The 140,180-nt window shown below is 44.1% G+C and overlaps 12 protein-coding genes across 20 annotated transcripts; 8 read left to right on the top strand and 4 right to left on the bottom strand.

Annotated features, from left to right (window-relative positions):
- Positions 1–6,829: 6,829 nt before the first annotated feature.
- On the top strand, positions 6,830–11,657 carry LOC130387074 (LIM/homeobox protein Lhx8-like). Of its 2 annotated transcripts, none has more exons than XM_056596022.1 (9): positions 6,830–7,039; positions 7,967–8,054; positions 8,278–8,433; positions 8,635–8,756; positions 9,189–9,409; positions 9,992–10,098; positions 10,388–10,483; positions 10,639–10,804; positions 11,004–11,654. In XM_056596022.1, exons 2-9 carry the CDS (start codon positions 7,989–7,991, stop codon positions 11,066–11,068), a joined length of 999 nt encoding a protein of 332 aa, XP_056451997.1. In that variant the 5' UTR covers positions 6,830–7,039; positions 7,967–7,988; the 3' UTR covers positions 11,069–11,654. The 2 variants fall into 2 exon arrangements, with proteins under 2 accessions (XP_056451997.1, XP_056451998.1); XM_056596023.1 differs by having other exon boundaries at positions 6,866–7,039; positions 8,308–8,433; positions 11,004–11,657.
- On the bottom strand, positions 9,838–19,619 carry bpnt2 (3'(2'), 5'-bisphosphate nucleotidase 2). Its single transcript, XM_056596020.1, has 9 exons — positions 19,421–19,619; positions 18,988–19,323; positions 18,228–18,300; positions 17,916–18,062; positions 17,247–17,406; positions 16,609–16,704; positions 15,939–16,100; positions 15,059–15,196; positions 9,838–14,675 (listed from the first exon to the last, which is right to left on the bottom strand). The coding sequence occupies exons 2-9, from the start codon at positions 19,104–19,106 to the stop codon at positions 14,533–14,535; spliced, it is 1,038 nt and encodes a 345-aa protein (XP_056451995.1). The 5' UTR covers positions 19,107–19,323; positions 19,421–19,619; the 3' UTR covers positions 9,838–14,532.
- An 88-nt stretch (positions 19,620–19,707) lies between these two features.
- On the bottom strand, positions 19,708–27,077 carry dars2 (aspartyl-tRNA synthetase 2, mitochondrial). 2 transcript variants are annotated; one of them, XM_056596018.1, is made up of 18 exons: positions 26,743–27,077; positions 26,412–26,606; positions 26,212–26,311; positions 26,026–26,092; positions 25,787–25,882; positions 25,440–25,535; positions 24,868–24,991; positions 24,639–24,685; positions 24,281–24,387; positions 23,978–24,047; positions 23,461–23,640; positions 23,144–23,251; positions 22,944–23,006; positions 22,430–22,582; positions 21,860–22,078; positions 21,264–21,374; positions 20,783–20,858; positions 19,708–20,460 (listed from the first exon to the last, which is right to left on the bottom strand). In XM_056596018.1, the coding sequence occupies exons 2-18, from the start codon at positions 26,584–26,586 to the stop codon at positions 20,273–20,275; spliced, it is 1,980 nt and encodes a 659-aa protein (XP_056451993.1). In that variant the 5' UTR covers positions 26,587–26,606; positions 26,743–27,077; the 3' UTR covers positions 19,708–20,272. The 2 variants fall into 2 exon arrangements, with proteins under 2 accessions (XP_056451993.1, XP_056451992.1); XM_056596017.1 differs by having other exon boundaries at positions 26,711–27,077.
- A 49-nt stretch (positions 27,078–27,126) lies between these two features.
- cenpl (centromere protein L) lies at positions 27,127–32,320 on the top strand. Its single transcript, XM_056596019.1, has 5 exons — positions 27,127–27,245; positions 28,423–28,591; positions 28,876–29,121; positions 29,947–30,510; positions 30,876–32,320. The coding sequence occupies exons 1-5, from the start codon at positions 27,229–27,231 to the stop codon at positions 30,948–30,950; spliced, it is 1,071 nt and encodes a 356-aa protein (XP_056451994.1). The 5' UTR covers positions 27,127–27,228; the 3' UTR covers positions 30,951–32,320.
- Positions 32,321–34,338: 2,018 nt separating this feature from the next.
- klhl20 (kelch-like family member 20) lies at positions 34,339–43,884 on the bottom strand. Of its 2 annotated transcripts, none has more exons than XM_056597330.1 (14): positions 43,793–43,884; positions 43,042–43,105; positions 41,187–41,444; positions 40,748–40,856; positions 40,298–40,504; positions 39,676–39,834; positions 39,090–39,184; positions 38,191–38,306; positions 37,319–37,502; positions 36,972–37,115; positions 36,102–36,235; positions 35,662–35,870; positions 34,982–35,088; positions 34,339–34,518 (listed from the first exon to the last, which is right to left on the bottom strand). In XM_056597330.1, the coding sequence occupies exons 2-14, from the start codon at positions 43,062–43,064 to the stop codon at positions 34,434–34,436; spliced, it is 1,830 nt and encodes a 609-aa protein (XP_056453305.1). In that variant the 5' UTR covers positions 43,065–43,105; positions 43,793–43,884; the 3' UTR covers positions 34,339–34,433. The 2 variants fall into 2 exon arrangements, with proteins under 2 accessions (XP_056453305.1, XP_056453304.1); XM_056597329.1 differs by lacking the exon at positions 43,793–43,884 and adding an exon at positions 43,258–43,786.
- A 3,602-nt stretch (positions 43,885–47,486) lies between these two features.
- LOC130387300 (polyserase-2-like) lies at positions 47,487–61,083 on the bottom strand. The gene is made up of 10 exons (XM_056596324.1): positions 61,032–61,083; positions 57,915–57,935; positions 57,432–57,588; positions 57,030–57,298; positions 56,375–56,514; positions 55,783–56,044; positions 55,223–55,388; positions 49,855–50,108; positions 49,369–49,469; positions 47,487–48,886 (listed from the first exon to the last, which is right to left on the bottom strand). The coding sequence occupies exons 1-10, from the start codon at positions 61,081–61,083 to the stop codon at positions 48,596–48,598; spliced, it is 1,713 nt and encodes a 570-aa protein (XP_056452299.1). The 3' UTR covers positions 47,487–48,595.
- An 11,212-nt stretch (positions 61,084–72,295) lies between these two features.
- Positions 72,296–75,103, top strand: LOC130387434 (interferon-inducible GTPase 5-like). The gene is made up of 3 exons (XM_056596511.1): positions 72,296–72,404; positions 72,797–73,344; positions 73,676–75,103. Coding segments are annotated over exons 1-3 (1,161 nt in total). The 5' UTR covers positions 72,296–72,402; the 3' UTR covers positions 74,287–75,103.
- Positions 75,104–75,720: 617 nt separating this feature from the next.
- Positions 75,721–90,235, top strand: LOC130387780 (interferon-inducible GTPase 5-like). 6 transcript variants are annotated; one of them, XM_056597041.1, is made up of 7 exons: positions 75,882–76,116; positions 84,679–84,733; positions 84,819–84,884; positions 86,747–86,812; positions 87,452–87,666; positions 87,829–88,002; positions 88,240–90,235. In XM_056597041.1, exons 1-7 carry the CDS (start codon positions 76,065–76,067, stop codon positions 88,866–88,868), a joined length of 1,257 nt encoding a protein of 418 aa, XP_056453016.1. In that variant the 5' UTR covers positions 75,882–76,064; the 3' UTR covers positions 88,869–90,235. The 6 variants fall into 6 exon arrangements, with proteins under 6 accessions (XP_056453018.1, XP_056453016.1, XP_056453013.1 ...); XM_056597038.1 differs by having other exon boundaries at positions 75,889–76,116; positions 87,452–88,002; positions 88,240–90,234; XM_056597040.1 differs by lacking the exon at positions 75,882–76,116 and adding an exon at positions 78,494–80,026 and having other exon boundaries at positions 87,452–88,002; positions 88,240–90,233.
- Positions 90,236–96,822: 6,587 nt separating this feature from the next.
- LOC130387303 (neuropilin and tolloid-like protein 1) lies at positions 96,823–106,174 on the top strand. The gene is made up of 11 exons (XM_056596329.1): positions 96,823–96,902; positions 97,614–97,673; positions 98,006–98,140; positions 98,784–99,032; positions 102,768–102,809; positions 103,201–103,328; positions 103,792–104,020; positions 104,367–104,480; positions 104,992–105,136; positions 105,520–105,958; positions 106,079–106,174. The coding sequence occupies exons 1-11, from the start codon at positions 96,878–96,880 to the stop codon at positions 106,172–106,174; spliced, it is 1,662 nt and encodes a 553-aa protein (XP_056452304.1). The 5' UTR covers positions 96,823–96,877.
- Positions 106,175–107,065: 891 nt separating this feature from the next.
- On the top strand, positions 107,066–109,033 carry atpsckmt (fATP synthase c subunit lysine N-methyltransferase). Its single transcript, XM_056596417.1, has 4 exons — positions 107,066–107,567; positions 108,051–108,188; positions 108,391–108,441; positions 108,694–109,033. Exons 1-4 carry the CDS (start codon positions 107,292–107,294, stop codon positions 108,898–108,900), a joined length of 672 nt encoding a protein of 223 aa, XP_056452392.1. The 5' UTR covers positions 107,066–107,291; the 3' UTR covers positions 108,901–109,033.
- A 32-nt stretch (positions 109,034–109,065) lies between these two features.
- LOC130387377 (E3 ubiquitin-protein ligase MARCHF6-like) lies at positions 109,066–122,400 on the top strand. Its single transcript, XM_056596415.1, has 26 exons — positions 109,066–109,359; positions 110,571–110,667; positions 110,808–110,881; positions 110,980–111,123; positions 111,295–111,367; positions 111,591–111,768; positions 111,925–112,108; positions 112,379–112,440; positions 112,644–112,676; positions 112,987–113,038; positions 113,486–113,544; positions 113,886–113,966; positions 114,395–114,463; positions 114,585–114,659; positions 114,931–115,065; positions 115,303–115,422; positions 115,791–115,891; positions 116,344–116,481; positions 116,862–117,039; positions 117,206–117,275; positions 117,663–117,844; positions 118,344–118,478; positions 118,910–118,999; positions 119,248–119,380; positions 119,751–119,886; positions 120,512–122,400. Exons 1-26 carry the CDS (start codon positions 109,341–109,343, stop codon positions 120,585–120,587), a joined length of 2,694 nt encoding a protein of 897 aa, XP_056452390.1. The 5' UTR covers positions 109,066–109,340; the 3' UTR covers positions 120,588–122,400.
- Positions 122,401–129,340: 6,940 nt separating this feature from the next.
- LOC130387378 (ankyrin repeat domain-containing protein 33B-like) lies at positions 129,341–135,389 on the top strand. Its single transcript, XM_056596416.1, has 5 exons — positions 129,341–129,787; positions 131,001–131,130; positions 133,529–133,669; positions 134,097–134,260; positions 134,727–135,389. The coding sequence occupies exons 1-5, from the start codon at positions 129,392–129,394 to the stop codon at positions 135,387–135,389; spliced, it is 1,494 nt and encodes a 497-aa protein (XP_056452391.1). The 5' UTR covers positions 129,341–129,391.
- The last annotated feature ends 4,791 nt before the right edge of the window (positions 135,390–140,180 follow it).

The following is a 140,180-nucleotide window of genomic DNA, read 5'->3' on the forward strand; positions in this document are numbered from 1 at the left end:
TCCTTAGACACTTCACACAATCAGTCATCAATATTGGCATGCTATTTAGCCTCATAGATTGGCCTACTTACAGCCCACAGAAAACTGACATATTTTCTTCAATGCAAGTTCATAAATTCATGGCTTAAAATCTTGAGCAGTAGAACAGAAATTCCTAGCAGTAAACTACGCAAGAGTCATAACAAATGGGAGAATGTGCGACGTGCGGATATGGCACAGGCTCTGCATGCAGCAAAATATCTAAAAAAATATATATTTATATTTTTTTTTTTTAACAAAAAAGACAGCCTACCGGTATTTACCACTCAATTGCAGCAGTGCAGTTTACTAATATAGAAATGTGAATGCTTGAATACTGGAATAACACAATAAAGGAATAACCCTAAAAGAAAACATAATTCCAAGGTCCAGTGACTATATATAGTGACCATGACCGCATATTGCTAATTCGCTATAAAATACCCGGCGCTCTATGTTGATGTAGCGCCCAAACGGCGGCCAACCGGACGTTTACCTCCATTACCACGCTTTGTTTACCAAGCGCGACAGCCCAGAATAACCTGTCACTCAGCGTGCGCTATTCAAGCGTTTCCTCCAATAGCGTGACTTGGACACGCCGGAGTGGGCGGGCTGTGACTTAAAACAGGATAGAACGAGGAAAACAAGATGTGACAGAAATGAACGTTTCACAAAGGACAGGAAACAGGGAGACACGTCAAAGAAAACGGGAGGGAGAGATATCAGGAGCGATATGGGGGAGGAGGAGGAGGAGGAAGAGGAGGAGGAGTAGAGGGAAGGGAGGGAGAGAGGGAGATGAAGAAGTAAGGCGACAGGGAAATAGGAAGAGAAAACGAAAGCAAGGGTTGGAGAATGAATAGACAGGAAGGAAACTGGCGACAGAGAGGGAAGAAGAAAGAGACAGACAGGGGGGGAGAGAGACTGAGAAAAAGTGACAGGGTGAGGGATAAAGAGTGAAAGGAAAGAGAAGAAAGAAAGAAAGAAAGAAAGAAAGAAAGAAAGAAAGAAAGAAAGAAAGAAAGAAAGAAAGAAAGAAAGAAAGAAAGAAAGAAAGAAAGAAAGAAAGAAAGAAAGAAAGAAGATAAAAAAATGGTTTGGAAGCTGCCCTTAGTTGTCCTTCAATTTTGGGGTACTGTATTGTTTGTTATGGTCAAGATATTAGTAGATAAAGAACAGTGCGTCACTGGCAGAGCGATGAAAGTTTTCTTATAACAGCTGGGACTCAAAGGACTCCGAGTCCCCTTCATAACAAAGTGGTCCCTGGCAAACACAGGGTTGGAGCTTCATCCGGGGTTGGGGAAAAACTAATAACATTAATGGTGAAAATAATTAACACAACATTAACTTAATGTTAAGTAATTTTGAGTGATATAAAGTTACATTATTCAGTATTCACTTTCTATACTGCTCTTAATAACCTGTCTCTGTACTGTCTAACCCCTACCTGCTCGTTAAATACCTGTCTCTGTACTGTCTAACCCCTACCTGCTCGTTAAAGACCTGTCTCTGTACTGTCTAATAATAATAATAATAATAATGATGAATTTTATTTATAACGCACTTTATATCAATTCAATGATCTCAAACTACTACAATGCGCATTAAAAGAAAAGAGAAAGAAGAAAAATGCAACAAAAATAAATAAATAAATAAATAAATTGCCTAACCCCTACCAGCTCCTTAATGACCTGTCTCTGTACTGTCTAAGCCCTACCTGCTTGTTAAAGACCTGTCTCTGTAGTGTCTAACCCCAACCTGCTTCTTAATAACCATCCTCTGGACTTTCCAACCCCTACCTGCTCCTTTATGACCTGTCTCTGTATGATAGAGTATTTTCTTTGTTAAAATTAGAAGCGTTTACTTCAGTTTACTTCTTAACGGTACCAAATGGCTTTCCCAGCTCTGTACTTTTAAAGTGTAGCAAATCTTTATACTTTTAAACTTGCTTTATCCCAAGACGGAGCTGCAGATCTGTGGACCACAGCACACCATTCCGTTTTGTTAGTAACAAGCAAAAAGTGTGATGCATACATATTTCATGTTCGGCTGGTTGGCAAACAAACAGTCAACCAACTTGGATCACATTTTTCCCTCAGTTGACCACATCCCCCCCCCCCCCCCCTCACACAAACACACACAAAACGTTCTGTACTATGTTTCTTCTAATGAGCTTTCATCATCAGGGGATCATTTCTTACATTCCGATACAATAAATACCAGAAAGCTTGTTGAGTCCCCTTAAAAAAGTAATGTTCCTCAGACAGAACCTTTGTGGAAATATTACATTACAGCGGTCTTTAGTCATCTTGCTGCGCACATGAAAGACCCGTATCCATTATTCATGCTTGAATATTTCAGTGCCACATTTCAAAGAGCCCGTAGTTAAGGTTTGGTCTGTTTTGTAACAAAAGCACTAGCAAGATCTCTGGGCTTTTGACAGAAAATGTAAATCTGGGATGAAGGCTAGCACGCTAGCTAGCCTCCTGAGGAGATGGGAGGGGTTGGTTTAAGCACACTTGAGGGTTGGGGGTTTGAAACACCATACTGACTGTAACCAAAGCATAAAACCCATAGCGGATAATTAATGGAACCTCACAAAACTACGACAGGCTCGTGGCAAGCAAAACAGAGAGGGAAGACATAACGCTCAAGAAAAATTACCAATTCATATTAAGTAAAATTTGAATTATATACAGGGATGCATAAACATAAAATCATAATGGCTTGAACTTTAAAAAATAATTATAACAAATATTTTGAAAAATTAAATTACATTTTATGGGCATTCAATTATATATTATTATTTCAATTATCTACTAAATGTATTGGACATTTAGAGAGCAGTTTCAATGCATTGTGAGGTGCATGACCTTCATAGAGTGATCTTCCTGCAGCAAGACACATGTAATACGACCCTGGAATATTACTATTGACCATTTAGTCATTTAGCAGAAACTTTAATCAAAAGGACTTACAGGAACAGGTCGCGGTATTTTATCTTGCTCTATGAGAAACAGGCCCACTGAGGCGCACTGGGGACATTGGGGTTCAAACCCAGTTGCTTCCATCTGGGAGTACCACACCCTAACCACTACTGATGTATGTAGCGTATGCAATTTGTAATTTCTATTAAAAAGAGCCATGAATACATTTCATCAGTGAAGATGGAAGTACTTTTTCAGGATTTACATTGTGCAATGTAATGTGCAATTAACTTCTAGTGCAGCATCACGCCGACTAGTCGGTACTGCACTAGAAGTCTTCTAATGACAATACTGACCATTTCTAAATTACACGAAACCCTAGCCTCCTGATGTCATATCCTGTCGTATCACTGCAAACTTCAGCATCCAGGACGTCCCTTGCGTTGCCAAGTGAAGCAGAGCTCGTCTGTCATTGGTCCTCGGGCCGATTCAGACCAGATGTTGCCCTCCTCTGATTCCACCCCTCCTCTGCCCCCTTCTCCTTATTTGGGTCGGGGTGATCGGGGGCCAAGGCTTTGTGTGAAAGGGAAGCCAAGACGACGACGTATGACCAAAGCATATATGCATTCTCTACGATAGACTTCAATGGACAAATGACTAAAACATGGATTATTCAATTAATTGTCTCCTTAAGCCATCAGTCCCAGCTTTGTGTCCTAGCTATTCATCCTAGATATGTGGCTTAGCTATCTGTCCTGGCTATCTTTCCTGGGAAAGCGTCATGGCATCTTCCCTCTTCCCTCTCCGTCCTAGGTATGTGGAGTCTGAAGCTGTTAGGAGGCCCATGTACCAACAAATACACACACACACACACACACACACACACACACACACACACACACACACACACACACACACACACACACACACACACACACACACACACACACACACACATGATCTAAAGCTATCATGTTCCTGAGTCATCTTATCAATATACATGCTTTGATGCACTCGTACGTGCACACGCATTGACACGCAAAACAGACAATATAATACAGTAAATAGACTGTAGGATTCTGTGACTAAGCTTCAAGAAAACTGGATTCTTGATGTTTTGGGATGTTGTGGTGGTTTTGGTTAGGACAGGAAACCAAGCCCATTGACAAACATGGCCAGTGCTCACGAAACATGACATCATATGAAACAGTTGGTGCCTTCATAACAGTCGGAGTGTCCGGGAATTTCGGAGGTTGGAACCTTAAGATCGGAGGAAAACGCCTTGGACACTCTGTTAAATCTGAGATATCTCTCGGAACTTCGTGCGGAAGGAGAGCAACCCGAGCCTCTGAGTTGACGTCACAACAATGGCTGCCCATTTCATGGATAGACTAAAGTGAACTTGCAGCAAGCACTAAGAGGCGAACCTAACACACATTCTAACATTTGCATTAGGCCTAAGATACATTATAACTTACAATTATGAACATCAACTGATGAATTCTCCCTCATGTTCAACCATCGCAAGCAGTTGTAATAACTGATTCATCTGATTCAGCTAAGAATCGCAAAGAGGTCCCTGCGGGCCTCCATACTTGTTGTTATTATGAAGTCTAGTCTCACAAACAATCTGTTGTCCCGTTTTATGTCATAGCCTACGAACGTTTCCTGAACACTTTTATTTCGGAAGAAGGGAAGGTTTACCCAAAGACACGCAAGAGCTGCCGAACCTCCGAGCTGCTTTGAAGGCGGCAAGTGAACCCGCGAGAGATGCAATATCTGATTGGTAGATAGTCAGATCAAGAAACAGCTTGAAAAATGTAGTTCTATGTGTTATGTCCGATCACAATGTGTCCATTAATTAATTAATTAATTAACGGTCACAAGCAATATAATCCTTATAAGGTTTTTGCCAAGAATTCCTTTTCATTTTGATCAACTAATCAATTCAAAGATCTCTCACCTCATATTTATTCATATTTTTTTCAATATACTACATACATCTAATCAACCAATCAAATCATGCAAACGGGTGATTAAGTTTCATAATGAACAGCATTCAATAAAATTGTCAGGTGACTGAATGAGCAGGTGCCAACTGATACAAGTCCTCTCCAGAGCCCGCACTCAGACATCTTGAAGTTGCTGAAATTACGGGTAACCATTTTAATCTCTTCTTGTGGCTGAATAAATTTAGGTTATTCACCTGTTGAAGAGAGAACAGCTGATTGGCTGGCCCTTTTGTCTGTCTCAGCTGTAGCACCTCCCACTAGCCATTGTGCGCCTACACTGGCAACCCTGCAGTATGGTTTGAAGGTGGTAGACGCTGCAGTCTCAAGTGTAAGTGTTGTCTATTGGTTAATCCCACTCACACCTGGTGATATAATAGGGGACCTTTAAATGCTTAAACTCTCACAAGAGGACTGGATTAAGGTTTTGTAATCGGTTAGTTCTGCCATAGCGGGTTTTTGGAAAGAAGTAGATCTGAAGCGTACCATTTGGGGTTTTGACAAGAACAATGACAAAGATCATGATTCATTTTAATTATTCACTATTTATTTCCTTGAGGAGCAAAGTGTGTGCCATCACCCTTAAAGCTACAATAGGCAACTTGAAGAAACCAGCCAGAGTAAACTCGATTTTGAAAGTATCCAACCCCCAAAAAAACACCCTTCCCTTCAGTTATCCCTCCAAATCCACTCCCCCAAAGCACATTACTTGCTCGCTTTAGCAATGGGTTTGTCTTGCCTTGTGGAAAACTCCGGTCATGCGCAATGAGTGCACAGGCAGGTAACCAGGTATACAGACCGACAGGCAATCCAATTATTTTATTCATGGCGAATGAAATGTTTGGAAGGGCTTGCAGCCAGTAAAAATAATTTAACCAAATATAACAAGAAACCAGTCAGAGTAACAAATGTAAGAAAAACATGTGTACAATTAATTTGGTATTCTTAACTTTTATTATTACTTGGCTCTAATCGTTACATTCACATCTAAATCGTTTTGTGAGTCTTGTATAGATCATGTCAATTTGTTTGGCAGTCTTGAAATCCAAGTATAGAAGAAACAAATTTGTTATGCAGGTATACTATATTTTACAGACTGGAATAGCAATATATTATATGCATTATTTAAAATGGTATACAAATGTTAATAATACTAAGGGGAGGCAATATTATGACAAAAACGATCAAATCAATCCTAAATAGACATTTTTCTTTTTCAGCTGACTTTTAGTAATTTCATTCTGAGAACCTATCTTGGGAGAGCTCCCAACTCCTTTAGACTGAGTGCTGACCCATGTAGATCTCGTTGTTCCTCAGTCCGATAACTCTCCCCCATAAGATTAGGGTTAGTGATTATAGTTCTTGGATACTATAAAGCTGTAAACCGAATCCAAGATTCCAATTAGCAATAAATAGGAACAAATATTAAACTGATTTTTTTTCGATCGTAACTATTGAAAATATTTAAAAAAAATTGAATATACAATATATTTATTTAAAATGGATATGGAAAATGGATACAAATAATTATCTAGACCTACATTTCATGTATGCTGAAACATCGAATCACCCACCTGACATAAAAAGGAATAGGCCTTTTTGTTTTGTTTAATTGTAATTTAACTATCAATCGTAAATATATATAATTATATATATATATATATATATATATAATATATATATATATACATTTAAAAAAGCACCATACAAATTCACAAACGCTTCAAGTGTGTGCCTATAGGCTTCTAATTATACATTAGGCTGTAAGGACAGGGTAAACAAGTTCGTTAGGCAGTATATGCCTAGGACCCACATCATTTTAAAGATTGATTTAAGTCATTAAGCTCTTTAAATAACATCAAGGAGGGTTGAAGTGGTGGGTGGGAGGGGCTGACAAGAAGGCGCACTTGGCCTGGAGGTATTAAACCAAAATAAAACGGAAAGGCGACTCCAGCACTTGTGATGAGGTTTTGCCCATCGAACACTTTTTATTCACCTTCTACGATTTCAACTGTTGGACTATTTGCCTTCGGGTTGAGAGCAGGCTATGGATTGACCTGAGGAGACTTAATGAGGACTGTTCAGTTGGTGAGTAATGAGGCTAAAGTATTAATGCAAACAAAAACATTTGGCAATCAGAACAAAGGACAACAGGAAGCCAAGTGTCCTTGACAGCGTTCTTGTGATTTAATCCATATTTGTTTGGCCACTTTAATGCAAGGCTAAACCCATTTAGTATAGGCCCGAATGCGGTCAAATTATTTAAGAATAGAAAAAACCTAGGAAAAAAAACCATTAAAGACGTTATAGATCTGAATGATTGCTGTAAATTGTTGACTAATTCAAACTATCTTGAAATTCGTTGAGACCAATTACATTCCCAATACGTTATTGCAAACCGTTTTAAAAAAGCTTCTCAGACTCCATGTCGTCAAAACGGAACTACAAAATAAAGACATATTTATAAGATCAACGGCAGGTGATTGTGATCGATGACAGGTGAGCGTGTGCGACCGAGGACCGTGTGCGCGTGGCTCTGAGTAATCAGCCCGAACGAGCTACAGCTGTGAGCGCCTGTAGGGAGGGTGAAATGATACTAACGGCGTTATAGAATATCTGGAGACATTAAAGTAAAAGTTGAAGTTAAGTAAAGTTGAAGTTTTCTTGGCCTCGCTGAGGTCTATCTAATTGTCGTTCTTTACGCCTCTCTATCGATGTGAAACATCACAGAATTTACGGTCTTCACCAAAAACCTAAAACGGTTTGGTATAACATCGTGCATGGTGTATAGGCTACAGAATAGCGTACGAAAAAGCAGTTAATTTTGCCTTTTCTTTTTATTATATATAGGCCTAACTATAGCCTATAACCGTCACCTGTCAAAATGTCGGATAAGGCCTACAGTAAAATGGCATTCTCATCGCACGTCGGTTCAGCAGACGACAGCTGATCCCTGACAACACGACGCATGTCAGGGATCCGTTGGTTGACGACATGGCTTTGTTTTGTCTCTAGAAGTCTGGCTGATCGTGTCACCATGTCGGAGGGAGAGCGGCTTCTGACCGACGTCTTCCCGAACCTTCAGGGGGAAACCAACGACTTTGTAAGTCTTAGGACGTCCTGTGTGTGTGTGTGTGTGTGTGTGTGTGTGTGTGTGTGTGTGTGTGTGTGTGTGTGTGTGTGTGTGTGTGTGTGTGTGTGTGTGTGTGTGTGTGTGTGTGTGTGTGTGTGTGTGTGTGTGTGTGTGTGTGTGAAAATAGTCCTATGTCGTTATAAAGAATAAATTGCCATAAATGATCTCCTGCACTTGACCTGACCTTTGTCAGGGCTCCTCCGGGCCTGATGATCTTTTTGAGGAGGAGGACTCGTATTCTCCTTCCTCCCTCATCTCCTCCTCGTCGCGACCCACCGTGAGCTCCGTGCAGTCGGACACCCTGTGCACCTCCTGCGGCCTGGAGATCGTGGACAGATACCTCCTGAAGGTCAGCCCGGACCCATATAGGCAATTCAAAAACAACCAAAATATGTTTTTAATTCGTTTTTTTGTAAAGCAAACTCTATAAGGAAAATGAACTCCACATTTAAGCAGTTTTGAAAGCTGATTTACTCTTAACGGTGCATTCATAATTGGCATCCTTTTTAAAAAAAAATGTATTTGACTTTATGGATGTTGTTGTCGATAGGTGAACAACTTATGCTGGCACGGTCGCTGCCTCGCGTGCAGCGTCTGCCAGACTGCGCTGGGACGGCACGTAAGCTGCTACATCAAAGACAAGCAGATCTTCTGCAAACTCGACTACTTCAGGTATGTAAAGATCGAAGGCATTCAAAGACGGAAGCATAGCCTAGACATTTCAATAGGGGACGTAAAATAAATAATGTGACCTTTTATCATGTAAAAAAAAAAATGAGAAATGATTCTGACTGGACATTTGATCTCGTCTCGAATAAGGACTTATTGTGTAGCTCTTAATGGGTAGTAAAAGATAGGCAATGCATTATCACAAATGGAATCAAAAAGTGAGTTATATGGCTTAATGGATACAATATTTCCCTAAAATTGAGACAATAAAAATTACAAATAACAATAAAATAAACATAATTTGCTACTTTTTGTAATATATTAATAAATAATAATAATGCTTAATTTAATTAAACGACCTAAATGCATTTGACTGGTCTCTCTTTAACTGAGCTATTTTGTAAAAAAAGATTTAACAATGATGCTCTTCTGCAGGAGGTATGGTACGCGCTGCGCGCGCTGCGGCCGCAACATGCACTCAAACGACTGGGTGCGCCAGGCACGCGGTCGGACCTTCCACATTGCGTGCTTCTCCTGCCACTCGTGCAAGCGGCAGCTGTCCACCGGAGAGGAGTTCGGCTTGGTGGAAGACCGCGTACTCTGCCGTCCGCATTACGACATCATGATGGAGAACATTAAGCGCACGCAGGAAAGCAGTGAGTGGACCGGACGCTTATCAATGCAGTCGCGTGTGAGCAACAATTCACTGAAGTGGAAGACCATATCACCAGATTTCCCCAATGCAATAAACCCGTTATGGCGATAGCTATATGGGAAAATACAGGTGTTAACGCTTTTGGTAGACCCACTTAGGCCTATGTTATGATTTCGAAATGTACCTTTATACGACCAATTCTGGAAGCACTGTTTTTGTGATGTCAGATCTTGAATGTTTTATTTTTCCTAACCATTTTCTCTTTTCTGTAGCTCATGCAGATTGTGGTAAAAAGAAAACACCTTCTATAACACCTTCATATGTTGTTTATTTCATTTTTAAAATTAGTTTATTTTATTTGTTAATATAAAGCTACAACAAAAACGAACTTTAACTAAAATAAAATCAACAATGGCAAATAATGGATAGTCATTTTGACGTGGAGACGCTTTAAGGCGCAGGAGGTGGGAAACACCGGCAATCAAAGCTGGGAGAGGAACCATTTGAGTCACTGTGCCCATGCCCCCTGTAGGCCCATTTGGTCAGTGCTTTAATCTGCCGGCCTCTGTTTTCTGTCACTCAGACAAAGTCCAAGTGGAGGAAACTGAGCCTTCAGACCAAGACGTCAGCAGTTCAAAATCCAAGCCCAACAAGAGAGCCAGGACCAGCTTCACTGCCGACCAGCTACAGGTATACTGCCTATTAAGATAGCCACGTTGAGACGGGAAACCGAGCAATCACGATGGAAGTGAAGTGCATATTTGAGCTAAAAGGCCTGTATTATACCATCAGGTGTGGTGATGTTAATTAGCCATTATAAAATCACACCCAACATATGCATGACAGACGGATCAGCCTATCTTACCCTAGTTGACTGTACTATAGGCTGATCCGTCCATAATACATCTGGCTGGACATGCCCAAACGTTGGGTTAAAATGGGGGTCCTTTGTAAGGTGAGGTTACTGTATTTTCTGTAGATAATGCAGGGCCAGTTTGCGAACGACAACAACCCAGACGCCCAGACGCTGCAGATCCTAGCCGAGAGAACCGGGCTGAGCCGCAGGGTTATACAGGTATGCAGAATTCACTGTACGTCCATTTGGATAATTAATAAATCTGTTTCTCCACAAAGGAATATGCTAAACCAACGCCTCTAGTGTTGACTAAATATGTGGTGGGCACCAGGTAGCTCCTCAGTAATATGTACCTTCACCTACACACACTACAGGTGTGGTTCCAGAACTGCCGTGCCCGCCAAAAGAAACATGTGTACCCAAACCTGGGCCCGTCTACGGTCATGACACTGATTCCTTCTGGTCAGCTGACACCACCCCTGGATAACCTGCAATACTCGTCCTACATCACTTCTGACCCCACCATGACTTACATGAACAGTAAGTCCCTCACTGACGCCATTCAATTCAAGTCTTTATTGGATTTATTATGTCTTGATTCTGTAACAAAGAATATTTTTTTTATGGATATTCCAAAAACTTTCCACACCAAATAAAATCGATTTTTGGGGCCAGAAGAACGGGTCGTACACGAATAATTGTATGCATGATTTTCAATTGTGTCTTTTCTATTTAACAGTTGACTCTTCACCCACACTGCTGTTCAGGCAAATGACCTCCCATTCAATGACAAACTGCCAGTGAGCCACGCCTCAGCTCTGACTGGCCATTGGTCGACCACTTCCAAGGGCTGACTCTAATTGATTGATGGCTAACCATGTCTGTTACATGTCTGTAAATGAGAAATGGTTGCAGGGGCTATACCACTTTATGGAATTTGATGTCAATTAATTTATTTGAAGAAAAAAATGTTCAAGCACTTTGTTTGTAATGCACACAATGTATTAATTGTTTGTCAATGGGTTATTTTATTTTATTTAACATTATGTAAATGTTAATTATGTTGATAAACATAAGATTTATTTTAAGAATCTGACTTAAGTGACCTTCAAAACACTTTCAAATGAGAAAAAAAAAGTAAGCTGTCAAGTTTGAAGACCTGGTTTAATGAACTATCAACCTATGGCCTTTGTGGCATCGATTTCTTGCCCAGGTGTTTTGTTTTCTGTTTTTGTTTTATTGCCAAGTTGGAAGGCGTGTGTCTGGATCGCTCTGCGATATCTTTGGTTTGTAACTCTTGATTATGCAGGATAAGGGGCTGCCCATTTATTGCTGCAAATAAATTAAGATCTTGCACATAATGATGACATTGTGGCCATCCCCTGGTTGTTTTCTGTTCCATGGTAAGGCTAAATATGATGTCGAGCAGGAATCAAAATAGTGCAAGGGGCGGAGTTGCATCTTATTTTCTGTTTTGATATTCTACTGAAAAAAACAACTAATTCTCGCTAAATGGGTGTATCGTCAAAAAAAAAGGTTTTTTCTACTGCTTGTAGTTTGTTTGCCAAATTTACCTACAGCCTCATTGGTTGAAACAAATAGGAAACAAATGAAAAAGACCCGGCTCACAAAGATGACCTTGTCCACAGACTTGTGAGAATATATCGCTCTCGCTCCTATAGTTGCCTCAAGGGGCAACATTTACATCAACTATCGATTGATACCCTAGTGACCTACTGAAGTTTGACCAGTGATAAATACAAGAAAATAACCTAATATCCACAGTTGATCAGTGAGATGTCTTACTCCTGACGTATCCCCAATAAGAACACAGTGATTTGTATAAAAGCGTCTGCTGAATGACTGAACACAATACCATTGTGTTCAACTACACGCTGCTGAAGCCAGGCCCGGGGTTAATGGTGACGGACAATGGACACCGCTAATGTCACCGTGCAAGAATAGGGCATGTTTTTATTGGAAACTCACAATCAAAGGCATTGAGTCATGAGCTGAGGGGCAGGCAGGATAACGCCACCACCTGTCCAACAGACGTCACCACTTCCTGAATTGTGTTTGAAATGTGATACTAAGTTTTGTATTTTTAGTTATTTCTTATACTAAAGTAAAGATAACGCAGTCCTCTTATAAGTAAATGGTATGTATGAAGAGAACCGTAGCTACTAGCATGTGACCATTAACAATTTAATGATCGATCTCGACCCCAAAAGTCATTATAAATTATTATTTTTGCCTATTATCTCCATGTAATTGTTTATTAATGGAATAAAATATTTCATACAGATTTTTGATCACGCATTACACTCACACAAAATAAATGCGTTTCATCACTCGTTATCACACAATTCCACAATATAACACCAGTACCGTGCATGGAATCGAAAAGTCATGATCACAGAAGATGGAAGGTCCATTAGGAGGAGCAGTTCCAAGTTCCACACACTCCATCGCCGTGACAACACTCACAGGCAGGTCATGGTACTGATCCAATCGAGCCTGGAGTTCCAGACGGAAATGAATGAAAAGCCCAGAGGAAGGAAGCCATCGAGACGAAGAGCCTCCTGAGTGTGTGTGCGTCCATCCAGGTGGGCCACAGACACTCCACAGGCCCTGGTTCCTCCATACACTAGCGACCCAGGATAGCACACAGCATGAAAATGGTGATGTCCGTGGATCAGGAGGGGGGGGGGGGGGGGGGGATCAGTTTAGACGAGCTGGGGCATGGCTCATCAACCCAACTGGGTCACCGTTAAAGCCAATGACCCCCAGGTGAGACCAACGAGGATGTGACCGAGTACAGCGCAAGAGACAAGGGTTAACACAACATCCCTCACGCATCCCAATATAAAATCACCAAGCGGGTGAAGAGCTGTAGCCAGACCTTCTGACCCGTACTCCACAAGCACTCTGGACTTCAGGCCTAGGTCTCTCCATGCTTGTACAAAAGGCACTCGTAAGAAAAACTTGGGTCAAAAACACAGAACATTAACAGCAGAGGAAAATTCTACAAAAACTAGTTTTACAAAGTAAAAGTCGTACCATGTTTTTGAGTTATCGCCTTTCGATACTTAGAATTCGTTTTTTTCACAGAAACAACTGTACATCTAATTTGTGCTTATTTGTTTGTACTAAATTAGCAAATCCAGACAGAAACAACTTTTTATTATTTAGTATAGATAACTACTGTGTTATCTATACTGAATCGGACCACCGGATATCAACCATATCAGCTAGCACTCCTCCTTGCTAGCTTATGGACTTCCATCTCCAGACCCATTTTGCAACACAAATAATGTACAGAAAACAGGGCTTATGATGTTAATCAGTATTGAGCAAGATGGCTTAAGTCTTCAGAACTAGGTTGATTGCAGTGGGCCATTACGACTCAAGAGATGGATTATTAAACAGAAACCATCACCAGCTTTTTTCTAACATAAAGCAGTTATTCGCTTACATTATAAAAAAGCAGAGGCGAACACCCTTTAACAACTAACAATTCTTGCGTCATTCAATACATTTTGAAGTTAAGCACTTAAGTACTTGCCTGTAGAATCATAAAATTAACAGGCAGTGACCATTTGGCCTTATTCACCTAGTGACCATATTGATAGGGAAGGGACCAAGATGACAAGCTGGCCGCTAGGTGAATAAGTTCCATTTTACCAGGAGCAGTAGGACAGTTGGTAGATAAAACCAGTGAAATTGCCCGTTGCTAGGACCATACATTGACATGAATTTTTTTTATAATCACATGTAAAAGTATCATGCATGATCATGATCTAAACTCAATGTAGAACGGAACAATGCCATTGTTTATTCTTGCTTTGATGCATTTTTCTGGTTTCAAATAGCTTCAAGCAAGGTATTCCTCAGTATCATGTCTGCCAAGAAAACGGGAATGACCGGAAATACGGGGATATGACATAGAGATGGGTTTACAGGGAAGGGTGTGTATTGAAAGAGTGTTATCTAGACAGGGGGATAACCACCGGCCAGGGGTCAAACCAAACCCGCAAAGACGAGTAACGGCAACAATGTGTTTCACGTTTCCCCGTAATCCCGATGTCAGGTGAAATCTGGTTTAGCGAGCTGGTTTACGAGGACCTCCCTGTGTCTCTGATGGTTTCTGGCATGGTTGTGCTCCATATTGCTACCACTACGCTACTTAACAGGTCCGGTTTCTTTTGTGTGTCTTTGTACAACGATGAGATGCGTTTAAATGTCTCGGCTCACGGCTTCGGGGTACATCAGTGCTTCTCGGGGACCCAGTTTGGCAGCTTCTCCAGGAGAGCCTTGTGGTCCAGGCCAACGGTGGCCACCAGGCCACCGCTGTTTCCCTCGCTGCCGCTGTAGTCGATGACTTCCCCCTTGAGCGTAGTCATCTTGCCCCCTGAACACATGACCAGAGACACAACGGCTCACCATCAGAACCACAAAGTCTTGTACTGCTGGGTAAAGCCCTGGCGAGTCACATACAAGGGATTTAGCTGTTTAAGGTTTTTCGACGCTGGGGGTAAAAGTGCACCAGAATAAAACGATTAATAGAGACAAATTCCCTGGTGGATTGACTCTCGGATGGGTGCTCTTGGAAGGGAGCAATGGAGTTTAGAGCTGCCGTAGAAAGTTTGCATTGAAAATGACTGAGGGTTTGAGTAGTTGTACTGGTGCCAGAACTAGTAAGCATCCTATCAAATGGGACACAGCCATAGTGCATAGTGTCGTGGTTTCTACTAATGGCAAAGAAAAACCTGCATCCGATTATGGCGTCATTACCCAGAGCTTCTACCAGGGCGGCACCAGCGCAGATGTCCCACTTCTTGATGAAGGTCACATGGATGTAGACATCAGCCTGGTCTGAAGTGGCGGCCGTGTCATGAGGGAGGGGCTCCACAAGGGAAAGGACCTTGTAGCCTGAGAGACGGCAAACCGAAAGCACACACACACACACACACACACACACACACACACACACACACACACACACACACACACACACACACACACACACACACACACACACACACACACACACACACACACACACACACACACACACACACACACACCAAAATCAGAATAGGGCTTGTACATCAGATTGCATCATGGGATATTTGTGGCTATTCTTGTGATGGGGTACTGTAAAATCCTAAATCAACGTACATGTCACCTAACCTTGGTAAATCTGAGCTTTGTTCGGCCACGCCTTGCATGAGAAACTGGTGGCATTTTCAAGCGCTAAAGTTCTCCCCATAGTGACACATCATTTCCCGACAGACCTCTGCTCCTGAACTTCCGAAAAGGAGGCGGTCATTGCGGTGTGAGGTCACACTGAACAAGACCGATACATATACATGAGTTAAATCAAGTCTCCTCTGAATGAGTATTACATCTCCCTCTCCCCCTTTTAGAATCTTCATTCGGCTCTTCAAACATTTACACATCCTGTTGAGCGCTATGTAAAACTGACGTGTCTATGATGTGTACTCACACAAACCGGAGACACCAGTGACCATGTTTGATGTTCTTTGATGATATACATTTAATATGTAATAGCAGGCCCTTTAAGCCCAAGTATCTTAATGTCAATGCAAGCCAGCATTCACATCTATATTTTGAACATCAGTAGAAGTTGGGCCCCGCAGCAGATACTCACCGGCTCCGCCTGCTGGTGTAATGGTGGTTGTGTTCCCGAAGGCGTCCTGAATGAAGCTCTTCACCTTCCCTGCGTGCGAGCGCGACACGATCACCTTGGGTGGGCTGCTGATGTAGGAGGTCCGCGCACGTACGTTGGTGCCATGGCCCACAAACGCCCAGGCTGGGGTCACCCATCAGGGGGTCACAGGGATGCATAGGGAAGAGGAAGGAAGGGATGGATTGATCAATTGATAGAGACAGACGGACAGATGCAAATACAGATGCATTGACAGACCAATGCAAAGACAAACATTGGCAAAGACAGGCTGATGCATAGAGAGGTTCACTATCTTTTCCTGGACCTGTTAAGATCGACTCTAACTCCATGGGTGTGAGAGATTGTACAACAAAGCATAAATTAAAATCCCATAGTGTTGGTTAATAACTACCGGGAGCTGCTATATTGACATACATACCCCCTGAGGATTTTAATTACAATTGTATACAGAAACAAGCTGACATACATTCATGCGCTTGACACTGGTGACAACTTGCGGCTCTGACAGACTTAACATTTTAAACATTAACAACTTGTGTAACATGACTTGTACCATGTGTCACTAACACACAGCCCTAGCCGAGCTCTAGCCGGTTATGAATGAAAGTCGAATCAAAGGAACATTGATTACCGGTGTCTCCGGTGAAGGGCTTATGTATGACTCCAATGACCGGTTTACCGTCCACCGCCACACACACCATGGTGGTGACGTACTGGGACATGTTCTCTACAGAGAGAGAGAGACATTGAGAGAGAGAGAGACAGAGAGAGGTGAGGGCGAGATCAAGAAAGGCAGGGGAGGTGATTCAGAGCAGGAAAGAAAGGGTTTGGTTTTATGGTGAGGAAACACAAAGACATGAATATTGGGTATAAGCGGTGAGGTTGTGGCATTTCATCCAAATAAAGTCAACACTCTGGAGACTGGAACAACAGGCACAAGACTGGAACAGACAAAATAGCCCACAAGCAACAAGGATACAATCTTAAACCTAGAATGCAATTGTTGTGTCTCTTGGCACCTAAGTACTTAACACGACTAGTAGCTAAGAATGGTTGGGCTGTAGCCAGACCAGTTTAGCTCATCGCTTAGCTTGCCCGTTTGTCAACAGTATGTTGAAAAAGTATAAACTTAAAAACGTACACGATGCAAGATCTGCACACTCTGCTCCTCATCCCTCTCTACTGTCCTTTGGGTCGGAGTGAACTTTAGACGTGATTAAGTTGTTAAGTAGCAAGAAGTCCATTAACCAATCAGTGCATTGGACCTACCGGTGTACTCCTGTGTGGCGTCCAGGGGGTCGATCCACACGGTGACCGTGTGAGCAGGAACCTCATGCCCCTCGGGGACCTTCTCCAGGATGTCAGACGGGATGTCCCTGTTCCAGACCTCGTCCTCACCCACGGAATTGTCGTGCTCCTCGCTGTTCACCTGCACAGGACACACACACACGCACACTTTATATTACGGAGCCTAGTGCTTGGGATTTGCATGGTTGGCATTGCTGACACAAGAGAATTAGACACACCTTACCTCTATGTAGATTCCTTTAAACAAATTATGTCCCATCGGGAATGTAAAGATAAGTAAGCAGGTTAATGAAAGAATGCTATTTTTCTGCTTGACTTGTCTAACCTGAATGGTGAAGCTACTCTGCACTTCACTACAGTTTCTCCATAAGAAATGTATTCGTGAGGAACGTGGAATTATGCCACGGGACATACATAGGCAATGTACATTCAGTATAATTTCAGTATATTCATGCAAATGTACGTTGCTTGCGGAGGCAGGATCGTGCAGTAGTGGCTAGGCTGTTCAGCCTGCTTCTCGATGAAATGCTGTATTCACTGAATGTCCCTTTTAATCACAGCTTTTGCCACGTGACTTAATGTAGACATTTCCACATGTGTTATCCGTGTTTCCTATCGCGCTGCATGTACCTTGAGCGCTGGGTAGGTGTTCTTCATCAGGTAGAACATCTTCTTGTGGGACCTGAGGTCACCCAGCGTCATTAATTCACTGGCTCCCTCTTTGGTCTTGCCCTTTGTCCTCTCGTCCAGGGTGTTCTCCTCTCTGACCTTCTTCACCTAGGGCGGGTCAAAAGATTAAAATACAAAATTACGATTTTTTTTTAATTTACGGTTTTCGAGAAGGAACAAATCTTTCACAGAGAAGTGTGTGATTTGGACCCATCAGAGAAAATTGGGGCATTGCCTTTAACACTGGGAAACATAACTATTAATAGTTCTCACCTCTTTGCCTCCCTGCACCGCCGCTTCCACAGACAATGCAAGCAGATCCCTCAGATCCACTTTGCTTCCCTGCCTGCACTCAGAGACAGCAGAGAGGACCCATTGAAGTGAGAAAACTGTAGATATTCTGATACGCATGGCATGATTTGCAATGACATCTCAGCCGGAAATCTCCCTAATGTGTCCCATTTAATTCCCGTCAAATCTGAATGATTGATTCACACAACATTCTCGAGTTTGAATAGAGTTATCCATCTCGAAGTGACAAAATAAAACGTGAAATAACTTTTAATTGAATTTATTACCATGCTGCTATTGTAAAGCCCACATATCACTTTTGTATCTCTCCTCAGAATCATTATCATTACATACAAATAGAAGAATAAGTTCCCTCACCAAATACTGATAATGAAAACAGTACGTTCATTATTACACTTTAATTGAGAACATGTGCAACGTTTTTCTTTTTTACACATAAATTCCGTCAACGTACACTTCCAGCGAGACAGCAACACCTGGGCATCATGCAGATGACACGTCACCCCCTACCTCAAGCAGCAGTATCACCAGTGAAAACTACGTTCAGTTTTACACTATAATCGATAACATATACCATGCCCTCTACAGATTGATTTTTCGTTAGTCACATTATTTATAACATAATGGTGATGCCATTGGTTAGAGGCCCCCCCAAGAGCCCCCAGAATAGTCACTGAGGGTAACGACGTAGTGTTAGAGACTATAAATCCCAACGACTGACCTGAAAGCAGCCACCCGGTTGGAGATGACTCCAGCATACAGATGGTAGATCACTCCGACTCCCAGGAGGCAGAAGATGGCCACACCGAGAGGCGACAGGCGGATACCCATCGGTGCCATTGTATCGTGTGTCTCTACTATCTATTGTCGCTCATTTAACCCTTACACAGTCCCTACAAACTGATGTACCTGTTTCCAATAGCACAAACTAGAGAGGGTTTGTATCGCTAACTCGCACGATACCCTTCCATGACACACATTTCCCAGCAATGCCTTCTTGTTCATGCACAACCGTACACAACACAGGGGTTTGAAGTATATCCAAGCAAAAGGGGATCTGTGGAAGAAACAAGAGATGGTACATTGAGCTTGTCTGCTAGCCAGTTTAGCGGTCTGACATTGTCAAGAGATTTGTCAAACAAAATTAAGCTAACCAAACAAAACGATACGCGAGTGTTGTTGCTATTCGTGCTGTCATCCCGCTGCTACAGGTATATTTCAAGCACCAGGTGATCTGTTAACTCCTCCAGGTACAGTGCCTGAACGGGTTTTTCATTTTAATGTGAAGATAAGAATACTGAACCATTGAACAATCACATCTCTGTCATTTTCTCTATACGTTTACAATGGGCGGGGCTGACGGGTGTACGTCATCGAGTGCGTGTTTCTCTTCCGGGGTTACCGCCAACGTCGACGGAGAGCAGTCTTCTTTTGAATTAGTTTATGTTTTAATTATTTTAATATTAATAGATTAAAATATATTTCCAATATAAATGTAAAGTCAATGGTTTATATATTTATTTTTAATTTTCGCTTTATGTAATTAATTTCTACCGATATGGCACTCTATCGTACTCCCCTGCACACATTCTAGATATATTATAAAGGTGTAATTTTGTTCAATTGTGGCATACATATTTTTTTTGGAAATTCAAATATAATGCTGTTATATAATATAATGTTTGCATGGCTATATTTAGATATTTACAATATTTTAATACTCTAATCAATCAATCATCACTGATGCTAGTAAAATTATGAACATATATTTAATCTTCATCATGATTGATTCAAACGAAGTGTAATCAGTTTCTGTGAATTACAATGATTCATCAACATTGTCTTGCTGAAGGGTCCATCTCACTTTGGGACACATGGAATACACATCATTCCAGCTAGTCCATCACCCCATTCTTCACAGCTTTCCATCTTTTTCTTCTTTTCTTTCCCTCTGGGGAACGCTTCCTCCAGGAAGTGATCTGGGATCTAGGTCATCTTTTGATTATTTATTTTAATTTCTCCTCCGTTTTGGCAGGGGGCCAGGTGACGGAGATGTGGTACGGCTTCAGGTCCTCTTCCGATACATAGTCCGGGGCCTGGCTCATGAGGTCGTGACCCCGGAAGGACTTGGGGAAGGCGATGACATCACGGATGCTGGGGGCCCTGACCATGAGGGAGATGAGTCGGTCCAAACCTGAATAAATGATAAGATGATTAAACAATAAGATCCCAACAAGGTGAACAGTCGCGGGGATGGTACTATGTATCAAGAATACGGAGACAATGGAGATACTAGTTGTTTTTAAATAACTGGGTTCCAATGTTCTGGAACCCAGAAACTTTTGGTAAGGAATTAAACACTATAACCCCCAGACAAGCATTGCAAATAAAATTATACCATGTGTTTAGCCCAATGTTAGCTACATATGCACGTTTGGTTTTAATTTGTATTGAAGGTAGATGCATCCTAGGCAATCGATTGCTAGGCCAATAATAGTAAATGAGCTGGACCTGACCTAGCGCAATGCCTCCATGTGGGGGCGCTCCGGAGTCCAGTGCTTCCAGCAGGTGCGAGAGAACAGTGACATCTTCCTGAAGAGAACACAGTAGATCTAGATATTATGACAATATAATTATGATAGGAATGCAATATTTAAACAAATATGGACTAAAATCATAGTATATCTATATACAAAATTATCAGAATCCGAAGTGCATGAAAATATGGATACCGTTTTTTAAATATATATCCATTTAGTTTGGATACAATTGTAGAAAAGAAAAAAAAAACTTATTTGCAACAAAATTCAAAGTGTAAGAAAAAAAAAGTTAAAACTATGTGCATATCTGGATTGGCAAAGTTTGGTGCGGCTGCGGCATGCTTTTAGCGTTGACCTTCTGAAGCACAGCTAAATGAAGCTAAATTTAGATAAAAGTAGCTAAAGTAAGCTATTTGAAAGTGAAAGCATGCTGCTTCTGTTGTGTTCAGGGGCCGACCTTGAGGATGTTCTTCAGCACGTGGAGCTGCTCAGCGGCCTTGTGGATGCGTATGGACCCCCCTCCGACCTCACTGCCGTTCAGCACCAGGTCATAGTGCTGCCCGCGCACCTGGGGGGACACCGGTACCATTACCACCTGACATTCACGATCCTCTTCAGACTGTAGACTGTGGGCATCAGGGATGGAACCTGTGACCTTTCATATGGGGGTCAATCACCTCCTCCACACTCCAAAAATAGCCATTTCACGCAGGGGTACGGTCTAGTAAATATAAAAACGGACTAAGGCCCCGTCCACACGGAGCCGGATTTTTGGTGAAAGCGCATAAGTCTTGTGCATTTCGGACGTCCAGACGGATCTGGCGGATCCGGTGTCCGAAACCGCACTTTTCTGAAACCATGTCTCAGGCGCCCCTTATGGGCCTGAAATGTGTACCACAGCGTTTCTACAGCTCGATGCGGTGTCACAATGAATCCGGCTTTACGGAGATATTCCTGAACCGCATAAAACGAAAAACAGATTGTTTTTGCCCGTGTGGACGGGCTCCTAAAACATGCGCGCGCACAGACACACACACAGAGCGTCGGCCTCACCTGCAGGGGCTCTGTGTAGACCAGGTGGGCGTCCTGGGCCACGGGGGCTGTGAAGGGGTGATGGGCGGACTCCAGAGACCCTGGTTCTCCTTCCTTGGGCAGGAAGAGCGGGAAGTCCACGACCCACAGGAAGTGGAACGCTGTCGGGTCCCTCAGGGCGACGCCCCGGGCTTCCAGGAGCTCAGCGCACTGCAGCCTCAGTTTACCCAGCAGGGGGCGCTAGAGAGAGAGAGAGCGAGAGAGAGCGAGAGAGAGAGAGAATGTGTGTGAAAGAAAGACAATGTGGGCGTTATCCTATGCATGTATGCAAGAGTGAACACAAATACTGGTTTGTTATTTAATTAAAGATAACGACTTAAAATTTATTTTTTTATGTTTTCCCTGTCACCCCTCTATCCTGGTTCTACAGCTGACCCCAGCCCCTCTCCTCTCTCTCCTGGTTCTACAGCTGACCCCAGCCCCTCTCCTCTCTCTCCTGGTTCTACATCTGACCCCAGCCCCTCTCCTCTCTCTCCTGGTTCTACAGCTGACCCCAGCACCTCCTCCTGGCTCTATAGGCTTGTGACCTACCACGGTGTGGAGGCTGCAGGCCGAGACCAGCAGCAGGTCCCCTGGCCGGGCCCCGGTCTCCCCCAGGAGGCCCTCGGTGTCGGAGGGGGAAAGATGTTTACTGAGGGGGCTCTTCAGTGTGCCCTCTGGTCTCACCGCCAGCACACTCAGCTCCTACAGACAAACCCCAACCGGACGGACACGTCACCAAGATGAGAGACACAGAGGAAGGGGTAGTATGGCCGAGTACTGTAGTAACAATATTACACTACACCTTACACTCCCAGTGATACTAGCTTATAAGCATTGAACCAATGTGTTTAAACAATATGGGGATATTTCTATGGAGTGTCTAATTCTGCAGGCATTATTAAAGCTTCCACCAATTTTAAAGCAATAACTTGAGAACAAAGGGTAGATATCCATCATGGTTTCTTTTATGCATCGTTGATAGTCGATGGCAGTACACCCAACATTCTCCCTCTATGTTTTCGTTTTTTATTCTTGCTTCCTTCGATTCAAGGGTGTGACGTACCTGTCCAAACACACTCCTGGCCGTCTCTTTGAGCGCTTCCAAATCTTTGGATTTGAAAAGTCTCTGTCGAGCAAGAGGAGAGATAGTTTTTTAGACAAGACATTACCAATTCATACACTTTGCATGAATATCTGACACTATTTAACTGTGATTCACTTGGTACATGGGGTTTAATGCAAGTTAAAAACATTGTTCCATACCCCTCCGTCAGGGACACAGATGGCCTGGATGGAGCCTTCTGATTGGCCGAGAGCTGACTTGAGGAATTCTATCTTCGTGTTGACAAACACCTCACTGATGTCAACCAGCTGGACAGAGATTAAATATCATTGAATAGCACTCTCTCACACACACACAAACACACACACTTGCAACGCCAACACAAAAGCAGTGTGCATTTTGCGAGTTCACAATGCATTTATTTTTAAATTTCTCAAAATTCCCATTTGGGATTGATAATAATTATTAAGGTAATTCTCACACATACACACACACACACACACACACACTCCCAGACCTTCATGTGGAACCTGGTGTCGGGCTTGTCTGAGCCGTAGTCCCGCATGGCCTCTGAGTAGGTGATGCAGGGGAAAGGCTGGCTGAGCCCACCCAGCTCCGGGGGCCACGAGTACCGCAGGAGCCCCTCCACTAGCGCCATGACCCCCGCCTGCTCCACGAAGGACATCTCTATGTCCACCTAGGGCACACACATAGGGGGGTTAGCCTAGCTGTGAGATCGTGGCGCATGATGAATCTATTTGTTGACATGTCCTGAATATCCATAAAAATGGCCCTTCTACCCTGATTAGCCCTTCTACCAGCTGGGAAGTCTCTACGTACTTTACTTGACAATTTTACGTTGCACTGATACTACTTTTATTAATTTGAACAGCATTAGTTCCTGCTACCTGGGAACCACTTCCCGAGTCGACCCGCCCTCTTTCCACTCAATCAGCCCCGCCCTCTTTCCACTCAATCAGCCCCGCCCTCTTTCCACTCAATCAGCCCCGCCCTCTTTCTCCACTCCGATCTACCTGCGTGAACTCAGGCTGTCGGTCTGGTTTGGACCCCTCGTCCCTGTAGCAGCGAGCAAACTGGAAGTACCTGCCGGTTTTGAGAGAGAGAGAGAGAGAGAGAGAGAGAGAGAGAGAGAGAGAGAGAGAGAGAGAGAGAGAGAGAGAGAGAGAGAGAGAGAGAGAGAGAGAGAGAGAGAGAGAGAGAGGTAAAACTTTGACCTAAAGCAGTGGAGCCCTGCCAACAAATGTGGATGCATATTGACTTGTTTAGCATGCAGCCGTTTGTAAGATATGAGAGAGAAAGGGTTTTAAAGTGGCCACCTGTCCACCCCAGCCACCATTAACAGCTGCTTGAACTGCTGGGGACTCTGAGGGAGGGAGTAGAACCGACCGGGTTCTCTGGATGGAACCAAAAACTCCTTAGCTCCCTGCGAGAGAGTGAAGACAGAGACAGACACAGAGAGAGATGCACTTAACACACATTGCACTATGATCTTCTTTTATATCAGGTGGATATTTTGTTATTTTTATGTTTGATGTTAGCAACTTTCTGTCAAACTGCAGATAGACAATAAAGTTGTATTTATCTGAATTTCATGACTTATATATATTACATAAACTATTGTCAGACATCTACTGCCAGAGGGCCTAAGCTTATTCAATAACTAAATAGACCTACCCCTGGGGTCCTTTTGAACAAAGTAGGAGTCTCAACGTCCACAAAACCTAAAGAGGAATAAAAAATAAATTAAAAACACATCATGTGTTTTCGTGTGAAAACATGAAAAACACAAGTATTTTTTATATTGTTAGTTATGTACAAATTCTAATCAGTACATAATGTATACATCTTCCCTAGAATGAGGTGGTTGTTGGACTGAGCCCGGCTAGCGTGACTCTCTTGGTACCGTGCTGATGACAGAGGTACTCCCTCATCCTCATGCTCATCTGGGACCGGAGACGCAGGTTCTGCTGCATATGGCTGGAGCGCAGGTCCAGGTAGCGATACTGCATGCGCAGGGCCTCAGACTTCTGCACCAACACAAATCCAACAGCAGCCCTGTGTGATGCAGTCTCCCGACACAAGTTATATGCAGGATCATAACGTTCATTCATAATGGTTGCATGAAGCTTTTTCTTCATTGTTCGCAGTGGTTTATGAGATAGAGGATAGTTCATTATGACACAGCTCAAACGTTTGGAAAATATAAGAAAAATAGCTAATATTGTTTGTTTATTTTACATTTAATCATTCAGTATTTAGTCATACAGATGAGGCTGGGACAGCAGGACATTTTTCTAGGTGCTCCAATATTGAATGTATGCTTTATAGATTCAATAATCAAGCATTTGCTTGATGAACTCAATATTGGAGCGTATGCTTTAATAATTCAATATTTGAGCGTACTATTTTAAATTCAATACTGGAGCGTATGTTTTATACATTCAATGATGGAAATCTTACAGAGTATCCACCCACCTTTACAAAATCTTTGATTTCAAAAGGCAGCTTTCGGCATGTGTTCAGCACCTCCAGGTTCTCAGCTAGAACCTCGATGTCCCCCGTCGGCATGTTCTAGAAAAAACACAGCCACACCAAACGGTGCATGTGTAAGAGGATGGAGTACAGTAATGTTAATGATAAAAAAAGAAGTAGGTGATCCTTCTCGAGCAAATGTTTATAAAATTACATTTATATAGAGAACGGCATCTCGCGTCGAGTGAAATGAGAATGACCTGTGAAACCATGTGTACGTGAGAAGGGATCCACCAGACGGTTCCACACTCTTTCATTCACACAAACCAACAACATACTAACACACTCACAGTGTTCTCCTGGCCTTCTGGTCTCCGTCGGACTGTTCCAGTAACCTTGACGACGGACTCGACTGTGAGCTCACCTAGTTTTTCTTTCAAACTGCCCTGTAAATAGATGAAAGAGAGACAAGAACTTGTATTGTTATTATAAAGATGATTCTTCTACGTATTCACTGTTGGATGACACAATAAAATGAATGCAATAGAGAGAGAATAAAATATGTGGTGCAATATGTGAGGGTTCATACGTCATCCTGAGATATCAAAACTTGAGTCAGGCCGCTGTAGTCTCGCAGGATAACAAACAAATCCTGCCTGCAGAGAAAATTAAAACGGTTAGGCTTATTCTAGAATGTCCCACACAAGGGCCCATGTTGAGAGTCGTCAACTCCAGTGAGACAAAGGTTGAACGGTTAGTTGTACTGTCTCGACACCTTAGGTACTGGACCCATCCGTAGAGGGCAACCTTCTCCCCAGCATGTTCAGGCCGAAGCTCTCCGCAGGTGTGACTCCTCAGTGACACACTACACGGACCTTGAAAGAAATTCACCTTTATTTACAGTATTGAATTGAGTCGAAAATATAATTGACAGCAATGAATCCAACCAGTGAACAAGATGATGTAGTTAAATACCCATGGGTGAGGAAGATGCAGGTCGTTTGTGGTTGGTTGAGAGATAGCACTTTTTAAGGATGGTTTTCATCGGCAGATGCCCTTGAACTGAGGTAGCAATTGCTGTGCGATGACATATGTGCGCTCTCAAGAGGAGCCGCGTCCGTTGCAGAAGTGTGGTCATTCTGATCGTCATTCTAGACGTCTATTGACATACTATAGTTTGTGTCATCAAGCCACAAGTTAATGCCAACACATGAGCACTCTGTTTACAGGTGATTACTCAGATATTAAGGATTCGTTTCCATTGATGTACTTACATGAAGAGATGATATACAAGAATAATCTTTACCGGTTATTTCCAATGTTCGCCTTAGCATCCACATGTCAGATGATTGTAACCAAGGTATTGCTGTTGCATTACCTCGGCACAATTCGTCGTTACAAACCAGCATGAACAGATGTATATTCTATTTATATTATGTTTTTCACAGGGATCTGTCTATCTTTCTCTTTAACAGTTTGCGACCAGAGGGGCGCATGGATATGACGTTAATGTTCGGCTCGACAGAAGTAGTCAATCCGTGATCCAATGGCTCCCTTAGTGGTTACACAACTGATACCAACTGACAAACTAATTTATTAAAAAAATGTGTCACGGAATATTTTTCGAATATGCGCCAATGTTTTGGTGATATTGCCCTTTTGTCTGTGTGTATTAATCAGAATTTCTAATGGTTGTTGAATAACTCGGTGATCGGCTAACATGCCGCATTGAACTATGGGAAAGCGCGACGTTTAAATTTTGTTTTGTTTTTTGGGGGCTGTTTTTTAGGACATGGACCCAAAAACCAGGTATTTATTGGTAGTATCAGTATTTATTTTTTATTTGCCGATACAAAAACACAGTCTGAACTAGTGCACGGTTTTTCCCTAACATACAAAGTTTATGGTTTGAATGCTTCCCATTCATTTGACGATAATCACTTTTATCGTACTTATTAGCAGCGAATGCAAGCCTCATCAACCACCAGCAGAATCAGAACAACATTCACATAATTTCAGGCTACCTGTCGTTAATACTTATTATTAATTTAAAAACATCTTTGTTCTAATTTCCAAAAGTAAAAACCATACCTGACAGCCATATGGGTTTGCCTTTGGAGATGTTCTGTATTATCAGCAGTGTTGGGGAGTAACGGAATACTTGTACCGGCGTTACGCATTCAGAATACAAATTATAGCTAACTTTATTCCGTTAGTTACAATTTAAATAGTTGGTATTTAGCATAGTTACATTGTTGAAATCAATGGATTACATGACGATAGTTCTCTTTCACACCAACAGCATTTAGTGCGCACTAAACGAGTTCGTAACGTTTACGTTGATGTGAATGCAACCACCTCACTTCGATGTGAACCAAATCAGCCGATCAAGACCTCCCTGAACAGCTGGTCTCGGTTCGCTTCCAACGCTTGTGATGTGAAAGCGAACGCACCTCTGTCTGATCCAGTTCTACAAAGCATATTGGACGTAACAGGCACCCGCTCAGCCGCGGGCATTATGGGAATTATTGTTTGATTAGCGGTAACTCCAAGACTAGGAGCAAATTGTCGGACCGGCGGGGAATTTGGACAGAGACCTACATAAAACCTATGCTGGAAAACACACATAAAAATGCCGATGAAAAAGAAATTCTCTCTCTCTCTCTCTCTCTCTCTCTCTCTCTCTCTCTCTCTCTCTCTCTCTCTCTCTCTCTCTCTCTCTCTCTCTCTCTCTCTCTCTCTCTCTCTCTCTCTCTCTCTCTCACGAAATCCGTTACATATTACATTTTTGGGCATGTATTCTGTAACTGGATACATTTTTTAAAAGTAACCTTCCCAACACTGATTATCAGTTGCGATCATAGTTACATTTGCTTAAAATGCTATGAAGGCCTTTTATCATTCGATTTGCCCAAAAAGAGGTGTATAATATTTCCTTGAAATATCCGGAGAAACTGCTGATGGCTTGCTTTGTGGATGTTTACAGCATGGCGAGGTCGCCTTTCAGCAGTGTCGTCCAGAGAAGAAGAAGTAAGAGCTACAGACAGTCCTACCGCAGCTATGTTGGGACTATGTCACACCTCGCCTACACTCCAGGCTTCACCAAGCGGAGGCTGACCACCTGCAGACTCGCTCCCAAACGTTGCAGTACCGCTGTGAGAAACCAACACTATTTCTACCGCTACTTTTGTTTATTTTGAATGCTAGTTAAGCTCCATGGGGGACCTGCTGTTCAATAGTACTACATTATGTTGTGATGAATCAGTGTTTAGTATCAACCTTACTGTTATTGGCATGATTAAATTCCAGAAATATAGTAATCAATCTTTATCAACAGTTCCTAAAAGTGGTATTGTGTGTCTTTAAATTCCTCTCTTTCCTTTTTGTTCCGCCATTAAAGTCTCCCCCTCTCTTGTGCCCTAAACCCCGCTTCCTACAGGAGATGAACCCGGAGCAGCGGGCCCTGCTGGTGAGGGAGTGGCAGCTGTCCTACGTCACTCCACTTTACCGCTTCCAGCACGGCCACCTGAAGACCTACTCTCGGCAGCTGGCCGCGTTCCTGGTGTCTGAGCGGCAGCGGGGCGTGGCGGCGGAGGTGGGCCTGGAGAGCACCCTCAGGGTGACCTTCACGCTGGTGGCCGGAATGGCACAGACTGAGGAGGAAGCCGACACCGTCTTCATCAAGGTAGCTGGTGATGTGTGGGGTGACCTCCCTTTCCAACGAAAGAGGTGATGCCACCATGGCCTGTACTGTTTCAAAAATGATGTCATAGTCGTCGACAGCATCGAGTTTAAGTGAAGATGTTCCTGGATAGATTTATAAATTGTATTTAGTCTGTAAAACATGTAAAAGTCATGGCTTATAATTATGATTGTTAATTGTTCCACATTGTCCTCGGGTTCTATAAAAACTCCAGAGCTGCTCTGGGTTACTGTTGAAACATGATTGGCTCAGTTGAAGATGAGCTACTCCCTATGTAGCTATAAAGCGCTCATTACAGTATACGATAACGAAAACAAAACTGTCATTTTATGGCATGATACACAAACACACGCATTAAGAATATAAATGCAATTTCGGCCAACTCTGTTGAGCTAGATGCCACTAAAATATACACACTGCACCTTTTTAAAGGGCTCGTGTCATGCCACCAGGTGTGGGTGTGATTAGCTGGTACTAGTTGTTTTGCACAGGGAAGGATTGATTGTCATAGTGGCATCACAAGTGGGCGTGTCAACTTAGATGTACGCTGGATAGATCAGTCTACCAGCCTACCCAGTGGACTGGACTGTAGCAAACATTGCTCCTCTATCCTTCATATATCTGGGTGGACGACCCCACTTGTGATGTCACTATTCAAATCATTCCTTCCCTGTGCCAAACGGCTTGTACCAGCTAATCACAGCCACACCTTTTTAAGATCAATTTAAGTCAAGGTGAGGGCAAATCCAAAAAGTTTGGCTTGACTGAAGTCTCCACCTCGCCGCCCCTCATGCTCCCGCTCCACAGATCCACTCCAAGACCCCGTTGGCGCTGCCCGACGACCCCCAAAAGGTGCTGTGGAGTGGCTGGCTGACGTGCGTGGGCGGCGACCCCGACTACCTGCGCACCCTGCCGGAGGACTTTGTGTGCCTGCCGCTCTTCTGCAGCGGCGGCACAGAGGGGCTCACTGCGCTGGTCAAGGCCTGGTTCCAGCGGACGTTCGACTGCTGCTTCGGCCTGCTGGAGATCAACTCTGTGAACCTGCAGTGGCTGGCGGCGCTGTGGACCGATTGCCACGCCCGGACCAGCATCAAGCAGCTGAAGCTGGTGTGGAGCCTGCCGGCGGAGCCTCCCATGGAGGTCATCTACGCGATGCACGCGCAGGACGCTTCGGAGCTGTGGAGGAGCGTTCGGCAGCCGGGGCTGAGGGAGGAGGAGGACGATGGCAGTGTCGGTTTGGAGGAGGTGGCGTGCTTCTTTAAGGGCCTGAAGAGCCACTTCTACAGACACTTCAGGGTGGAGCTGCCGGCCGGGCGGCTGACCCAGGTATCCACGGCGCTGGGCTCGGCCAAGCACGGCGGCAGGATCAAGGTGAGGCCTTGGGATTTGTTGTTGTAGTTATATGGGTTTGTTTGTTGATCCGAGACAGACTTTAATCTTGTCTATAACTTTTATGGGATTTCTAAAAAAAACAATCAAATGCGAAAAAAATACAATGACGCTTACTTTAGCATTAACCATGCTAACATTTAGATTGTTTTACTCCCATTTAAGATTATAAATGACCCCTCACTCGGCTGCTTTTCTAGTCAAGGGAACGCATTTGGCTCTGATTACTTTTGATGGCCTATTTGGCATGAACAGCATTAGTCCTCAGTTGCCCTCAAATGGTAAATACTTGCAGCATGGTTCTAAATAAAAGTACTCTAATAATACGCTCATGTTTTTTCCCCCAGATCTCCAACAGTAGCTACATGATCACCACCCTGACACTACTGACGGAGTGTGCTCTCCTCAAAATGCCTATCTGACCTTCTACACCCATTACCATTCACGACCAAGTTGGTTCTTCAGAGCTGACCACTATCTGGAATGTTTGCATCTCTGGATGAAAACGCTTTTACATTTTTAACTCACTTTTATTTAGAAATTGTATTTCTTCACCGATTTTATTTTTAGAGTTAACATGAATATTTGTCAATTTTTGCCACTTTGGGGACATACTTGTACATATAGTTTTGAGTCGTGATAATTTTTGTGCCGTTTAGGGGCCTTTTATACTGCTGTTTTAAATACTTATATAATAAATGCAGGACGACAACAGGTTTTCTCACGATTTATTATGTACTGAATTCCACTGATGGAGGTTGTGCCGAACAATCCTTAATATTCCTTTTCAACAAAAGGATCAGAAACAAAGAACCGCTTTAAGGAAGAAAGGTTCCTTTTTCATTAGTCCATTGAATAAAGAATCCTGGGCTGTAGCCGTGCTCACAGCTGAAGAACAGTTCACACAGCCTGGCCATCGAGTCCGGACCGGGGACTGTGTACGAGCGGTGTGCATTAGGAGATGGCTGCCAGGGGCTGTAGCTACGCCAGGGCTACTTTGAGTTCCTGTCTTCACAGAAGGCATTGTGTTTGCGTCGAGCGATGGATGCAATAACAATAGATTAAAATCTCTAGATAAGATCTTTTATACCGTTCTTCTTTACAGAATTCGTTACACACCAAGACCTGTGATGTCATCAATTCAAATATGTGAATCTCTTTATAGTGACAGGATGGACAGCTCCATCCATTTAAGTGGTGAAGTTAAATGAAAGTACCATCTATAAAGCTCGGGACACTTAAACTCAAATGTAAGCCGCTAAACAAGACACGCGCTTCCTACGTTGCCACTTTTACATTGAAATTAAACGTGCATCTCTGTGTAACATGAATGGTACTTTCTGTGCACAATGGGAGCGATTAACCAGTTACAGCAAGGGATGGTAACGAGATACTTAGTTTAAATCCCATGGCGCATACCAACCAGAATACTAGTTTTACTAGTGCCAAAATGTTTGCATGAAATCAAACCAATTCAACTGAATTGAATGTTGACCCCAGATAAAGCATTAACCTTGTTCAACTTTGAACTTGTATTTGAACTCTTATAAATCATATTAGCGTTAACATTTAAATGGTTGTGCTACATGAACACCCATCCCTGTGTAACAAACAATCTAACAAACTAAATGCAGAGACATCTAAAAGATGCTCAAATTCTAGGAGTTTCATTGGATGCATTGAAACGATTAACCGTTATTGGCTAGCCTGATGGACTGCGATCACAGCAATGCATTGTTCCAAACTAAGGACATATTAAAGTGCAGAAACGGGCAGAACTGTGTTAAAGGGGACTTATTATACCACCAGGTGTGAGTGTGATTAGCCTTACAAGCCGTTTCGAAACGGCTTGTAAAGCTAATCTCATTCACACCTGGTGGTATAATAAGTCCCCTTTAAAAAAGAAGAATCGAAATGTGTGTTTCACATAGAAAACCTCATCTTTCAATACCGTGTGCCAGAATTGAAATTGAGTGTGTGTGTCTGTTAATGATACCGGGTTAAAGTCTAGGGAACCAAAACAATAGAAGATTTTGTTTTTTGTGTTCAAGACGTATAGGCATTGTTCTAATAGAAAATACTTAAGCTTAAATAAAATATAAAAAACGACAACTACCAGTCACAGTGTATCTAATGTCCGACGGGCTCTGTTCGCTAATGCAATGGGGCCGGCCACCTCCACCACTAATCTCCAACCTCTGTGAGACAGTGTGTGTGTGTGTATGTGTGGTGGAGGGATGTGGATTGGAAGAGAGGACGAGTGTGTGAGGGAGTGAGTGTGTGTGTGGTGTTAAGAGCCACCAGGGTTCAGTCCCTTTACGCTGAAAAAAGCTGCATCCTAGAAGGTTTACGTTTATGGCACTGTGGTTTGCGGCACGTCGCCACGACGACAACCGAGGAAAATAAGGGGAACCGACCGTAGAGAGAGGTCACAAAACGCCCCACTCCTGCTCTGTAAGAACTCATAAGTGTTTGATCAGAGTTCAAACAATCCTTCAGTCTTATGATTAGAAAAAAAAAAAAAATATATATATATATATATATATATATATATATATATATATATATATATATATATATACATATACATACACACCGGTATATCATTGGGGGACTGCCATCCCCCAGGGACTGGTCTTAAAAGATCAATCACCCTGCCAATCGGAACAGTTGAGGTGGGGGGAGTGTAGTCATTATAATATCATGCTCCTTTTTTCATGCTACCTCTGCCTTGCCTTAACGATGGCCGTTCTCTCACTGTGATTCATCGGGGAATGGGGAAACTGCCCTCCTTAATCTAACGATTCTGTACTTGCTATGCTGCACAACCTGAACCTGGCATCCCGAAAAACGTGAAGTAAAATGACGATATTTATGTACGATTTTGAATCAGGGGGTCAGATGTGTTGATACCGCGTAGAGAAGCTGTAGAGAACGTCTGTGTGGCAGAACCAAGGGGAGTGCTAGCAACACACAGACAGCATACTATTCATCCTGCGATGCCCCCCCACCCCATTGACACACACTCTGCCGTGTGCTCATGTTTACTCCGGCTCCTCCTTAAATAGCCCAAATAGTAACTCCGTGTTTCTCCACCATTCAAAAAGGTCATTTTCACTGGTGTCCACCTTGAAAAAACAAACAAAAAACAACTTGTTTGGGAGTGACTTTCTTACATTCCTTAGATGCGGCCCAAATCTTTTCCACCAATAGGCTTCGAAGGATCGAGTTGCAAGCAGGTGGCCCTTGCCCCCACCTGCATTGTTTTTTTATGAGGGAAAACAAAAAAAAAATGAAGAAAAGAAAACGGTGCTTTAAAAGCACGGCGCTGTGAGCTGGAAGCGGTCCGGTAACGTGCTCCGTGCGGCGCTCCACACACACACACCACTGAAGAAGAAAAACGCTTCTCTCCGTGGCAATCTCACATCAACGTCTGCCGCGGCAAGCATCCACACGTCATGAGGTCACCCCCACCCTCTGGCCAACATCCGGCAGACATGCAGCCAGACATCTCTGTTGGAGGCACAGAGTTTGGTGAAAAGAGGCATCATCTGTCCCTCCGCCCCCGCGGTTGAGGTCGAGAGAGCGGCCAGAGGTGGGCGTGGTTGTGGGGTCGGCGTGTTGGTAATAAGGTACGGGTGGCCGTGGCTTGAGGAGTAGGTGGTGGTGGTAGGGGGGGGGTTATTGGTGGGGGTGGTGGTAGGGGGGGTTGGTGGCGGTGGTAGGGGGGGGCGGTGTCAGGGGGGGTTGTTGGCGGCAGTGGTGGGGGGGGGGGGGTTGTTGGCGACGGTGGTGGTGGGGGGGGGGGGTGGTGGCGGTGGCTTGGGGGGGTGGTGGTCTTGGCGGTCGGGGGTAGGCGTGACAGTAGCAGGGGACGGGGGGGACGCTGGGCGGGCTGGAGCAGGCTACCATATGTGGGATTCACAGTGAGTCATTTTGATGACGCCCACGCCGCCTCCGAGCCGCCGGTAGTTCATGCCTCCGTAGAGCCTGGGAGGGAGAGGACACAGCAGGGTCAGCGCCCGGGACACCACACACATTCACCCACACTGTCCAGACCTCACCCCTGGAGGAACATTCCACCTCAAAAATGTAACGGTACATCGACCATTTAGGCATTTAGGAGACACTTCTAATCAAGGCGACTTGCGGTGAGTTGTTTTAGCTAATCGTCATTATTGAGCAGATGGGAGGTGAGGCCTCTTGACTGCGGACACGGGGGTTCGAACCCAGAACCTTTCGACTGCGAGTCAAAACACCCAAACCACAAGACCTTGTCACGTCAATGATATATCTTCAGTCCATGGTTAACACATTTGATATGCCTCCGCAATGTGATTGGAAATAACTTGAGGGTTCAGTCGAGGATCCTATCCAGAGGACTTGGTTTAGCGGCCTTATAGCCACTATCCGTCTAGCATCAGCGCCACACTGTTCCCCAATATCCGCCTACCTCCAGGTGTTAGCGTCCGGGTCGTACACCTCGATGGTCTTCAGGTACGTGGTCCCGTCAAACCCGCCCACCGCCATCAGCTGTCCGTTCACCACCGCCAGGCCCACCTGGGGGAGGGGAGGTCAGAGTGTGGAGGGAGGGGGGAAGTTAGGCCGAGGGCTGCTTCTCTTGGACGGGGCACAAGAGGTGTTTCAAGTGACGAGACAGGGAGGACAGTCTGGAGGAAATCCACCGGCCTACCGCCAGAGGCACAGGGTCAGTTACAGTAGTCATGGTGTTCACTGGGATTAGTACACAATGACCCAACCTCACAGACACACACACACACACACACACACAGTTACCCAACCTCACACACACACACACAGTGACCCAACCTCCCATAGACACACACACACACACACACACACAGTGACCCAACCTCACACACACACACACACACACACACACACAACCTCCAATAGAAACACACGCACACACACACACAGTGACCCAACCTCACATCGAAACACCCACACACACACAGTGACCCAACCTCCCATAGACACACACAGACACACAGTGACCCAACCTCACATAGAAACACACACACACACAGTGACAAAAACTCACACACACACACAGTGACCCAAACTCCCACGGACACGCACACATTAACACAAACGGGGAGGGGGACTGACCCCGCTGCGCCGGGACGTCATGGCGACGACGGGGGACCACTGGTTGGTGCGGGGGTTGTAGCGCTCGGCACTGCTCAGCTCGGTGGTGTCGTCGCGGCCCCCCACCGAGTAGATCATGTCCTGGTACACGGCGCAGCCCAGGTGCTTCCTGCGGGTGCCCATGGGGGACACCGTGTGCCAGCGGTTCTCCTGGGGGTTGTAGCGCTCCACTGCAGAGCACCGGGGGGACGCAGTCAGCACCCCACCAACATGGAGCCTACTAGTGGTACTACTAAGGGTTACCACGGCGATTATTACGCAGAAAACCTTGTTTTTCCCCTGAAATCCATTGCAGTCTCAAGTCATTGCAGTCCATCTATTCCCTTCCTCTTTAACATGAAAAAAAAAAAAGAGGCCAAAGGCCCGCCCGGGTCTGGGTGGGGCCGTGCAGTGTGTGCTACCTGTGTTCAGGGGCGACGTGCCGTCAGACCCCCCCACCGCATAGAGGAAGCCCCCCAGCACGGCCACGGCCACGCCCAGCCGCCGCGTGCTCATGGAGGCCACGCGCGTCCACTTGTTCTCCTTCGGGTCGTACCTGGACACATCAGGAAATAAATCAGCGTAGCCACGGGGGGGACGGGTACTGTTCACCCAGTGTTTCCCCTACCATTGTTCAGGCCTGGCGGGCCGCCAGGCCAACGAGCGCCCCCGCCAGGCCAACAACCGGCCAAAAAAATGAAAAAAAATGAAAAAGAGAAAAAAAAAAATGAAAAAAAAAAACTTTTTTTTTTTATTATTATTATTAGCCATAATATCATAACCATCCAAGCTCACCACCAGCTATCTCAATATGTATTGGTGCTTTATGCTCCTGTACATGAAATTAGTTTATATTAAATCAACTTTGTTTTTAGAATTCTCCGGCAGAAGAACTATACCACGAACCGATCGCATAAATGCGACGTCTGATTGGTTCAGCCCGCCGTTACCATGGACATTTTTACCGCCCCCGCGAAACACAAGCCTCGTTCTTTATATGTCCATAACTTAACCAACTTCTGATGGCTAAGCAAGTGTTTTATATGGAAATAACCAACAAATACTCTAGCATCCCGTGAAAAATGTATAACAAATCACACTATCAGCTCTTACCACCGGGCCTAAAAAAAATTCTAGGGGAAACACTGGTTCACCCATACTAACTGTACTAAAGTGCTGCCTCTGACGACAGTTTGAATGTTTAACAGCCAAGACGGCAGCCCCGGGGCTCCCTGTACCCCCCCCCCCCCCCCCCCCCCCAGCCCTCCCTCCACAGGGCCGTCAGCGGTCACCTCTCCACGATGTTGAGGCAGGAGACGCCGTCCTGCCCGCCCACGGCGTATAGGTAGCCCCCCAGCACGGCCACGCCCACGCTGGTGCGGCAGGTGCTGGTGGGGGCCACGTCGCTGCTCCACTGGTTGGTCTTGGGGTCGTACCTGGACAGGAGACACGAGGGCCGCAACCGTGAGGAAAGCCCAGACATCGAGGTTCACCGGCAGACGGGTGGTAGCGTAACCGTAGGGGGGGGGGGGGGGGGGGGTGGGGAACATGAAATATAATCGCATATTTCATGTGACGCCTCGACAGGGCGGAAGGGTAATGATAGTCCTAGTGATGAGAGGTAGGTGAGAGGGCCGACCTCTCCACAGAGTTGAGGTAGGACGAGCCGTCGTGGCCGCCCACGGCGTAGAGCAGGTCGTCCAGCACGCTGACTCCCACGCCGCAGCGCCGCTTGCTCATCGACGCCACCATGCGCCACTCGTTGGTCTGGGGGTCGTAGCGCTCCACACTGGAGATGGCGTCGCCACTGCACCAGCCCCCCACTGCAGGGGAGAGAGAGGGAGCGAAAGGGTGAACAATATTCGATTATTTGTACACTCACCTCACGAGGTGACATTATTTATTATGACACGATAAAGCTAAAATACCTGGCTCCCTAGCAGGTAGGTGGTTGGGCCGTCCTTCTTAAGGATCCCTACAGGAGCATCCCAAATCTAACCCAGTGCCTTTGGGTTGGGAGTGAAACACACCTAACGACCTCAACCTACTAGAATTGTTCAGGCTAGTAATCGAGCGATATATCGGCCGGCCGATATTATTGGCAGATATTTACGTTGTATTTTCTTGACGTTGTTTTTTTAATGCTTTTGGCCCGCCTATATCAATTACACCGATTTGATTGGTTAATGTTCTGAGCCAGGGGAATCGGGGAGTGAGTATATTGCTCGTTCCCAGAGTGACTCGCTGAGCAAATTCAAATTGTGCTCTCGTGAGAACTCTGGGTTTCCAGGGTAGTATCGGCTCCAAATATCGGCTCAAGGAAATCGGTATCGGCCTCGGCTAAGGTTGATGAAAAAAAAATAGAATCAGCCTAAAAATTCGATATCGGTCGATCCCTAGTTCAGACTCTGCCCTTATAGTAACCAGCCACTTGTCATGGTAGTGGTGCTTCATCAAAGGCTCAAGGTGTACTGCAGTCGTACGAGACTGCAGGGACGGCCCGGCACCGACCTGCGAACAGCACCTCCCCACAGCGGATGGGTTTCCGGGGCCTGGTCCGGGGGCCCTGCATCAGGGGCCTCTCCTGGGGCAGCAGCAGGTAGTTTTTAGCCTCGTCCACCAGGTCCCTGTAAACCAACACAGGGGGCGTGTCATAGGAATACATTCTGCTGAGGAGACGCTGAGCACCCGCGCTATTCTTAACATGGCAGCACGAACTGGACATCGGATATAAGGTAGAACGTAGATATGTAAGGGAGGGCTATAGATAAACTACAGCAGAGGCTGAGCTTTACGAGTTCACATAGGGGGGCGGGTGTAGACCCACCGTGATGACGGTGGGATCAGACTCTTTAAAGGTTCTCAGCGGATAAGAGTCAGTACAACCTTTATTCGTATGCTCATCCCTTAAATAATGAGCCAGAGGGGCTACTGGCTCCTGGTCGCTATGGTTTCCAGCGACACCATTCTCTCTCTTGAGAATATTAAGGTACGGCACATTGTTAAAGCATGGACAAAGAGGAGAAGAGACGAACATCGATCGCCACAGTTAATCTGTCGCCACCACGGTTTTGCGATTCAGCCGGTGATGTAAACACCGGCCACAGGGACCAGCTGAGTTAAAACAGAGCTCTGTGGATTGTCTTCAAAGAGGACCTTAATGACAGACCCTAGGTTTGAGTGTGCTAGGCATGTACGCCTTATAGTTACATGTCAGTCAAGGATACTATAGTGTAAATACTATACTCTACACTTGTCACTTTGAAACTACTGTCTTTTATTTTGTTTTATTGATATTCCGTCACTCTGAAAGGCCTAAGTATTTGAAGGGTGCTATAAGAATAGACTTGCCTTGCCTAGAGACACACCCACCCAGACGCACGGTCAACATAACATGAAAGGGGACTCACCGGCACTCCTCGTCGCTCTTGATGAGGGGGTCCGAGCCCACGGTGCCCACCAGGAACTTGGGGCTGAGGAGGGGCAGTCGTACGTGCTGCAGCACCTGAGGGAGGGGGACAGGAGAGTAAAGCGGTTACCCCAACAGATCCTGGGTTCAAACCCCAACGCCCGGCCACCTGTAGCCCTGCACCCCTGAGCAAGACGCCCTTACCCCTACCAGTTCTTAATGACAACTGACAGTTATTCACTGCAAGTCTCAATGACTAGATAGTAGTGCAGTATGCAGTAAAGCTCTAGGACACATTTTTTGGTAGTGGATCCTGGCAAATTTGCTAATTCAAAGCATTCCTTCTTCCATGGACAGTTGAAATGGGATGGGACATGTATAACATGTATTAACATGTTATACATGTTGTCCAATTACTTCGTTTCAGCTAGCAGCTAGCAGAAGCTCCATCGAGCGGTAGCACCGGATAGCGGTATATCTGGCTAGCTGTAGCTCCGGCTAGCGGTAGCCCTGGCTGTAGCCTTAGCTAGCGGTAGCCCTGGCTGTAGCCTTAGCTAGCAGTAGCCCAGGCTGTAGCCTTAGCTTACCTGTGGCAGCTGGGGTCGGCGCTCCTGGATGCTGTATTTGACCCAGGCCATCACGGCGTTGAACACCTGCTCCTCGCTTCGTACATTCAGCTCGTCACTGGAGATTATGTCGATCAACTGGTTGGCGGGCAGCAGCATGAACTCCTCGCTCTCCATCACCTGGCAAGGGGGGCGGACTGCAAGTCAGAGGGGACATTTCTAGAAGTATTTACACTCAAGAAGTGGTGGGTACACACCAACAGTCAACTCAACGGACAATATAAAGGATAATACTAATACTAATGCTACTACAATAAGAAGTGGTGGAAATCAATGGGTTATTTTAAATACTTTGCAGTGCAAGCATCCGACACTAATAAACGTTGTTATTCTTCACTTCAGGATGGTCAAATGAAGGAATTAGCCGTACGTGTCCCGGAACGCAACATCCCCAAAGGACTAGGCAACACGCGTATATGACCCAAGGCCTAGAAATAGACAACATGTGTATGCATAAAACATAGGGTTAACACCCACTGGATCAAAATAAGCTGTGCTCGTATCCCACAGAGGTCCCTCTCGATAGAGGACTCAAAACTACCTCAGAGGAGGTTGAATATAAGAGTCCAAACGGCGCGCTAACCTCCTGGAAGTTGTGCTGGGTGAACTTGTCTGCGATGCGCAGCAGCTCCCGGCAGGAGTGCGTGTCGGCGAAGGCCCGGATGCCCAGGCAGTTGGAGGGGTCCAGCTGCCTCTTGAGGAACTCGCAGCAGGCCTCCTGGATCTCAGCCAGCTGGAGGAGGCAGGCGGCAGGCAGCAGGGTCTGCACGTTGCCCTCCTCCACCGTCACCTGTTGGCCGGGTTGACCAGCGGGATTCGTAATGCCGTGTTTCTGACGATTCCGATATTCTTCTTGGGTATAATTGATCATTATTCTAGTTTATAATGAGGAGTTAGGAACCAACACTGGATGATTCCACGTTAGAAAACCTAGAGGAGCCACCCAGGGTTAGTTCCTAACGAGGAGTCACCCAGAGTGACTAACAAGGAGGGCTAGTTCATAACAAGGACTCTGAATCCAGGCTCTGGTTACCTGCGAGGTGTAGGCGAAGTCGATGAGCAGCTCCATGGCCCTCTCGTCGATGTCTCGGATCACCACCTCCGTCTGCCGGCTCTCCGCCAGCTCTCCGGTAAACATGGCCCTGCGACGCAGACGGTAAAGTTTCCAATCGCAGATTGAAACTTGTGCATTAGTAATACTCAATCAGTATTTTCTCCCTGGTGTTTAAATCCTCACGTTTTGTCATCTTTTTTAAGAGGCATATGATCACATCAAAATGAAATGTCCTGAATCGCGTCCGAGCCCGTTGCCCATCTATAAAATGAGACATACTTCCGTCCGAGCGTAACATTAGTGCATGTCCTCTCAGCAGTGGGGCCGCAGTGAGCAGCAGACACCTTAACCCCGGCAGTGTGGATGCCGTGGCCTCCCGGCGGGACCGGCCAGGCGGGCAGGCGTCAGAGGCCCGTACCTGAAGTAGGGGCTGCAGGCGGACAGGATGACCCGGTGGGCGTAGATCTTCTTGGAGCCCACCACCAGCACCACGTCGCAGAGCTCCCGGTGCTTCCGCAGCAGGTTGATCACCTCCAGGGTCTGCCGCGGGTGCTTGTCCGAGACGTAGGGCATGCGTGCGGGCTGGGGGACCCCCTCCGGGAGCTTGTTGGGGTCCCCCAGGGTGCAGCGGCTGGTGATGTCCATTCCCGTGGCGTCCTGGCGTGCGCTGGTAGCCCTGTGGGGGAGAGGAGGAGAGGCCATTAAAATGCCCGCTCCCCACCCATCGGTATGTACCTGAGCTCATCCATGCATGAGGAATGCCATCATGTGCATCGGAGTGTCAACAGAGACAGGAAAGGAATAGGAGGTTGAATTCTGCAGCATGAATGTTGACTATCTACGTTATAATTAGTTTTATTAAGGTTTTTAGATTGTTTTAGACATTATTTTACACACATACTTGCTCATTGATTATCAGTTTAGTCTGACGGAAAGATTTTACAGCACATAGAGCTGATTTTGTGCCTGCATCGCAAACAACATATTTTTTTGATTTGCAAATTCTGTTGCCAACACAACGGGTTAAAAAAGTGTGTACAAATCAAGAATACTGCCACTGTATCTTTTAGAGCCTACTTAACCCTAGGGCAGCATTTTTCTGTATTTCATTATGAAGGCCAAGCTGCCGGTACTGTCAATTCAGGCACCGATAAGCAAACGAGAGCTTAGACAGAAGCAATACTGCCAGAGACCTTTACACTGCCAATCCGGGCTCTAGCAGTCCAACTACTTTATAGCAGCTATTCTGGTGGGGGACGGCAAAGCCTGGGCCGGAAATTAGAAACTGCATGGGGCAGAGATACACCTTGTTTGCTGTTTGGTTATAGAGCTTTGAACTAAGAAAATCAATTCCCGCAATTGGATGAAGCTTTCAAAGTTTGAATGTCTTCCTACAGTGGATGTTGGACATGGCTAACAGATCCCTTCTTCAAGCAACAAAAATGGTTGAATCAATATGAAGCAAAATAAATTAAAACGGCGAACTGTCTTCAGATATTAAGTCTGACTGATACATTGGTTGCACTGCGGTATAATAGTCCCAAGTATAGCTCTACGGCTACCTCAGGGTGCCAGAAGAGCCTGTGTAACCTTATCTACATAAGGGGAGGATTCCCCTCTGTGCCTACCCCTAGAATATTTTTAAAGGGTAGCACAGAATTTTTACTGGTTTCATTTTCCCTTTAGGTTTAAGTTTAGTCTTTCAACCATCAGTTTCAGTACAATGAAACAAACGGGTTGATTCATACTGGCAACTTGCTCAGATTCAACATCAAAAGACAGTACATCACCAGTCTACTGCCTGGTGGCAGTAGACTGAAGTTGAGGGGTGGATGAGCCACCCCTCAACTTTTGTATGATAGATTACAGAATGCGCGCGCGCGTGTGTGTGTGTAGCCCTTATGCCAACAAGTAGCGTGAGCCAACAAGCATAGGTTTTAACTGTAAAATAGAGTTCCTCATCTTCAGCCGTAGTTACCCGTACACACTATTAAAAACAAAACAAAAACCAAGACAGAGCAGCTTAGGCTGAAACAACAGCTTTTAGGCAGGGTGAAAAGAGTAGCAGAGGGCTTTGAAATGAACAAGCAATCAGGGGCGAAGTCAGAAGTGACAGCCCTGGTGAAACACCTGCATGCAGGCTTCCACCACTAAAATGATATACATAAACCTCTGTCCCAAATTAACCAACAGGCATGGACTGATGAGGGGAGAAAGGCAGGAGGGATTACAAATGTGATAAAATTGGAATCACTTCTAATTGTATTTCATACCTGCGCATTGGCTTTGCGTCCATGCACTGAAGACTAAAATGTGTTTCAACAGTGTGTTTTCCACCTACACAGGAGGGGGGAAAACACAAGGGTCAGGGGATAACGCCACTAGGAGATGTCACATTTATAAGTCATCAACAAGACAGCCACCCTGTAGTTTGAGTGTTATGTACGCTGCAAATAAAAGGCTCACTAAACTGTTACTAATTAACTTACTCATTCGGAGTCATCGGTATATACAACTTGGTGGCTCAGTCTCTGACCGGTTGTTAATGATGGGGGTTAGCTTAATGTAATTATTTAGTAACAAATAGTCCGAATTTTCCCAATAACAGCAGTGGTCGTTGATGCTTTATTTTAAGTCAATGGACAAGCCACATTATACTTAAGCCACTTGACCAACAATATTGTGGATCACATTTAGGAAGGCGTGAATTATTATCTTCCGCGGTATCAGTGTTTACTACACCACCCAGAGGCACTACATACAACGGACCTAACCTGGCTAGAACAATGCGTAGAACATGAATTAAAAGTACACAAACTGAGGTTTGGATATCAAAATAGCCATACAAATATACCTATACATTAAGTAAAAACACGCTACCGCAATAAGGTGGCTGCTAGGTTTGAGGGTCTGCTAGCATTGGACCTTTAAGACTCTTTAACATACTTAACGACACATGCGTAGCTTGTTAAATTTCACGACCTATCTGGTAAGCATTGAAAATATGCGATGTTTAAATAACACCTTAGATGGCCATCCCAACGTCAGAGAACTGTCGACCAGGCTGCCAACACTTGTTCGGTTAGCGAAGTTAGCTTTTCCCCAATATCTCGCGTCTGTGCATAAATGACACGGTGGACTTCCTTTTTTGAAATTTCAAAGTAAAAGCAAGGAAGAGCTCGAAATAAACTGATAGCTACGGCTGATATTATATTGTTATTTGTAGTAATAACGATAACATGATTAAACATCTGTTATGTTGTAGCCAAAAGTCGAATACATTTGTGGCCTCCTTTTACACTTTTGTATTGTATAGAATGCTGATGCCAGGAACCCACAGAACACAAATGCGTGGCTTTATTGACACTAGATCCTATATATAGACGTGTTCTCATGTTTCAGAAAGTCACAATGGTACAGGCAGTGTAGCCAAAAAGTTTTATTCAATGATATTAACTTGAATTGGAAATATTTTCATAATGGCCGAAGGCGGTTTAATGTAGTTTGGCTCCCTCTGAAGACGATAATGTGAACCAATCAGGCTCTGCTGGCCATCAACCACATTTAGCGGGGTGATTGCAGATACATTTGGAGACCAACTTCCTCTTTTTTTGAGGGCAGATCTTCCAATGTGTAATATTTAACAATTTGAATGTAAACTTATTGATTACACATGATGCATTTCTCTGCTCGGCCCCCTAGGTGGTGATAGAGTTGGCCGAAGCTGTCCCTGAGCATCATAGATTTGCCTGAGCATAGCTTCACCCTTCCCATGTCAGTGTTAACGTAGCGATTGGTCAATAATATGCAGCTCATTGGGCAGGCTTGGTCACATCAACCATACTAAACTAGAAAATGCATTTCCTGCAGAAAAATCGGTCAGTGCTGTAGTACAAAGGGAGGTTAGAAATATGTTATGTAATATGTAAAGTAGGGTGACCAGATTTGAGTTTGTGAAAAAGAGGACACTTCGTCGCGGGGGGGGGGGGGGGGGGGGGGGGGGCGAAAACATGGGTATTTTTTCTTTAGTTCGTCCGTGAACTTACATTTACGTTTAGGCATGGCTGCAGACAGTGGCGATCCTAGGTCCAATTGCGCCCCGGGCAAGATTGTTGACGGGGGGGGGTTTGTATCGTGAAGCCTGAAGCTGAAGCCTACGTACTTCAGTGGGGGTTTCATTCCGTCTATACACGGCACCTTCTCAACGAGCACATGAGATCGGTCGCCCAATGACAGACTCTCTCTACAGTCAGCTCGCGCAAGAAGGTGGAACGTAAGGGAGATACCATTTCCAGAACTTGGAAGGCCGTAATAACCATAGACATATACAATGGTAATAACTAGTAGGTTATGTGAAAGACCCAGAAACACAAATATGCGACGAGGCAAAAAAAAATAAAAAGATAATAATAACAATAATATATATATTATTTTTTTTTTGCGACGAGGCAAAATACCGGACGTTTTTGGAATCCCTGCCGGACGCATTTTTTAGGTCTCGAAAAGAGGACATGTCCGGGAAAAAGAGGACGTCTGGTCACCCTATGTAAAGCCAAATAGATTAAGACATAAAGAAACGTTAAACGGCTTTAATCAAGTGAAGGAACAATGTAAACATGCACACCATTTAAAAATGTTTAAATGGTTGAAAACAAATAAAGTGACAGCTGAAAGAAAAGCGCAAAGCATTGCTAAAAATGCAGAAATGTAAAAGGAATTTAACTGAAGAATCTGAAAGGTCAAATGTATTGCCTTGCACTGCTGAAAAATCTGAAAGGTCAAATGTATTGCAGTGCACTGCTAATAAACCTGGAAGATGAAATCGAAAACTGACAGACACTGAATTGCATTACATTGTTACAAAAGCTGGAAGCTAAAATGTAATACTGTCAAAGCTGGAAGATGGTAGTAGTAGTGGTACTAGCTGTAGAAGTAGTAGTAGTAATAATGGTAGTAGGAATAGCTGAAGTAGAAGTAATAGGAGTAGTAGTAGCTGAAGTAGTAGTAGTCGCTGAAGTAATAGTGTTACTAGCTGCACAAACGATATGCCTTATGAAAGGTATGGTATTGATTAATGTTTGTAAAAATAATTATAGTAATCCCGCCAGTTTTTTTTACACCAGCGAAATTGTATGTACTCGCCTAATGCTCATTTGTACCAGCCTAACGTTATTAAAAGTAGTGCAATTGTCCAAAATCGCCCAATCGGCTAGTCGGTGAACAACAGGGTGAGTAGAAAGGGACATTTGTGGAACTTCTGTTTACAGACCCGCCGTGGTTTAATTAGCTGCTTGGAAACATAGATCTGTGATATCGTCTGAATAATAGTTTATACACTTTATGGTCGGTGTGATAGCTTGTGGAGATTGGCATGACAGTGGCTGATTGATTGACATCAGAGGGTTATTCAGTTTTAAGGCTGCCAGCCATGTATCAAAGGTTGGTTTCCTATTCAAAGGTAGCCTGTGGAAATTGATGATTACCCCAGCTGCCTTGGCCCTATACAATTCATCACTGCAGCCAGGGGCAATGCAATAAGATGATCCTCCTGTAGACCTGGTTGTTTGCTTTTCTGTAGCCATTTCAGCGAGCCTCAGAGCCTGACTCATTACCTGCTGGCTTCTAGAGCCACAGAGTAGGAGTAGATTACCATGCCAGTGACGTAGCTGATTGTTGAAATCCAACATGGCGGCGCCCTTTAACAGTTTCACCCCTTTCACCGTACAATTTAATCCCTTTTAGCAAGTTCAGCCCTTTTTAGTTATTGTACCAATGAGAAGGGAGACAAAACATCTGTTATATCAACTAAACTTCAAATTTCAGTTCAGTTCATCTTTAAATCTGAATAAGTGCACATGTAAGTCTAGATTTTATTTTTAATAAAGTATTTATTGTTCAGCATGATGCAGTCTACGTAGTGATTTTGGGTTAGGTCGGTGGAGTGTCCCTACCAAAGCTGAGACCAAACCACGTCCTTGGTATAGAGAGGACACCGGTGTGAATTTGCGCTACTGTATGGATTTTGACGTTACAGTCGTTTATTCATAATATCATCCGGCGCACACAGCTTTTGAACACTCAGGGAGCTCCGGCGGACCTGGAGCTCTGTATCTAAATTATATAATATATAGGCATCTTTAATATAATATATAATATCAAAGCCAAAAGTATGCGCCTCTGGATGATATTATGAATAAACGACTGCGTCGGGTTCTCTGACGTCTCTGGTCCTTAGCAGGGCCGTTGCTACGATTCCTGGGCCCCTAGACAAGATTTACTGATGGGCCCCCCTGCACTGAATTGTTGACGGGGGGGGGGGGGGGGGGGGGTGTAAGGAGCAATTGTTGACGGGGGGGGGGGTGTAAGGAGCAATTGTTGACGAGGGAGAAATTGTTGACGGGTGGGGGGGGGGGCGCTATGGTAGTACTATGGGCTGGTAGTAAAATAAAAAAATAAAATTAAATAAATTAAATTAAAAAATTTTTTTTTTTTTTTTTTTTTTTTTGTGGGCCCCCCCTGGGCTGTGGGCCCCTAGAATCGTAATCACCTTTCACCCCTTATCGACGGCCCTGGTCCTTAGTTCCACATCAATCTGAAGTTGCGGTACATCTGGAATTCAGGGAGTCAAAGCAAATGTTTCTTCCCCCAATTCCTTCTCCACCACGGCCGAGAATCAATACACAGGTTGTGGAAATTGCGTTGAATGAAAGATACAATTTCGCACGTTGAGCACACAGTTGTGTGACTCGTTTATTTAGTTAGAGAGAAACAGGAAATCAAAACGTGCTGCAATTAAACATATCCTGCATCGGGATCTACGTCATGAGACGCTCGTCTCATGACAGCGATCCCTGAACCACCAAGACAGTAAACGACATGCCTAACACAGTGTAAAGAACACATAACAAAATACTGTAGGTGAATTATGTTACACTCACTAGTACAAGGTGTTATTTATCAAACCCGCACCCACCCGTACCCACGAATTACATTCCTCACCGTACCAGACCTGCTACAAATTGATACCGATGCCCGACCCGCACCCAAAGGAAAACATTGGATGGAACACTAGTGAATTACACTATGGTGTTTGCAGTGGTGCTTTACATTGCTGTGTAAAAAAAGCACATCATCCACAGTGGACGGTTTTAGTTGACTCCTCCGCTCCTGGATAACATATCCAGCACCGGAGAATCCGGTGCTGCATATCCAGCATCGCTCGCAATCACAAAACCCGTGACCAACCCGCGCTGTTCAGGCGTCCGACCCGACCCGCATCCGTGTCCGACACAGTAATCTTTTTCACCCGTTTCATCGAAATTGTGTGGGTCACACGTCGGGTACCCAAACCCGTGCAGGACTCTGGCCGAGTTAACCCCCACTACGAGTCTTTACTTGTTGTGGAAGTACCAGAGCCGTCCGTGTTACTATTCTACTAGCCTACATATATGACCCACTTTCAATACAGATTCATGTCTCTCCACCGGTGAAATTGTCCTTTAAGTACTCTTATCGGTACTGTATCGGCAAGTACCCAAATGTAATTACGTTATACTATGTCTTATTTGTGGAAAACAAACTTTTTTGGTTTCTTCTCCACAAAACGTAAGTGTATGCACTAACCCTCATACTTTATCGATTGCATTCACACTTCCAAAACCTCCACAGCGGTATTCATTTGTCATGATCATCTTGGTCTCCCAAGACCAACGTGCAATCTACGATTGAGCTTGGTCTGGCAATAGCCAGGCTACACATACTTCCCTCCCTGAGATACATACAACATGAAAATAGACCGGAGTCGAACCCTTCCAAGCCATGCTGCCTCTAGATCAGCGCGGAGAAGAGGTAGAGGGAGGAGAGGAGAAGGAGGTGGGACAAGGCCATGGGGAAGCGTGCGTCCGAGGCGTGATTAGTGGTGGGGGGCGACAGGAGGTTCCCCAGAGTCGTCCTCAGGAACGACTCAAATCGTGCTGTGGCGGAGAACATGGACCGGTTGGTGGCTCTTTCTGACCGCACCAGGGCTCCCGCGCTGCCGGTGCCCATGACGTTGGGAAGCACAGCCACTTGGGTCCAATAGTTGTCGCTCTTGCACATCAGGGGGCTGCCGGCATCCCCCTGAAACCAAACACGCGTTATCATCCCCACCAGCACCTAGCCACACACAGCCCTCCAAACTAACTCCAGAGCACCAACATGTGTCCACCCCTGGCTTGAAAACGACTGTAACGTACTAATGTGCAAATGACAAATCATGCACAATACTCACATATCGTGAGACTCATAGCATAATTGCCAGTCATATTTTGGCCAAATTGTGATATCTAACCTATCTCCACTCTCCTTATGCTGCTGATTCACTGAGTTTCAGGCTTTATCCTAAGCCAATCAGAGTGCTTTTTACAAGCCATAATCAACAGCTGCAGAAGTCGTCTATTTGACTTTGGCATTTTTGACCCTAAATGGAAGACAAACCTTAAAATATGACTTTGGCAATTATGGAATGAGGCTAACGATTATGATGTAAATCGTGAACACAGGTTTTGCATTGTGAGCCCTGGCCTTACCAAGAGGATTCTGAACTGTTGTCCTTTCATTACCTGTCTCACAGTCAGCGCTTCGGTGCAAATGTAGTCACTGGGTGATGATACGTTGCTACAAACCACCAACATGGTGTTGAACTCCTGCAGGGTTTGTTGAGCTGCGGTCAGGTCAGAGAAAGTCACAGTCAACCAAACAGTTTGGACAATATACAGACCTTGTTACGCCGCCTCCTGCCTGACTACCTGCCTGCCGGTTAACGAACCCTTTCCTGTCCGACCATCGCTTGCCTAGCCCTGGCTTGTCATTTACCCCTGCCCCAATAAACCCCACTCCCTTTACTCCTTCTCCGCCTCCCTGTGTCAAGCGTTTGGGTCCCCTCGTTCTGTCCCCTAACAGACCCACGCTAAGTGCGTGAAACAAAGAGCTAGACTTGTATAACTACAATCATGATGGTAGCTGTTGACACAGCTACCATCATGGACTCCGTTGGGGACTCAGCGATGGGAGCGAATATGTGGTGCGCTCTGGATGGGGGACCTCACCGCCTCCCTGGCCCAAACCCCAGCCTGCCATCCAACAGTCAGCGTTGTTCAGGAAGCTGCCCATCCCCATGTCCAGACAGATGGGCTGGATGTAGTCCGAGAGCCTCGGCGAGCTTGACAGAGTGAGAACGGCGATGTTGTCTCCGGTGAGATTGCTGAAGACGATGAATCTCACCGCCAAGGTCACGGTAAAGTTGGGGCCGTTCAGATTCCGACGGCCCAACTCCACCCTCCAGTAAGAGGCGTTGGGCTGCCTAAGTGAAGAGAAGAAAACCATGAGGGTGAGGGCTCGACGGTCGATTGAAACAGGATATCGTCGAAAAAAACGCAAATGCAATTGTATTACGGCGTGTGACATACATTCACTCACACACTCATACTAACAGGCCACATATGTCCTTGGAGCCTAGGGAGGCCGCTCCATGCAAGGAGCTATATATTCACGCATCAATTCTGGAGATACCAGCAGGCCAGATTTCTGAGAAACCCATACAGTCGAGGCCACAAAAACAAGTGTAATTCCCACACAAAGCCCCAAGAGGTCAGCACCAAGCCACAAACCAAATTGCAATGCCCACACATAGCCACAAGGGACCAGCATATACACGTACCAAGGAGGCGGGACCTCAGCACCATGCTTAGCCAATCAGAGCAGATTACGGAGGCCAAGCCTGACCAATATTAAAGGGTAATTCCGGTGTAAAATGGATTTGGGATATATTTTGTATGTTAACGAGTTGAAACGTTCGTTTTGGAGCACAAAAACCGCATATAGACGCTTTCTTCAGTTGGCTGTTTTTAGCCGATTCTATCAAAACGCTATAAACTTGGAAAGATGGGGGCACTGGTTATGGTAAAAACGAAATCGCTATTTTAAACCACTTAAAAGGCTAAAAGTAGCCAGACACTTCTTTGGTAGTATAATAAGGGTCTTAGCATATAAAAATAGAACTTTGTAAGTGTACAGATTGTTTATTAAAAAGGACATTTTATACACACAATACCATCAGTAGATCACCCGTCGATGCTATTTGGTTTTTAAGACTCGATAAGTAGATTGGCGAACACAGAGCTTGTGTGTTGCTGACGGATGTCACAATCTCTGTGTTCGTCAAGCTATCTATCGAGTCTTAAAAACAAAATGGCGATTTAGTTTTTAACATAACCAGTGCCCCCATCGTTCTAAGTGTACATAGCGTTTTGATCGAATCCGCTAAAAACAGCCAACTGAAGAATGCGTCTAGATGCGGTTTTTGTGCTCCAAAACGAACGTTTCAACTCGTTATCATACAAAACATATCCCAAATCCATTTTACACCGGAATTACCCTTTAAAGTCCCAACACATAGCCCAGGGGGGCAGAACCAAGTCCCCAGGAACAGTGCATACTTCCGCAATCCCCCAGTGCTCAGCGGCCAAGCCTGGTATTGCAGCTGTTTAAGCGGGCTGTGGACGGGTCCCTCGATTCAAGGTGCCCAGAAGTAGATATCTCCGTTCACTCCAATACAAGTGGGGAACAGTAATGTGTCTCCGCAAAAAATGACTGGATATCAATCAAAGGCTCATAATTATCTTTATGCCATGTACTCAAAACTGCCATTTACTTTTCTCTTTTCTCTATGCCCTCTTTCTCTTATTTTTTGCTGGAGAAAGAGGGGTGGGCATCTGAAAGGAGTCATAGTGAAACAAATGTTGTTGTTGTTGCCCGGCATTCGAGAGGGCCTACTGCACGGCTCCGTTAACTCTTGTGTCCGAGGTTTTTCCTTTTTCTTAACATGAATGACGTTGATGTTTCTTAGGCACTTTGGTGATTTTTTATCACTAAAAGTGTTTCAGTGAGAAAGGGATTTTTAGACTGGTTCAGCTGCTGCTCAATGACTCTCACGTTCCTCTGCTCGCGATCATTGCGATTCTCCATTTATTGATCCATTCATTCAAAACATCCAAAGACAAAGAACGGCTGCATTACGGTATCAATTGTTACAATATTGTTAATAGCCTAATAAACATTTCAGTTGTGATAGTCTTTAGCTATGTATGACCGTTAACAATGTTGGTGTAGGCCTATTACAAATATTTATGGGTAGGCTGCTCCAACCTCGTTGCTGATTGATATGTAACCATTTATTTGTATATCAATTATTGTTTGAACTTTTCGTAAATAGTTGGATGGAATCTGTTTCTTAAGCAATAACATTGAACTGTATTGTTTTCTAGGCCAACATACATTTACTATGTTGTTGGTATTATATGTTATATGGAGCAATCTTTCAAATTTATGAAGTTAACTCATACTTCCATGGTCGGTAAACAATGCGACTGCGATCGCTCAGACCTCTCGCTTATGATGCTACAATGCTAACAATGCTAAAAAACAAGAATATTTCTGCATCCGGTACGGCATGAACTAGGGCGTGGCTAGGCTCCCATGATTCGGAAGCATATCTCTCCTTGATGTTGCCCTGCGCCATTGAGCAGGTTACATAGGAATGAATGGGTGCCATTTTGGAATCCGGTGTCCATTCTATAATATGTCCATGGGCAGAGTGCTCCAGTTAGGGCATCTACGGATGCCCAGCTAAGTGTATCTCCACGCGCGCATCAGTGGAGGCTTCTGCAGTGAGGAGAGGGAGGAAAATCCTCCTTAACATTGTTGAGAATAAAAAAATGTAGATTGTCCAGACTACTTTAATTAATTATTGCCCTTAAATAAAGGGTAAAGCGACATTAGCACCCCCTATCGCCTATTGACAATTACTTCAGGGAGGACGTTTCTCCCTCAGCCTCCATGCCGTAATTCCGACGCCTCATTGTTGCGACGTCTCAATGGTCCGAAATATTTCCCATTAGATCGACATGCCACTATGCCGACGGTTCAACCTTACGAAAACTGAACTCATTGTTCCGAAGGGCCGTTTGTCCGATAAGTCAAACAAGAGGCGCATTAGGCCGACGGTTCAATATGCCAAATAGGTCTACGTATAAAGAGTTTTATACCTCTCTCTCTCTCTCTCTCCCTCTCTCTTTCTCTCTCAAGCTAAGCACCAAAATACAACCTAGGCCTACATATCACGTTCACGATGAATATTGGAAAGCAAAGTGACAAAAGAGAGAGAGAGAGAGAGAGCGCGAGCGAGATATACAACTCTTTATATGTAGGCCTATTCGGCATATTGAACCGTCGGCCTAATGCGCCTCCTTTTTGAAAAGTCGGACAAACGGCCCTTCGGACCAATGGGTTCCGTTTCCGTAACATTGAACCGTCGGCATAGTGGCATGTCGATCGAATGGGAAATATTTCGGACCATTGAGACGTCGGAACAATGAGGTGTCGGAATTACAAACAGGCCCCTGAGGAAAGTCCCACTCTGAGTGGGTATGACTAGCTAAAGGATCTGGATCCCGCCTACGTCTATTCACGAATAGGCTGGAGCCCTGGTTGCGCTATGAACCAATAAGCAGGAGTCCTGGCTGTTGAGCAGCCCGGAGGGAGGGGTTATCCCCTCAAGTCTAAGCCACGAGAACAAACGAACCCGCTCAGTCAAATGCCTAGTTTCCACCGAGCGGTGTGCTACTGTTCGTTGCGGTACAGTGCGGCTCTGTTCGCATATATTGACGTTTCCGGAGCCTGCGGCCGGGCTGCGGAGTTCGCAGCCGGGCAGGGCTGCCTGCAGAGCCCGCGGCCGGGCAGGGCTGCCTGCGGCCGGCCTGCGGAGCCTGCGAGGAGGATTGACTTGATCGATAAATTAAATCCCTCAATCTTGATTGGCTTAACACCATGACCAACATTCTGAAACATCCATTAACATCCACATTTGCCTCAAACAATGTTACGCGTACAGCCCATGTAAATAGTTGTGAAATAATGTTCTTGTTGTTCTTTTAATTGTTTGTTACTCTGACCGTTCTGTTTGATATTGTGGAAACGATGTTGGTGAATGATTAGAGCATGATGCATTTTAAATGGCATCACTTTTGCTATTGTGTCTTTATTTTTCTTAAAAAAATTGTAGCTCAAAAAATAAACATAGCCCATTTACAACCATTAGCTTAAGTCATTGAGGGCAAAAGTACGCCCAATGATAGGCCCAGATTTTTTTATTTAGTTTTACAAATCAAGAGTAGGCCTGATTTGACTAATTGGCTTTGCATCCTTTCCTTCTGCCCTTGTAGTCAAAGACATGCTGCCCACCAGCTTTCAAAGTACAATGCTGCCACCGGTGGATTTGTATCAATTCACATAAATATCCCATCCTGCTATTTTGTAGTTCACCAAAACACCCTGAAACAACTTGAGAGTCACATATGCCATCATAGGCCACTATCAGTGCAAGCAGGCCAATGGCAACCAAGCGCGCAGTCCTTACTCCCTCACTTTAAAAACCTCAGCCGCCACTGGCGTGCTATTCCCCCCCTTTTGCTTCCTATGCCGCTTTTCCACTGCATGGTACCAGCTCGACACGACTCGACTCAGCTCGCATTTTTTGCGTTTCCACCGCGAAAACATGGTATCTGGTACCTGAAGTGGCTGCTTTTTCTAGTACCGCCTCGCTCTAGGTTCCAAGCGAGCTGAGCCGATGCTAAAAGGTGACGTCGGCAGACGGCCGGCCAGTGATTGGCCAGAGAGTGTGACGAAGTCACGAGAGCGACATGGCAACCATGCTGGCAACAGCCATAGCAGCGCCGCAGCCAACATATTCCACTTCTTCAACTTCTTCAACATGCCAGCTAATAATACGAACACGAATACCATCGCATCGATGTCCTCCATTGTTGTTATGTGGGTTCTGTCCATGTGTGGGTTGCGTAGGTGTTGTTTGCGTCGCGTACAAAAATACGTCACGGCCCTTTCGCGCAGCCGACCCCGCCCACGTCCAGGAGGTACTATTTGTGGTGGAAAAGGACCCGTGCTGCTACCGTGTCAAGTCGTGTCGTGTCGAGTCGTGTCGTGTCGTGTCGAGTCGAGTCGAGCTACATGCGCGGTGGAAAAGCGGCAATAGACACCATACCGAACCTTTACCAAATAAAGTGAGCTAAAAGCAATCCTGATTCTGCGACTTTTTCTAAAAGAACACGACAGGCACAGATAGATTTGATCACCGGCTCCTCCTAGCTGAGGTTCGAGGTGCCCCTGAACAAGACACCTAACACTGACTGCTCCTGACGAGCTGGCTGTCGCCCTGCGTGGTTGACCACACCGTCGCTTTGGATAAAAGCGTCAGCAATATCCCCTAAACGTAAATGTAAACACCTCCCTAATACCTCAGGATTAATACATGGTTTTGCTCGGATAAAACACAAAAAGCAACACACACAAAAACACACGTTGTACAGCCTCATCGTCACGACAGACCTCAAGCAGACTTACATGGTGAAGCAGGAGGCGTCGCTCAAGACCGCGTCCGCAGCCACCAGGGTACCGCCACACATGTGCACGCCGTTGATCTGCAAGCTAGCCATCCAGGGCCACACGCCGGCAGACTGCACCTGCCCACTGTCACGGGTGTTCATGAGGGCACTGCCACATTTCAACGCTGGAAACAGGGACCATCAGGGGTGGGCAAAAGAAGTCGGATGGGACAAATTCAACAACAATGTTAGGCTTATGAAATGTAAACCATCCAGTTTAATCCGACCTGTGATCTGATGCTTTAGTTAGGTTAAGTAATCCAGTAAATTCTTGTTGGCTTGTTCTGTATATTTTGTAGTCCCTCTTTTATTTATTCAAAATGTGTCACTTCAAATTATAAATTACTTGCTTAAGCATTGATCGTTCTGGTATGTCAGAATAACAGTCTATCATAGATGACCAAATTATTGATTTTCCTCCTTATAGCATCCCACCAGGGTACCATGGCAACATGCGTCAACTAAGACCAAGGATCCACAGCCCTCATTGTTCCCAGATCAAGACAAAGGGACACTCACGTGCGGTGGTGGCTGTGGTGCCGGGGCCAGACGTCTGGGTGCCACAGTTGAAAGTGGAGTCGCTGTCGGTTCCCACGGAGCGGAAGTCGACAAAGCCTGGCTGGTTGGTGGTGATCTTACTGAGGATCCATGGCTGATATTTGGACACTCTGGCATATACCGCAGGGAAATTTGGCAGGGCACATCCTCTACTAAAGCTCACCACTCCCGACTGGACCCACTGTGGACCCTGTCTGCTCACCAGAGGACCACCACAGTCACCCTTTAGGGGAAGAGGATCAAGCCACGATGGGTTAGCAAAAGATCTTAGATTGCATGAAGTTAGAGTCATTACCTGGTCCTTTCATTTTGGTGTTGTGTTTTGTGTGTCTGATGTTTAAATGGGGGGGTATGTTTTGTTTTGCACTACTGCTGTGTTGCCCTAATGTCTTTTTCGTGGACTACACTGCCTACCGCACTATGTCGTTCACCCCTCCCTAACCTCATGCACTATTTTCGCATGCTTAACTGCATTTTGTTGTCCAGAACCAAAATAATATAATGTAATCTACTTTAGTGAGCTCCACTAAAAGATTACTTTTTAAGCATTTACCCGACACACACTCTTCCCTCCAGCTGGAACTCCAGCGCAGATCATGTTGTTGGTGATTGTGCCCAACCCATTGCTACAGTTACACTCCCTGTTGCCCACTATTGGCACGTCCACTCCCTGGAGGATGTCCGCGGGTGACCCTGTGAATGGAAAAATTAAACAGGACTTTGAAAAGGCAGCTGATGTATCCCCTGCTGTGTGAACCGACTTGATTCATGGTCGTATCGACCAGTGGGTCGGACAGTGCCCAATGTGAGTGCGGAGACCGACTACAAACTGTGGAATACATTTAACTAGTTAAATGGTAATGGTAAATGGACTGCATTTATATAGCGCCTTTCTAACCAGTGGCCACTCAAGGCGAATTACAATATAGCCTAACATTCACCCATTCATGCACACATTCCCACACCGACTGCAGTGTCAACAATGCAAGGCGACAGCCGGCTCGTCGGGAGCAGTTAGGGTGAGGTGCCTCGCTCAGGGACACCTCGACACGCTAGGAGGAGCCGGGAATCAAACTATCAACCTTCAGGTTACACCTGAGCCACATGCCCCAAACACCAGCACCCGAACGGCAAAATTGCAAGCCAGCTGGACTGGCTCGCCTGAACAGAGCTGGTCTAAGGACATACGCCAAAAGAAGAAGACCCACCTTCAAGCGAAGCGGTGCCCCAGCCAGTGACCCAGTTGATGATGCCGCTGTTGAAGGTGCTTCCCTCCGCAGCCAGGCAGACGGGCATGATGTAGTCTGTGAACGTGACACTCAAGGAGAGCTGGACCAGGCAGATGTCGTTGTCTATGGTAACACTGTTGTAATCGGGGTGGCAGAGGATCCTGGAGACGGTACGGGACACCTCGTTGGGGTTGCTGCCCCCCTGGTCCTGATGGCCCAAGAAGACCGTGACACCTTTCGTGTCATTTCTAATCATAAAAAGAAACAACATAAAAACGACAAGAAGGGTCTTCACCGTTAGTCTCGTTCATCGAAGATTAATGTTCATCGAGTTGTTGATGAACCAGAGATGATGAACATGTTTTGGAAGATTGACCTTACGTGGGGAAGCAGTGGGCAGCGGTCAGTACCCACATATTGTTGATCAAAGACCCCCCACAAAGAACAACAGCTTCCAACCTAGCCTGCCAGGGCCAGGTGCCCGGAGCAGCATCCACTCCTCCGACGATCTTGGAGTTTAAAGGAGCCCGACCACACACTGAAAAAGGTTAAAACGGTTCAGAGAAGGAGCAATGGCTCCTATCAACTTCTGCGGCTGCAGTGCCTCAGAGTAAAACAAAGCCCACATTCTCTTCTGCACTTCAGTTTTAAGGCTGACAGTATACTCAAAATACATTTAATTTGTCTAGCTCTTTTTCAAATACTCAGACACTTTGCATGATACCAAAAGGGTACAAGAGTTAAACAAAGTCAAAAGAAAATATCAATGATCCCCTAGAGGGCAGCCTCTAGGAGAAAATAAATAAATGGTCAATTTAAATGATAAACAATTGAAATGTAACGTTTTTATTTACAATCTCTTACCATTTAGTTGTGAGGACGCCTCTGTAAAAAAGAAAAGAGAAAATGTTTAACAAGAGAATCATTCATAATAATAACTTTAATAATAATAATCTGTTCCCTCGGAGGTAGTGCAGTCTGTTCAAGCATTGGTGAGTTTACGGCCACGTAAAGGTTTTCGGACATCCACCATGGCAGACAATTTTTTATTAAACCTGACATAACATTTTAACAGATATGTTGTTCAACAAATGGGTGTAGCTATTTCAGGCAGGAGCTTTCAGCTGACAGCTAATGGTCCAATCTCAGGCTGGTACACTGATAGGTGGACGATGGAGTGGCTGCCCACTGCAGAGCCTATGGGTGGAGCTTGAGTAGTCCTGCTCCACCTCTAGGTCCAGCCGCATCCCCGGCTCGGGTTCAGCCCCACTCCGACTCACTCATACAACTTGGTAGTGCATGTTTGAGTAGCATCTAGCTATAGCCCCGGAGAAGCTCTTGGCGTGTCATGGCTCTGGCATGACGGGAATTTCCCCTGGTGTGACAGAAATGTCCATAGCGTGAAGGAAGTAGGAACAATGAAAAAAGAAATGAAAAAAAAAGAAGAAATCTGCATGTGTACCTAACCAAAACCATTGCCATAACCCACAATTCCAACCGTAACCATAAACCTAACCATAACCCTACTTTAACCCCTAAACCTAACCATAACCATAACCCCTTAACCTAACCAAAACCTTGACCGCTAAACCTAACCGTAATCCAACCTTAAGCCCCTAAACCCCATCGACCTTAACCGGGTTGATTGTCCAGCATAAAACCCAATCAGCAATTTGACTCTGCAGGGCGCCACTTGACTTGAGTGAGTCAATTTAAGACCTCTTATCTCACACGCACACACTCTGAGAAGTTAAGTGTGCTGAGCTGAATCTTACCCAGCACCACTCCAACCTCCTCCCGATCTGGTTCTGCTCTTTTTGGCATGTTTTCCACATACCTGACGTACCCCATTGGGGACTGTATAGTGCTCCCTGAGTTCAGTTGTTGGTAAGGTGTTACCAACAGTAACACCTAACCAACATCAGTATCTGACATCTGTATGTCATGCTTTCAGTCCTACAGCAGGGAGAGCCCTTAAAGAGCCATACCTCCAAAGTAAAGTGTATTTCAACGTCAAGTCATACAGTTAATGGTTAAATCAATGTTTTTTTTTCAGACTCAACAAGGTTCCTGGTTGGTAGAGTTGGACTTGTTTCCCGCAACACCAAATGAAGTGCTGACAACTCCATTCATAATCTGATACATACAGGTTTAACCGGCACACCTGCTTCCACTGTTGTCATGTGTGCTTTAGCCATGACCATAACCAAAACCAAAACCAAAACCAAAAGGTGAAAAAATTAGACATTAAGCAATGTTAAAATAAAATATGATCTACTTCAACACAGAATTGTAACCATTTGGCCGTTCATTTTGCTGCAAACCGACCTCCACTGTTTCTACGTGACGTGTCTGGTTCAGGGGGAATGAGCGGCCAGACTAAAGACATTTTAAATAACATTCAGGGAGTTCCTAACACAGGTGACAGAGTCGGACTCAGTGAATACATATTGAATGCAGTTCTAGTTTACAATATAATTCCTACTATATATGATTTTCTTCGTTGCTTCGTTATTCATCATTTGTTTTTGCTACACTTTAATATACATTTCACACTGTCAAATGATTAAATTGGCAATAATCTTGAATATATAGATAATATCCTCGTAATGTTTTGTGTGGCATTTTACACAATCATTCCCTCCACTTAAGTTTGGTGTTCCTGGAGTATATGGTGGAGATTGTGGTGGGCCTTCAGCCCCAAAAAGGTAAAGATCAAGAAATGATTTCACATTATAGGATTTCATGTCCTTTTGCCACAATCGGTACGCCTACTTTCACATAAAGGCCAAGATTGTGCATCTGGTAGTAAAGGCTGTTGAATGTTCATTTGGGAGTAAAAAAGCTCACATAGACGTATTCTTAAGTTGGCTGTTTTTAGCCGATTCTACCAAAACGCTATAAACTTGAAAAGATAGGGGCATGTCTCATGGTAAACTAAATCAATATTTTAAACCACTTACAAATTCCGATTTAGCCTGACACTTCTCTGGTAGTATAATAAGGGTCTTAACGTATAAAACGAGGCATTGATAACTTTGTAAGTGTACAGATGTTTATTAAAAAGAACATTTTATGCACACAATACCATCCGTAGTTCACCCCTCAATGCCATCTTGTCTTTAAAGGGTAATTCCGCTGTAAAATGGATTTGGGATATGTTTTGTATGATAACGAGTTCAAACGTTCGTTTTGGAATACAAAAAACACATATAGACGGTTTCTTAAGTTGGCTGTTTTTAGCCGGTTCTGTCAAAACGCTATAAACTTGGAACGATGGGGGCACTGGTTATGGTAAAAACTAAATCACAAAGTTGTCAATGCCTCGTTTTATATGTTAAGACCCTTATTATACTACAAAAGAAGTGTTGGGATACTTTTAGCCTTTTAAGTGGTTTAAAATAGCGATTCCGTTTTTAACATAACCAGTATCCCCATCGTTCCAAGTATATAGCGTTTTGATCGAATTCGCTAAAAACAGCCAACTGAAGAATGCGTATGCATATCCCAAATCCATTTTACACTGGAATTAAGACTCGATAAGTAGATTGGCAAACACAGAGCTTGCGTGTTGTTGACGGATGTCACAAGCTCTGTGTTCGCCAATCTTTGGGGTTTTGTTTCTTGTTTAAAGGTCCCTTTGTAATTTGCATTCATAATGAAAAGATGATTTAATGAATGAAACCAAATCCCATGGGGAAGCCAGGTAATGAAAACCATATATAAGTTAAGGCAATGCTTACAATACAAATCTGGGAGCCTACTTCAGAGTATACACACACACACACACACACACACACACACACACACACACACACACACACACACACACACACACACACACACACACACACACACACACACACACACACACACACACACACACACACACACACACCAGTGCAATCTGAGGTCAAACAATCCTATCCGTGGCCCTGTGTATGACCCAGGTAGCCCAGGAAGAAGGAGAGGGTTACTTACCCTGCAAAAGTAGTAGTAGCACTGCCACCCATAGTGCTTTGAGCCCAGCCATCCTAACAGTTTCAAATCCTCAAATCAGTCGAGCCTTTTAAACCCTTTTTCTCCTCCCCTTTGCTTGTCACTCTACTGCCACCGCGCAACACAGGTGAAAGACACGCCCAAATCGACAGGTGCTTCTGCTCCGACCCATGTAACTACATCATAACATCCCCTTCGTTCCAGGCTGCGTTAGATGGTTGGCCCATCCCCGGCAACTAGTACTTACATAATGCATGGAATGTGTGTACGCCGTATGCAGACATTAGGGTTAGGGTTAGCAAACCCTAGACCTCACCCCAATTGGGTAACAATGCAGACATGTCAAAAGAGCGGCAAAAGACTTGTTCTGCACACCCCTCTCACTTCTTCTGCACACCACTATCTCTCACCCTGACAGCCTTAAGGGGGGTTACGCAAGACTGTTGTTTATTGATTAAAGTTCAGCTTTCAATACAATAATCCCCACCAGATTTGGTGATAAACTGATTGTACTAGGCCTGAATTAACCACTGTGTGCCTCAGGGTGTGGTCAGGGTGGGTAGACACACCTCCAACCCCCTCATCCTGACCAAAGGATCCCCACAGGGTTACGTCCTCAGCCCGCTACTGAACTCTCTGTAGACACACGACTGTGTGGCCAGGTCCAGCACTGACTCCATCATCAAGTTTGTGGATGACACAGTAGTGGTGGGTCTGATCTCTGACAACGCCGAGAAAGCCAACCTGGATGAGGTGGCGGACCTGACACTCTGGTGTCAGGAGAACTGCCTCTTCAAAAATGTCACAAAGACCAAGGAGATTATTGTGGATTTTAGGAAAGTACAACAACTGAGGATGTATGCGTCAATGTGGATTAATGGGACTACCATGGATAGGGTGAGCAGTTTTTAAAACCTGGGAGACAACATCACAGAGGATCTGACATGGTCAACACTCATTGACACATTGGTGAGAAAGGCAAGGCAGCGCATATACTACCTCAGGCAGAAGAGGAAATTCAGTGTCTCCCTGGGGATCCTCAGATCCTTCTACTCTGGAGCTGTGGAGAGCATCCTGACACGCAGCATCACTGCCTGGTTTGGCAATAGTACTGCCCAGGACAGGAGGGCTCTGCAGAGAGTAGAAAGATCTAATAGAGTTTGATGATGATTGGGTTAAATTAATCCTGGTTGTAAAAGCGGTTGTTTTGTCAACAACAAGGTCGACCCTTTTGCAACAGCACCTGGAGCCAAAAGCCCTGACCAAGCGGCGATTTTTTACGAGCTCAGAGTGAGACTGTGTTGGCTCGGACCCCTAAATATCATATCTTGGTATTTCAAATAGTAGAACAGAGTGTCACAACCATGACTTTGAGGTGAGGTGAGGTTAGTTTAGTGTTTCTCACTGTGTGATTGTAGCTGAAGGCCTATTACAATATGTACGTTTTAGGGATGGGCGTGAGGAATTGATTACTCGAGTACTCCTCGTTACAAACGAACTCGGTTGGTGGACAGGCAAACTCGAGTTTGCATATACACACCGTGGGCACAAAGCAAATTAAATGTATCAAATTTTTGTGTGGCGTGTGCCGTGCCGTGTCCAGGCACGCCAGAATTAAAAAAGTTAAGAGATGGCGGTTAAAGCAAAGCGCAGCGAAGAATTTAAATACTTTAAAGTAATAGGAGATCATGAGGTGAAATGTAAAATATGCCAAGCAAAATCGAGCTACCAGAGTACTACAAGTACTATGTGGCCACATATGCTCATGAAACACAGCGGTGAGTTTGGGAAAGCAGACCCGCAGCAACCAAGTGTGTCGGCTATTTTCACCGCCGCAAGACGCAGCTGTAGTCCCGGCCGTGTAGAGAAGATCACAGCGCTGAGTATTTCCATAGTCCATTTGCTGCCGTTTTATTTGCAGCTTTAAATTATTTGCAATGGTTAGGTTTTTTTTTTTTTTTAAACCGTTCGACGTGATTTAAATTGTGAGACGCATATTTATTTTTGTAAGGAAAATGTGTTTTGAACGTTTGCAAAAATAAATAATTAATACTCTGATAACTCTGACTGTTTTGATGGAGAATAAGCATTACATGTTTGGTTGGTAATATTGCCGTTCATCATTAGGCCTATTCCTGCTGCAGACGTTTCTACACTGTGCAATAACATTAAAGTTAAGATTAAAAGGTAAAGGCCTATAGTTCAACTAACACTAACATCTCACTGTTTTTGTTATTTATTAAGGTGTGCCCTGGAATCAAAAATGATTGAAGATATCAAAAAATGCCCTAGAAAACAATGATACAGTCTCAGCTGCATCAATAACCAACGGGTATTTGGGAGATATAAATAATATTTCACTGAATATTGCTGTCACAGGAGATAGGAGATATCTGGAAAGTCCACGTTTCACCTATTATGAGCACCTATTATGCTTTTTCGACTTTAATGACCTATAAACGTTGTTATAATTATTTATAGTCATGTTTAACCATACTAGAGTGTAAAATATTGACAAACATGCATTTAAGTGATGCAGAAAGGAGCCAGAGGAACTACAATGAAAAAAATACAGTTCAGAAAAGGGAATACTGCATTCAAGGTTGGCTTTTTCTGAGTTACCATAGTGACTGTCAATGTGAATGTGAATTATTTCTGATTTCTTTTAAAGGAGCAATGCTCTATGTTTCCGATCAATGTTAATAAAATGTATATATATATATATATATATATATATATATATATATATATATATATATATATATATATACATATATATATAATTAGCAAAGCTTTGTTTACTTCCTGTGGCGGCTGACCGATGTGACGACGTGTGCATCGGCCATCCTGGCTAAAGATGTAAAAAGACAAGGGAGGAGTTTTAGGCTGAACGTTTCAATTTAAAAAGTTGCCAAACAGATTTTAGGAGAAAACTAAAGTAATCTGCACAGTTTGCAAAACTGAATTAAATTACTACAGAACAAATTTGTCTTTGAAATATCACCTCAAAGCAAAATACCCTACAGAAACTACAGGGCTTTGCCAATCTAAATGACAGGAGAGTGGTATTCAGCGAATAACGTAACCTGTAAGTCAGAAGATACCTTATGCTTTGGCTAACTGGATAGCTAGAAACTGCCGCCCAAATATCATAGTAGAAGAAGGTGGACTGAGAAAAATCATTCAAATTGCAGCGGGAGACACCTCTTATAATGTACCCTTGAAAGGAACCATCCTGTCAAGACACACTGTATATGTCGGCGAGAGGGCACTGATGATGAAACAATAGTGTGTGAATTGAAATAATTCCTTTGTGTTGATTCTACATTAATACATTTTAATATCCATTATTACAATTTGTAATCTTAAGAAGAAATAAAGCGATTAATCTTGATTCATCAAAGCAAATTGTGCGATTGGTAAAAAAAGAAATCGATTGAAAGCACCAACATATATATATATTTATACAACGGGGGGCCTAAATCCAGCGATCTGATTGGTTCCTAACTGTTGTATAATGAGCGTATACATAACTGCTATGACGCCTGATCATTTTGTGAAAGTTTGCATATCACTCCGCGCCTGGAAGTAGAAACAGTTACAAAGTAAAACATATGTTGGATGATGGAGAGGGTGTAAATGTTGTTACTTTGACACTTGATCGGCTATGCTGAGTCCCATTACACTTCGCTACAGTACAGTTTAAACCTGTATTCCCTCACGACTTTCTAACCCCATTAAGTTTAACCTGTATTCCTTTTCCAACTTAAAAAACAAGGTGCGGCGTCTTCTAAGGTCTTCCTGGTGTCTAGTTTTGATCTCCATTTGTACGACTTCTCAACCCTCCAGGACACCATGGAGGAAGAGCTTTCTTCACTGAAGAAATATGCTCTGACCTTGGCCTTTCCCAACGTAAACCAGAGCAGCATTAACAAGAAGAAAGAGGCTTTCAGATCACAAATAATCGACTATGCTTTTCTGTCTGCAGCTGTAGCAGCTGTATCCCAGGGTTGTCCTTTGGTGTTGATGTAGGCGTTCTAGTCCTTCTTTTTCAAAGCTATTTGTTTGGGTTTGGTCTTGACGTAGCGACGCTGAAGAAACGTTCAGCTAAATCAAACATCCCTTTAGAAGATTTAATGGCAGAATGTAAATATACTTTGTCTGGACAAGAAATGAATGCAAGGGTTGTTGCTACATTTCTGACTTCTTTTTCATTTATGGGGATGGATGCGACAGCAGAGGAAGGTTTCAGTTGGTTTCCCATTCTTGGAACCATGATAGCCGCTTCATTTTCTTTCCTTTCCATGAAGAGATTTTTGGATATTGCTCTTGAAGGCCTATTTGATGATGCAATAAATGTTCAGAAAAAAGTATTCAACATTAGGTAATGTTGTAGCCATTAGGAATGAGGAACAATAGCTTAAACTAAAACAAATGTTTAAAAATGCAATAGGGAAAAACGAATTAAATTGTCAGTAATAGAAAGTGTGTTTGTCCATCTTCTGATTTTATTTTAAGTGCAGGTGAAACATGCCGAAAATCATTTGGTTAATTTTTTTTTCCAATGGGCATGCTACGTCCAGGCCTGTTTTATCCACAGCAGGACTAACAGGGCCAGTGCCCAGGGTCCCATAGCCCCGGGAAGGACCTGGACCCAAAGGGTATTTTTAATATTAATTAATAGATATTTTAAGACCTCATTCTTTTGTCCTGTATGTTAAGGCTAACTAATTAATGTCACAGTAAAGTTAAACGTTGCCTGCCGTATGAATGTATTTACCATATGCTTAAAGGAAGCCATTATCTGGCCCATGTATCTCCATTTACTCCATTTGACACCCCTGAGATGAACCCTGGTTAGTTATACTGACTTATATGTTAAAGTGAACTAGTTCATATTACAGTCAGGGTCAAACACTGCCTGCTTTTTGAATGTATTGTACAATCACATACAGTGGTATTGTTTTCAATCGTTTTATTGCCTGTTTATGCTCTGAGTAGAAGTGATGTCATTGTGCTCATGCATGTCTCATTTTTATGTTTACACATAAATGTGGTAATTGTTTCCTTTTGATTCTACATGGCACCTCTCATAAGCACATGTGGTATAGCATGTCTGTTTTAATTAATAAGCTGGATTTTAATCACAGTATCTCACTGCTCTACATATTATATAATTGTAATGTTTAATATGTAAACTATTTACTATGTAATCTACTGAGAATTCGGAGAAAGAGCATAAGTGCATGGTGTCCAATTCTAGACCCGATGCATAGGGTGTTGTGATTGGTCAGGGCATGCAGGGGGAATTCAAACATTTTAGAAATATAACCTGAATTCTTTGTCAAACCAATGCGATTACGTGTTGTCAAGGGATAATAAAGTATTTATCCACCTCAACAGTCACTCATAGAGAGTGGATTCATTATTTTATTTTTTTATTCTAACAGATCACAGGTTTACAACAATTACAGCTACTGTTATGGATAACAATCAAGCATGACAGTAACAAATTACATGACTTTGTCTGGCTGTCGTTCTCTTTCATCTCATCACTAATCATATTATGTTGAAATGACTTATTGTATATGTTGTGAAAACTAATTAAAAAGTAATTCCTTTCGCCAATTGGAAATATAATTATCTTGTTTTATTTTGGATCAGTTGGTTTATGGCGAAAGCATGAATAAAAGGTTTTGGGATTAAAAAAGTTAATATTAACCAATTTAAAGGTCCCATGGCATGCTACTTTATGGATGCTTTAATATAGATATTAGTGGGCTCCTAACACAGTATTTGAAGATGTTCCCTAAATTCAGCCGTGGTGCAGAATTAAAGCCACTACGAGCCAGTCGCACATTGAGCTTTCCCCAAACGCGCCGTTTCGGTGTCTGTAGCTTTAATGCAAATGAGGAGGAGAGAGGCGGGTCAAGGAGGAGGTTGAGGGTGTGGCCCAGAGCAGCTTGCGGCCACAGTACAATGAGCTCTGTTTACAGTGGATGTATCGCAATGGAAGGAGCACAAAGGCTGTGTTCTGTAAATATTCTCAAATACTCTGGGTTCTCCGGTGGGAGTCCTGGAGTTCTATGTCTAAATAATATCATATTATACATAGATATCTATATCATCACAGCCAAAAAGCAAAGTATGCCTCCAGACGATATTATGAATCGCAAATGACTGCGTCGGGTTTTCTTACGTCTCTGGTTCTTCCACATCAATCTAAAGTAGACTAAACCATGCGCTGCTGTCGTGGAATCTATGACCGAATTATCTTTACTTCAACTAGCTATATGCAAGAGGAATCGGAGAGTCCGGGCCAAGTATAGATGGAGAGTTTATTGCAACCCGCAAACGAGAGACAATAAAGCAGAGTGGTATTTGCAAAGACACTCCCGAATGACTCTGTCCTGCTCCTTACATCCCCAATCCTTACACAATACAAAGTTGGACTTTCATCAAATATTGATGTGCATAGCATTTTTTTTTGGGTCATACTGTGTGGATGTCATCAAATTCTCATGTTTTCTAGGTCCCAACTGTGACTTTTGAACATATATTATCTTTATACAAACAGAGATGATGCACACGTGTGAATGTCAGCATTGTCTTCAGAGAGTACATCAGATAGGAATAGACTGGACCCACTCACTGGTGCCACATTGCACCTAACATCTAGGGGAAAGGTGATCAGCTATTTTCCACTATTAAAGTATCTATATGATATGTAGGCCTAATAATAATCATAGTTTAACATAAAATGTAAGGTTAATTTCTACCATACTGCCCGCTGCCGGCTGCCCGCTACCAACACAGTCTCACTCCGAGAACGTCAAATACCGACTGTTGGCAAGGGCACTTTAGTGTCGGTCGCTGACGGGAAAGGTACCCTTCGGCGTCGTCTGCAGAAGGAGAGGGGGTTCAATTCACTACAATGTAATGCCATCCCCGGAGATGTTTGACTTTCAGAGCGGGTGCTCAAGCAGCCCATTCACTCCTGTATTAATCCGACTATGGCTCTAATAGACGCTGTAAGCATCTTTCCTATGGGATCGTTTAAAAAAAAAAATTGGAGGACATACTTTTTATTCTTGGTGGAAAATATGATATTTTTGTATAGTTACGCCATTTAAAGTGTTTATTTAAACAATTTTAGCGAGAAATGTGCATTTTACTTTCATAATCTTCGACTCAGTGAATGGGAAGGATGTTTGGTTTGATAGTTATGACGAAGAATATTTCAGGTCTCGACAGAAATATAATAACATGGTTGCTATGATGGTTGCTATGGACGCTGAAACAGCAGCTCACATGCCGTATAAATCATGGCTATAAAACCATCATCTTTGCTGATTATGTTATTTTACGTAACCGTGTGATGTTATTTTATTTAACAACTTAAAAAAAAAAAAATGTAAGCACTAAAAAGCACTCTAAAGCCACACACCCCAGCTCGATCCCTCCGCTCAACTACCTCAGCTGGACGTCTGGTACCGCCATCGCTAAGAGCTAGCAAAGGCCGTTCAGCAAAGTCACAACTTTTCTCGGTTTTGGGACCTCAGTGGTGGAACGAGCTCCCTGCCGGTCTCAGGACCGCACTATCTTCCGAAAAAGACTCAAGACTCACCCGTTCAGAGTCCACCTCGACTCTGCATAGCCACCCTCCCCCTTCTGGCCAGCATTGTATACTGTATTGTATTGTGTTGTATTGTATTGTATTATAGTACTTAACTGTGTAGCAACTGCAGTAGCTGCTACCATTGCTGTAATTGGTTAGCCTAGCGATTGTTGTAGGTACTTGCACTTGGTTCTATGAACATCCTTTCTGTATCGACAGCGACATATTGTTGCACTTCTTATGACAAATGTACTTATTGTAAGTCGCTTTGGATAAAAGCGTCTGCTAAATGCCCTAAATGTAAAATGTAAGCAGGAAAGTAGTAAGCCCCGACAGGGCTCGCTCAACCATCTTGAATTTAAGAGACCATTCTCATTGCTTCGAGGAAGTCTGGTGGACTCCGTATAGAATAAATAAATACATATATATGTATTGAGCTGCTCCCCCCGCGACCCGACCCCGGATAAGCGGATGACGATGAGATGAGATATATATGTATTGTATATATATATGTATTTATTACACAGCTCTTCTCAATGCTCTAGAACTCTCCGTTCACTTGCATGGGTCTTCCCGACTTCCGGCGGTGAATTATTTTTTCCTTGAGAGGGAAGCATGGACCTATTATGGGGCGAAGCAAGACCTTTAATAGTTCGATGAGCAAGACAGCTCCGCTTCGCGTCGGTGTCCTGTTCAACCTGTCGGGGCTTACTACTTTCCCGAAAGATGCACACAGTGTCTATTAGAGACGTAGTCGGGTTAATCCATATGGGGTCAGAACAGTCTCATTAATAATGAATGCACAGAGAAGGATTCACAAATGTATTTTTTGATTTATAAATAAATTACTATCTTCTCACAAATACATTTCAATGCACACACAAATGGATATTGGTATGTATAAATGTAAAATTTGTCCATAAACAAAAATAAGTTTCACAAACACCTTGTTTTAAATAAATGTAATATAAATCCATATATATATGAATTAAAAAAACATTTGTAATCTTCCTCAAAATGTATTTGGATGTTGTTACATTATATATACAAACTGTTAAACTTGAATTTACAAGACGCTTTTCATTTGTGAACTTGTTTGCATTTGTGTGTGAACTGGTCTGTATTTCTATGTGGATTTTTGAGAATCCTGACGTGGCTGGATTCACAAATGCATTTTTTTTTATCTTTAACGGTGTGGGTGTCAGATTGACTCGGCTGCCAGATCGACTCGGGGTCCTAGATGCGCAATAATGATGCACTTCCTGTAAACGCTGTCTTTTAAATGCGCATGCGCGTTTCATTCATTCCCATGTTATTCCCAAGTATTAACAATCTCATTTTGTTTTCTAATCTATGAATAATAATCTAATGTACAAGTTATTGATGCATATACTGGGTTATATACAAAAGAAGAATCGGCTAACTCCATAAACTGAACGGGGCGATCCACTTTATTTCCAGCGCTCCCAACGCGGAGTCAAAACAGCACACACACACACAACACGGAGTCAAAACAGCACACGCAGACACTTCCGTTCTCCTCCTTCAGAATAAGAGTCCTTAACAGGAACTGGGTTACATATGCATTCATCAGTGCTTTTAGACGTGTTTCCAATGGCTTTGTTGTGCGAAAAAACGGGCTGCGTTCAATGAAAACGGATTGAGCCTTTTTTTTATGTCCATGATTGAGCCCCGTTTATAAACAACCCTTCCGGGTTTGTCCATTGGCTTGTTTCGATACGTCATCTGTAAGCGCAGGACCCCGAGTCGATCTGGCAGCCGATTCAATCTGACACCCACAACGGCACCGACAATCCAAAAAAAACAATCGAAACTAGATGCAAAAAGTGTGTAGCTCAAAATGTGACACAGCTTTTACTTATTTGCCACCTAGAGATTGTAATGTACTTAAAAAAAACCATGTTTCCCATTTCCCATAGACATTTGACGGAGGGAACCGGGAGGCTCGGAGGCTGGACTGAAGAGGTCGTAACTGCAGTCATGTTATAGGCAGAAAACGAGGGCGGCATCTGATTGGCTACAGAGAATTCCTTGTTGAAAAAAATGCATTTGTGAATCTAGCGACGTCAGGAGGGTCTCAAGAATAATTACAAACAAGTTCACAAATGAAAAGCATCTTGTTAATTCAAGTTTAACAGGTTGTATATAAATGTAACAACATCCAAATACATTTTTGACAAAAAATAATATATTTATGGATTTATATTACATTCATTTAAAAAAGGCAGTGGATCAGAAATGTGTTTGTGAAACTTATTTTTGTTTATGGATTTATTTTACATTTATACATACGGATATCCATTTGTGTGTGCATTGAAATGTATTTCTGAGAAGAGAGTAATTTATATATAAATCACAAAATACATTTGTGAATCCTTCTCTGGGCATTCATTATTAATGAGACTGTTATGAACCCATACCCAAATGCTTGGTGGGAATTAATGAGTAGTTAAATGTTTGGTTTTAAAGCTCTCAACCGGCAGTTAAAAATAACCCTTCATAGATAATGAATAACTAAAGAGGCCTACATACAAATAATAAATGATAATAGTCTAAAGTAAACAGTTTTGCAATCTATATGTAACATGTTAGGGCCCTTGCAAACATGCAAAACCGTGCAGAACTGCACTGTATACCTTAAACCGTGTAGGCCTACTGGTCATTTCAAACCATGTAGCAAAGGCAGAATTAGCTGGTCAAAATGCCGCTTCAAATACATTTTCGTATTTGTGACGTCACCCTGCTCATTTGTACGTCAGGATGCTGTCGCCAGAGGGCGCAGCCAGCTAAGTTATATGACACGTTGACTCACGCGGCGGCGGCGCGGCAGTGGTTATTTAAATTTTAGTCTCCGCTAGGCCTTTAACTTTAACTTTTACAACAAAAGTAAAGAGCACTTGATCAGAGAGAGAGACAGAGAAGGAGAGGGGAGGGGTAAGAGCCACATCAGATGAGCAGCAGCACAGCGCAGACAGTGCGCGTTCTATTCAGCGCTGGTTCCCTTATCACCCCTCCCTCTCCTCCGGTTGACAGAGGCTAAAGCCACCAAATGTATTAAGAATAGGCCCGGATCATGTAAAAAGAACTGCTTGAGAGTCGCCTTATTATAAAAAAAATTCTATTTTCTAGGTCCCACTGATTCTTATAGGCCCATGTCTTTGTAATTTTGTGAATGTTCATAAATCATAAATGTACCACGGAGGCTGATGGTCCAGACCTGCACGAGTTCGTGTCTGATCATCATACACACAGAATTCTCAAATGCGTGATTCGCTATAACCATGAAATCATGTACCTAATTATGTTATTATAGCTAATTATAATGTAATTCACTTTACATTCAGGGAAAATACGCTGGCCCTTAGACCGATACATTATCATCAGCTGTATTGTTAAAATAAATTATATTTAATAAAACATTGGTGTATTATTATAAAGAGGGCCTGCAAAGTGATTTTGATTCAGATTGTTAGAACACTTAGGCCTATACAGCGTCATAAACCAAGACATGAGCAAATGTATTTTAATTCCAGTTGTGTTTTCCTCCACCAGCCGTGGTTTCTTGGAAACCACGTGTGTTGACTTCTATCTCAGAGGCCCCTCCTATCCTCTGCCTGCTCTTATAGGGGCTCTCCTGTAACCTGCACTTTCAGTATTTTAGAGACGCTTGTACAAAGACGACCTCCAAAGCATCGACATCAACAAAGCAACAAAATGTAAGTTCTGCCGTACAAGTGCATATTCAAGTGAAGAATATCTAAAGGAATGATATGTATTGAGATTGTATTTTCATATTTCTGTATTTCAACATTTATCTTTTCCGGTATTCCCCAGACTAGAAAATATGTTGCAAGCAGGGAGCAACAGTGACGATTAAAACCGTAATGTTTGTGTTGTGACAATCATTTCTAGATGAATATGAATCGCAGAAAGTACATTGTGTAGGCCTACATGGGAATGTGAACAGCATCATGACACACATCTGATAGCTCAGTATATGACCGAAAGTAAAATGAGAGCAACATGACTGTGGTTGCTTTGTAGTTGAGTGTTTCTGACTAACCTGTCGGAGTATAAAGACTGGATTTTGTCTTTCTTATTCTTAAAGGAGTGCCATGGAATCAAAAGTGATTGAAGATCTTAAAAACGCCCTGGAAAATGTTGACTTGGTCTCAGCTGTGTCGATAATCAACATCAAGTATTTGGAAGATACAAATACAATTCCACTGAATATTGCTATCACAGGAGAGAGCGGAGTTGGAAAGTCCGCATTTGTTAATGCCTTCAGGGGAATAGACAACGCAGATGAGAGAGCGGCCCCTACTGGTGTGGAAACGACCAAGCCTGAGTCTTACCCACATCCTATATACCCAAATGTTACATTATGGGATCTACCGGGAGTAGGAACCTCCAAATTCCCAGCTGATCAGTACCTGAAGCACTCTTGGTTTGAAAATGTAGATTTTTTTATCATTGTATCAGCTGGTCGCTTCAGAGAGAATGATGCCAGGCTTGCTCAGGAGATCAAGAAAATGGACAAGAATTTCTACTTTGTCCGCTCTAAGATTGATAACAATCTAAGTGATGCAAAACGGAGCCAGAGGGAGTACGATGAAGAAAAGACACTACAGAAAATCAGGGAAAACTGCATTCAAGGTTGGCTTTTCTCAGTTAGTGAATTATTTAATAATATTGTTTGGAATGTTTTAGACCATTTTGTTTTACATACATTTCAAAATGATCTATCTTTGAAAATGATAGTGATCCAGATATTTCCACATGTTTTCATCAGCAGGATGAGAACTGTTGAAGAGCTTATGCAGTAGCAGAATGTTGACAATTGATCTGCTATGCCCAGTACAGATGAGCCTTTATTATTACCTTTTTTTATGAGTCGTAGTTAAGTCAGATAAGGTACAGTTAAAACATCCATTACCAATAGCCTTTCTAACCACAGTATGTTCTACCTGTATTCCATTTCCAACAGGACTTGAAGAACAAGGTGTGGCGTTTCCTCAGGTCTTCCTGGTGTCTAGTTTTGATCTCCATTTGTACGACTTCCCTGCCCTCCAGGAGACCATGGAGAGAGAGCTTCCTTCACACAAAAGTGATGTTCTGACCTTGGCCCTTCCCAAATTCTGCAAAAGCATCATTAACAAGAAGAAAGAGGTCTTCCGTTCACAAATAAAGTACTATGCTTTAATGTCTGCACTTGTAGCAGCTTTACCTATCCCAGGGCTTTCCATTGCTGCTGATTTAGGCGTTCTGGTCGGTGTTGTTGGAAGCTATTTGTTCGGGTTTGGTCTCAATAAAAAGTCGATGGGGAAACCCTCAAGTGCCAAGCTTCTGGAGAATCTAAGGACAGTGATGAAGTATCTTTATTCTGGAAATGATTTAACTAAGAAGCTTGTGGTTTTAATGCTGCGTTCTCTACCACTTGTTATGTTGTGTGAGGCAGCAAAGGAAGGTTCCACATGGATTCCCTGTCTTGGAATCCCAATTTCCTTCACTTTCATTTACACATTTTTGAGTTCTGCTCTTGACAGCCTATTTGTTGACACAGAAAATGTCCGGATGAAGGCATTTGAAATGAATTAATGTCAGGTAATAAATTAGCCTTTAGCAATGTAGAACAATGAACCTTTAAACTGAATAATGTGTAATATGCAAAGGGGGAAAAAAAGGGAAAAAAAAAGGGAAAAAAAGGTAACTCAATAGTAAATCATATAAAGTGTGTTTGTTAATGTCTTCCAAGTTGATCTTCATTACTGGTAAAACATGATGTTGGGATAATGATTGGTTAAATATTTGTTTTGATTGGCATGCTATGTCCAGGCCTATATTATACTATACATATACAGGATATAACCTGAACTAACGGTCACTAATAGAGAGTGGTGGAGAGTGAACACATTTTTTGATATTTTACCTAACAGATTACAGCTTTACACCGATTAATGAAACCGTAATGCATGTCAGCATTACAGTAACACCATTTTTTTGTCTTTCTTTTTCATCCCATCAAGACATCCTCTGATCCAGATCGTTAAGTTGAAACGAAATGTTGCATAGGCTTTTGGTTTTTGGTTCAATTGTAATTCCCTAAGCAAATGAATGGACAGGTAATTTTCTTTGGTTCATTGGGGGCAACTGTGGCCGCTCGCTAGTCCCGTGTAGGTAGGGATAGCCTGTGTGTATTTGCTAAACACATCCGTTATAACCAGCACATTTTCAACCCAATTCTGTGCTGGCTCCAACTTGGTGAATTGGTTAATTTTGGATCTTTTTTTTTTAATACCATGACAAACTAAATTTAAATGAAGGTTTGGTGATTTTCCATTCATAGCGTTCCTGTTTGTCTTTGTGAATGTGATTTGAAATTGGCTAATGGTTGTTCATTGTTTGCTACATTCAGTGTGCGAACTATTTCGGGGGGGGGGGGGGGGGGGGCTCACTTATATGGGGGGGGGGGGGGAGGGCTTGCGCGTGCCTCAGAGCGAGGACTTACTCAAAACACATCCATTATTACATCCACTATTACAAGCCTGTGTGCCTACTTGCCTTATGTCAGCACATATAAGCACATATCACATCCAACCCTCGTATCAAATCTGACCACGGTCGAGCCAGCCGCTACAATTTACATTTTACGTACGCCCATACTGCGACCTTTACGGTAACTGCACAGAGAATACCAGCTTCCGGTTTTCAAATTAAAATGAGTATTAAAAGGCTGACTGGTTGCGTTATTTATATTGACTTATTTATTATTTATTATTATGGGAGGACCATTCAAAGCTAATAGAAAGAGGTGTGTCTTAATCTTAATCAGCCTGTTTAGTCATGTGATCCACCACTGATTGGGAGTCATAAGGTCACATGACCTGGGCGCTATTGAGAAAGAATGCTGTATTTTTCATAGAAATATTAATATAAATTATGAGGAATATTCACATGACTACACAGAATAATACAGCATTTTAGCTCTGTAGCTCTCAAATTAGCATTCATTTATACAGATTAGCTTTTACCTTCAAACAGAAGCGACCAAACAGGCCTGGGATCAGCTTCCTTTGCTGTTGGTCCAGAAGCCCATGATGTGGACAGGCGATGACCTGAATTAATCCAGGATGTGATGAAGGGTGCTGGGTCGAATCTCTCCAAAGGGGTCGATTAAGATCCACAAAAAAGAGCGAGGAGAGGCTGTTTTCACGCAGTCTATTGCGGGTCTTGCTGTCAGTGTCATTACCGTCATCAACGGCCTCTCACATATTATTGGTTTATGTTTGTCATCGTCAATCAATCATGGGCTGACAGGCTCAGAGAGCCCTGACAGTGCTGTCAATCACAACACAAACCAGGGTGGGCTGGACCGCATGGCATGGGCCGGAGTCGTGGGAGTCGGGACGGAGCTGAAAATGGATAAGCGTAAGAAACGCCCGGATAGCGCTGAAAAACTGCGACTCTCTGGAGGTGGAAGCTGCTAAATGTTCAAAATTTACACACCTATTTGGAGCCGGGGTCAACACCCCAGCTGGTGCTGCTGCGCCGGGAGACGAGCGAGTGGAGGCAAATATGCTAAGTAACGTTAGCCTGGGGCTAGCTATGCTACATTTTGAGAAATGTCCAAAACAAAACGTTTTTACATTGAATGTGATTCAATTCAATTGAATTCAAAGTGTTTATTGTCATATGCACGAAAGAGATGTTCTCAGTTGTACAATGAAATTAGGTGATGTGATGTGAACTAATTAACTGCATACTTGTGACAACATATTAGCCCAATAAACAAAGGTTTATTTCCTGGTTGAAGATTTTCATATTGATGATTTTAATTTGAAACATCTGCATTTCTTTTAAGCTCAATTAACAGTTATGCAGGTAGGCCTTAGGGCTCTTTTGAGACTTAAGTCATCCTTCATGGCGGACAAATTTGTTCACTAAGTGTCACTACGTCACAAAAAGTCTACATGGCTACTTGTCACTCAGTACACAGATACTGAGTACAAGTTCTGTTTGCTGTTTCATGCAGGTCATGAATTTGGTGAGGAGTGTAGCTGTCTGGCTGCGGACGAGGAAGTAGGGCAATATATATATTGATCTAAATATAACCATACATTTATATTTTTTGTTTTTATCTATGGCTGTGTGAAAAAGTCTATTGTCTAATATGAGAATGCATATCTGTTCAGACCTGTAATTCATCTCTTAGACTTTTTCTCGCAGCTACAGATAATAAAAATTCAATTCTCTATTTATGGTTTCACAATGACTGAGTCACAGTTGAAACAAATGAGTTTCAGCTCTAATGCTGCTACTGTCTGTAATATGTTTCTATTTAGATTTTTGTCAGGATATTTTGTTATTATTGTCCGAGTCTGGTTTTAACTAATGCTGGGCTTACACCGAAAGATTTTCACATTCACAGACTAAAAACTGCAAGAGAGAATTTAGCGTTGGATCAAGTGTGATATTTAAGAAGGGTTTTGTAGATATGTAGATATGGGGGTTGGAGATGCAGCGACCGCAGGATGTCTGTTAACTTCCTGTTCAGGTTTCTCCACCTTTCTTGTCAGCAGCACAAGAGACACAAACTTGAAAAACAAAAACAAAAAAAAGCAACAACTGCTATTTGCAGTGCTGTACTATTATTCGGATGTATGTACTTGATTAAATTGTTTTAATAAAGTACATACAGGGTAGGGCTGGGCGATATATCGATATTTAAAATATATCGATATTTTTTCAAACGCGATATGAAACGAGATAAAACATTAAAGGTCCCATGACATGAAAATCTCACTTTATGAGGTTTTCTAACATAAATATGAGTTCCCCTAGCCTGCCTATGGTTCCCCAGTGGCTAAAACTTGCGTTTGGTATAAAACGAGCACTAGCTGTTCTGCTCGCCTTTGAAAAAACGGAGGCTCAAGCGCGCTGATCTGGAATGTCTTGGTCTGTCACAAAGCATCTAAGCTCCTCCCCTTACTCTGCCTGGCCCGCCCAGAGACGTTGGCCCGCCAATGATACACGACCGTGCGAGCGCCACATGTGTGTGTGAACACACACACTGTAACGCAAGTGTTTCTTGTCGGTTCTTTGACGTCTCTTGTATTTCCACAACAAGACTGTATTGGGGGTTATCTGAGCCATGGTTGAGAAGGAAATTGGGGGAAAGGAACTTTGGCTTTGACTCGCTGAAGTACATGAACATGAACTGCGACATGCCTTCCGTGTGTTCTACCGTGGCTGCACGGCAGAATTTCGGGAACGTCTTTGAATACTGTGTTAGTTGCCCACTAATACCTATATTAAAGAATACATAAAATAGCATGTCATGTCCGCCCCCCCCACGCAGTCGTTACGGTTCATAATATTTCGGAGGCGCACAAAGCTTTTGGCCGTGATGTTATATATTATAATGTTCTCTAATACGAGGCGGATGCAGTGTCTAGTCCACGGTTTATTCAACCATCAAACTGTATTCAATTCCGAACAGTAGAAATAGTCATATCAAATCTGCGCACGGAGCAACCCCCCCCCCCCCCCCCCTCGACAAATATCGATATTTATCTTATATCGATATTCTGCTTGAAGATATCGAGATATGACTTTTGGTCCATATCGCCCAGCAATTCCCGTTCGTCCCGTCCCACCCCTAGTGCTGATAATGTAGTGGGCTGGTCTGGACAGAAAATGCCAGGGGTGAATTTTTGTCCCAGTCCACCCCTGGGTCCAGCCCACCCTGGTTTGTGTTGTGATTGACGGCACTGTCAGGGCTCTCTGAGCCTGTCAGCCCATGATTGATTGACGATGACAAACATAGACCAATAATATGTGTCGATGCTGGCCACACACTGCTAGCCCTCTGTTGCCCATTGGCTGGCCCAATTGGAGGGAATTTAGAGAGAGAGAAAAAAACAAAACATAGCGGGCCAGACCGGCCCACATTGGGTCAACGGCCCACCGGGACGATGCCCGGTATGCCAGATGACCAGTCCACCCCTGCCCTGAGCTGTCGGCTGTGGGCGGGCTTTGACCGGCAGCAGTCCCCGCGAGTGCAGCGGTGGTGGTGTCGGTTGTCCCCAAGCTAGCATCTGCCCAAGAACTCGCCTCTTGCTGCTCCTCAGAGTCATTCGTCTTCGATTTCTTTGTAAATCCGAAATTTGCGAGTAGGTTTCCCTGTTTTCTTTTAGACATGACTGCAAAACATTTAATACGAAATTGCGCGGGTCCAGCGGCTCTCCGATGTCAGATTTTAAGTGACGTTTAAGACATAGCGCCCCCACGCTTCAATGGTGAGGACAATAATTGCAAGCAGGCCGGGTATCTTTATGAAGATGATGAATCACCCTCAAGCGCAAATCATAGATTAAAAATAGCCACATTTTACACGTGATCCATGATTATGCAATACCAAAACAAATAGGAAATGTATGGGAAAAAACAGCATTTTGACAATATTTTAGAGACCCCCCCAAAATTTCACAAATCATGTTATCAGGGGGGCTCATGTCTCATTAAGGGGGGCTGAGACTCCCCTGGCCCCCCCCCGTAGTTCGCACCCTGGCTACATTAGCCTCTTTAGCAAAACCAGCCCGAAAACAAACACAACTTTACATTGTATTGCATGCACAGCCACAAGACCATGCAATGTATCAATTGGTGACCGGAATAAAGTAGCAATGTGTGTAAGAATAGTGTGTAAGAGCATTTAAAATCGACAATAAAATGACCTACGTTGTACAAATATTAAAAAACCAGCCATTTTGTTGAGAGCGTCATCACTGCTCTCGGTCTACTCTCAGATTTTCGAAAGATGAAGAAAAAACGCGGGCGTGCCTTCGAGAAATGCCGCAAGAAAGCTGGGAGATCTTCGACTTTCAACTCGGAAGACTGGCGTTTGAGGATTCAGGAACACACCATTAGCTTCTCCTCCGAGTTCCGTTTAACCCCTCCCCCTCCCTCAGAACGATAGTTATGTTATTATAACTCTAGTTCTATGATTGTAGGCGTAGCAGTCTAAGCTTCGCCTTATGGGCTTGTCCCGTGCGCACTTGCGCACGGGACATATTGATGGGACAATTCATATTGATGATTTTAATTTCAAACATCTGCATTTCTTTTAAGCTCAATTAACAGTTATGCAGGTAGGCTCTTTTGAGACTTAAGTCATCCTTCATGACGGACAAATTGGTTCACTAAGTGTCACTACGTCACAAAAAGTCTACATATACTTGTCACTCAGTACACAGATACTGAGTACAAGTTCTGTTTGCTGTTTCTTGCAGGTCATGAATTTGGTGAGGAGTGTAGCTGGCTGGCTGCGGAAGAGGAAGTAGGGCAATATATATATTGACCTAAATATAACCATAAATTTATATTTTTTGTTTTTATCCATGGCTGTGTGAAAAAGTCTATTGTCTAATATGAGAATGCATATCTGTTCAGACCTGTAATTCATCTCTTAGACTTTTTCTCGCAGCTACAGATAACAAAAATTATATTCTCTATTTATGGTTTCACAATGACTGAGTCACAGTTGAAACAAATGAGTTTCAGCTCTAATGCTGCTACTGTCTGTAATATGTTTCTATTTAGATTTTTGTCAGGATATTTTGTTATTATTGTCCGAGTCTGGTTTTAACTAATGCTGGGCTTACACCGAAAGATTTTCACATTCACAGACTAAAAACTGCAAGAGAGAATTTAGCGTTGGATCAAGTGTGATATTTAAGAAGGGTTTTGTAGATATGTAGATATGGGGGTTGGAGATGCAGCGACCGCAGGATGTCTGTTAACTTCCTGTTCAGGTTTCTCCACCTTTCTTGTCAGCAGCACAAGAGACACAAACTTGAAAAACAAAAACAAAAAAAAGCAACAACTGCTATTTGCAGTGCTGTACTATTATTCGGATGTATGTACTTGATTAAATTGTTTTAATAAAGTACATACAGGGTACTAATTCCCGTTCGTCCCGTCCCACCCCTAGTGCTGATAATGTAGTGGGCTGGTCTGGACAGAAAATGCCAGGGGTGAATTTTTGTCCCATCCCAACCCTGCTTGGATGATATTTTTTTGTAATTGAAGAAATATGTTTCTTTGTATGTGTAAAACATAATGCATTTGTTTCTGAAGCAAAATGCATTAGTTTGTGAATGATGTTTTGTATTTGCAAACCACACTGCGTGTGTGTGAATTAGGGATGCAAATTATCGAGTAATTCATTAATCGATAGTTGTTTCATCTTATCGATCGATGATCGATTAATTGATAAGCGGCAATTCTTCTGAGAAGCTGAATTTCCTTCTGAATGTGACACATTTAGGTGTTAATTCAACAAAGTCGTTTAGTTGTTGTACTTTAAAATACATTTACATTTAGGGCATTTAGCAGACGCTTTTATCCAAAGCGACTTACAATAAGTACATTTGTCAAAATACTTCCACATATTGTGCATTTGGCGTCTTTGTCGTCATTAACTAACTTAAAGTGGCTCCATACTGCACTCCGTTTTGCCCTCTTCATCGTGTCACTAGCTGTGTTCGAAATCGTTCCCTATACACTCGTTCCCTATTCCCTATATAGTGTACATGATATAGTGCACTTTATAGGGAATAGGGAACGAGAATTCGGACACTACGCTAAACATTTCTAAACGTCATTTGCGTCAGTAAATGCGCCGGGTATTTGTGCGACGCAGACAGATGCGCCCACATCAAGTAAACAAACCGGGCACTCACGACGAAAGCTGGAGGTTGTATTGATGTTGAATGTTACATTTCCTTGTTTAATTAATTTTGAATGTTAAATATTCTATGTTAAATCCCAAATAAATTGCTGACATTTCTAAACGAAAGCCGGAGACTCCATCATTAAATGTATTCGTTTTCGCGGTTATTCGGCTTCTTCTCCCCTGGAAAAATACAACAGCATTGCATTGTGGTATACGGGAGTAACATGTAGGGAACATCGTATGTACCCTATTTTAAGTCCACTATATAGTGGACCACTGAGAATTCGAACACCCTAGAAAATGGCGTGCACCCTATTTAGTGCACTACATCCATGATAGGGAACGATTTCGAACACAGCTAGTAGTGTCCCGCTTTTCGTTTGTCTTCTGCTTCGCTTGTGATCCCGCTTGTGTTCCCGCGTGTGCGTCAAGTACGTCTGGCGTCAAGCGCGCCCTCACGTGGACGGTTGGGGAATTACGGGTAAAAAATGTGATTAATTGCAAGTAATTTATTTTAATCGAGTAATCTCTTATCGACAATTAATCGATAATCGATTAATTGTTTGCATCCCTAGTGTGAATCGTTGTGCGTGAGTAAAACACGTTTTGTGTGTGTGTGAATCGTTGTGCGTGAGTAAAACACGTTTTGCGTGTGTGTGGGGTTTTGGCATGATTCTAACTCCATAATATTGACAGTGTACGCTTTCGTGAACACTGGATTACGTCCATTTCAACGTAAAATAACGTGTTACACCTACATTATCCGCCAACACGGGATCACGCCAAGGCGTAAAATATGGAGGTAGATTTGTGTCTTTATTATGCAATCAAAAATAATAGGTTTGAGAGCAAAACTTTCCACACTGCAATCAAAAAATAGATTTGAGAGCAAAACTATCGACACTGCAATCAAAAAATGTTTTATTGCAAGATAAATTAATGTGATAAAAAAAATATTAATGGGAATCCAAATGTTTTGTTTGCAAACCCAAAAGTTTTGTTTGCAAATCCAAAAGTTTTGTTTGCGAATCCAAAAGTTTTGTTTGCGAATCAAAAAGCTTTGTTTGCGAATCCTAAAGTTTTGCTTGCAAATCCAAAAGCTTTGCTTGCTGTTGAGCTGAATCTCGTGGGCGGGACCTACGCCGAAAGATGTAAGACACGTCTCTATTGGCCAGTCTCGATCGGAGTGACAGCTTGGCAACATCCGAAAAGCCGCTGCCCCCCGACCGCCTCCAGAAGCAGATTGTCGGCCTGAAGGACAGGGTGTTCGTTTGTGCCTCTCAATCCGCGGCGACGGTCAACAACATCGCCCTGCTCTCCTGGTCTCCTTGTCGGCTGACAGGGAGGCCTACGGAATTTTCAGGGCGCGCAAGCGCGCGCACGGGACAAGCCCATAAGGCGAAGCCTAGACGGCGTAGCCTAAATGAAATAGAACTCCCTCTCTCGTTACTAACTGTGGATGTTGCCAAGCTGTCACTCTGATCGAGACTGGCCAATAGAGACGTGTCTTACATCTTTCGGCGTAGGTCCCGCCAACGAGATTCAGCTCAACAGCAAGCAAAGCTTTTGGATTCGCAAGCAAAACTTTAGGATTCGCAAACAAAGCTTTTTGATTCGCAAACAAAACTTTTGGATTCGCAAACAAAACTTTTGGATTTGCAAACAAAACTTTTGGGTTTGCAAACAAAACTTTTGGATTCCCATTAATATTTTTTTTATCACATTAATTTATCTTGCAATAAAACATTTTTTGATTGCAGTGTCGATAGTTTTGGTCTCAAATCTATTTTTTGATTTCAGTGTGTAAAGTTTTGCTTTCAAACCTATTTTTTGATTGCAGTGTGGAAAGTTTTGCTCTCAAACCTATTATTTTTGATTGCATAATAAAGACACAAATCTACCTCCATAGTAAAATAGATACGTTTGTCCACATCGCAAGACGTGTTCAGGGTCAGGCTTTGCTCGAGCAAAGCGTCACCCTGAACACGCTTTCTTCTCCATTCGAAATGAATGGGGGAATAGCACCAACAGGGGGCGATACGTTCTCCTAGCATTTGGTGAAATTGTTACGTAGCCTATATTAATCGTTATTATCTGAATGGGAAATGCAATATTTTAGGACAGATACACCATTAAACGTGTTTCTAATGACATTTCTAGGGAGAAATGTACATTTTCCTTGCATAATCTTCAGTCAGTGAATGTGTATGATCTTTATTAATCTTTATTATCTGATTGGGAAATGCAATATTTTAGGACCGATTCACCGTTAAACGTGTTTCTAATAGAATTTCTAGCGAGAAACATACTTTTTACTTGCATGATCTTCAGTCAGTGATTGTGTCTGATCTTTAGTTTTATAGTTATTAGGAAGATTTCATCGGCTCGCTCGCATGTTTCAACGACGTCAGGTTGCTAGGGTCGCTGCTTTGGCTAAGCTAGCAGCTCACTTGTTTCCTGCGTTTGTGTTATTAAACCTTATGTAAATTTAATGATATCATCTTGTTAGAAACACGTATATCTGAGAGCCAACCCAGTCGCCAAAAGCAAACACTACGTTTTCGTGAACACTGGATTACGACGTCGCATTTCAATATAAAATAGTGTGATACACACACACACACACACACACACACACACACACACACACACACACACACATACACAATGCATTTCGCTGCTAAAACAAGAACAAAAAAAAAAAAAAATTCCCTCAAATATTATAACTTTCAAAACATTGGCCAAAATGGAATGTCTTTTTTATTTGGGATGCTTCTAGGACATTTTGGGTGGATTTTGAACGGTATGTGGGCAGGACGTTTTTTGCAGGACCTGGCCACCCTGCGCTGTTGCCCGAGGTGCTGAAAGGCTCCGGAACAGATCTGGATCCACCATGGCCAAAAGACTTGTTTCCCCCCCCCCCCCCTCCCCCCCCGTGAAACTTATTTTTGTTTATGGATACATTTTACATTTATACATACCGATATCCATTTGTGTGTGTGCATTGAAATGTATTTGTGAGAAGGGAGTAATTTATATATAAATCACAAAATACAGTTGTGAATCCTTCTCTCTGTGCATTCCTTATTAATGAGACTGTTCTGACCCCATATTTTTCTAGTTTCAGTTGTGTTTTCCTCGTCCAGCGGTGGTTTCTTGGAAACCACGTGTGTTAACTATTATCTCGAGGCCCCTCCTACCCACTGCCTGCTCTTAAAGGAGCTTTCCTGTCACATTCACATTCTGTCTTTTAGAGACGCTTGTACCGGATCAACTTTCAAAGCATCAACATAAACAAAGCAACAAAATGTGAGGACTGCCCTCGAAGTGAATATATGATTGAAAACATCTATAGCAATGATACCCTAACCCTAACTCTGATGTTGATTCTCAGGGGTTCCAAGAACAGCAGCTGCCCTCCAACTGCAGTTTCATCAACTTCATCAATACCCGACCTAAAGTGAGTAGTGGTTGAAATAAGTCCAACAGCTGTCTGAGTCTCTTGTGGAGGAGCACTGGGTCTTCTCCAGTCCTGGACACTGGTTGATCACAGATATTTACTAATTGTGGTTTGAGTCCAATTTAATATTCAAAAATTGCAGGTTGTATTAGTAAGCTTAGAAGCAAGGAATTGAGGACACTGTCAATGTAGTCCAATGGATGGATATGTGAAACAATTTAACGGACTGAATAGCAGAATGGCTGGATGAAAACATTTTTATTTCAGTGTGTAAAGTTTTGCTTTCAAACCTATTTTTTGATTGCAGTGTGGAAAGTTTTGCTCTCAAACCTATTATTTTTGATTGCATAATAAAGACACAAATCTACCTCCATAGTAAAATAGATACGTTTGTCCACATCGCAAGACGTGTTCAGGGTCAGGCTTTGCTCGAGCAAAGCGTCACCCTGAACACGCTTTCTTCTCCATTCGAAATGAATGGGGGAATAGCACCAACAGGGGGCGATACGTTCTCCTAGCATTTGGTGAAATTGTTACGTAGCCTATATTAATCGTTATTATCTGAATGGGAAATGCAATATTTTAGGACAGATACACCATTAAACGTGTTTCTAATGACATTTCTAGGGAGAAATGTACATTTTCCTTGCATAATCTTCAGTCAGTGAATGTGTATGATCTTTATTAATCTTTATTATCTGATTGGGAAATGCAATATTTTAGGACCGATTCACCGTTAAACGTGTTTCTAATAGAATTTCTAGCGAGAAACATACTTTTTACTTGCATGATCTTCAGTCAGTGATTGTGTCTGATCTTTAGTTTTATAGTTATTAGGAAGATTTCATCGGCTCGCTCGCATGTTTCAACGACGTCAGGTTGCTAGGGTCGCTGCTTTGGCTAAGCTAGCAGCTCACTTGTTTCCTGCGTTTGTGTTATTAAACCTTATGTAAATTTAATGATATCATCTTGTTAGAAACACGTATATCTGAGAGCCAACCCAGTCGCCAAAAGCAAACACTATACGTTTTCGTGAACACTGGATTACGACGTCGCATTTCAATATAAAATAGTGTGATACACACACACACACACACACACACACACACACACACACACACACACACACATACACAATGCATTTCGCTGCTAAAACAAGAACAAAAAAAATAAAAAATTCCCTCAAATATTATAACTTTCAAAACATTGGCCAAAATGGAATGTCTTTTTTATTTGGGATGCTTCTAGGACATTTTGGGTGGATTTTGAACGGTATGTGGGCAGGACGTTTTTTGCAGGACCTGGCCACCCTGCGCTGTTGCCCGAGGTGCTGAAAGGCTCCGGAACAGATCTGGATCCACCATGGCCAAAAGACTTGTTTCCCCCCCCCCCCCTCCCCCCCCGTGAAACTTATTTTTGTTTATGGATACATTTTACATTTATACATACCGATATCCATTTGTGTGTGTGCATTGAAATGTATTTGTGAGAAGGGAGTAATTTATATATAAATCACAAAATACAGTTGTGAATCCTTCTCTCTGTGCATTCCTTATTAATGAGACTGTTCTGACCCCATATTTTTCTAGTTTCAGTTGTGTTTTCCTCGTCCAGCGGTGGTTTCTTGGAAACCACGTGTGTTAACTATTATCTCGAGGCCCCTCCTACCCACTGCCTGCTCTTAAAGGAGCTTTCCTGTCACATTCACATTCTGTCTTTTAGAGACGCTTGTACCGGATCAACTTTCAAAGCATCAACATAAACAAAGCAACAAAATGTGAGGACTGCCCTCGAAGTGAATATATGATTGAAAACATCTATAGCAATGATACCCTAACCCTAACTCTGATGTTGATTCTCAGGGGTTCCAAGAACAGCAGCTGCCCTCCAACTGCAGTTTCATCAACTTCATCAATACCCGACCTAAAGTGAGTAGTGGTTGAAATAAGTCCAACAGCTGTCTGAGTCTCTTGTGGAGGAGCACTGGGTCTTCTCCAGTCCTGGACACTGGTTGATCACAGATATTTACTAATTGTGGTTTGAGTCCAATTTAATATTCAAAAATTGCAGGTTGTATTAGTAAGCTTAGAAGCAAGGAATTGAGGACACTGTCAATGTAGTCCAATGGATGGATATGTGAAACAATTTAACGGACTGAATAGCAGAATGGCTGGATGAAAACATTTTTATTTTCTTCTCATTTGTATATATATTTATTTATGCAAATTTACATCCGCTTGTGTTCACCTATACATTTATTTTTGCAAATTAAATGTATAACTTTGCATTTATTTATACCCTTATTCCCTGTACTAATATTGTAAAAAGGAAAAAGACACAAACACAACCACAATGGTTGTGTTGTGACATTTATTTCTAAAATAAATACAACCAATGTCATATCTCAGTAAATAGCCAATAGTAAAACAGAGCGGAACATGACTGTGTTTCCCTTTCTGTGTAGTTGAGTGTTTCTCCCTGACCTCCCAGGCAAAATAATAATAACTTAATAATAACTTAATTTTTCTGAATATTTTGAATAATATGAATAATTCTTATTCTTATAGGAATGCCAAGGAATCCAAAGTGGTAGAAGATATTAAAAAGGCCATTGAAAACAAGAACTTTTCGTTGGCTGCATCAATATTACAAAAGTATTTGGAAGACGAAAATAATATTCCACTGAACATTGCTGTCACAGGACAGAGTGGAGTTGGAAAGTCCACATTTATTAATGCCTTCAGGGGGATAGACGACACAGATGAGCGAGCGGCGCCTACTGGTGAGGTGGAAACGACCATGAAGCCTAAGGCTTACCCACATCCAACATACCCAAATGTTGCATTATGGGATCTCCCGGGAATCGGAACCCCCAGATACCCAGCTGTTCAGTACATGAAGCTCGTTGAGTTTGAAAAGTTTGATTTTTTTATCCTCGTATCAGATACTCGCTTCAATGAGAATGATGCCAAGCTGGCTAAAGAGATCACGAAAATGGGCAAGAAGTTATACTTTGTCCACTCTAAGATTGACAGCAGTCTAAATGCTGCGTCAAGGAGGCAGAAGGAGTACGATGAAGAAAAGAAACTTCAGGAAATCAGGGAATACTGCATTCAAGGTTGGCTTTTCTGAGTTATTATAGTGACTGAATGTGAATTATTTCCACATTTTTCAAAGGAGCGCTTCTCAATGTTTCAGTTAATCTATATATTTATGTTACTTGAATTAGATAACTTATATGTATATGACCACGCAATGCTGAGTCTCAGTACAGTCGATACATTGAAGTTTAAACATGTATTCCCACACAAATTGATGACCACATTAAGTTCAACATCTATTCCTTTTCCTACAGGACTTAAAGGACAAGGTGTGGCGTCTCCTCAGGTCTTCCTGGTGTCTAGTTTTGATCTCCATTTGTACGAGTTCCGCGCCCTCCAGGACACCATGGAGAGGGAGCTTCCTTCACACAAGAGAGATGTCCTGATATTAGCCCTTCCCAACATCTGCAAAAGCACCATTGACAAGAAGAAAGAGGTATTCCATTCAAAAATATGGCTCTATGCTTTACTGTCTGCAACTGTCGCAGCTATACCTATCGCAGGGATTTCCATTGTGTTTGATGTAGGCATTCTGGTCAAGGTTATTCGAGACTATTTGTTGGGGTTTGGTCTTGATAAAAGGTCGTTGGAGAAATGTTCCAGTGCTACAAATACACCTTTAGATGAATTAATGGCAATGTTGAATTGTTTTTGTTCTGGAAAGGATGTAACAAAAGAGGTAATTATTTTTATGCTGAAATCTGCTACACTTATTCTGACTAGTTTGGCAGCAGAGGAAGGTTCCAGATTGATTCCTCTTATTGGAATCCCAATAGCAGCTGCACTATCTTTCACTATAATTTACATGTTTTTGGAGTCTAATCTTAACGAGCTATCTGTTGACGCAGAAAATATTGTGACGAAGGCATTGACCATTAAGTAATGTCAGGTCATGCTCTAGCGTTTAGCAATGAGGAACAATGAACACTTCAATTAAAACAAACCTTTTAAAACGCAATAAGAGAAAACTCAATTCAATAGTCATTAGTAGAAAGTGTTTTTATTCATTCCTCACGTGTTTAGTTTAATTACTGGTGAACCATGACATTGGGAAAATGATTGGTTATAATGGTTTTAACGGGCATGATATGTCCAGGCATGTATTATCCACAGCAGGGCTAACGGGGCCAGTGCCCAGGGGCAGGGCCACGACAGGGCCCTGAACCCAAAGGCCAATGGTAATATAATAATTATATATTGATGATTAGATATTTTTACAGTCACTGGAGGAGAAAATTTATACATTTTGTTATATAATAATAGATAACAGCTTTATAACAATTTCTGCTGCTGAAATGGATAACAATGAGGCATAACAAGAGCAAATCTTATTTCTCTTGTCTTTCTATTTCATCTCATTATCAATTACCATGATACATTGACTTACTTTTTTGTTTGATCTGATGCCAAGTTCAATTGTATTTTCCTTTAGCCAATTAATGGAGCGATTATTTTTGTATTTTTTTATTTCTTACATTTGTATTAAAATGGATTAACCATGACAAGATTTTGTGATTATTAGCCTACAACAACAGATTAGATACAATCGCTAGCACTTTGTCATGCTTTTCAAGCACTTTGATATGCATTTCAACTATTTCCACACAAATATCCCAACAAACACTGTAAAGACTGGTCTCAGGACGCAACCCATATTTTGCAAAAGCAATTTGATCGAATATTGAATCAATACAGCTTGGTAAAGGGGGTAATATACATATTTCTGCCCACATGATGTATAGCCTACATATTACCGTCCACGCTTCGCGTCGGTGTCCGGTTTGCCCTGCCGGGGCTTTTAGCTTACTGTTTTAGCTTAATAAGGTGACGATGGTGATTTTAATCACAGTATCTCACTGCTCTGTCTACATATGACATAACTGTATTATTTAATAAACTATTTACTTTGTAATCTGAGAGTTCGGAGAAGGACCATAAGTGCATTTAGTTAATTGGGCGAGATGTCCAATTTCTAGGCCCGATGCATAGGGTGTTGTGATTGGTCAGGGGATGTAGGGGAAATTCACACTTAATGGAAATATAACCTGAATTCTTTGTCAAACCAATTGTAATTACGTGTTTGCAAGTGATAATAAAGTCTTTATCTTTTAAATCGTTATCTTTCTCTACTGCTCGTGTTTTGTTGAAGGGTTTAAGTATTTTTTCCACCAAGTCACTCATAGAGAGCGCGTGGATTCATTATTTTCATTTTTTATTCTAACAGATTCTAGCTTTACAACAATTATAGCCACTGTTATGGATAACAATGGATAACAACCTTATGTAAATTTAATGATATCATCTTGTTAGAAACACGTATATCTGAGAGCCAACCCAGTCGCCAAAAGCAAACACTATACGTTTTCATGAACACTGGATTACGACGTCGCATTTCAATATAAAATAGTGTGTTATACACACGCACGCACGCACGCACGCACGCACGCACACACACACACACACACACACACACACAACCTGGTCCTCCAGGTTGGGGGTTGGGCGTGGGGCCAACAACCCCACCCTGTAAAACACTTGCAGTTACAGAAACGTCGACAAGAGAACTAAGAGAGGACACGGCCCTGGGAGAGAGTAGCTCTTCAGCTAGAAGACAAATGACGTTGTGTGGTGAAAGCCAGGAGCCCCTGGAAGCCACAGGACCGACCATCCTTCTCTCAACCAGGAAAAACATTACCATTGGAACATGGAATGTAAGAACAATGTATCAAACAGGGAAAACCTTTCAAATAGCACAAGAGATGAAAAACTATAATCTTGTACTAATGGGCATCAGCGAGGCAAGATGGACACAATCAGGCCAGAAAAGATTAATGAGTGGAGAGCTGCTGATTTACTCGGGCCATGAAGATGACCATGCCCCACACACAGAAGGGGTAGCCCTCATGCTATCAAGAGCCGCACAGAGAGCACTGATAGAATGGGAGGCCCATGGACCAAGGATCATCACAGCATCGTTCAGAACAACAAAGGAGAAGATAAAGATGAATGTCATCCAATGCTACGCACCAACGAACCCCAGTGAAGAAGAAGAAAAAGAGGAGTTCTACGACAGGCTTCAGAACATCCTGGACAAATATCCAGAGAAAGATACCACCGTCCTCATGGGTGACTTTAATGCAAAGGTAGGAAAAGTAAACATCGGATATGAGGAGGTGATGGGAACACATGGACTTGGAGAAGCAAGCGAAAACGGAGAGAAGTTCATGGATATCTGCGCACTGAACAAGCTTGTTATCGGAGGCAGCATCTTCCCACATAAGAGGATACACAAAGCAACATGGGTATCACCAGACCACACAACAGAGAACCAAATAGATCACATCTGCATAAGCAAGAAGTTCAGAAGATCACTACAGGATGTGAGAGTTAAAAGGGGGGCAGATGTAGCATCTGACCATCATTTGTTAACTGCTAGACTGAAACTCAAGCTCAAGAAGAACAAGACGGAGACAACAGCTAACAGACAGAAATACAACGTGAGCCTATTGAGGGACGCAGAAAAACAAGGGGAATTCAGACTGAAACTATCAAACAAATTTGAAGTTCTCCAGGACCTACTTGAAGACGAAAACAGCATCGACAGTCAGTGGCAACATATTAAAGACGCACTAATATCCACATGCCAAGAAGTGGTTGGCTACAGGAAATTCCAGCAAAAGGAGTGGATATCTACAGAAACCCAAAAAAGAATCCAAACAAGAAAAGAGAAGAAAGCACTAGTGACAAACAGTCGTACAAGAGCATCCAAGGCAAAGGCACAAGAAGAGTATACTAATATCAATAGAATGGTTAAGAGGAGCATTAAGGCGGACAAGCGGAAATACATCGACAACCTAGCCGAAGAAGCAGAGGAAGCAGCAAGAAATGGAAACATGAAACAGTTGTATGACACCACCAGAAAGCTGTCGGGCAAATACAGCAGGCCACAAAGACCGGTCAGGGATAAAGAGGGAAACAGCATTAAAACAAAGGACGGACAACTACACAGATGGGCAGAACACTTTGAGGAACTGCTAAATAGACCCCCACCAGTAAACCCACCAGATATCCCACCAGCACAGACCGACCTCCCCATCAGCTGTGACATACCCAGCAGAGAGGAGATCAGGAAAGCGATACAGCAGCTGAAGAGTGGGAAAGCAACTGGGCCAGATAACATCCCGGCAGAAGCCCTAAAGGCAGACGTTGGTATCACGGTGAGCCTGCTGCATCCACTCTTCAAAAGGATCTGGGAAGAAGAAGAGATACCATCTGACTGGAAAGAGGGCCTTATTAACAAGCTCCCAAAGAAAGGAGACCTGGGAAACTGCAACAACTATAGAGGGATCACCCTACTCTCTGTGCCAGGCAAAGTGCTAAATAGAGTCATCCTGGACAGAATGAAGGATGCAGTTGACCACCAACTGAGAGACGAGCAAGCAGGATTTAGAAAGAATAGGTCCTGTGTCGACCAGATTGCCACTCTTCGCATTATCATAGAGCAGTCACTAGAGTGGAACTCCCCACTCTATGTCAACTTTGTCGACTACGAGAAGGCATTCGACAGTGTACATAGAGAGACCGCATGGAAGTTATTGAGACACCATGGAGTGCCCACTAAGCTAGTGAACATCATTGAAAACAGCTATTCTGGAATGACCTGTAGAGTGATACATGATGGACAGCTCACGGAACAGTTCCAGATCAAGACTGGGGTCAGACAGGGTTGTCTTCTATCCCCATTCCTGTTTTTACTAGCCATTGACTGGATCATGAGAACAACAACAGAACAAAGGAAGAACGGAATCCGATGGACATTATGGACCCAACTGGATGACTTAGATTTCGCAGATGACCTGGCACTACTGTCACATAGCTACCACCAGATGCAAGACAAGATCAATACACTCATAGAGACTTCCTCACAAGTAGGACTTAACATCCATGAGGGAAAAACTAAAAACATAAGGATAAATACAACTAGTACGGAACCGATCACCCTTGGTGACACCATGTTAGAAGAGGTAGAGTCCTTCACCTACTTGGGGAGTATCATCAGCAGTCAGGGTGGTACAGATGCAGATGTAAAAGCTAGGATAGGTAAGGCAAGGACATCATTTCTACTTCTCAAGAACATCTGGAACTCTAGAGAGATACGGGAAACGACTAAAATCAGAATCTTTAACTCCAACGTAAAATCCGTCCTGCTCTATGGGGCAGAGACATGGAGAATCAATAAGATCACAATAAATAAAGTGCAAACCTTCATAAACAAATGTCTCAGAAGAATCCTGAAAATCTACTGGCCAAACAAGGTCAGCAACAACGATCTGTGGACAAGAACAAAACAACCCCCAGCAGCAGACGAAATTGGACGAAGAAGATGGAGATGGATCGGGCACACATTACGCAAACCAGAGTCAAACACCACCAGACAGGCTCTGACCTGGAACCCTCAAGGAAAGAGAAGCAGAGGACGTCCTAAAAACACCTGGCGCCGGGACCTTCAGGCAGACACAAAGAGACTGGGAGGCACCTGGTCGCAGATGGAAAGAACGCCAGCGACCGTGAACTCTGGAGGTCCCTTGTCGACGGCCTATACCCCAGCAGGGGTGCTACAGGCACTAACTAACTAACTAACTATGGATAACAATTAAGCACGACAGTAAAACAATTACATGACTTTGTCTGGCTGACTTTCTCTTTCATCTCATCAATATTCATGATATGTTGAAATTACTTATTGTTTATGTTGTGAAAAGAAGTTTAATGGTAATTTAATTTGCCAATTGGAAATGTCATTATCTTGTTTTTTATTTTGGAACAGTTGGTTTATGACCAAAAAAAATAAGCATGAACATTTAAAATTTAATTTAATGAAAAAAAAAAAGTGAATATTAGCAAATTTAAGCTTGGAAACTCACAAATCAACATTGGACGAGTAGAAATGGGTCACGTCTTAGAAGTTTCTGCATTAATTTTTTTTCGCATAGCACCACAATATATTAATTATTGAACAAGATATCATTGCATCATTTTTTTTTTTTTTTTCTTTGGGCCATCCATGGGTCACCCGAAAATCAAAGTTTTTATTGAACTAATGAATCGCTATTTATACCTTCATTCCCTATACTTGTTTCGCCGAGTCCTGCTACACGGTCCAACACCCCCATCTAGTGGCCAATTGACGCCACTGGTCCTCATTCTCCCGACACACCTATCGGCAATCTGCAATCTCCATTCCCTACTTCAGCCGGGGATCTCCAATCAGCCGGAGGCCGCCAGTTCGTCGTTTACAACTTCCCAGTTCGTATCTGTCCTTCCAGCATTTACCAAGAACAGTTCGTTTTCCCTGTTCTCCTCGTAACCCTCTTCCCTAGTTCTCCGTCCGTCACTCTGTCTCTGCCTATGTCGACGAACCCCTCCCTGACTCTCTGCCTTTCGCCGATACCTCGCCCGATAGTTGCCTGTCGCTGATTCCTTGACTGCCTGCCTGTCGCCGAGTTCTTGCCTGCCTGCCTGACTCCCTGTTACCGGATCGCCTGCCTTACTACGGCTTGCCTAGCCCCAGCTTGTCGTTTACCCCTTGTCCCAATAAATCCCTCTTCCTTTCACTCCGTCTCTGCCTCCCTGTGTCCAGGATTTGGGTCCCCTCGACCTGTCCCTAGAATAAATATTGAAAGCAGGGAGACACACAAACACAACTTGTGATGTGTTGTGACATTCATTTCTAGAATTAAATTGAATGGAAACCGGTAGGCCCATCAGAATTTTCTGAATTATATGAATATTTGAAGATATAAATTGCATTGAACATTTCTATCACAGCAGAGAGGGGAGTTGGATAGTGACATTTGTTAATGCCTTCTGCGGGATGGACCACACAGATTAGAGTGCGGCCCCTACTGGTAGAAAGGAAACGACCATGTGGCCTGAGCCTTACCCACATCCAGGGCCGACGGACTGCGGGGGAAAGTGAGGCAGTCCTGGGGGGGCCCAAGGCAGAGGGGTGGCCCATGGCAAAAAAAAAAAAGTTTATTATTTATTTTTAAATTATCCACCAGCCCATAGTGTTAGGAGTCGCAGACGGCCACGTCCCCCCCCCCCCCCCCCCCCCCGTCAACAATTCAGGGCAGGGGGCTGAATTGTGCCACGGCCCTGCCCACATCCATCCAATATACCCAAATGCTACATTATGGATTCTACCGGGAGTTCGAACCATCCAATTCCCAGCCTACCTGGAGTGGGCGCTGTTTCTTTCATCATTGCTTCAGAGAGCATCGCTTCAGCTGATCACTTAGAGCATGATGCTTTGCTTTGTCCGCTTTGACAACAGTATGCATTCGTACATGACGGCCGATCTACTGAAGCAGAATTTTTTCAGATTTCAGCATTGGTCATTCACTCATGTCAGTTAATTCTTTAGCCGTGTAACAAATAACGCTGAACCTAAAAAAAAAAACATTTAAAATTGCAATGGGGGAAAACGTAAAAAAAAAAAATCGGGCTATCCTTAAAATATATTATTCACCTGGTTTTATACCTTGTCAAATCCCCCACATGTATGACATATTTACACGCATAGAATTGTTTTGAAAAAGCATGTCATTATACCTGATATGTTAAATACTTACTTTGACAAGCAAACAACTATTTATTGTGGAAAAAACATGCTTGCAACTTTACCTTGCTTCTCTCTATCACAGCCTTACATGGGTGCTTCCTGAATTGATGGTTAAATGACAACAAATGTGTACAGTTGCCTTAATACAGCAGGCTCGATCAACTTACCCACTGGCTCATACCCCACTCTCCCCCAATATGAATTGTTTTTTTCATCTTGTGTGTTTACCTTAAGTACAGGTGAAACATTACATTGGGAAATGATTGGTTAAATATTTGTTTTAATGGGCATCCTTTGCTCAGGCCAGTAAATGGTAACCGGACGTAACCTGACAAAAAGTCACTCAAAGAGAATGGTGGAGACGATGAATGAACCGTTAGATATTTTACTACAGCTAATGGATAACATTAAGCATTAGGCCTACAGTAACTAGGCCTACTTACATCTTATTTCTGTCTTCCTCTTTCATCTCATCATCAATAATATGGTTTTATAGCCTCCGTATTTTATATAGGCCTATGTTGTGAAATGTAGGCCTATATATTTTAATTTCATGCCAAGTTCAATTGCATTTCCGTTAGCCAATTAATCGACGGATTAAATTCTGATATGTGCATTGTTTTTCTTGGATAGCTTGCTTTGTATACAAAAAAATAAAAAAAGTATTTTTGCGAAAGAACAGCAAAACAACTTGGTTATGTTCAAGGTTAGGGTTAGCCCTCCCTCCCTAAAAAGTGGCTTTCTGGTGGAAAGCACTGAAGGCTAACTCATATACGTATGTGCGTTGCGCGCTCTGCTTATGTGTTGGCCGGGGCGTGCGGATCAATTTGTTATCAATAATGCCAACCGTGCCAATAATTAAGAGAACAACATATAGGATAGGCCTGCCTATTTATGCAGGTCTTTAGGCCTACTTTATTAAACTCCAATGAGTGCCCGGTTTGCAATGCGCTGTTGACGACTGCATCGTTTTACAGGATTATGATGTCCAAAGGTGGAGCAAAAATGTGAAGCGGATGGGAGCTTAATCCGGTCGTCTTTCGGGAAGATAAAGATGACTCGGTGACGGTTTGCAAAGCGGGGTCTTTGCTTTCGGACTTGTACAATCTAGGAACAACTGAATGGGCAAAGGTGGATGGTTTTACTCAGATTTATTTTCTAGTTTTGATAAGCATGTGGCGACCACGCGATTTCATTGATTCGTTATTTTAGAATTACTTTCATGGCAATATTTAAAAGATAGGCCTAAATAAGACGTCAACAGGGACATGGCGAAGCTTCTGCTGCATATTGGTAAGGCTATATTTCAGTAAATATTTAGGTCTATTTCCGAATTAAACTGTATATTTGTTTGGCTAAACTTTTAACCAGTGCACCCAATTTTCTCCTCTTGCCAATTGCTCCTATTTCCTCTCCTTCTCTCTTCTGCTCTCCCCCTCAATCTCTCTCTTCCCTCTTCTTCCATCCCACTCATTCTCTCTTCTCTTCTCCCCCTCTATCTCATCCTGTCCTACTCCCCCTCCCTTCCCCCCCACTCCTCCTCCTCTCTCCCCTCTCCTCCCCTCTCCTCTCCCACTCCTCTCCTCTCCTCACCCACTCCTCTCCTCTCCCACTCCTCTCCTCTCCTCACCCACTCCTCTCCCCTTCCCTCTCCTCTCCTCACCCACTCCTCTCCCACTGCCCTCCCACTCCACTCTTTTCCTCACCCACTCCTCTTCCTTCTCTCCTCTCCCCCTCTCCTCTCCTCCTCTCCTCTCCTCTCCTCTCCTCTCCTTTCCTCTCCTCTCCTCTCCTCTCCTCTCCTCTCCTCACCTCTCCCACTGCTCTCCCCCTAATCCTCTCCTCTCCTCTCCTCTCCCTCTCCCTCTCCCTCTCCCTCTCCTCTCCTCACCCTCTCCTCTCCTCTCCCACTGCCCTCCTACTCCTCTCCCCCTACTCCTCTCCTCACCATCTCCACTCCTCTCCCACTGCTCTCCCCCTCAAACTGCCCTCCTCTCCTCTCAGTGATAACTACCCTCATGTCAGACTTATCCGGTGCCACAACAACGACAAAAAAAGCTCAAGGTAACCTCGGAGACCGTAAAAAACGGACAGTATCATTTATGGAATAGTAATAATAAGATACTACAAATGGGAGCTTTTAAAGACAGGAAATTCTTGTTTTGCTATGTGTTGTTATTATTGATTTAGAGGTAAGGTTGAAGCAGTGCTGCATTTTGTCTTCAAGTCTCTATGGATATGAAGAGGTGAGGGTATGTGCCTTTCACCTACAGCGGCCCTCTTGGCTCTAAACGGTAGCCGGGGGCGGTTTAAAACCAAGATGGCCGCTACAGGTGAAGACTGCCCTTCACAAGGAAGGTTGAAGCTGTGTGTTTGGCCTCCTGTGGGCGTTCTAGTGAAAAACAACTCGGGGGTGACTCCGGCCGGGCAGTGCGGGGACTGGGTGAAGGAGCTCAGCGGCGGCTCTTTCACCTCCCCCAACTACCCCGAGAAATACCCCGCCGACAGGGAGTGCATCTACATCATAGAAGGTGAGGCTGCCCACTGGGGTACAGGTGTTTTTGAATGATGTGAATGTTTTACATGGATAAGGACCATCACATTTTACTGGGTGTTTCTCAAGCTCTTTGACCCGCGGTCCAACGCTCATCGTGTCGAGCTCCATGTCTCCCTCTTTCTCCATGCTTGCAACGCGCACACACACACACACACACACACACACACACACACACACACACACACACACACACACACACACACACACTCCTCTCTCTCCCCCTCTCGCTCCTTCTCTCTCCCTAACCCTCCCTCTCCCCCTCCCTCTTCCTCTCTCTCTCTCTCTCCCTCTCTCCCTAACCCCCTCGTTCTCTCTCCCTCTCCCTCTCTCACCCTGTGTGTCTCTCTCTCTCTCTCTCTCTCTCTCTCTCTCTCTCTCTCTCTCTCTCTCTCTCTCTCTCTCTCTCTCTTCCTAACCCTCTCGTTCTCTCACCCTGTTTGTGTGTCTCTCTCTCTCGTTCTCTCTCTCTCTCTCTCTCTCTCTCTCTCTCTCTCTCTCTCTCTCGTTCTCTCTCACCCTGTGTGTGTCTCTCTCTCTCTCTCTCTCTCTCTCCCTAACCCTCTCGTTCTCTCACCCTGTGTGTGTCTCTCTCTCTCTCTCACCCCGTGCCTCCCCAGCGTCTCCCCGCCAGTGCATCGACCTGTTCTTCCTGGAGCGCTACTCCATCGAGCCGTCCTGGGACTGTAAGTTTGACCACATCGAGGTGCGGGACGGGCCCTTCGGCTTCTCGCCCATCATCGGCCGCTACTGCGGCCAGCAGAGCCCCGCCTACGTGCACTCCAGCGGCCGCTACCTCTACATCAAGTTTGTGTCGGACGGGGAGCTGGAGGCCACCGGCTTCTCCGCCCATTACAACTTCACCCAAGGTGAGGGGTCAGAGGGGACATGGCGCCGGAGAGACGCCCACGGCAGTGGAAGGAAGAATACCTTTGTTTGTTTGTTTGTTTACTTTTAGCTTTGCCTGCAGCGTTGTTGAGGTTCCACGATGGCGCTAGAGGGAGGTCCCTTCCTTTGAGGAAGGGACCCTAGTCTGGACACGGTTGAATGGTCGGCGTAGTACAAATGCAGATCTGGACTAATGGAGAGGGCAAGAGATAGTGAGGGAGATAGAGAGGGAGAGTAGCCTGGTTCTACCACACTCTCGTACTTCACTTCATTTCATTTCATTTGTACAGAGAGTCTGGACCTAATCAATTGACAAACGTTAACTCACTTGAAGGCGGGTGTCTGTTGAAGTTTAAAATGATTGGATCTGCCCAGTGCCACTCTGGATCTACCATAACCAATCGCTAACGTTTGGTTGTGACGTATATCATGCGCCGGGAATCACGCACAGGTTGTACACAAACCAAACACTTTGCGCGTCTGCACGAAAATGTCCGTCAACGACAGCTGCAGGTTTTGTTCGTCGAATTTAATTTATCAGGGAAAAATTGCACATTGTAAATCAACTACCGACCTACAACAACAACTCAAACTGGCGCACGACTTTATCGTCCTTGTTCTCAGACACGCCCTCTGTTCGCTGATTGGGCGCACGCTGTGGCGGCGCCAGAAAACCAAATTACATACAGCAGGTCCAGACCTAGTACTGAAGGGAATTTTCAACATTTTATGTGATGTCAAAAAGAATACAGAATAGGAATATGAATATAAATCATGAGATAGTGGATAAAATTGCCGTTGCCTCATCTATGCATGGGCTCACACACGCATTGTCAAGCACATACACCGGCATGCGCAAACGCGCACGCACACACACACACACACACACACACACACACACACACACACACACACACACACACACACACACACACACACACACACACACACACACACACACACACACACACGCAGAAGAGTTAATGAAAGCTTGTCTTCAGGGGGACAGAGCTTGTCAGATGGGCGGCTTAAAGGGAGACCCAGGCAGAGTCTTTACTACCAGCACATTTTTATAAGCCACCTCCATTGACCAGAGGACAACGATTAATCTGATCTCCCATCCTCTATCTCTCCCTCCATCTACCCCTCCTCTCATCCCTCCCTCCACCCGTCTTTCTATCCCTCCCTGCCTCCTTATTTCCCCCCCTCCACCCCTTTCTCCATTCCTGCTTCCAACATTCCCTCCACCGTTATGTCCTTCCATCAACCTCTCCCTCCCTCCAAAGCCCTCTCCATCCTCCCTTCCTCCTTCCCCGCCCTCAGACTCCCTCTCTGTCCCTCCTTCCATGCGTCCCTTCATATCACCATGTCTCCACCCCTCCCTCCATCTCATCCGTCAGTCTTCCACTTGCCCATGCCTCTATGCTTCTTATCTATTCTGTATATTCTGTCCTTCCATCCTTTCACTGGCATGCCTTACTCTGTATACTTATTTGATTAGGTATCATTTTTTGTTCATTAAAAACACACACACAACAGCAATGAGTAGTGGATACATCTCTTCAAAGGGAAGCGTCACGCTCTCACACAATATGATCAGAGCACTGCTTCATATGAAAAGTTGCCGTTTGTGCAAATTGTAGACAGGCAGACATTAGTTAAAATCCAGTCTGTGTATTGCATCTGATCGATTTTTTTAACTTTATAGCAAATATCAGTTGTGATGAGAACTATCAGGCGATATAGCCTTTTAGGCCTACAAAGTTAAGTAGATATTATGCCCCAGACACAACGGCTGTAGTGTTTTTTATTTGAGGGATGCACAAGGTAATGCCAACATTGTTGAGGAGATAATGTAGGATATAATAATAATAATAATAATAATAATAATAATGATAATGATAATAATAATAATGGCAGCAATGACATTAATATTTCTAATGATATGAATAAATTAATAATAACAAATCAAGCAGGAGAGAACTCCATCCGGGACGTATGGCGACGTGTGTCTGACGCTACAACACACGGATGTATTGTATTGAGTTTTATATTATAGCCTATTGTTACATGTGACAGGCGTATGAAGCCGTACTCGTTAATATAAGGAAATAGCCAAGCATGATTTACCATAACCTACTTGCACTGTGTCTTAAGGAGATTATTTTTCATCAGACGATTAGACAAGGCAGTTGTTCGTCTGTTTACATCCAATGTCATGAATCCTGCATGCCTTCTTGCCAAATGCTAATCTCCTACCTAATTCCACTCATCAGGAGGGAATTAATTTCCTCTCACACATACACACACATATACGCAGACAGACGCTCTTGCACGCATGCAAGCAAGCATGTACACACACACTCACACTCAGTGACCAGCCAAAGCAAAGGTAAACCCTTGGATGGATTAACAAGGAGAATTCTGGGTGATTGTTTCATCTGTAATCTCAGCCAGCACATCTTTTTCTATCGAAATGTACCCTGTTGAAAAAATCTATTATGATGACGCTATTAGGTATTTACAGTGTATCTATGGGTACCTATGTAAATCCTGGTTAGATCTTATTCTTTTTATTTGGGAGTGCCCATAATCTAAAGTGGTAGAATGTACATTTCTCAACCATATTTGTATCCCGGAAGAGTAGAGGTATCCTAATGGTTTGGTGTGGAAATTCCCACAGGAGGTTCTATAATTTTTTGGGGAAAAACATAAAAAGGTTCTTCTTTAAAACCAAAGCTTTAAAATGCACACCGTTTTCATGTGCATAATCTATTGACCTGTTTGATTAACATTTCAAGCAATAGTTTGGATTGTTTAAAAGATGGTGACCTCATATGCAAAAAACAATCACATTTGTGAAGTAGTCAGGAAACGAGTTGGGCCACATAGATGCCACCCTCCATCTATGTAACCCAGAATAAATGCTTAGATTCCATTTCCATTGCAACTCCCCGTCAGAATGAGGCAAGAACTTGAAACTTGACAGGAACATAGAGGAAACCTCCCTTAACTTTGTAAGACATGTGTGTTCATATTTCATATCTCATTCCATGATGTCGCAGTGTCAATTACAGTGTTTTCTCTTGAGCGTAATGCACCACTTCGCCGGCGTGTGTGTGTGTGTGTGTGTGTGTGCGTGTGCGTGTGCGTGTGTATTCTTCGTTCATTAAGTTCACTATAGATTCAATTAATTTAGCGCAGTATGATTTATGTCGTTTTGTCCGTCTCTTATTCAAGCGCAATATTACGAGATTTTAAAGCTAAGGTCAATGTATAAAACGACGCCGGGTAAATCAAGATTAGTTTCTGTATTTATTTTTCTCAGCCCTTCTTCATCACTGGTGAAACCTAATCTGTTTCGGAATAAAATTCCGGGATTAATAATCCAGCTACAGATGACATTCATCAGCGCAAAGATTTAGGACTCAATCTCCCCTGGTTCTTTATTCCTCCATTTTTGATTATTCTGTTTTTCCTGTTAGGAGCAGTAAGGATATATATGTTCAACAGAGTGCAGGGAAGATGGCTGGAGTATAGTTCTAATGCAATAAAATTAATATTGTTGTTTTCTTTTGGTTGTGCTATGTGTTTTGTCATAACTATACATGTATTTTCTGTTTTATTCAATATTAAACCCATTGTCGACGCGGATTGTCTCTGAAAACACTCTGTCATCTAATGTAACGCCATCTAACGCCATTCTTCTTCTTCAGATCCAGAATTCAAAGGCCTTGGAGAGCTCCCGCCCCTGCCTTGTGAGTATCACAAACTACTGTCTGGAGCTGCAGTCAATCCTGTACCTGTATAGAGACACCTTGTAAAATCATCTATGTAGCAGTGCCCCAGTTTATACTCATCATCATCATCATCATCATCATCATCATCATCATCATCATCATCATCATCATCATCATCATCAACCTTCTCCTTATCATCATCATCATTCTCCTACTCCTCCTCATCATCATCATTCTCCTACTCCTCCTCCTCCTCCTCATCAGCATCATCATCCTCACAGTAAATCCTTTGAAAGACTTTAAAGACGCAATGTTGTTGACTACACCAGACCGATGTATTGCCAAACTGTTTCTAGCCGTTTCCCTACTTATACGTGCATCCCTCTTTTTCGCTTTTCCCTCCCCCCAGTTTGTGACTTTGACATGGTCGGTCCTGAAGGCTACGTGGAGTCGGCCGCGATATCAGCAGAGAGTCGGGCCCTGCCCACCGAGGCTGTGGACTGCAGGTGGTACATCCGTGCTCCGCCCAAATCTAAGGTGAGGATGGGAGCTTTAAGTGTGGGAAGAGGTTGGGTCTGTTGTTGTGATGTCCGTTGTCGTGGCATCTTAATCCTGGCCGTTAGCTGTGATGTTTCTGTATTTGGTGTCTTCTGCATAAGGCACGATGGTGCTTGAATTTTACTTGTGAAAGCATTCCTTCCTGACATATTCACACACCAATGGGGAAGTAGGCTGATGATTCTCATGCATGTTTAATTGTGGACAACATGTAAATATGGTTTCCTGGACTGGAATGCACCCATAACATCACTTGTGTCTGATGTCCCACTGGTTATTTTGGCTAGCTAAGGGTCGAGCATATGGTCAAGCACTCACTAAAGAAGTGGGCACTTTGTTAGCCTTCGTTGTTTAACGGTAAGAAGCCCTCATCGCACTCACCGACCACATATGGCGGTCCCATGCTCTGAACAAGGAACACACCCATCTCATTCCTTCCCAGATCTACCTGCGTTTCCTGGAGTACGAGATGCACAACTCCAACGAGTGCAAGCGCAACTTCGTGGCCATCTACGACGGCAGCAGCTCGGTGGAGCACCTGAAGAACAAGTTCTGCTCCACGGTGGCCAACGACGTCATGCTGGTCAACTCGGTGGGAGTGGTGCGCTTGTGGGCCGACGAGGGGAGCCGCAAGAGCCGCTTCAAGATCCTCTTCACCACCTTCCACTCGCGTGAGTCGCGGCACCCTTGGCTTTGGGCAGATGTCTACCTAATGACTCAATGGCTCAGACGTGATGGAAAAATTATGAATTATCAGTCCCGCATTCGTAAGACAGTCCCCTGTCAAGTTCAGACCCTTTCTGACACACCTATTGGTTTTCGGCTGCTTATTGTAGCCTCATTATTTGTATTATGTTCACATCATATTCGTATTTATATTTACATCATATTGATATTCATGAAACATCAATCTTATGCAATCAATCCTATTGCTATTGCAATAGGATTGATTGTGTAATGTTGATGTTAGATGAATTTCAATCATATTCATTAACCCTATTGCCTTTTGAATGGCAGCTCCTTGTGAAGGAGACACGTTCTTCTGCCACAGTAACATGTGCATCAACAACACACTGGTGTGCAACGGTATCCAGAACTGTGTCTACCCCTGGGACGAGAACCACTGTAAAGGTAACACACAAAATCCCACTGCATCCACCCCTCTCTAAATGCTTTTGTTTTACTACAGTCGATTACATCTCATGTGGACATAGATTTACTATACACATACTAGGCACTGTCCCTGAGCAAGGCTAGCTGGCTGTCGCCTTGCAAGGTTGACACCGCCGTCGAAACATTTACTGTATATTTATTGAAGCTATAGCTATTTCCCTTTCCTGCCTCCTTTTTGCTTTATTCCATTTAATCGTCTATGACTATGCCTATTCATATATATATATACAGTATATACATTATATAGACAGATCGACAGACAGACAGAGAGACTGACTGACTGACTGACTGACTGACTGACTGACTGACTGACTGATAGGTATTTCATTCATCCCTGAGGGGAAATGAAGGTGTTTCAGGTCAGAGTTGACTTCCTAGTTATACACATATCATGAGAAGAAGTGTTTAGCCTGTTGGATATAGCATTCACATGATTGGGTCAGCGTTGCTTCTGTCCTCCTCCTATCAGAGAAGAGAGTATCGAGTATCCTGGACACCCTGGATCACACAAACCTCGCCATTATCGCAGTGACCATTATCGGAGTGATCATCCTGCTGGTCATCTCTGTCATCATCCAGATCAAACAGCCACGCAAGAAGTACATCATCCGCAGGTTGGGTTTCTTTTCAGTGATTTGGGAGTCAGGGTTCAAGCACTTGAGATTTGTTTTTGTTTTTTTGTTGCTGAAATTGCCGAATTATACCCCAAAAGAATATTCTGAGCAGCTGCTTGTACAAACACACGCTCCTAACAAAATGTGAGAACAAAAATAACCCTTCTTGATTAAACATTAACGTTCAAAGTACAAGTCAACCCTGTTATTTTTACTAGTATCATTTTACAAATTAGAAAAACAAGAAGATTACGATTTGCACTTTTTTGCACATATTCAAACATTCAAATTGTACGGACGATTCTGATTCCCAGCGGGCCTCTGTATGAACGTGTGACCCTACTGAAGCATGAGTGCTCTGTGCTCTCCTCTCCTCCCTCCAGGGATGACTTCGACCCCGCCTTGCTCCAACCGGGGTTCGAGCCGCCGCACTATGAGCTCTGCACACTGCGCCGCGCCCCGTCCCGCGAGCTCAGCGACGCGGACGCCGCCGCCGACTACGACCGCTTCCACACGCTGCTCCGTTCGTCCTCCCGCTGCATCCGCGACCACCACTGCGGCTCGCAGCAGGGCAGCATGCACGGGAGCATGCACGGGAGCGTGCACGGGAGCGTGCACGGCAGCCGCAGCAACCTGAGCCTGCGGGACGGCTCTGCCGCCATCTTGACCGATGGAGGCGGGCCTCTGGGTCTGGCTCCGCCCCCTCCTCCTCCTCCACCACCACCGCCTCTGCCGTTGCCCCCGGCGATGCTGTTGGCCCAGCAGTCGCCGCGCAACGGCATGTTGCGCCACACCGCGCCGGTGGGCCGACGCAGCGTCATGGTGATGAACCACGAGGACGAGGACGAGGAGGAGGAAGAGGACGAGGAGGATGAGGAGGAGCTGATGATGGAGGACGACGGTGTACATCACAGAGCGCCGCATCACCACCTCCACCACCAGCACCACCACCCCGGGCAGCAGTACCACCACCAGGGCTTCTTCCCCAGCATGGAGCAGAGCCACGCCCCACACCACGGAATGTCCAACGACTACTAGGTGGAGGTGGAGGTGGTGGAGGAGAAGGAGGTGGTGGAGGAGGAGGAGGAGAAGGAGGTGGTGGAGGAGAAGGAGGTGGTAGAGTAGGAGGAGGGGGAAGGGGATGAGGAGGAGGTTGAGAAGGAGGAGGACAAATATGTATCGAATTCCTAACATAGACACAGGCTGGTGTCTATGTTTTGCTTTAAAGGAGGAAGTGTGTTCTTGAAAATGATCCTGTTCTGGCTCGGTTCTAATGAGAAGCTGGTGGTGATAACTGCAACCGAAAACAAACCTTCCTGGTGGTAGTGAGGTTAGGAAAGTGTGTCGTTATATCTGAGGTTGCCCACCAAACATGTACATACATTAAATGTGGTTCTGTCAACTTCCTCTGCTGTTATTTTAAAATATATATGTTTCCCCCTTTTTTTTCTTTGAAAAAAAAATACTGAATGAATGATACGGAGAGCTATCCATGTGACCCTGGGTAACACTTATACAATTTATGTATGCATAAATACACATAGAGAAGGAAAATTAGAGCATAAAAGCAATTCTGATGTCTACAGCTTTGTCTCGGTTCCCTTAACTAAAAATCCTATGTACAACAAGGCAACAATTTACATTTTGTTTAAAAATGCAGCGCTATCTATCTATCTCCTAAGCATAGATAACAAGTTAATTTCTGAGGGACAGGGAAGGTGTCATCGTTTTTGTAATTTAATTTTCTGTATTTGTTGGTGTTTTAAACTTTTTTAAGTGGGTGTACAATCTAATATATTTTGTACAATTTACTTTATCCTCCTTTCTCGATTTTCTGAAATAAATGATTACGTCTTCCCATATATCCATGAAACTTTTTTTCTTTAAGTACAGGATTATTATAGGAACCTAAAGAGGGATCACTGTTAGTTGTACTGTAGCCACTCGGACAAATAACAGAGATGCACACCATCCTGTAGTCCCATTCGAAATACGGAGCGCCAGCTTGCCATAATCAAGCAATGTTAATTGCATAGCTGTTTAAATATGAATTTATAAACAATCAATACAACCTTGCATTGGGGTATTTAACAATGCCTAGTTAGGCTAAATAGTTTAACCTTTACGACGGTAAAGTAATTAATTCAATAACGCGATGTCTGAGGAACAAATCCTTCTGGAAACTGCAGTCACGCAGGGCAAAGGTAACCAGAGCACAGCTAAAAAGCGAATTGGACTAATTGCAACGGGGATTATTGGAGGTTCTCTGGTTGCTCTGTACGCCGTCACAGCGCCGTTTGTGACACCTGCTCTGAGGAAGATCTGCCTTCCGTTCGTCCCTGCGACCACAACCCAAGTGGAAAACGTTCTCAAGGTGCTTCGGACGAGGTCGGGGACCTTGGTGGACATCGGAAGTGGTGATGGAAGGATCGTACGTACGATTCTGTACATTGATAAAAAATTATACCAATAACAAGTGTCAGATCTGTGTATCCTAAAATCTACCCGTGCATAACCAAAGGACAGATGCTGGTCACTGGAGAGGTGCACTTTACGGTTCCCCAAGAACACCTCCTGATCACCTTTGCTTCTGCACACTTTTCCATTAGGCTATATTGTGATGTCATATAGGATATTTGTGATTACTCGCACAAACTAATTCTCAGCCTACTTAGAAAAAGGAAAGGCACCAAATAGACCTCAAACTCAGGCAAGCAATAGGTGAAGAGAGTAACCATGAAACATCACCATCCTTTCAACTATCACTAGCTTGCACATTAATGAAAAAAATTCCAACTATCGCTCAAACCTACTTAGAAAGAAGTTTGGAAGGTTTGGAACTAGATAATATTGTTACAACAGGAAATCATTAAGTTCAGTCAGTGGTCCGCCTAACAAGTTGCATGTGTTCCAGGTGATTGCCGCAGCCAAGCGTGGCTTCCATGCATCAGGCTATGAGCTGAACCCTTGGCTGGTGTGGTACTCCCGCTACAGGGCTTGGAGAGAGGGAGTCCACCACTCCACGTCCTTCCACATCTCAGACCTCTGGAAGGTGAGTTCCTCTAAGATAACAGGGCTTCATGTGTAAGGAGGAGCATCCATTGGTTTTGGCATTAGGATTGTGAAAATGTACATTTGTTTGGACATGTTTTTTTATAGTCAATCACGTTGTAGAAAGAGGAAACTGGTACGCGATGTGCCGAAGGGATGAGATAATGATGAGATAATTCATTGTGTTCTGTTTTCTGTCCTAGGTGAGTTTTGCGCAGTATTCAAATGTGGTCATTTTCGGAGTCCCTCAGATGGTAAGTCCTTCTCAGACCTTTCACTATCAAGCGTCCTTATATCCTGCATAAAATGGTTGAAAAGGTTACTAACAACGTCACTAACATTAGTTATAATGCCATGCATTTTACCATCCCGCAGAGGCATGTTTTGAGGACACAATCTTACAGCGTGAACGACATTGAAATCCTAAAATGGATACTATATATCTATATAACCTACGCAATATAATATACTGAAATCCTCACATTAGATAACTTTCTTTCTTCCAGATGGACCAGCTAGAGCTGAAGCTGAGCAGTGACCTCCAGAGTACAGCGATGGTGGTGGCGTGCAGATTCCCGTTCCCCAGTTGGGTGCCTGACCAAATGGCCGGGGAGGGCATAGACACTGTCTGGGTCTACGATGCCAAGACCTTTAAAACCCCACTACAAGGTCAAACAAGACAAACCGAAGACAAACTGACTTCCACATCGTAGATGCAAATAGCCACTGTACAAAGGGAAAACACATTGTACCATTTTTGGAAGCAGTGAAACTGATATGTGTGTTTCAAAACTCAACATTTCTGTATGTATGTTTTAAATAAAGTTATTCAACCACTTTTGTCTAAGTTTATGACCGTTCCTCTACCACCACCTAGCTGTCGAACTGTGTACTACAACCACATGCAACCTACTTGCATGCAATGTCTGCTATGGCCTGAGCGATACCTGATAACTATTGAGCGTTGCGCTCAGGGAAGAATCGCTATAAACGACGTTATCTTCACTTTGTACAGAAAAAACCCTCACGCCTCGTCAAATAGGGATCCAAACAAAAGCCTAAGATGTCTTTACCTATCAGATAGCGGCGACCCTCTACGGATCGACTGGTTAGCCGGATCTCTGTAGCAGTCTGCTGCCTGCAGCAAGTCAAGATGGACACCTCTGAAGAAGGTAGCTTTAGCTTCACTAACATTATACTCGAGTCAAATGAGCTGGCTTCTATGGCCCTATCGCACTGACTGCCCCTTCAAATTAGTAGTAGTTTCTGACTCGTTATTTCCAACTCTGTAGCTTCCTGTAGCTTTAGCTCAGTTCGGCCTTACACTCGGCTGGACCACGGTCTTTGGTCGGCTAACAACCGAGTAACTCGATCTTTACACAACTACAGTAAAACACGTTAACTAAAAAGCTGATGAACGCGTTAAACATGTTTTGCTTCAGCTAAGCCAGCATTAGCAACTAAAAGGGAGTGTTTTGCACTGGTGTGAATGGTTAAACAAAAACGTATTTCGTTGAGGGTTGGCTATTCTAAAGTTTAGGCAAAGGTGAAGGCTAATTTGGGTCTCGTTTTTGCAAGGATCCGGCCAACGGTACGCAATGGTGGCATGTATTTTATTTACGTGATAGGCTACTGTCAAGCACTTTCCATACACAGATGGACTTCCCACTAGAATAAAATACACTCTTTGTACAGGTTTGACTTGGTGGGTTACACATGGTTATGCCTTAACTAATGCATTATAATATCCCATGATTCCGAGGCAGCAGCTGATATTATTTTGAAAACCCTTCCAAAAGCAACATTTGGCTTGAAATTAAAGCTGCTGCAGGTAATATTTTTTTTCTAAAATGTTGGCTCCAAAACATTTCTTGACGTCGTCACATTGACCAACACTATGCTGTGAGTGAGTATCATTCACAATCGAGTCAGCATTGCAGAGTTATTCTGTTGTTTTACCCATAATTATCCAGTTAATTGACAGCATGCTCTTTCTCTTTGAGCTTCTTTGGTTAGGAGTGCTCTTCCTGTGAAACTCAATTATGGAATATCTCTGCACTCCTGATAAACAGGTGTAATGAGGCAACATTAAAAAAAGCATAATTGGGTAATACTCATACAAGCTTTAAGTATCTCTGTGGTTCTATTCGATGGTTAGGTCATGGGCAAAAAATACATTGGTACCCAGAAATAAAAAATGCAGGGGTTCATGAAATCAAAGGTTGACTGACTGGTCAAAGTATGAACAAATACACATATAAGAATTACAGTGGCAGCATGGCAGGTCATCTCAATGTAGTGAAAACTGACCAAGCTATTAAAAGAAGGGAGTCACAAACACGATGCATGAATGGCAACTTAATCGGTCCCTGTGTCTTTGCAGACATTTGTCGGGTATGTCGCTCCGAGGGGACCTACGACAAGCCCCTCTTCCACCCGTGTGTCTGCACCGGCAGCATCAAGTTCATCCACCAGGAATGGTATGTGACCGTCAGTCCAGGCTATGTTCCTATGTGTCTTGATTCACATATTGCACTTCCCTTGTTGATCAATTCACCAAGGGTAGTGGATACCACACTTCATCATTTATATATATATTTTATTTTTTATTTTTTTACAGTCTGCTACTGTGGCTTAAACACAGCCAAAAAGAATACTGTGAATTATGCAAACACCGGTTTGCATTTACACCAAGTGAGTAGCAATGTTCCTCAAGCCCCGTGAAAATCGCAGATGAGTCTTACATGTGACATGCATAGATATAAATCCCTCCCCTTCTCCCCGTTTCCAAGTTTATTCCCCAGATATGCCCTCGCGACTGCCGGTCCAGGACATCTTTGCAGGGCTGGTGACCAGTGTGGGGACAGCCATCCGGTACTGGTTCCACTACACGCTGGTGGCCTTTGCTTGGCTGGGCGTGGTGCCGCTTACTGCATGTAGGTCCTAACTGGTTGCTGTGTTGGTCTGAGATTTTCCTCATAGGAACTACAAATGGGCAGGATGATTGTTCTGACTGTTCTGTATGTGTTGTATGTGTCATATGAATATGAATGACTGAGTAATATGGTTGTAATTGACTGTGGATTATCTTTCTTCATCACCAACAGGTCGTATCTACAAGTGCTTATTTACGGGCTCCGTGAGCTCGCTCCTCACCCTGCCACTAGACATGCTCTCGACGTAAGATAGCACTCATCTCTCACCTCTACTACACACACGCTCACTGTAACTGTTGGTACACATGCTTTCTCTTCTGGTGACTGCGCATGTGTCATGCACATGCTGTATGATTAATTCAAACTTTATTGAAATAATTGCTCCAACCTTCTCCCTCTACTTTCTCTTTCTCCTTCCATCCTCCATCCTCCTCTCACTCTTCCTCCCGCCCTCCTTCCACCCCCAGGGAGAACCTGCTGGCTGACTGCCTGCAGGGCTGCTTTGTGGTCACGTGCACCCTGTGTGCCTTCATCAGTCTGGTGTGGCTCAGGGAGCAGATCGTGCACGGCGGGCCACCCAACTGGCTGGAGCACAACCACCAGCCCCCGGCCCCGCACCAGCCTGACCAAGCGGAGCGCAACGAGGTCAGCTGCATCGCCCCCCTGCCAAATCCAAACACGGGTTCCCCGTCGCTCGCACACATCGCTTTTCCGCAGTTCATTAGAATGATTTCGCAGCATCTTTCACCCACGGATATATTGCTTTTTCAACATATTTTCAACGGGTTGTGCCTCCCAAAGGAAGCACCAGTGGACCCCGCTGTAGCTCCCGAGGGCCCGGTTCTAGAGCCAGCCGATGCCGGAGAGGAGGCCGAGCTGGACGAGGAGGAAGAGGAAGATGACGACGAAGAGGGCGAAGAAGAGGAGGAGGAGGAAGAGGAGGGGCAGCAGGAGGAAGCCGCCGATGGCAACAATGGAGGCCAAGGTGAGGGGGTGTTCCCGAGGTCAAAGATCGAAGTGCATGGTCGACCGGGGTTACTAAAGGCTATCTCCTTATCTTATCGCCTTTTTCTTTTTGATGGTTAGATACGTTACAATACAATGGTAGAGCAGGGAAGTCACGTCCTACACAAACTGGAAGCACGGAAACTACATGGCATTAAACAGGAGAAGGCCAACTTCCAATAACAATAAAAAAAATCTTACAAAAGTAAGTTGGACACCTATTTATTCTTGTGTGTCTGGTGGTGTGCAGAAGACCTGAACTGGAACGCTCTGGAATGGGACCGCGCTGCCGAGGAGCTGACCTGGGAGAGGGTGAGAGATGCCGTTTCAACCAGTTGTCATGGTCATTTGGGGGACACTTTAAGCTGGAGCTTTTTACAATATCACAAGTGTTTACATCTCTAATCACGGGGTGCCCCAGGGGGACTCACACCCCTAACCCTGGCAGTGTTGATGCTCGCGCTTGAAGGACGCTGATGGGAATCGACTGATATTTGATTTTCTCTGCTTTGTAGATGCTCGGTCTGGATGGCTCGCTCGTCTTCCTGGTAAGTGTGTGTGCACCTACACATGCGCACACACTCGCACTCACAACTCGCACTCACAATCAGCAAGAGCTTTATTGCCGTGTCAGTGTTGGGAGAATTTGTTTAAAAATAATCAGATACAAAACATAACTGTAAATGCAATCACATAAAGAATCACATAATAAAATATACAAAATCCAACATAAGAAATCAAAGGGAAAAGGGTTAAAATTGACTCACTGATTTAACAGACACACACACATACGCCGCAATGCAATGATATGGATGATATGGATGATATGGATGTGTGGTCCTCTGTGTGTCCCTCCAGGAGCATGTGTTCTGGGTGGTGTCTCTGAACACCCTGTTCATCCTGGTGTTTGGTGAGTTCCCACCAGACCCGCACTGTAGGTCCCAAAAGCAGTAGACCCTTTCAGACTCCATTTGAATCCTAGCTTCGGAGTGGCTTCGTAAGACTTGATAGATACTAAGTGACTTCTTCATTCCTCTTTTTGCATGTACAACTATTGTGCAGAATTGCTTTTGGAAACGACTCTTTAGCAGTCACCTTTCTCCAAAAGACTCTTTACCGGATTACATGTCATGTATTACATGATGCTTTACCATACCTAATATTATAGTGTGTATCTGGAATACGTGAGGCAATACACGTTAAGGGAAATCCGGCCTCCGTACGTGTAATTTCCGTGAGAGGCTCAGGCAAGAAAAAACTTTTAGAAGGTCTTGACTGAGGTGAAGATGAGTAGGTGTGACCAGGTACCAGCTGAATGCAGCATTAACCTACCCTCCATACTCCCTCGTCCCCACAGCGTTCTGCCCCTACCACATCGGCCACTTCTCTGTGGTAGGCCTCGGCTTGGAAGAAAACGTAAGTATTTGATATTGAATAATAGGAGAAATTATGTAATGCATGTACAAATTAGAACTGGCATGTACTGCTACTGAAAGTGTCGGTAGTGTACATTGTAAGATATTGTTAAAATTCTAAATCAGTATGATGGTTTGTTTGTTTAATAATGGTTAGGTCGGATAATGGTATGTTAAATGTTTGATAAACGTACCCTTATTACTAAGCGTTACAAAGTGATATAATAGATATTATTCATTTTCAGATATTTTGTCCATTTGCTGAAGAAGCTCTGTTGTGATCAGACGTGAATATGTTTTTGTATTTCCTCTTGTGTGTTGTGGTTGTTGTGGATGCTGCAGGTTAAAGACTCCCACTTCGATGGCCTTCTCACCACCATTCTGGGCTACATCCTCCTGGCCGCCGCACTCATAGTCTGCCATGTATCCTGGAAGTGACCCGGAGCAAAGCAGCGCGTGCAATGAACGCACATGCTCGGAGTGTGTGTCCTGTACGCCTGTGTAGAGGCCGGTGTGCAAGTTGTTTAGTCAAATAATGAGTTAACTCGTGTGTTTGTTTGTTGGTTAGTTAGCTAGCGATTTTCTGAGACTAGCTAGCTATCTAGTTTGGTTGTTAGTAGGTTGGTTAGCTAGAAAGCTGGTCTGAGTGTTTTTCTTTCTTCATCTGAACTGCCATAACCTACTTACTTCCATAACTAGGTTTCTGTCTATAGTATATAGTGACAGAACTAATGTCTCAGTAAGTACAGCGTGAGAGTTGAAGTTGCGGTTTTAAGATTGGTTTCTAGTTTTGTCGTGAAGAAGAGTGTTCCACGCTGTGTGTTTGGGGTCCTTAGCGTGGGGTCTCCCAGACGCTGGCCTCCCTGGTGAGGTTCCAGAAATCCAGACGGCTCCTGGGAGTCTGTTACATCGTCGTCAAGGTAACCGGCAGTCCCTCGATCGACGTGGACCGTGCTCTGAATGCAGATTCTGCCTCTTTTGGAGGGCGAGACTTGCTTTCTGCAGTCAGATTAACGATAAATATTGTTCTGCTTTTTTCAGGTCTCCTTGTTGGTTGTCATGGAGATAGGATTGTTCCCTATGATTTGCGGCTGGTGGCTGGACATCTGCTCATTGGTTTGTCAATCACACTAAAACTCAAACTCCTCCCATTTGACACACACTGTGAAATATAGGTTCCACATATTCAATAAATGGTTAAACGGTTAAATTAGGCAGGTAGTCTAGTGGTTTGAATGTTTTTAACCCCACCAAAAGGTTCATGGTACAAATCATACCAGAACGCAGTATTTTTGGATGAAAGTATGTTAAATTGCTAAATATATAATTTGTATTAAATGCAAAAATCCTGTATTTGAAAAGCAATGTGTGTGCTTTTGTGTTGCAGGAGATGTTTGATGCCACTCTGAAGGACCGTCTGCAGAGTTTTGACTCTGCCCCCGGCACCACCATGTTCCTCCATTGGCTGGTGGGCATGGTCTACGTCTTCTACTTCGCCTCTTTCATCCTGCTCCTCAGAGAGGTATGCTGTGTGCATGTGTCTTTGGTGACGATTCTGGTGTTCCTAGTGCGTTTGACTCCGGGCCAAAAAATTCTGGGATCAAACCCCAATGTCTGCAGTCGACCTGTAGGTATCATTGAGCAAGGTGACCCAGCTCATTCAGGACCTGTATCTGAAATCCCTTTCAGACACGTCGGGTAAATGCTCCTGCTAATTGTGTGTGCGTGTGCGTGTGCGTGCGTGTGTGTGCGTATCTAGGTGCTCCGACCTGGTGTTCTGTGGTTTCTGAGGAACCTGAACGACCCGGACTTCAACCCGGTCCAGGAGATGATCCACCTGCCGGTGTACCGTCACCTGCGAAGGTTCATCCTCTCCCTGGTCAGTCAGCCCCTGGGTCTCCAGAACTATAGTCCGGAACTACTTTAACCAACTGTCCCACTGCATGTACGCCGTTTCCAGGCCCTTATGTTAAAATACCCATTGGTAATTGATTCTTGAACTTTGAGATATTTCTAAAAGGAATAAAAGTCCCAAGAAAAAGTCCCTTAAAGAGTATATTGGTAATACATGAAATGGTCATGAATAAAACCATGTCTTTCACGAACAAAAGACAGACAGAAATCTTTAATGAATATTTAATTAACCCATAGTTGGAATCAGAGTTTTTTATGGTGCATGCCTTTCTTGTTGCGTTATTACTGTATTTATCCCGTGTGTGTGTGTTTGTGTGTTTGTCTGCTCCCCAGGTGGTGTTTGGCTCCATAGTACTACTGATGCTGTGGCTTCCAATCAGAATCATCAAACTCATCCTTCCTACCTTCCTGCCCTACAACGTCATGCTCTACAGGTTAATGAACACTTATTTCCCTTTCAGTTATGCACGTAAATGTTGTTTAAAAGGGGACCTAGCATTCTAGTCTGTGCCCTCTTCAATAAGAAAACCTCTAAGCCAATCACCTGGAAGACAACTGATAGAGATCCTATTGGCCAAATCAGCTCACTGTACACACATTATCTACATGAACAGGACGTTCAGAGAGATGCACACGTTACAATTTCTATGCATCCAATAGTCAACCTCAAAATCCGCCAGTGACTAAAAAAGGGTGTGTCTGTGTCACTTTAGAAAAATAAATGTGCAAAATGACTACATAGTAAAAACTAAATCAGAACTTCTACCTTCTATGATAGATATTAGAATCGCTGCATAATGACAAAGTGATGTTTCCTCCTTACGGTTGCCCCACACCCTAGCCACGCCCCCTGACGGTGTGTTTGCCCCGCCCCCTGTCTCCTTAGCGACGCCCCGGTCAGCGAGCTGTCCCTGGAGCTCCTCCTCCTGCAGGTGGTGCTGCCGGCCCTCCTGGAGCAGGGCCACACCCGGCAGTGGCTCAAACGGCTGGTCCACGCATGGACCTTCACCGCCGGATACGTGCTGTAAGCCGGGACCCCCACACACACACACACACACACACACACTCACAGTCACACACAGTCACACACACAGTCACACAAAGTCACACACACAGTCAGACAGTCACACAGTCACACAGTCACACAGTCACACACACACACACACACACACACACACACACACACACACACACACACACACACACACACACACAGTCAGACACCCCGGTCGGTCAGAATGGAGCCTGGGTCCTCCACTAAGGCATCTCAGGATGTGGTTAGCGCGTTAGCTGCCCCTGTACCACCGCCTCCCTGTCTGGGAGAGATGAGAGTCCTCATGGTCCCCATGAAAGTCCTCTCAAGTGGACCAGCCTAATCAATACATGCCCCCCCCCCCCCCACAGGGACCTCCACTCCTACCTGCTGGGGGAGTACGAGGAGGAGGACGAGAGGCAGGCCCACGACCACGAGAGGATGGGCGGCCTGCGGGAGGGGCTCCACGCCCTCCACCAGGCCCTGCTGCATCAGGGCGGGCCCCTGGGCTTCCAGCCCTACTACCGACCAATCCACTTCCCCCTCAAGGTGGGCGCCGGCCAATCGCGTCATCGGGGCGTGGTTCTGGGGAGTGGGGGATGAGCAACGAGCCCACTGGGTGTGGCATCTGTAGTGTAAACCGCATATCCCACAATTGTTGATGTTGAAAAGGAGAGATAAATTCTGTGTGTTCTTATGTGTGTGTTCCGAGCAGATCGTTCTGCTGGTGGTCTTCATGTGTGTGACCCTCTTACTGGCCAGCCTGACGTGTCTGACTCTACCAGGTGAGTCTTAACACACACACACAGTCTTTTTTCTCTTTCCCTCTTCTCCCATCTCCTCTCTTCCCCTCGGCTTCTATTCTGCCATTTCGATTCATTCTCTCGTTTTCTACTCTATTTCTCCATCCTAAAACGACCTGCGCTCCCAGAAATGCCCTGTCTCGGATTTAGCAAGCACTATCTCATCCTCTTTCGGGGCGGATCACACAGAACAGTGTTCTCGGAAAAGTGCCGCCCCCTTTCCCATTGTCTCCCCATGGTACTAAGTGGTACCACCAAACACTCTGCCATGGCGTTTTGGGAGCGTTGGTGTCTGTGTGTGTGGGGCGTCGCCCTAGACGCTGCCTATTAGCCGCCCCCCCCCCCCACACCACTCCCGTCTCTCCCCAGTGCTGGTGGGCCGCTGGCTGATGTCCCTGTGGATGGGCGTGGCCACGGTGCACGAGCTGTACACGGCGGCGGGGGGGCTGTACGTGTGCTGGCTGGCGGTGCGCGGCATCACCATCCTGCTGGCCTGGATGCCCCAGGGGCCCGGGGCCATCCTGCAGAAGGTGCAGGAGTGGACCCTCATGGTGACCAATGGACACACACACACACACACACACACACACACACACACACACACACACACACACACACACACACACACACACACACACACACACACACACACACACACACACACACACACACACACACACACACACACACACACACACTCATACCCCTTCACATGCACAAAAACGCACATCACACATATGTACATGTGACCAAAGGTCATGGGATGTTGTCCTATGGCCCTTAAGTGCACTAGGCGGTATTCACTATAAAATACAGATGTATTTCAGGAGGAAATGGAAAGGCCCATTTTGCTGTGTGTTGCTTTATTCGCTCTGACCCTGTATCATCCACAACCACGATCTCACAGCACCTCCTTCTGGTACCCAGATTAAATAAAGTAGCCCTCGTAATTGCAAAGATGTCCACTATTCTCTTTGGGTGTGTTGTTTTCGGTGGCGATGAGGAGGTTGATCCCTGTGTGTGTGTGTGTGTCTGCTGCTCCGTCAACAGATCGTGAAGACGGTGGTGGTGGCGGCCATGCTGGCCGGGCTGATCCCCCTGCTGCTGGGCCTGCTGTTTGAGCTGGTGGTGGTGGCCCCTCTCCGAGTCCCTCTGGCCCAGACGCCTCTCTTCTACCCCTGGCAGGTAACCTCAGCCTCCGGCCCCGGGCCTCTGGGTGTCTCTCTGGGCAAGCTGTTGCCTCGCTCCCAGGGTTTATAACTGGGTAACCAGGAAGTCAGAGACTGGGGACTGTTGACTGGTCTACAGCTCATAGGAAGTCAGAGACCAGGGACGTTCTGTTGCCAGGATAATGCTACAATTCATGACCCTCTCTCAGCCCTCTCTTCATCTATATATTGAGTTATTATAATATCTAAAATTCAAATCCAAGAAGGTTCTGGGAAGACTTGTGGAAAAAGAACGGCTGCCTCTCGGAGAAGGATTTGCCCAAACCTATTCTTGTCTGGAAAATAGTTATTTGTTTAATAGCAATCGTTTTGTCACCCATGAGACCTGATGTAGTGGTGATGTTGACCTGTTTGGACACTCTGTGTTGTGTGATGTTTCTGTGACAGGACTGGGCCCTGGGTGTGCTCCATGCCAAAATAATCGCCGCCATTACACTTATGGGCCCCCAGTGGTGGCTCAAAACGGTTATCGAGCAGGTCGGTACCATATTTCAAAATAAGAGCGTTTCCAATGCCTTTGGCCAACTAACCGTTTTATTTAGACAATACCATGTGTCAGTAACAATATAACTTAACATCTCTTTAATGATTCAAGCATACCAGCGTAGATGGCATTTATTTTTGTTCAAATGATACTGTGTTACAGACACCGATTTTTCAATTGGACTGGATTACTATGAATCCCAAATTTTACACCTGTTGGTTTTTACTCTTCCTTCTCGCAGGTCTACGCCAACGGTGTGCGTAACATCGACCTGAACTTCATCGTGCGGCGGCTGGCGGCTCCGGTCATCTGTGTGCTGCTGCTATCCCTGTGCCTGCCCTACACCATCTCAAGAGGCATCGTGCCGCTAGTGGGTCAGTTCCACACCGGATGTGCACTGAGCAGCATCATGTGTTTCACGAGTTCAACATGGGCGGGAGTTACAAAGTGCACGTGTTAGGAACTCACTACGATTCATTTCACCAATTTCCTCCATCTACACATCCATCCATCCCAATTAGCAAACAGTGTCTCTCTTTCCATCAGATATGACAGGAAATTTTCCAGGAACAGTGTTTCTAGTTTAAAATGGTCACTCTACATTCCTTATTGTGTGTGTGTGTGTGTGTGTGTGTGTGTGTGTGTGTGTGTGTGTGTGTGTGTGTGTGTGTGTGTGTGTGTGTGTGTGTGTGTGTGTGTGTGTGTGTGTGTGTGTGTGTGTGTGTGTGTGTGTGTCCCCGCCAGGCGTGGAGCCAGACATGCAGGTTCTGGTGGAGAGGAGGATCTACCCCTTTCTGCTGATGGCCGTGGGGCTGCTGGCCGTGCTCTGCTTCCAGCTGCGCCAGTTCAAGCGCCTCTATGAGCACATCAAGAATGACAAGTCAGTAGTAGTACATTCTACAACACTGGGGTATATTTTACAGCACTGTGGTATTCTAGAGCAGTAGGTTGGATTCTATAGCAATGAGGTATATTAGAGCAGTCTGGTATATCCTACATCAATGGGGTACATTCTAGAGCAGTGGGGTATGTTCTAGAGCAGTGGGGTATGTTCCAGAGCAGTGGGGTACGTTCCAGAGCAGTGGGTTATGTTCCAGAGCAGTGGGGTATGTTCCAGAGCAGTGGGTATGTTCTAGAGCAGTGGGGTATGTTCTAGAGCATTGGGGTATGTTCTAGAGCAGTGGGGTACGTTCCAGAGCAGTGGGGTACGTTCCAGAGCAGTGGGGTATGTTCCAGAGCAGTGGGGTATGTTCTAGAGCAGTGGGGTATGTTCTAGAGCCGTACGGTATGTTCTTGAGTAGTTTATTACGTTCGACATTAGTGAGGTATACTTTTATAACTGTTGGTTATACCCTAGAAGTGTGGGTAATAATTGTAAAACATTGGGGTATATTTGAGAAAAGTGGCACATAGTCTAGAATAGTGAGGTATTCTAGAACCGTGGTTGTATATTAATATGAACCGAACCCCACCACCTGCTCCCCCCTCCCCCGTGTGTCCTGCAGGTATCTGGTTGGCCAGCGGCTGGTGAACTACGAGCGCAAGGCGGCCCAGTGCGCCGCCTCCTCCCCCTCCCCCTAGCCGCGTAGGACTTTATTTTGAAAGGCTCTCCAGCTGACACTAAGACCCCCCACTGCAGGGGAGGTTGGTCTCTGACATTTCAGACGGTTTGAAGGAAGGATACGTGAACATTTCTGCTGATGAGGCGGGAAAACGGCAAGTGTGTTTGTACGCCACCTTTAGCAATGTCGCATCGGTATAGTGAAAAATGGCAAAACAAAAGCTGTAATATGCAGATGGTGAGACATTTAGCATGAGGCAGTTTTTATTTTTTACATATTTATTCGATGAATTTGATTTGATTGTTTTTTTAAAATAGATTTCAGTAGTGCGTGTTTGGACCAAGATGATAGAGGCTCCAAAAACTAATTTTAACAACTACTACCAGAATGTTTGTTATTTTTAGCCAATTTTTGTATACTTTATGTTTAAAATCCTTTCTGTGTGTAATCGCAAAGTAGATGTTATAACTGCAGGTGGATTCATGCTGATGAATATATTTCTAAACAGGCAGAGGACTAACTTTAAAAGCTTTTAAGTTAACTCTCAGAGGTGACATTCACTCAAGTACTGCAGACGGTGTATCACTCTGAACGTTTCTAAAATGTACATCTTTAGCATTTGGAAAGAAGGGCAAAAAAGGGCGCGGCCATGATTTTTACGTTCTCCATAAATTGCGTGTTATAGACATATAAAAAAAACATTTTGTTCTTTCAAAACCAGTTTAAGTTTAACAAGCCCAGTAAGGAGTGGAATTAAAAGACATTTGGTGAAAATGGAAACCAGGGACGACGACGACAGGAGCAGAATCACACTCGTTCACCTCGTTCCAGCCGGGACTCGACCACCACTGGGCGAGACTCGAACCCGCGCCCTCGGCTCTCCGTGGGAACAAACCTAGTGGGAATTTCATCGTGTGATCGAGGCTCTGGTTGGAACCACTGCCCGGTGGCTAATGTGTGAATGCTCTGCAACACTGAAAAAGTTTCTTAATAGTTTGTAGGTTATTTGTTTGCATCTCAGGGAAGAACCGGTGCAGCAGTAGGGGCTGAATGTTGCACCCTTTGTGCCTATATTTCGAGTATTACTAGAACCATGTTCTTGTGTGGACAACGTAGGACCCTTTTTCGACTTGTGTGTTTTGCACTTTATGCTTTTTTCTTTTTCTTCTGAAAATAAGGTCAAAATCCCCCCTCCCCCCTCAGACCATCATAACGAAATATTGTAATGTCAGTATTCTAATGTGGTGAGTCAATTGTTAGGTTTTATGCTTAAAATCATTAATAAGAAGCATGGTTGATATAAAAAAAAATGCTAATGCATTTGTTTGCTGAATCTTTGTGTGTGTGTGTCTGTGTGGGCATCAAGGATTAAGTGGTGGAAAACCCACATTTCAATTCATAGTTTATAGTACTGATCTGCATAAACCAAAGTGTTTTACAATTGAAGGGAAATACTCAAAGAAACGGTTGGTTGACTCTACCAGTTAGCTCACAGCTCTCTCCACTTCCCACTGAGATTTTTAGATTAAATATGTCTTCGGTTATATATGACAATGCAATAGACATGATAGCATATACTTGTAGAATTTAATCAATGATCAAGGTCATATATACAAGGCCAATTTTTAGGGTTAGGGGTTTATCTGAAGACCCTGGGCTATCAGTGATGGTAGGACTGCTTTTTTTTTTTAAATAATAATAAATGTTAACTTGCAGTTTTAATGCTGATCACCTGTGAAGGCTCCTAACTCAATGTTAATGTTAAGCACAATGTTATTCTTCATTGTCTCTAACATAAATAATTATAAGTGGAGACGTCATCTGCAAGCAAAAGCATCTGTTCGCTCGGTTCGCTGAGCTTCGCTCATGCGGTTGCTATGAGAGAAACAGTAAATGTGCCGTTGGTATGCGCGGCGGTACATGCTTTCCCAGCATGCCCTGCGGCGGAGTTTATGAAATTATAATAAGATAATGAACAATTCAATAATTTCAACGGTTCTAATCATTAAATCCTTTCTTCAACAGGGCCACTAGTGTTGCCATATCTACTGCTAAGGCAATTTACTCGCCTTAGCACTAGCAGTCTTGACAACAACTGCAGGGGCCCGTCCTAGAAATACCTGCCCTAGCATTTTTTTATTACTGTTTTCTGTGGCTACTATCCACGTAGCTAGATTACAAATGTATTGGTTTCTGGACTTATGTACAGGTCATGTCTTGAATAGTCTCGCAAAGCCAGACCAAACTATGTCTTGAATGATACAGGCAAATGCGCGGTTGCTATGCGACGTGCAGCGTGCTTTCCCAGCATGCTCCGCGGCGCAGTTTATGAAATTATAATTTAATGAAATAAAGTATAATCAATAATTTAATCGGTTATAAAAAATTGCTTATTAATTCTTTTAGTTTACTATAAATGAAGTTTTTGTTGCAGGTATAGTTGGAATTAAAATATGTTGGTTTTGTGAGGATCGTGATGGCGAAACCCTTAGTGTACTTAGTAGTATCTGAACGTAATAGCTCCACATCCATCAGAGTGGATGATAAGTTTGACCGCATGAAATCGGACACTCGTTGGGATACTTAGCCGGGGGCGCGAGCGTGGAAGAAGAGTGCCGCGTGTTGCGTGCCGGGGCCTCTGTTACAGAGTACTGGGTGAATACGTTTATTTCAAGGTTTTCACCCAGTAAACCCATCTTCCACGCTAGTGGTACCCCGCGAAAAAGGCCCAACCAGCTCGAGAAGGTAAGATTTTATTTCCTTGTTTCCTCCCTTTTAGGCTCCCAACAATCCCTGGAAGGAGGGATTCCTCTTCTGCGTTCCTTCTCAAGGTTTCTTCCCGCTTTGGGGAGTTTTTCCTTGCCCTGAAGAGGACTTCGGTTGGGAGGTTGTGCAAACATTTTATGAAATAAATCATTTATTGACTATAAACTCTGGTGTATTTATTTGAATAAGAATTAAAACCCACAAACATAATAATGACATTATTGAATTATAACAATATATTAATTAGTGATGAAGAGGCCCACCATTGTGTTTTTTCTTAATTGTGTAACCTATCACCCAGGGCCGGTTACCCCCCCCCCCCGCTCGGAAGTCCTGTCCAGGGCACAATTTAATGTCGAGCTGCCTAGGGCACCGAAACGGCCAGCAGTGGCCCTGGGGAACCCTGTCGAATGCTTCAATAGAACGCGGCTCCAGGTAATCAGAACGTTCAATGAGGAAAAGAAGGCAGAGGGGAAAGACCATCTTCCCAGCATAGTCCACGCCTACCACTGTACAAGACATGAAGCAACAGGGTACTCGCCTTTCTTTCTTGTCTTTGGAAGACATCCACAGCTCCCCATCGACCTGATCTTCAACCTTGACCCAGATCGGCAAGCACAGACACGGCAGGAGTATGCCCAGACCTGGGCTTCCCGGATGCAGGAGGCATACCGGATTGCCTCAGAAAACAGCAAGAAGTCCTCTTAGAAAGGGAGAACGCACTATGACCAAGGTGCCAGGGATGCTCTGCTGCATCCAGTTGATCGTGTGCTTGTCAGGAACCTGTCTGAGAGAGGTGGCCCAGGAAAACTCCGATCTGACTGGTAAGGGAAGATCCACCGTGTCATCGAGAGGTTAGGAGACGGTCCAGTTTATCGTGTTAGGGTTAGGGTTAGGGTAAGCAGAAACAGGTGACCGAACCCTCCGGGTTCTCCACCGCAACCTCCTTTTGCCTCTTGTCAGTGACTTTCCAGTTAGCCATGAGGAACGTGATTCTGGTGTGGAGAAGAAGCCACAAAGACAGAGACATCAAGTTCAGCCCAGAGAAGCCACCAAGTCAGATTCCAGCACCTCCTGTGATGAGGGAGAGTGCTCATACAACCTCAGACCTTTGCCTGTGTTGGAGAGAAAGGCTGTCAGACACCGTTCACCTCAACGTGAACTTCACAGCGAGCTGAGGGCTGTGGCTCCAGCATATCAGCCTTGGAACCGAGCTCTGGAGTCTGAGGATCAGGGACGTGCACAGGGGGGTTGCTCAGGTTGCTTGGGCAACTGCCCATATGCCCTCCTCGACTCACATTGAGGATGTATGGCAGGCAGAACCATCTGACCCTTCGATGAATAATACAATCATTTAAACGGTTATAATCATTAAATCCGCTCTTTAACAGGGCCACTAGTGTTGCCATATCTACTGCTAAGGCAACTTACTCACCTTAGCACTAGCGGTCTTCAGAGCTGCCAACTTTAAAAAAAAAACTTGGAGTAAGATATAAAAAACAACAGTGTTACCCCTTATGTTTTTTTTCATGACGACCAATAAAAAACAACAGTGTTACCCCTTATGTTTTCTTTCACGACGACCAACATTTATCAAATGTTTCATTTGATAAAAACGACAGTGTTACCCCTAATGTTTCATTTGATAAATATCAACAGTGTTTTCCCCTTATATTTATTTCATGATGGCCGATAAAAAACGACAGAGTTACCCCTCATGTTTTTTCCATGTTGACCAATAAAAACAACAGTGTTACCCCTTATGTTTTTTTTCATGACGACCAATAAAAACAACAGTGTTACCCCATATGTTTTTTTTCATGACGAACAAAAAAAACAACAGTGCTACCCCTTATGTTTTTTTTCATGACGACCAATAAAAAACAACAGTGTTACCCCTTATGTTTTTTTTCATGACGACCAATAAAAAACAACAGTGTTACCCCTTATGTTTTCTTTCACGACGACCAACATTTATCAAATGTTTCATTTGATAAAAACGACAGTGTTACCCCTAATGTTTCATTTATAAAAAACGACAGTGGTTACCCCTTGTGTTTTTTTCATGACGACCAAAGAAAACACCAGTGTCACCCCCTATGTTTTTATTGATAAATATCGACAGTGTTTTCCCCTTATATTTATTTCATGACGGCCGATAAAAAAACGATCAGTTTACCCCTGCATGTTTTCCATGTTGACCAATAAAAAACAACAGTGGCACCCCTGTCGACGTTTTTGCAGGGAGCCGAACATGAGCTGTTTAGAGTGTTAACATCCAAACTTAACAATGCACCATCAAGACACCGGTTACAGTCATCACAAAGGTTATACTTGACTTTAGAATTTGCATGAAATAGAGATTAGAGTCTTCCAACAGAGGTCATCAACCGAACTTGAACCCCGGTCTCCAGGGGGTTAGGCAGAGTGCACTCCACTGCACCACTAAGGTGATAAAAACACACAAAAATCAATCATCAATAAAGAGGATATACATGACATTAAAATGTATGTGTGTATTTCTATTATTTCCCTTATGTTTGTTTTCACGACGACCAATAATAAACAACAGTGTTACCCCTTATGTTTTTTTCATGAACGACCAAAAAAACAACAGTGTTAACCCCTTATGTTTTTTTTCATGCGACCAATAAAAAACAACAGTGTTACCCCTTATGTTTTTTTTCATGACGACCAAAGAAAAACAACAATGTTACCCCCTATGTTTTATTTGATAAGAATCGACAGTGTTACCCCTTATGTTTATTTCATGACGGCCGATAAAAACGACAGAGTTACCCCTCATGTTTTTTCCATGTTGACCAATAAAAAACAACAGTGTTACCCCCTTTATGTTTTTTTTCATGATGACCAATAAAAAACAACAGTGTAACCCCTTATGGTTTTTTTCATGTCGACCAAAAAAAACAACAGTGTTACCCCTTATGTTTTTTTTCATGACGACCATAAAAAACACAGTGTTAGCCCAACCTTATGTTTTTTTTCATGACGACCAATAAAAACAAACAGTGTTACCCCTTATGTTTTCTTTCACGACGACCAACATTTATCAAATGTTTCATTTGATAAAAACGACAGTGTTACCCCTAATGTTTCATTTAATAAAAACGACAGTGTTACCCCTTGTGTTTTTTTCATGACGACCAAAGAAAAACAACAGTGTGACCCCCTATGTTTTATTTGATAAAGTAGCGACAGTGTTTTCCCCCTTAATATTTATTTCATGACGGCCGATAAAAAACGACAGAGTTACCCCTCATGTTTTTTCCATGTTGACCAATAAAAAACAACAGTGTTACTTCTTCGCAATAGTCTGTTCACCTATAAAATGTTTCACCGGTTCCAGCATTTGTTAAATTGATCAATTTAATTTTATTTGTAGAGTCCTTAATCACCATTACAGTCTCAAGGTGAAGTATTTATGAGACCCCCCTTTACCCAATCCCCCTTGAAATGAGCAAGGATGAAACGCATAGTAGGGCATCCCTTCTTCCAGGGATGATCAGGAGTGCAATGGGTGCCATCATTGACTCAGGTAAATACATGCACATCGAATTTATTTTATCTGATTAATAGTTTCAGCTGATAAAAATGTGGACATTCCTGGTGTTTGAGGGTGTTTGAGGGAAACACATTAATCTACTGCCACATGGTGGCTGTAGTAAGGACTGCAGTCCATATTTCTATGCATCGAAAAGTGGTAGAAGCCGTGTCATACCTGCTATATTTATATTTTGGTTATAGGGCCTTCTTCTAAAACATTATTTTAAATATATAATGCTATAATTTTTAATTGTAATACTTATATCACGCTTTATTGGATGCGCAGGCCAACAAAACTAACTTTATTTACGAATATAAAGGGATATGTCTTATTTATAACAGGACTATTTTCAGAAAATCGTCATCAACTAAGGTAGAAATATTTACACAGACCTATGTTAATAATGATTATGGAGAACAATTAAGACACAAACCTATAGCCTGCATAACAACCCACAGTTGCAAATATTCAGTTTCCCATAACCGAAAAAATATCGAAAGTAAATGGTTATAGCTAAATATCAGTTGGTTTTAGATGTTGGACATACATGTTCTCTGGGGAGTGAATTGTTCTGAGAACAGGACAACTGCGGGGGCACGGAGACGGTAATAAGGCCAAGGGATATTTCTGACCAATCCAATTAGGGACTACCCTTAACTAGCCTCAACTGCACAACAAGTCCTCAGATTAAGGTCATACGCTCATGAAGCACTCCCATACACATACTAAATCACTTCCACCAACTATCTCTTGAATCTGATTCTTTGATGAATACGGGTTTAATCGGGCCAGAAAACCCTGTAGCCTGTGTCACAAAATAAAAATAAGCAAACCGTAATACTCAAATTGTCATAAATATGTGTCAATGCGCCACTGTCAGTGGCTGAACTGAAATTGTCAAAGTTTCACTGGAAATGTCACCTTAAGGGTTGATTTTTTTTGTGTTTGCACCCTTAGTAAGATGAGAATCAGAGGTAATGTGTCATGCACGGTTGGGTCACCAGTCCTAGACATGTTCTGCTTGGTTTACTCAAAAGACAGAGGGCAGCTAGTTTGTTACTTCTTAAGTAGTGCATATTTTTGTCTGAAGTAATGGAGAGTGGAGGGGAGGACTACATTTAAAAGTCTGCACAGAGTGACAGTGAAAGCAAAGGACTTAAAGAAAGAGATAAAAAAAAGGGAGCTAGAGCAAAAATATACGAAGAACATTAACCTTGTATGAAACTAGTCGTCCCGGGTCAAGTCAAACAATAAAAAAGTTGGAAAATAACACAAAAAAATGCGATGGCAGTCAATACGCGTAGACCACCCCTGGACCAATCCCCCCTGCCCTACCAGCAACACTAGCTCACTAATGGGTGAAAGGTGGCTGTGTGAGGCTCCAATGTGTTGTCAGATAGAAGAAAGAGTCCTAGACCCAGATGGAGAGAGAGAGAGTGAGAGGAGAGAGACGCACACACACACTAAGTGGATTATCACTCAGTTCACTAGAATGCGCCTCCGTCTCATCAGCGGCGGATATTAAATATTTGCCTACGGGGGAATACGGGCTTAGTTAAGTAGCCTCACACTGGTGACAGTATCACTTAATCCAGCCCGGAGCCTAGCACATTCCTTTGAGCCTGGCTTTATTCAAGAACAAAGCTGGGGAGTGTAGGACCTGGACTTCCCTGCTGGACTACAGGAACACCTGTGTGTGTGTGCCATGACAAAACCCTCTGGGGAAGGACTTGGTTTACGAGGAAACAGTGTAGTGGGTATTTCTTTTATAATTGCGGCAGGTTTTGGATTACAGAACAGCGATGCGTCCTCATGGATTACTTGTGCCTTACAACGGCTCCTGGCTGGGTTTCCTGTGGCAAGAAAAGACTATCCGTCACTGCAGGTAAATCTCCATTAGCGTGTAAGGAAGATGTACACGCTAACCTCATGGGCATGCACTATATTTATGCACTTTGTGAATCCATTTTTTAACCCAATTATAGCAGATGCCTATACTTGGAATAACTCAACTCAGACCAACGGGAGAGGCATGTTTTTGACATCTATGGCAACCTGAGAACTCTTTATTAATGAGGTATGAAGGAACATCCATGACATCAGCGAGCAACTCCCGGGATCTCTGGTGACCCCTGACCCTTATTGGATTTCGTTTTCACACTTCCACTGGAACACTACAAGAAACAGGTGCCAGGGATAACGCGGTCTGAGGTCCACCTCAACACTTTCCCTTCCCCCCAGAATGTTCTAATGTGTGTCCTTCTACCAGGTGGGCCTAAACACCCCTCCCCCCTGTCCCGCCCCCCTCCCACCCTCCCCTGACCCCCCGTGACCCTGCCTTCGGCCGGTACTCCAAAAGGACAAGAGACGGAAGGTGGTGGTGGTGGCGGAGGTGGTGTTGATTGTGTCGTGGGGGTTAAATGGTGTTGATAACTGAGGACCTGAACGGAGGGTTAAAGGTCACACAGAATGGAACGGCCGGAGGTGCCAAAATGGCCATCGGAACCCCCATCATGTCAATCGACAGGGAAGAGGAAGAGTCGGACGACAGCGAGTGCGGCGGAGGCGGTAGCGGTAGCGATGGCGACTCTGAGGACTCGCGGAACTACTGGGAGGACGACGACGACGACGTGTACCAGGAGTTCGAGGAGCTGGACTTCGAGTCCCTGCCCGACCGGTCGGACACGTGGAGCACCCTCTCCGACGACTCCTTCTACCCGCCGGACGACGCACTGGCGTCGGGCCTGCAGTGCCTGGCAAGACCGGGCAGCCCCGAGCCCATCTCGCTGTTCAAGGCGTGCGGCAACAACAACCCCGTCATCGTCAAGATCCTGATCCGGCAGGGCGTGTCCGAGGAGGAGGTCAGGGAGACGGACAGGAACCGCAGAGTAAGTGTCCGGCTCTGGTGGGAGGTTATCGAGGTGTAGGAAGGGTGTGGGTTTATGGGGACGCTGTTGGTTTTAGAGGGACATGATCGGTTTCTGGGGACCCTGGTGGTTTAGAGGGACCCTGTTTGTTTAGAGGGATCAATTTGTCATATCTGAAGGCGTTGGGTTTGTATCTGATGGCATGTTCTTTACAATATTTCTCTGTGTGTGTGTCTGTGTGTGTATGCGTGTGTGGGTCATGTGACCCAGTTCTGAAGCGGAAAGATCCCAGTGTTGCTTTGAGAGTCGCTCCTTAAGCCCCACTAGAGAGAGTGTAGGAGGGAGAAAGGTGAACAAGAGTATGTGAAAGAGAGCGAGGGATAGATGGAGATGCAGAGACACCAAAGAGTGAGAAAGACATTCATAGAAAGGATGGAGAGAGTGAGAGGCAGAGTAGGAAGGAACATTACTCGGAGAACCTGCCAACGTCTGCAAAAGACCAGTTCTATTATTTTTCTGGAATGGGCACAACGTGGGGTCGTTAGGGCATCAAGCGGTCAAGATGCCCTTTTCAACCTGGGAATACGGATTATGTTGTCATGGAGACGAGCCGTCTCCATGACGGCTGAGGCAGTTCTCGAGATACGGTCCGGAATAAGGTCAAGTGTGGAGTGACCTTCAAGGGAAAATGTCAGTTTCTCCTCCAAACTTCTCATGAGATATTGATTAAAATCCTGGGTTCAGTGATAAGACGGTATTGTGAGAGGTTTGGGATGAAGGCCTCTACCAAACGACAGATGAGTATTATATATCAGTAACCGAAACCAGAGTCGACATCAGATAATGTGATTTATTCGTATGTATTGAGACAATATTTATTAGCTCATGTGAAAGGCCAACTGTCACTGGGCAGGGAATACCTTGCCTCTGGGAAAGTTTGTTGGCGAAAACCACTTTGTTGGTGGAATAGGGCTGGTTCACTTCAGACAACTTCAGAACGTCCCTCAATGTCCCCAAACTGCTCTCTATGCCTTAAGAAGATTGTACAGAATCCCCTAGCATTCCACCTGTAAGCAACTGTAATAAACATACACACAGTCAACGGTGTTTGTGGATGAGGGCTGTTTTTTTTTTTACACACACTCCACCACCAGTTATAAAACCATTGGCCATTGTAACAAGCCTAAAAACTACAGTGTGTAATGTCACCACTGTTTTCTGCTCTTGTTTCCAGACTGGGCTGATTATAGCGTGTTACCAAGGTTACGTGGACGTGGTCATCGCTCTGGCCCAGTGCCCGTACCTCGACGTCAACTGGCAGGACAACGAGGGCAACACGGCACTCATAACAGCGGTGCAAGCAGGTACTAAGACGGAGAACAGAACTCTTGTGTTTCATTACTGGTATCATCAAGCCCCTGATTCCTCAACCCCTGTATTGTCACTCCTTACCTCCTCAACCCTTACCTCAGGGCTTCTCAACATAGGGATCACGACCCCATGGGAGGCAACCCAGCACACGGAAGGAATTGTAGAGACTGACCCCTTCTGGGAACCCTGGATTATGTTGTACTTCTATGTAGAATAGCATGTTCCGTAGGCTGTCTCGTATCTACGAGAAGCGTGGTGGAGGAGAAAGCGTAACCGTCACGGACAGTTTTCAGGCATTAACCGTTCAAATGGTTGAACCTTTTGCTTTCGCGCTCTGATATTGATCCGGGAGATTTGTTTAGAGTTCATCAGAGATGACCTCTGGAATTATTGAATTCAGTGCCCCTCATACCCCTCTACTCCCCATGGGAAGTCCATGATCAATGGATCGTGTGTGTGTGTGTGTGCGTGCGTGCGTGCGTGCGTGCGTGCGTGCGTGCGTGCGTGCGTGCGTGCGTGCGTGCGTGCGTGCGTGCGTGCGTGCGTGCGTGCGTGCGTGCGTGCGTGTGTGCGTGCGTGCGTGCGTGTGTGTGTGTGTGCGTTCTTCTATACCCCGATCAGACAAAACGGACACGGACAAAACATTTCAGAGCATTAGTGGGTGGACAGATGTACAACGATAATAAAAGATGTGTGACCCCAGACTAAAACCTCATGGGTAGTAACTAACTATAAACTATCATAGCTCCGGGACATGGTCCATAGACCATGGAACATAGCGACCCTTTTCTGTCCTATGGAGAAAACCTCTTTTTCTAATATTTAAACACCAGTTGAACAAGGCAGTGTCACGAACTGGCTGCAGGTAAGAGCAGAGATTAAATTATGAGAACCAGCAGTGAGATTACAGATCTGATCATTATAAATATCAGGGCAGGAACACTGCACACACACACACACACACACACACACACACACACACACACACACACACACACACACACACACACACACACACACACACACACACACACCACACACACACACACACACACACACACACACGCACACACACACACACACACACACAAGACCAGTCAATGCCCCATAACCCCTTCCTCCGTAGCCGTGTGCTAAGTATGACGAATGAATCCCGATCGAAGGGGATGATGAATGTCTTCACATCACGGTTCATTCTCTGCACCATTAACGGGACCATCCATCCCCCTCTTCCGGTGGCATAGCTCCCTGCCCCACCTCATCAGACGGCCGAGTCGGGGAAGGAGGTGCTGGTGGTGGTCGGGGTGGGGTGGGGTGCAGGAGGTGGTGGTCGGGGTGGGGTGGGGTGCAGGAGGTGGTGGTCGGGGTGGGGTGGGGTGCAGGAGGTGGTGGTCGGGGTGGGGTGGGGTGCAGGAGGTGGTGGTCGGGGTGGGGTGGGGTGCAGGAGGTGGCGGGGAGGGGAGGGGGGGGGGGGGGATTCTGTTGGGTGAGAAGGTGATGGTGGACGGTCGGGTGCAGGAGGTGGTGGTCTTTGGGGAGGTGGGGGGGGGTGGTGGGTGAGGTTAGGAAGTGGTGGTCGGGTGAGTGGTGGGGGTTGGGCTGAGGGGCTGGTAGTGAGGAGGTGGTGGTCTGGGGTGAGGGGTAGGTGTCTGTGGGGGTTGGGTTGAGTAGGTTGCGGAAGAGGTGAATCAGAAAGTGAACACAAACGCAGTTGTTGTTTCTTTGACGTGTGTGTGGCCTGTACAATGATGAGGTTTATAATTGACATGTCTGATTGATAAGAGATAATCTACTGGATTACGTGCATTTCTTTCCTCCTTTTGCTTTGCAAAATAAGCGTGACAAACATGACGGATCAGATCTAGCTGCAAGCGGTTTTCCTTTAAATTTCCACGGCAGAACCACCCAATCTCATTTAACAGATTAAGGCCCGCTTTGTGTGTCTGGCCAAAGCAATATGCCAAACAACGACAGGCTAAATGTGTTTTGTTCTTCTGCCTTTTCTTACTCTGGTTGTGCTCTACTGTGCAGCATGTAGCATGTAACTCTAGTAGCCTTTCAGTTGAAGTTCCTTTTTCCGAAGAGGCATTTTGGACCTAACTTGGGAAGTTTAGGCACCCTAAACATTTAGGAAGGAGATGCTTTTATCCCAAGTGACTTGTGGTGACAGAAAGACAGAGGAAAAATAAGGTTATACAGTACACTACAGGCAGGCTGCAGATGTTGACAATCAGACCAAGAACCAAACGCCTGGGGGTCAACCACCCCCTAGCCACCACTCCCTCTCACGTCCTGGTAGAATGGATTCCCAGTGTTTCCAGTTGAGCCTTTGTACTCTGGCCCGGGCGGGAGCTATGAGCACCGTTTGCTTTCTTTTCTGGGTCTCCGCAGGGCACCTCATGATCTCCAACCACCTGCTCAACTACTTCCCCAGGCTGGACATCGAGAGGAGGAACTGCCACGGGTTCACGGCCCTGATGAAGGCCGCCATGCAGGGCCGGGCGGAGTGTGTCAGGGCGCTGATGATGGCCGGTAACGATACGCCGAGACAAAACCTTCTCTAGTGATGACCGGACGGATTAACACCAAGGCCTCGACCTCTGAGCCCTGCTCCCTGCACACATCATAGTTGTACTACTGGGCATGGCATGCACAAATTAACATTCAGTCCCCACTGAAGGGTATTGGGTCTCTCTCATACATGGCCATCACTTCTAGGACTCCTCTAACAAGATGCCCGACCACTACCTCAACGACACGTATCTGAAGTCCCTGTAGATCGCTACATTAAATAGTAAACAGTAGTTCAACAGACAAAAAGCACCAGTAGCCATTGTTCTCTTAGAGCTCTGCTCCGGTCTCGGTGACCACATCAGTGCCTGTGCATATGTCCAAACTATGCCTTATCGGCCCAGAACCTTCCAGGTTCTGACCCGTCCCTACTACCGTTCCCCCCCAGGCGGGGACATGGAGGCCAGGGACTACAGCCGCCAGCAGACACCCATGGAGTGGGCTCTGTTCACGGGCCGCTACGAGACGTCTTTCCTCATGGAGAGGCTGATGGCACAGCCCTGCGCAGAGCAGTTCTGCAACAACTTCTCCTTGGAATGGCCCATGCTTGAGGTTGGTGGGCAATATATGGTGGTTATATGTTATAACCTCCACAAGACACCGTCTCATCCCCTGCGGTACTCTGCGCCACTGTGATACTAAATGTGAGGCAGCTGTTTAATTATTTTTTCATTCATAATAGATCGGTGAGTATCTCAAGTTAGCTAGCTGAGAAACATGTACCTTCTGTTCAATAAACTGCTATTCTATCCTAATTGCTCATCACAAGAGATTCCTGGCTTGGAAGCGATCATTTATGAAATGAAATCCAGACAAAAGCCAAATGTCCAGTAAAGTATACTGAAACAGTCCGACTTATTTTGATGTTCAGAATAAGATCCATATAGACATGGATAATGAATGTTGTGTTCTGTTTAGTCATGGATGATCATGGGTGGTCAATATAAACCACACCAATAATAGACTGCGTGTACCAGTCCCCTAAACAATCCCCCTGGCCGCCCGGATCCATCCGCAGGAGCTGGTGGCCCGATCCCAGGAGCCCAAGTCCTGCTGGGGCCGCCTCGGCGACCTGCTGAACTGCTGCCCCGTCACCCTGCACCTCAGCAACAAGGTGAACCCGGTGGACGACGGCGTCCTGGACTACATGGTGCGCGTCACCACCAGCCTGCTCAGCCCCCTCATCGCCACCGCCTGCCACACCGTCTGCCCCGGCAGCCCGCCCTGCGTGGGCAAGCGCCGCTTCGCCGTGCCGGAGATCCTCCGCCGGCAGCGCGTGGACCAGCTGCGGCAGCTGGGGCCCGGGAGGCACGACAACTACCAGCGGCTCTTACAGAACTCCCGGGTGCTCCTGGTGCCCTCGGCCCAGGGCCGGCGGGCCAGCCTGCAGCCCCAGCTCCTCCGGGAGGTGGCGGCCGTCTCCTCGGTGGCCATGCGGAGGGCCAGCCTGCTGCCGCTGCACATGATGAGGCGGAGCAGCGTGAGGCCGGGCCCCGTGGTGCCCAAGGTGAGGCTGTGCAAGGCCCCGTCGCCCTCCTACGTGCCGGAGGCGACCGGGTGCCGCCGCGACGACCCCGCCCACCTGCAGATCCCCAAGTGGAAGTACAAGAAGAAGGCGGAGGGGAGCAAGGAGCAGGAGGCGGCGAGGCAGCAGGTGTTTCCTCTGACCAAGAGGAAGTGAGAGCAACGGGGAGGAGGAGGGAGAGGAGGTGGGAGATGAAGTAGGGTATGCTGCCTCATGGGACGTACGGGTCAAAGGGCGTTGTTGGAGGTGGGACAATTTTTGAAAATGTATGCGAGGAACCAAAATGGAAGTTTAAGCACGCTGGAATTAACTTGGAAGTTAGGAATGAGCTAAACAGCTACGTGGAATTAGCCTGATGCTAAAGAGCGAGCTAGTCACTTGACCAATGGAGCGCTACATGAGCAGGGAAAGATGTCTTCCATCTATAAAGGAAAATAAAAGGGCCTGAGAGAGAGCGAGGATAGAATGGGGTACGGGGTGGGAGCACAATAAATGTATGCCCACTAGGCAAAGCGCCAGCCGGCTTGTTCCCGGAGGGGTTAGGAGTTTCGTTGTCTTGGTGACATTGACGCTCCAGCCAGGAAGTATAAACCCTTTATCGCCCAGACAAGCTGCCCTGCCTCCTGAACCACTGCATCTGCATCTCAGCATTACAGGAGTGAGGAGGGTAAGGAACATAAAAAGCCCAGATAAAACGAAGGCAAGATAGAGGTAAATAGATATGTCAATTGGAAAACTCTTGCATTAAGCAGCTTACAATGCAACACCTTTTTTACTAAGTGCACTGCCTGTACCACTCACATTACAGCAGCAACACCGTTTGGATGAGCGAGTCTCTCCAATTCAACAGAAGTATAGAGATAAAAGACAAAACGAAGAGGAAGAAATGGAGATTTCCCGAAGAAGACATTGTTTTGCCCAAACATGATTGAATTTAGGCTGAACAGATGGCCACTGGAAAAGCCCGGGATTGATACTGGGATAGACAATGAAGTGGGTTTCTTTGGCTAAGAAATACTGCAAAAGGGCTTTTTAAATCAAGTGCGATTTCGGACATTTCCGCTGGGAATCTCAAGCCTGCTTTCGTATAATGGCTATGCAAATCGTTTGCCACACAGGACAAAACATGATTAAAAAGTGTCTCTTAGTGCCTGTTTACTGCAGTGCATTCAGACGTGACGCCATTAAAGGCAGATTATGTTGAGTTCAGTCTGAACACACCTGAACACCTTTCAGCCGCCTATTGAAATATTCTAGAAGATGGCTCAATATTGGTTCTGTGGAAGGTAGCGATCTAATGCTGTAGTTGCAATTCGTACCAACAGGGTCGACATTCTACAATGCACATTTTTTTTCTTCAACAAAGCATTCATTTTAATGAATGAGAAGGGATAATGATACACTCATGTGAGACGGGAAGCTCAGGTTTTCTCTGTTATCAAAATAAAAAAATGCTCTATTCTTTGAATGGTTGGTCAGGTCCCATTGCAGATTTCAATCTATATATAAATCATTTGATTAGACAGAATGTGTATAGGCCTACTGAAATACATAATTCTACATGCAAGTCATTAATAAGACCTTCATTCAGTCATTCACAGGGCTATTAAATATGATTGTACTTGGTTTTTTCTAAAGATAAGGAGGATTTCGATTTCTGATTTTGTTATTTATTTGTCTCATGTTTAAGACCAAATGTCAATAGAGAGATTCATGGGCCTAGATAATGTAGGCCTACATGTATAGCTTTGATGATTACATGTATATTCTGCAAAAGAACGTTTCTTCCCGCTCGTTTGTAATCAATTCATCCTCAAATTCAGATTTTCTTCAATTTCTTTATTTTTACAACGTGTAAGGACTTGAGAGTTCAAACTCTAAATGTCAATGTGGCAAAAGGCGTCTGCTCTCTGCTCCGGCGCGTCACGCAAGCTTTTTAGTCCCAAGAGAATCGGGAACGTGAATGAATGGAAGCATCAGTCATTTGCTCTTGGATGTTGTCTCATTTCTGTTTGTCGTTATTCTGGTTTCTCTGTGGTGTTGTAAATATCGCCTTGGTGAACCTGCCATCCATGTCCATTCAACTTACCTTTTCAGTCAACACCACACCACACTAGAACTAACTCGATGGTGGCTATTATGATGCACTCCCAGAACAAAGGTACAAAGTTTTTTATTTTACTAATCAGAGGGCTTAAAAAATAAATATTAAATTTGACCCGTGACATATCTCAAAGTATACATTTTTTCGACCAATCAGATTGCTCAAAAATGTTTGAATTCTTTCCGACCAATGACATCACTCGAAAATAAATAGAGCGATAGTTTACCGATTAGCAACGTTTATATCGGTGCATCGACCGATTCTTGGTCATTTTGAAATCGATTCAGGGACCCACTTATCGATGTAGTTTCATCTGTATTTAATCTAAAGGGTAACCGATTGAAATCTGTGAATTTAAACCCACAGGATTTACCCCCTATTTACCTTGTTTTAGCCCAAATCTTACAATATTTTTTTTTTATATGTAAGACTTAAGACTCAACTCTTAATAGCTTTTTGCATGGTGGAATGTATGCATTCCAGCTCATTCCTTGTTAAGGGCCATATAGTTTACAAATGTAGTTGTTCCACTATCCACTAGAGGGCACTGATTCACATGTAGAGTGCTTCAACTGACCGTTGAACTGCTGTTCCTATGCTTTCGCAACGGAATAAACACTGAGGCAATTTTGAAAAGAGAAGGATTATCCAACGACTTTCCAAGTAAGTTAAATATAAAATATGAAATGTCTCTCTACACATTAAAACCTCTCCTCATCTTCTGCCTGAGAAATTGTGGCATAACCTAAATTTGAGGACCATAGATGACTTGTGAATGTAGGCGAATTCCTTTCATCTTCGTATAGAAGAAGGGAGGCCAAGGTCACACAGAACATGAGCGAGAGCAACTGTCACGACTGCTTTATTTCAATCCAGGTCAGAGTGTTATGGGTTGGTCGTATACCAGGAAACAGCTGAAAATCATCTTTGGCAACGCAAAATAACAACTCCCGAAAGCCGAGACCCGTCTTCCATGGTCTGTTACATTTTTTTGTGTGTGGATCTGTTGCAATCAGTTTGAGGCAATAAAAAGATGAAACAAGTTTTTGTATCTCTTTAAAACACATTTTTTTTGTCATCTAGCAACAACAAAAAGAAAAACGCCTCCCTTCCCATTCCATACAGGTCCTGCAGGGTCTCCATACTGGCGGATCACAAAGACAAACGCTACGCCGCCAGTATCCGGATGCTCGCTAACATGTAAGATATGTCTGTTTCTCAATCAGTGTTTGTGTGTTGTTAAGGTTTTTCTCTGGATCATCGCGTCATCGTTATTTCATATCAAGCATCGGAAAATGGACCGCTACTAAGACTTCTAAACAGCTGCAGGTTGGGCAGACCAGGGACCGACGTTGTCGTCACAAACCTTCGTTGAACATATTTGTTCGCGATTTACATCCACACGCTTATGCCACATCAAGGCCAACGTGACAGGATGTAAGTAGCGAAAAATTTTACGAAAAAAACGTTCTTTCTTTGAAAAGTTTATTAGTCACGTTGATAATGTTTGGCAGCTATACCTAATCTATGCAAACAAACAAACAAATAAACTTAACATTCTGTGTACAGTTAGAAAAATTAACACCGTAAAAAAAAAGACATAAACATCGCCACTTTCCGTTTGTTTCAGCAGGGACAACCTGATAACTCTCGGAACCTGGTCTGGTCCAGCACTCAGCCACAACATTACCCCACAAAGTCAACATCTTTAGTGTGAAGAGCAGAAGGTAAAACGTGAAAAAAAGTCGTCCTACATGGGAGTTCTCGTTTTTTTCATCATAATGTTGATGCTATAAGTGACATCCACGTCTGCACGTAAAAAGTATATATTTATATTTATATAATATATATCCATACTCTATTAACAGCTTTGTCTACCAGGAAACTTATAATCGCCACCCATCTTTGAGAAAGGAAACTAAATGAAGAACTTCAAACATTGAATATTTTACAACACAGAAATCATCTAATATTGTACAACCGCCTTTTTACAGTCCCAACTTTTTTTATTCTTATCGATTTTTTTATTACTACTATTTTGTATTCCTCTTCAAGTCTCAGTGCAGTAAGACAGTTTGATCCCAGTAAAACACAGTTAAAAAAAACATTTACAAACCAATGACGCTCTGTGGAAGCGGGAATCCTCAACTGAACTTTGACCTTCCCACTCCTCCCTCCCATGTCGCCATCTGCATACCCACGTTTGGCACGTTTTTTTTTTCCTTTAACAGTGATAAACCGTGATTCTAAGCAAAGTTTTGTGGACGAGAATGGGTGTCTTGTCTTCTTGGAGGTGTAAATAAAACAGACATCGACTGAAACTCCAGCTACTATCAAAACCAACCTGGACATCACAGGAGCTACCGAGAAATCGTAGTAAAAAAAGGGCTTGACCGGGAAACGCTTTGTTGAATGGGGTTTGTAACCACTGTGTCTTAGGGTCAGAATGTCTTCTGAAAGCCCTGAAGACCACAGAGGCCTATTTCTAGGGCAGTGAAGGAGCACCATGATTGGTCAATATATTTTTTTAAACCCCCTCCTCATCATCGAAATCGCATTCTCACCTTTTAGCCAGATATCGGAATCGTTCCCTGTATCTTTGTCGTAGCTGTGATATGAGATTTCCCGCCCTTCCTTTTTATTCGGTAGAAAGGTTTGTGTGCGTGTGCGTGTGTGTGTGTGTGTAGATGTACAGTTGTGTTCTGACGATAAGTCCCAGCGCATTGCATCGCGGAGAAGGCCTTACACAGAAATCAGTGCAATGTAAAATACAACAAAGTCATGTCGTCAATGTACATCAAATACTATACAACCAGAATAATACAAAAGAAACCCGAAAATGA

This window comes from Gadus chalcogrammus, chromosome 8 (genome assembly GCF_026213295.1).
Source record: "Gadus chalcogrammus isolate NIFS_2021 chromosome 8, NIFS_Gcha_1.0, whole genome shotgun sequence".
Lineage (NCBI taxonomy): Eukaryota > Metazoa > Chordata > Actinopteri > Gadiformes > Gadidae > Gadus > Gadus chalcogrammus.

What these genes read in the sequence shown, in the direction of transcription:
- LOC130387074 (XM_056596022.1), top strand. Translation starts at nt 7,989, where the DNA reads ATGTCGGAGGGAGAGCGGCTTCTGACCGACGTCTTCCCGAACCTTCAG. An exon ending in TGGACAGATACCTCCTGAAG is followed by an intron (nt 8,434 to 8,634) that starts GTCAGCCCGGAC and finishes TGTTGTCGATAG; the next exon opens with GTGAACAACTTATGCTGGCA. An exon ending in TGCAAACTCGACTACTTCAG is followed by an intron (nt 8,757 to 9,188) that starts GTATGTAAAGAT and finishes GCTCTTCTGCAG; the next exon opens with GAGGTATGGTACGCGCTGCG.
- bpnt2 (XM_056596020.1), bottom strand. Translation starts at nt 19,106, where the DNA reads ATGGCACCGATGGGTATCCGCCTGTCGCCTCTCGGTGTGGCCATCTTC. An exon ending in GCCCTTCACCGGAGACACCG is followed by an intron (nt 16,101 to 16,608) that starts GTAATCAATGTT and finishes GGGTGACCCCAG; the next exon opens with CCTGGGCGTTTGTGGGCCAT. An exon ending in TACACCAGCAGGCGGAGCCG is followed by an intron (nt 15,197 to 15,938) that starts GTGAGTATCTGC and finishes GCCGTCTCTCAG; the next exon opens with GCTACAAGGTCCTTTCCCTT.
- dars2 (XM_056596018.1), bottom strand. Translation starts at nt 26,586, where the DNA reads ATGACGATCAGAATGACCACACTTCTGCAACGGACGCGGCTCCTCTTG. An exon ending in TTTTGATATCTCAGGATGAC is followed by an intron (nt 25,883 to 26,025) that starts GTATGAACCCTC and finishes ATCTATTTACAG; the next exon opens with GGCAGTTTGAAAGAAAAACT. An exon ending in GTACCTCTGTCATCAGCACG is followed by an intron (nt 24,686 to 24,867) that starts GTACCAAGAGAG and finishes ATTCCTCTTTAG; the next exon opens with GTTTTGTGGACGTTGAGACT.
- cenpl (XM_056596019.1), top strand. An exon ending in CCAAACGTTGCAGTACCGCT is followed by an intron (nt 28,592 to 28,875) that starts GTGAGAAACCAA and finishes CGCTTCCTACAG; the next exon opens with GAGATGAACCCGGAGCAGCG. An exon ending in CCGACACCGTCTTCATCAAG is followed by an intron (nt 29,122 to 29,946) that starts GTAGCTGGTGAT and finishes CCCGCTCCACAG; the next exon opens with ATCCACTCCAAGACCCCGTT.
- klhl20 (XM_056597329.1), bottom strand. An exon ending in TGGGGAGGTGCTGTTCGCAG is followed by an intron (nt 37,503 to 38,190) that starts GTCGGTGCCGGG and finishes TCTCCCCTGCAG; the next exon opens with TGGGGGGCTGGTGCAGTGGC. An exon ending in CCGGACGCTAACACCTGGAG is followed by an intron (nt 34,519 to 34,981) that starts GTAGGCGGATAT and finishes TCTCCCTCCCAG; the next exon opens with GCTCTACGGAGGCATGAACT.
- LOC130387300 (XM_056596324.1), bottom strand. Translation starts at nt 61,083, where the DNA reads ATGGCTGGGCTCAAAGCACTATGGGTGGCAGTGCTACTACTACTTTTG. An exon ending in GCTGCCCACTGCTTCCCCAC is followed by an intron (nt 57,299 to 57,431) that starts GTAAGGTCAATC and finishes TTTTATGATTAG; the next exon opens with AAATGACACGAAAGGTGTCA. An exon ending in CACCACAGCCACCACCGCAC is followed by an intron (nt 55,389 to 55,782) that starts GTGAGTGTCCCT and finishes CCCTGTTTCCAG; the next exon opens with CGTTGAAATGTGGCAGTGCC.
- LOC130387434 (XM_056596511.1), top strand. An exon ending in CAGGGAAAACTGCATTCAAG is followed by an intron (nt 73,345 to 73,675) that starts GTTGGCTTTTCT and finishes CATTTCCAACAG; the next exon opens with GACTTGAAGAACAAGGTGTG.
- LOC130387780 (XM_056597038.1), top strand. Translation starts at nt 76,065, where the DNA reads ATGGCATGGGCCGGAGTCGTGGGAGTCGGGACGGAGCTGAAAATGGAT. An exon ending in TCATCAATACCCGACCTAAA is followed by an intron (nt 84,885 to 86,746) that starts GTGAGTAGTGGT and finishes GTTGATTCTCAG; the next exon opens with GGGTTCCAAGAACAGCAGCT. An exon ending in CAGGGAATACTGCATTCAAG is followed by an intron (nt 88,003 to 88,239) that starts GTTGGCTTTTCT and finishes CTTTTCCTACAG; the next exon opens with GACTTAAAGGACAAGGTGTG.
- LOC130387303 (XM_056596329.1), top strand. Translation starts at nt 96,878, where the DNA reads ATGGCGAAGCTTCTGCTGCATATTG. An exon ending in AACGACAAAAAAAGCTCAAG is followed by an intron (nt 97,674 to 98,005) that starts GTAACCTCGGAG and finishes TGGGCGTTCTAG; the next exon opens with TGAAAAACAACTCGGGGGTG. An exon ending in GTGCATCTACATCATAGAAG is followed by an intron (nt 98,141 to 98,783) that starts GTGAGGCTGCCC and finishes GTGCCTCCCCAG; the next exon opens with CGTCTCCCCGCCAGTGCATC.
- atpsckmt (XM_056596417.1), top strand. Translation starts at nt 107,292, where the DNA reads ATGTCTGAGGAACAAATCCTTCTGGAAACTGCAGTCACGCAGGGCAAA. An exon ending in GAAGTGGTGATGGAAGGATC is followed by an intron (nt 107,568 to 108,050) that starts GTACGTACGATT and finishes CATGTGTTCCAG; the next exon opens with GTGATTGCCGCAGCCAAGCG. An exon ending in TTTTCGGAGTCCCTCAGATG is followed by an intron (nt 108,442 to 108,693) that starts GTAAGTCCTTCT and finishes TCTTTCTTCCAG; the next exon opens with ATGGACCAGCTAGAGCTGAA.
- LOC130387377 (XM_056596415.1), top strand. An exon ending in AAGTTCATCCACCAGGAATG is followed by an intron (nt 110,668 to 110,807) that starts GTATGTGACCGT and finishes ATTTTTTTACAG; the next exon opens with TCTGCTACTGTGGCTTAAAC. An exon ending in TCATCCTGCTCCTCAGAGAG is followed by an intron (nt 115,066 to 115,302) that starts GTATGCTGTGTG and finishes GTGCGTATCTAG; the next exon opens with GTGCTCCGACCTGGTGTTCT.
- LOC130387378 (XM_056596416.1), top strand. Translation starts at nt 129,392, where the DNA reads ATGGCCATCGGAACCCCCATCATGTCAATCGACAGGGAAGAGGAAGAG. An exon ending in AGACGGACAGGAACCGCAGA is followed by an intron (nt 129,788 to 131,000) that starts GTAAGTGTCCGG and finishes TCTTGTTTCCAG; the next exon opens with ACTGGGCTGATTATAGCGTG. An exon ending in CAGGGCGCTGATGATGGCCG is followed by an intron (nt 133,670 to 134,096) that starts GTAACGATACGC and finishes GTTCCCCCCCAG; the next exon opens with GCGGGGACATGGAGGCCAGG.